The sequence below is a fragment of the Acomys russatus genome, chromosome 25 (assembly GCF_903995435.1).
Source record: "Acomys russatus chromosome 25, mAcoRus1.1, whole genome shotgun sequence".
Taxonomy (NCBI): domain Eukaryota; kingdom Metazoa; phylum Chordata; class Mammalia; order Rodentia; family Muridae; genus Acomys; species Acomys russatus.
The window spans coordinates 50,452,507-50,558,944 of NC_067161.1; the positions used below are offsets into that span (position 1 = coordinate 50,452,507).

At 52.4% G+C, this 106,438-nt stretch overlaps 9 protein-coding genes across 16 annotated transcripts; 7 read left to right on the forward strand and 2 right to left on the reverse strand.

The window, feature by feature from the left end:
* Window positions 1-221: 221 nt before the first annotated feature.
* On the forward strand, window positions 222-2,053 carry Cldn7 (claudin 7). The gene is made up of 4 exons (XM_051168034.1): window positions 222-588; window positions 1,362-1,526; window positions 1,632-1,716; window positions 1,814-2,053. Exons 1-4 carry the CDS (start codon window positions 366-368, stop codon window positions 1,974-1,976), a joined length of 636 nt encoding a protein of 211 aa, XP_051023991.1. The 5' UTR covers window positions 222-365; the 3' UTR covers window positions 1,977-2,053.
* Window positions 2,054-3,374: 1,321 nt separating this feature from the next.
* On the reverse strand, window positions 3,375-15,085 carry Elp5 (elongator acetyltransferase complex subunit 5). The gene is made up of 8 exons (XM_051167868.1): window positions 14,953-15,085; window positions 14,751-14,811; window positions 14,581-14,661; window positions 10,091-10,311; window positions 6,150-6,331; window positions 4,377-4,472; window positions 4,080-4,180; window positions 3,375-3,534 (listed from the first exon to the last, which is right to left on the reverse strand). Exons 1-8 carry the CDS (start codon window positions 14,996-14,998, stop codon window positions 3,420-3,422), a joined length of 903 nt encoding a protein of 300 aa, XP_051023825.1. The 5' UTR covers window positions 14,999-15,085; the 3' UTR covers window positions 3,375-3,419.
* A 776-nt stretch (window positions 15,086-15,861) lies between these two features.
* On the forward strand, window positions 15,862-23,147 carry Ctdnep1 (CTD nuclear envelope phosphatase 1). Of its 2 annotated transcripts, none has more exons than XM_051168014.1 (8): window positions 15,862-16,310; window positions 18,843-18,909; window positions 19,003-19,121; window positions 19,322-19,393; window positions 21,188-21,304; window positions 21,373-21,484; window positions 22,004-22,088; window positions 22,413-23,143. In XM_051168014.1, the coding sequence occupies exons 1-8, from the start codon at window positions 16,209-16,211 to the stop codon at window positions 22,471-22,473; spliced, it is 735 nt and encodes a 244-aa protein (XP_051023971.1). In that variant the 5' UTR covers window positions 15,862-16,208; the 3' UTR covers window positions 22,474-23,143. The 2 variants fall into 2 exon arrangements, with proteins under 2 accessions (XP_051023971.1, XP_051023970.1); XM_051168013.1 differs by lacking the exon at window positions 15,862-16,310 and adding an exon at window positions 18,034-18,348 and having other exon boundaries at window positions 22,413-23,147.
* Window positions 23,148-23,978: 831 nt separating this feature from the next.
* Window positions 23,979-26,241, forward strand: Gabarap (GABA type A receptor-associated protein). Its single transcript, XM_051168015.1, has 4 exons — window positions 23,979-24,202; window positions 24,726-24,804; window positions 24,943-25,061; window positions 26,223-26,241. The coding sequence occupies exons 1-4, from the start codon at window positions 24,113-24,115 to the stop codon at window positions 26,223-26,225; spliced, it is 291 nt and encodes a 96-aa protein (XP_051023972.1). The 5' UTR covers window positions 23,979-24,112; the 3' UTR covers window positions 26,226-26,241.
* A 1,331-nt stretch (window positions 26,242-27,572) lies between these two features.
* On the forward strand, window positions 27,573-31,392 carry Phf23 (PHD finger protein 23). Of its 2 annotated transcripts, none has more exons than XM_051168011.1 (5): window positions 27,573-27,791; window positions 29,335-29,366; window positions 29,487-29,579; window positions 29,948-30,785; window positions 30,891-31,392. In XM_051168011.1, the coding sequence occupies exons 1-5, from the start codon at window positions 27,758-27,760 to the stop codon at window positions 31,103-31,105; spliced, it is 1,212 nt and encodes a 403-aa protein (XP_051023968.1). In that variant the 5' UTR covers window positions 27,573-27,757; the 3' UTR covers window positions 31,106-31,392. The 2 variants fall into 2 exon arrangements, with proteins under 2 accessions (XP_051023968.1, XP_051023969.1); XM_051168012.1 differs by having other exon boundaries at window positions 30,149-30,785.
* A 1,000-nt stretch (window positions 31,393-32,392) lies between these two features.
* Dvl2 (dishevelled segment polarity protein 2) lies at window positions 32,393-42,214 on the forward strand. 2 transcript variants are annotated; one of them, XM_051168010.1, is made up of 15 exons: window positions 32,393-32,650; window positions 36,744-36,813; window positions 37,067-37,212; window positions 37,321-37,418; window positions 37,546-37,681; window positions 37,849-37,939; window positions 38,043-38,112; window positions 38,200-38,339; window positions 38,466-38,542; window positions 39,338-39,405; window positions 39,774-39,902; window positions 39,976-40,107; window positions 40,229-40,408; window positions 40,833-41,051; window positions 41,362-42,214. In XM_051168010.1, exons 1-15 carry the CDS (start codon window positions 32,457-32,459, stop codon window positions 41,808-41,810), a joined length of 2,199 nt encoding a protein of 732 aa, XP_051023967.1. In that variant the 5' UTR covers window positions 32,393-32,456; the 3' UTR covers window positions 41,811-42,214. The 2 variants fall into 2 exon arrangements, with proteins under 2 accessions (XP_051023967.1, XP_051023966.1); XM_051168009.1 differs by having other exon boundaries at window positions 32,395-32,650; window positions 37,321-37,430.
* A 232-nt stretch (window positions 42,215-42,446) lies between these two features.
* On the reverse strand, window positions 42,447-47,523 carry Acadvl (acyl-CoA dehydrogenase very long chain). The gene is given in 21 exon segments (XM_051168016.1): window positions 42,447-42,735; window positions 42,811-42,886; window positions 42,978-43,050; window positions 43,167-43,239; window positions 43,318-43,390; window positions 43,468-43,565; window positions 43,642-43,743; window positions 43,828-43,890; window positions 43,976-44,062; window positions 44,486-44,590; window positions 44,715-44,913; window positions 45,163-45,288; window positions 45,384-45,513; window positions 45,645-45,789; window positions 46,379-46,513; window positions 46,608-46,672; window positions 46,755-46,827; window positions 46,914-46,958; window positions 46,960-46,980; window positions 47,225-47,300; window positions 47,368-47,523. Coding segments are annotated over 21 exon segments (1,968 nt in total). The 5' UTR covers window positions 47,430-47,523; the 3' UTR covers window positions 42,447-42,594.
* Window positions 47,524-50,326: 2,803 nt separating this feature from the next.
* Window positions 50,327-77,966, forward strand: Dlg4 (discs large MAGUK scaffold protein 4). Of its 5 annotated transcripts, none has more exons than XM_051168004.1 (20): window positions 50,327-50,769; window positions 59,403-59,567; window positions 62,645-62,698; window positions 62,832-62,882; window positions 63,089-63,213; window positions 63,476-63,645; window positions 63,755-63,891; window positions 63,995-64,139; window positions 71,605-71,900; window positions 72,082-72,184; window positions 72,339-72,453; window positions 73,890-74,066; window positions 74,371-74,407; window positions 74,505-74,532; window positions 74,675-74,722; window positions 74,799-74,900; window positions 75,241-75,413; window positions 76,313-76,422; window positions 76,906-76,997; window positions 77,181-77,966. In XM_051168004.1, exons 1-20 carry the CDS (start codon window positions 50,740-50,742, stop codon window positions 77,285-77,287), a joined length of 2,265 nt encoding a protein of 754 aa, XP_051023961.1. In that variant the 5' UTR covers window positions 50,327-50,739; the 3' UTR covers window positions 77,288-77,966. The 5 variants fall into 5 exon arrangements, with proteins under 5 accessions (XP_051023961.1, XP_051023964.1, XP_051023965.1 ...); XM_051168007.1 differs by having other exon boundaries at window positions 50,328-50,769; window positions 59,403-59,468; XM_051168003.1 differs by lacking the exon at window positions 50,327-50,769 and adding an exon at window positions 56,112-56,168.
* Window positions 77,967-90,751: 12,785 nt separating this feature from the next.
* On the forward strand, window positions 90,752-94,120 carry LOC127208515 (asialoglycoprotein receptor 1-like). Its single transcript, XM_051168001.1, has 9 exons — window positions 90,752-90,877; window positions 91,330-91,418; window positions 92,268-92,384; window positions 92,709-92,804; window positions 92,889-92,960; window positions 93,163-93,249; window positions 93,338-93,489; window positions 93,566-93,672; window positions 93,833-94,120. The coding sequence occupies exons 2-9, from the start codon at window positions 91,349-91,351 to the stop codon at window positions 93,987-93,989; spliced, it is 858 nt and encodes a 285-aa protein (XP_051023958.1). The 5' UTR covers window positions 90,752-90,877; window positions 91,330-91,348; the 3' UTR covers window positions 93,990-94,120.
* The last annotated feature ends 12,318 nt before the right edge of the window (window positions 94,121-106,438 follow it).

Genomic DNA, 106,438 nt, shown 5'->3' on the forward strand with positions numbered 1-106,438 from the left:
CCTAACGGCCCCTCCACTTCTTTGGGTAGTCTCTGAGCACGCCGGAGGGAACCGCCTGACCTTCGGGGACCGCTTTTGTCTGGAACCAGTCCTTCGGGCGAAGCCGGTTCCCTCTGCTGTGAGAGTGTCGCTTCACTACCGGAGGGGACGATTTGTGTTTACCTGAGTTAACAGGATTTGCAGCTACCCGGCCAAAACCCTTTTCTCTTTTTCTTTCTTTCTTTCTTTTTCTTTTCTTTTTTTGGTCTTTGGTCTCCGGGTGACTTAAATCTCCATCCAAATTTTCTTGTGTTGCTCCCCAGATTTTGTTCTACTGTAGGGTCGCCCTCCCGGGAGGCGCGTCCCAACTTTTCTGAAACAAGGAAATGGCCAACTCGGGCCTGCAACTGCTGGGCTTTTCGATGGCTATGCTTGGCTGGGTGGGCCTGATAGCTAGCACCGCCATCCCGCAGTGGCAGATGAGCTCCTATGCGGGCGACAACATCATCACATCCCAGGCCATGTACAAGGGGCTCTGGATGGACTGCGTCACGCAGAGCACCGGTATGATGAGCTGCAAAATGTACGACTCGGTGCTCGCCCTGCCAGGTAAGCCCGTGGGACCGACGGGGCGGACGGGCCCGGGGTCAAGGTGGCGGGGTTGCTCGTGGGACAGGGCCGAGGCCGCACGGCCTGGCGCCCGGGGTTGCCAGGGAGGAGGAAGTGGACGCCTTGAACGCAGTCAGTGGGACCGAGAGGGAGCGGGCCTGGGATCTGGCTGTCGCACGTGGGCCCACGCCCCTCTGTCCGGCTTAAAGGGGGGAATCCCGGGCAGAAGGCCTCCCGGAGCCGGTGGACTCTCGTCTCCTCCTGTTTCTTTCTCTGGACAAAGGGGAAGAGCGGCAGAGGTGCCTCGGGCCCCAGAGTCGTGCCCTCGTTAGGCGTGGGACCGCACTTGTGACCTCTAATCTTATCGGCCGATTAGCTGAAGCCACAAACCCGGTGGCCTCGATAGCGGGGCCGGAGCTGGGGCTCGCGCCGGCTGGTGTGGCCCACGCGAGGGCCCTAGCCGCCACCTGCACTTCTCTTTCGCCCCCTGCCTCCCTTCCCCCTACCTGGAGCGGTTTCATCGAAACCTCGGCGCCCCGGGCGGGTTCTGGAGCGCAGGGCGGGGCAGGGAGCTGGAGGGCCTCAGTGACGGGATGGGGCGGGAACCGTCTGCCCAAGGCTTGCCTTGGACTAGGGGGCCCCAGGCTGGCGGCGGCGGCGAACCCAACTGGCCGAGGGGTTAGTGGGCGCGGTCTGCCGTGCTTAGGCTGGCGCCATCCTAAGGCTACCTGCCATTTCCAGCAATGACCGCCTCCTTCCTTCCTCCTCTGCAGCGGCCTTGCAGGCCACTCGAGCCCTAATGGTGGTGTCCCTGGTATTGGGCTTCCTGGCCATGTTTGTCGCTACGATGGGCATGAAGTGCACGCGCTGTGGGGGAGATGACAAAGTGAAGAAGGCTCGGATAGCCATGACTGGAGGCATTATTTTCATTGTGGCAGGTGAGCCACAGGTGGGACCAAGGGCTCACTGTTCCACCCAGAAGAGCAAGGCTAAAGTCTTGGTTTGGACACCCGGTACCAGAACCTTTTTTCCCCTCTTTCTAGGCCTTGCTGCGTTGGTAGCATGCTCCTGGATTGGTCATCAGATTGTCACCGACTTTTATAACCCCTTGACGCCCATGAATGTTAAGTAAGTCTCCCGCTTGAGGAGACAGATCTGTGGACTTGGGACAGGGAGGAGGTCATCAGGCCCACGTTTTGACTCCAATTCTTTCTCTTCTCCACAGGTACGAGTTTGGTCCAGCCATCTTTATTGGCTGGGCGGGGTCTGCTCTGGCCCTCCTGGGAGGTGCCCTGCTCTCTTGCTCCTGTCCGGGCAGTGAAAGCAAAGCTGTGTACCGTGCACCCCGCTCCTACCCTAAGTCGAATTCTGCCAAGGAGTATGTGTGAGCTGGGGTGCTCAGCCTGTGGGAGAAAGACTGCCTGGTCACTTCATCCCTGAACACCATGTACAGTTCCCTGGGGGGTGGGGGTGGGGCAGGAAGTGGGGGTGGGGACTGGGAGAGGAAGACAAAACATGGGGTGTGCTTTTTGTACAGTAATAAAGTGTTTTGGAAATTAGCTGTCTTTCAGACCTCCTTTGTCCACACTTGCACAGGAGCTGGAACCACCACATACCTAGGGCAGCAGGACAATCAAGTGCTGTGGTGTGTGTCCCCAGGCCTTTAGTCCCTATTTTGTCACTAGAACCTGACTAAAATGTAGTCTTAGGTTCTCCCCTTTTCTCTCCCAAATTTTCCTAATTATCCTGTTTTTTTTTTTTTTTTTTTTTAATTTCGTGAACATTGGTGTGAGGGTGTCAAGTCCCTTGGAACTTGAATTACAGACAGTTGTGAGCTGTCATGTGGGTGCTGGGAATTGAACCCAGGTCCTTTGGAAGAACAGACAGTGCTCTTAACCACTGAGCCATCGCTCCAGCCCCTATCCTGTTGCTTTTTAAACTTAAACTTACTTTATGCATATGAATGCTTACTCTATCTGCATGTACGACAGAAGAGGGCGTCAGATCCCAGTACAGATGGTTGTGAGCCATCATGTGGTTGCTAGGAACTGAACTCAGGACCTCTCGAAGAGAAACCAGTGCTCTTAAGTGCTCAGCTACATCCCCAGGCCTACCCAGTATCCTAAGTTGTATGGGTTTGTGTACATAAGAGGACAGCTCTGTGGAGTGGGGTCCCAGGGATTGAATTTAGGTTGCCAGGCTTGTGACAAGCACCTTCACTGCTAACAGCTCACCAGCCCCCTTCCCTTTGTCTTTTGTTTCGAGATAGGGTTTCTCTGTGTAACCTTGGCTGTCCTGGACTCACTTTGTAGACCAGGCTGGACTCAAACTCTCACAGTGATCCACCTGCTTCTGCCTCTCGAGTGCTGGGATTAAAGACGTGCACCACCATGCCTGGCTTCTCACCAGCCCCTTGCTCAACCACATCTACCTTGTTCAATCAGTTACCAAGGAGTTTTTTCAATTAACACACATGTGTTTTATTACAAACAGGCAGGGGAAGAAGGGCTTTTTGAGACAGGGAGTTTCTCTGTGTAGCCCTCGCTGTCCTGGACTCACTTTGTAGACCAGGCTGGACTCAAACTTGAGAGATCTGCCTGCCTCTGCCTTCTGAGTGCTGGGATTAGAGGTGTGCACCACCACTGCCCGGACTGGGAAGGAGAGACTTTGCTATTTTCTTGCTATACACTACGCCCGCTCCATACTTTTGTCCCAACTATATGTGGCTCTTTGGCTCATATGGCAGGGTCTCCATAGACTGAAGCAACAAGGCAGGGCAGGGACAAGGAGAGTGCAAACAGGAGGATGGCTGAGCCTCTCCTGCTTGTCTATCAGATGTCTAGGTCGTCATCTGGGTCTTCTGGGTCCACGTCGTCAAAAGCATCTGGCTCGTAGAAGATACGGCCAGTTTTCTGGCCCAGGACAGGGTGCAGCAGAGCTTGCTGTCTGGGAAGGAAGCAGTCATGACGGTGAGGATGGGTTCTGAGTCAGGTCTGTGTGCTTCCTTCTACATGACAGCGATATTCGCTCAGATAACCCATCCCAGGTCTTTGTTCCTTTCTCTGAAGTTCCAAGAGGGATCTGAGTGCCACTAGGCCCTGTCTTGTACGGATCCAACAAAGCCCAAGTCCTTAGCAGCCAGAAGGCAAAGATGCTTCAGGCTTGCTCCACATCCACCCACACACTGGGCACAGAGCAAGAGCCATCTCTCAAAGCCCTGTGAACAAGCCTTTGACACACCCATGTTGAGGCCTGGTCACTGCCGCCGCCTCCCCATCTGGTCTGGCTCAGCCAGGGTCCATGGCGCTCCTGGAGAAATAAAGGAAGCGCCTCCACCATTGTGGAGTTCTGTCCAGCCGGGTGGGGAGCCACTCCCTGGACTGGTCTCCGGAGGTGGACTTCAGTCCCTATAAAATCTTGAGGTTAATCAATAATCTGTCATCACCCCACCTTTTTGTGACCCAGATGCTGAGATCCAAGCCCAACCTTACTTTTCAGAGCTGAACTGGAAAGGCAGAGTGAGGCTGTCTCTGGCTTCTCTTTCTTTCTTTGATAAGTGAAGGTTAAAGGTCAAATGAGTCGTGGGATCCACCTGTGGGTAAAGGGGCTGCTGTGCTCAGTTCTGCTTTTCAGATCCCGACCCCAGTAGCTCTAGTTTTCTTTTCAAGACACAGTTTCCCTCTCTGTGCAGCCCTGGCTGTCCTGGACTCACTCTGCAGACCAGGCTGGCCTCAGACTCAAAAGATCCACTCGCCCCTGTCTGCCGAGTGCCCTGCACTTTTAGATACCTGGGTTGTGTGAGGACCTGGGCGTAGCTCAGAAGGGAGGGGAAGCTGCTCATGTAGATCCAGGCTGAAGTCAGGAAGAACGGAGAACCACCAAGTCTAGGGAAGAAGAAAAAAATCCCCTCCATTTATTTGCTGTAAGACAGTATTTGTTTCTTTCAAGACAAGGGTTTCTCTGTGTAGCCTTGGCTGTCCTGGACTTGCTGTGTAGACCACGCTGGCCTCGAACTCAGAGATCCACCTGCCTCTGTCTTCCAAACGCTGGGATTAAAGGCGTGTGCCAGTGCGTCCAGCAAGACGGTATTCTTAATTGGTTAAACTAATAGTTTTTGGTTTTTTCTTTTTGAGACAGGGTATCTATGCAGCCCTGGCTGTCCTGGAGACTCATTATGTAGACCAGGTGAGCCTTGAACTCAAGAGATTTGCTGCCTCTCAGGGGCTGGAACCAAAGATGTGCACTGCCATGTCTGGTTGGGTTATGAGCCCTGGAGTTGAGCAGCTGAGTTTGAAGCCTGGGCACTTTACTTGGTGCTTATGTTTTTTTTTTTGTTGTTGTTGTTTTTCTGAGACAGGGTTTCTCTGTGTAGCCTTGGCCATCCTGGACTCACTCTGTAGACCAGGCTGGCCTCGAACTCACAGCGATCCGCCTGCTTCTGCCTCCCGAGTACTGGGATTAAAGGCGTGCGCCACCACGCCCGGCCTGGTGCTTATGTTTTATTACTTAGGTAAATGACTTAAATTTTAACATGCCCGGATCTGTTCCCAGTCTGAAAAACTAGAATAAAGCAATTACTTACAGGGTAGTGCTGAAGATTGATGAGGTAAATGACAGGAAACAGGGAAGGGGCTGGAGGCGGAGCTCAAGGGCAGGATGTGTGCGGAGCATGTTTAAGGACCTGGGTGTGAGTCTCCAGCACCACAAAGTAAAACACAGGAAGCATGGTAGCACACTCCTTTAAGCACAGCACTTGGGAGGCAGAGGTAGACAGAGCTCTGTGGGTTCGAAGCTAGCCCTGTCTAATTAGGCCAACTTTCCATTTTGTTTCTTTTCGGAGCCAGGACCTCATGTACCTCATTGTCACACAGCCCAGGCTGTCCTCGAGCCTTTCTGGAGCTCTAACTCCCGATCTCCTGCCTCCCTCTCCCAAGACAGCACCATGCTGCCCGCCCCGGTCCGTTTGATGTTATTTTGACACAAGCTAGAGTCATCTCAAAGGGGGGAACCTCAACTGAGAAAAATCCCCTTATAAGACCCAGCTGTATTTTTTTTTTTTTTTTAAATTTATTCTGCCCGAATGTATGCCTGAACACCAGAAGAGGGCAGGCACCAGATCTCATTGTAGATGGTTGTGAGGCACCATGTGGTTGCTGGGAATTGAACTCAGGACCTTTGGAAGAACAGCCAGTACTCTCGACCTCTGAGCATCTCTCTAGCTCCAGCTGTATTTTCTTAATTAGTGACTGACTGGTGGGGGTGGGGAAGGTGTAGGGGCAGGGGCCATGCGCTGGTGGTCCTGGGTTCTATAAGCAGGCTCAGGAAGCCAGTAAGCAGCTCTCCCACGGGCTCTGCACCAGCCCCAGCCTCCAGGTCCTTTGCCCTGTCTGCGATCCTGTCCTGGCTTCCTGCAGTGATGGACTACAGAGTGGAAGTGTAGCCACATAAACCCTTCCTCCCTAACTTGCTTTTGGTCATGGAATGTTGCAGCAGCAGGCATGGAAACCTGAGACCCTGGCCCTGCTCTGCTCCTAGTCTCGGTCTTCTCTGCCGGCTCTGACCTGCTGAGCTGCGCGCTGTTGGGGCCTTCGATAGAGGATGGAGGCTGAAGTCCGGCCCGTTTTGCCACTCAGGGTCACCTCGGTGTGAGCAAGGGTACTCAATGCTCCCATGGGGCCAGGACCAAGCAGCTCTTCATGTAGGAGGCCCAGGACACACACCTTCTCTACTGGGGAGTTGTCACCTGGATAGGGACAAGAAGTGCAGAACACGAAAGACAGGTGAAGGCCTCGGAGCAAACAGCGAGGGAGAGAAAGCAGAGGCCCACGTTCTGCCACAGCCAGACTCGCACCGGCCACTCGCACCATCTCGCCTCACCATGCTTCTGCTAGTCCACACCTTAATGATCCCGGATGACACTGTCAGGGACAAGTGACTTCAGTCTTTTAGCATCTGTCAGTCAGCAAGCTGCTCCAGTGCTGGTGACGTCAGGCAGCCTCCCCCCCCTCTGCAGGAGCATTAACCGTGATACACCACACTGCACTGACCACTTCGGCACACTTGCCTTTTGTTTATATTATGCGTATTTATGTGAACACGTGTATGTCCCATGGCCTGCCTGCGCCATGGCATGCGTGTGGAGATCAGAGGCTGACTTGTGGAAACTGTTTCTTCTACCACATGGGATCCAGGTGTTGAATAAAGTCTTCAGACTTGGTGGCACCTTTGTCCAATGAGCTGCCTTGCTGGGTGGCCGAATTGGGCACATTTTAATTCTTTTTTGTTTTGTTTTTTCAATGTAAAGAATGTATTTGAGACAAGGTCTCCCTAGATAGCCTTGGCTGGCCTGGATCTCGAAATATAGATCAGGCTGGTCTTGAACTCATAAAGAGTTCAACCTGCCTCTGCTAGGATTAAATGTATGTGCCACCATGCCTGGCTGATGGCCTATTTGTATTAATGTGTGTTGGTGTCCAGAGTCCAGAGGGGGGTGTAGGTGTTGGTGTAGGTGAACAGCAGCACTATTAACCACCGAGCCACGCCTCTGCCCAACATTTGAGTTCTTGTATAGTCGTCATTTTAGATCAAACTACACAATTTCAACAGGCTTGTCCTAAGGCTATCACATTCGCCTACTTTTTGTTTCTTTGTGAGAAAGGATCTTATATTGTCCAGGCTGGTCTCGAACTCACAGCTAAAAAGTGACCCTTCTACAGGTGTCACAGCCACACCTGCCTTTTCTGTCTTTCTGAAGTAAGATTTCCTATATCCACAGAGCCCTTCCAGCCAGACACAAAGCTCCTATCTGGGCCACGTTTTGTCTGCCTGAACCCTGCTCTTTAAGATACCCCTCCCCCACCCCACCCCGTCACTTTCTCTTTCTCTTCTTTTTTCAAGACAGAGTTTCTTTGTGTAACAGACCTGGATGTTCCAGACTCACTTTGTAGACCAGGCTGCCCTTGAACTCAAGAGATCCACCTGCCTCTCCCTCCAAAGTGCTGGGATTATAGGCCTGCGCCACTGCACCCAGCTTCTTCTTCTTTTAGTATAGTTAATTTAATTTTGTGTGTATTGGTGTGAGAGTGTCAGGTTCCCTGGAATTAGAGCTAGAGACAGTCGTAAGCTGCCACGTGGGTGCTAGGAATTGAACTGGGGTCCTCTGGGAGAGCTGCCAGTGCTCTTAATTGCTAAGCCATCTCTAGTCCCAAAAAATTCCTTTCTTAAAAGGTACCAGTGCATGGATCAAAATAATCCCTCTATCTCACATCCCTTGTCAGACTGTCTTATAACTATTACCTGTGTTTATTTTTACAGGTAGCTCAGGCTAGCCTTGAATTGTTATTTAGCTGAGGATGTGCAGTACAGGCTAGCCTTGAATTGTTATTTAGCTGAGGATGTGCAGTACAGGCTAGCCCTGAATTGTTATTTAGCTGAGGATGTGCAGTACAGGCTAGCCCTGAACTGTTATTTAGCTGAGGATGTGCAGTACAGGCTAGCCCTGAACTGTTATTTAGCTGAGGATGTGCAGTACAGGCTAGCCCTGAACTGTTATTTAGCTGAGGATGTGCAGTACAGGCTAGCCCTGAACTGTTATTTAGCTGAGGATGTGCAGTACAGGCTAGCCCTGAACTGTTATTTAGCTGAGGATGTGCAGTACAGGCCCTGAACTTATTTTGCCTCAGGAGGCAAAGGCAGGGACTAGAAGCTCAAGGTTGATCCAACCTCTCTGCCCATCCGTCACCATGATCTAGCTGGACTGAGACCAAAATGCAGAGAGCAAAATGACTGTGGTGCCAGCCCCATCCCCACCAACATGCCCAGCCCCTGCCCCATCCACAGCACCCAAGGTTCAGGGGTCACCTGGGAAGAGGGGTGGGAAGACTGTGAGAGCCAGAGGAAAAGGAAGTTCATGCTCAGATTTTTTTTTCCTGTTTGTCTGTTTTGAGACAGGGTTTCTCTGTGTAGCCTTGGCTGTCCTGGACTCGCTTTGTAGACCAGGCTGGTCTCGAACGCACAGCGATCTACCTGCCTTTGCCTCCCCAGTCCTGGGATTACAGGCATGGGCCACCATGCCTGGCCCATTCTCAGATTTTTATCTCCTAGAGAAGTCAGAGAAGCTACACCCAGTAAATCTCACCAACACGGCTTCCTAAATAAGACCAGAACAAGAAAGACACCAATAGACATGCCAGCACGGAGGGGAAAATTCCTACAGGGCCTCAACCCTGACAAAGAACTAAAAGCAACTAAGGAGGCTGAGAGTAGGAGAAATAATCTTCCCAAGGGAAAATGCCCCCCATTTGTTACATAATACCAAAGGATCAGCCTTGAAATCATACACATATAAGTCACATTATACAAACTAAGTGGGACATATTCACATACTGAGGGATATCTGCATATGTAGCAGTGACTACAGACAAAGAGACCGTGAACTTGAGGAGGTGGGCAGATATGGAGGGCTGCTGTGAGAGAAGGAAAGGGGAAAATGAGGTTTATGTTTTAGCTTTAAAAATTATTAAAATAAGCATCGTGGCATACCCCTGGGATCCCAGTACTCTGGGATGCAGAAACTGGCAGCTCTCTGTGAGTTCAAGACTAGCTTGGTCTATAAAGTGAGCCCAGGACAGCTAAGGCTACACAGAGAAACCCCGTCTCAGGGGAAAAAAATTATTAAAACAAAAATAAACCTGTCTAAATATACTGGGGACTTAATGGGGCACACAACGTATAAAGATGTAACTTGTGACAACATAAAGTTTTCACGAAGAAAAAAAAGTTGTGTGAGGCCATCCTCGGCTATATATACCCACTGAAGCCAGCTTTGACTTCAAGTTATAAGGGATATATGAGACTTTATATTTAAAAAAGTAGAGAATTAAAGGCAAAACAATCCACAGAACAACTGATACCTAAAGAGAAGTTAACAAAACAAAGCAAACAACAACTACAGGGCCTGGAGAGTGGGCGCAGCAGGTAGGAGCACCAGGGCCCCGCTCCACGGGCAGCACCACACAGTGCCTCACAACCAACCACGTGTAACTACAGGCTCACGGATCCAATGCCCTTTTTTTGGCCTCTGTGGCACCAGTCATGCATACGGCATACATACGTGTAGGCAAATTCACGTTAAAAAATAGTTTTTACTTTTTGTTTTTGTTTTGTTTTTCGAGGCAGGGTTTCTCTGTGTAGCCTTGGCTGTTCTGGACTCACTTTGTAGACCAGGCTGGCCTTGAACTCAGAGATTGTCTGCCTCTGCCTGCTGGGTATTAGGATAAAAGGTGTGCCTGACCATGGCCAGCTAGACAGACAGACACGCACACACACACGTCTTAAAAAAACAACAAATTCTCAACAACCAACACTCTACCCCCCAATTCTCCCAAAAGGAGATGGCAGAATACTGGACTGGAGACCTGGACGCCTCTGGATGGAGCGGGAAGGGCGGGGCGACTCTCTGGCAGGGGCTACACAGGAGCACAGAGCAAGAGTGGAAGCTCACCTGGGTGGACACTTTGCTGGCTCAGGGCATGAAGGGCTTGACAGAGGGTAACGCAGGGGATGTGAAACAGCAGCCAGCTCAGAGAGTCAAGAGCCACGGTGGCTGGGCTGGGACCCGTCTTTCTGCACATGGCTCTCAAGGCCCCTAGAGGTCCTCCAGGGACAGCCGTACCAGGTTCTGACCAGCTGAGAGGGTCTCTGAAGAGGTCATGGTAAAGCAGGCTACAAAGGGAAAACAGAAGACTTGTTACAACCTTGAACTTCTTCCTGATTTTCGGAATATTTTTTTCTCAACCTTCACCAGTACCTCAAATATTAATGAAAACTAATTTTTTTTTTTTGTTTTTTTCGAGACAGGTTTCTCTGTGTAGCCTTGGCCATCCTGGACTCACTTTGTAGACCAGGCTGGCTTCGAACTCATAGCAATCCGCCTGCCTCTGCCTCCCGAGTGCTGGGATTAAAGGCGTGCGCCACCACGCCCGGCCATAATGAAAGCTAATTACTGAAAGGATTTAGTAGTCCACAGCACAGGCTTTGGTGTGTCATAACCTAAGTTCCAAGCTTGGCTTTGGACCTTGTTCTGGGTCAAATAACTGAGGATTCTACCCTTTAAAGTCCTTCTGACATGCCAGGTGGTGGCGGCACACACCTTTAATCCCAGCACTCAGGAGGCAGAGGCAGGTGGATCGCTGTGAGTTCGAGGCCAGCCTGGTCTACAAAGTGAGGCCAGGACAGCCAAGGCTACACAGAGAAACCCCGTCTGGAGGGAAAAAGAAAAAAAAAAAAAGTCCTCTGACACCTGCTCTAAACTCCCCTCCTTGATGTTAAAGTGCGCACTGCTCTTGGGGCGGCTGGAGTTCCAAGCCGGCCCATTATTTCCAATTACCCCACTTTTAGGAAAGCTGATGTCTTTTTTTCACCTATGCTCCTGTGCATGTATCCATACACATAATTAAAAAACAAATCTTGCTGGGCCACGGTGTCCCACACCTTTAATCCTAGCATTTGGGAGGCAGAGGAAGGTGGATTTCTGAGTTCAAAGCCAGCCTGGACCATAGGGTGAGCTCCACCCTGGGCTACACAGAGAACTCCTGTCTTGAGAAAAAGAAAATCTTTCCACACCAGGCATGATGGTAAAAGCCTGTAATCCCAGCACTCAGGAGGCAGAGACAGGCATATCTCTGTTAGCCCAAGATCTGCCTGGTATATATACCAAGTACCATACCCAGGGATACATATTGGAACCCTGTCTCAAAACCAAAACCCAAAATAGAGCAACAAAAACCCTCCCCTGTAGAGATTCTGGTGTACCCAAGACCTCCTCACTTCACCCCACTGTTTTCCAAGGTTCGCCAGGGCAGGAAAGAAGTCCTCCTCAGCCCTGTTCTAGGTCCAGTGTCTGATGCTCAGCAAAGCCTGGGCACTGCAGTGACCTCCCTAGCCAGTCTCCACACCCAGGCTGCCTTGCTCTGCTCCACTCTCTCCATGGTAACTGATGGACTAGTGTCTCCCTATGTTATTTTGTGGCTCCCTTTGCCTTTAGGACCAGTCCATCAGCATCCTGCGGTTAGTGCAGATGCGAGCCTGGGCTAAGACTAAAGCAAGTCACCATTCAGAGAACTCAAAGGGCAGCTTCTGTCTACTCTACCGTGAGGAGGACAGCAGACCGGCTGCCTGCCTTCTTATCTGGATCACCTCCAGCGTCTGTTCTCTGTTGCCCAGGCTGTCACTGCTCCTCATTTCCATCAACTCACAGCGCCCTGTGGCCCCAGCTTCAGGCAGTCTCATGTCCAAAGATCTACCTGGTCCTTCAATTACTGTTATTATTAGTTTTGGGGGACATGGTCAAAATTGCTCTGCAGTCAAGAATGACCCTGCATTTCTGACCTGCCTGTCTAAACTTCTCAAGTGCTGGGGTCACAGATGTTTGTGTGACAGCACACAGGTTGATGCAGTGCTGGGGACCAAACCTAGGGCTTTGAACATGCGAAGGAAGCACTCCTGCAGGGCACCCACGCCTGCAATCCCAGCACTCGGGGAGGCAGAGGCAGGCAGATCTCTGTGATCCAAGGCTGGCCTGGTCTACCAAGTGGGTCCAGGACAGCCTACCCAGAGAAACCCTGAATCAAAAAAACAAAAACTAAACAAACAACAAAAAAGAGGAAGCACTCTTATACCAACTGAGCCATGTCTCTAGTCCGTAAAATAAATTTGATTTTTAGCCCCCCGCCCCCTCACCAAACAGGTTTTTTCTAGGTAGCCTTGGCTATCCTGGAACGCACTCTGTAGACCACACTGGCCTCAAACTCACAGAGATCCACCTGTCTCTGCCTCCACGAATGCTGGGATTATAAGCACATGCCACCATGCCCGGGTAATTTATGATTTTGTTTGCTTGTTTGAGACAGAATTTCTCTGTGTAGCTTTGGCTGTCCTGGACTCGCTTTGTAGACCAGGGTGGCCTCGAACTCACAGTGATCCACCTGCCTCTGCCTCTTGAATGATGGGATTAAAGGCCTGTGCCACCATACCCAGCCTCTAATTTATGACTTTTAAAAAGGACTAAAAAGGGAGGCAGGCAGGCGGATCTCTGTGAGTTCGAGTCCAGCCTTGGTCTACAAAAACCAGTTCCAAGACAGCAAGGACTACATATAGAAACATGTCTCAAAAAACCAAAACTATGAGCCTTTAATCCCAGCAAGGAGCAGGTGGGAGGGGTAGAAGTGGCGGCAGAGGCAGGTGGATTGATGTGAGTTCTAGGCCAGCCTGGTCTACAAAGTCCAGGACAGCCAAGGCTACACAGAGAAACCCTGTCTTGAAAAAACAAAAACCCAACGCCCCAACATAAAATAATAATAGAAAAACCTTTAAAGTAATTTTGTCTTCTTAGCATGTAATTATGACAACAGCTCAAGGATACAATCATTTAGATAACTAGTTATTTGTGCCTTTAAAAAAATAAGATTTTGGGTTGGAGACATGGCTCAGAGGTTAAGGGAACTGATTGCACTACCAGAGGTCCTTAGTTCAATTCCCAGCAACTACACAGCAGCTCACAACCATCTATAATAAGATCTGGTGCCCTCTTCTGGCCTGCAGGTGTTCATGCAGGCAGAGCACTGTATCCATAATAAACATTAAAAATGTTTTTAGTTTGTTTTACACTTGTCATTTATTTAGAAACAGTCTCAATATGTAGCCCTGACTGGCCTGGAACTATGTAGACTGGACTTGCTTCAAACACACAGAGCTCTGCCTGTATCTGCCTTGAGTGGAGGTATTCCAAGTGCACACCACCACAGTGGCCTTATGCCATTTTTTGGTTTTGTTTTTCTGTGTAGCTTTGGCTATGAGAGCCACCAGCCTCTGCCTCTTGAGTGTTAAGGATTACAGGAGTGCGCCACCATTCCTGGCTGCCATTTCTAGATTGAAGAAACTTTATAACTGGATGTGGTAGCTTGTAACATAATCACAGCACTCAGATGAGGCAGGATGGCTGAGAGTTAAGAGATCACCGTGGGCTACATAGTGAGTTACAAGGCAGCCTAGGCCACACAATGACATCATTTTTCGTTTGTTTCCTTTCTTTTCTGAGACAGAGTTTCTCTGTGTTATCTTGGCTGTCTTGGACTCTCTTTGTAGACTGCGTTGGCCTTGAACTTACAGTGATCCACCTGCCTCTGCTTCCTGAGTGCTGGGTTTAAAGGCGTGCACCACCATGCCTAGCCCACTTTTTGTTTTTTAAAAAAACCAAATGTCCTTTTCTGAGGCAGAAAAAAAGAAAAAAAGTTTTGTCCAAAGGTTAACTTATCCATTACCCTTTGGAATTAGTATGTTCTTAGTTTATCCTGCCCTGTGCTTTTATTTCAATTCTATTGTCTGTAGTCCTGAGCCTTGTAATCAGGCTCCAACTCCAGGGACATTTACGATAGAGATATGAAGTTAAGAAACACAAGGAAAGATTTGAAACTATAGGAGAAACTCGACAGTTTCTTGGTTGACTACTTATTAACCCACCGACATTAAAGCCAAAATGCTGGGGCTGGAGAGATGGCTCAGTGGTTAAGAGCACCGCCTGCTCTTCCAAAGGTCCTGAGTTCAATTCCCAGCACCCACATGGTGGCTCACAACCATCTGTAATGTAACCTGGTGCCTACAAGCAGACAGTACTGTATACTTAATAGATAAATCTTTAAAACAATAACAACAAGAAGCCAAAATGCTACGTGCATACAGGGAAATATCTTCCTATTCCACCCCAGCGCAACAGCCTCGTGGCCTCGCCATCACTGCTGTAACCCTTCATCCCCAGGTAAGTCCGCCAGCTGGGGCAAAAGTCTCTGAAAGACACCTTGCTAGTCTTGTAATTTCTACTGTACCAAGCCAAACACGATCCCCATTTCTCCACAATACGAGTTTCTGTGCTTTCTGTTGAAGGGACTCCCCTCAGCAACTGTAGCACCAAGAAAACCCATTCTGATGTACACTTACCGGCTGTTGGCATCAGCGCCCAAACCTTCGCGAAACTCTTCTTCGCTCACTTCACAGCCCAGAACGTGGACTTGCTCCCCGCTAGGGTAGAGATAAAGGGAATGTGCCGAAGAGTTGGGGCACCGGCTCCCTTCCCGGGAAGGACCAGGAGAAGCTGCGGGGTAACTCACCGAAGTGCGGCTTTCTTGACAAGAGCCTTCAGGAGACTACGCCCCTCCCACTCCACCGAGTCTGTGGAAAGCCGAGCAGGGGTAAGCCCCACAGAGCCCTTAGGGTTCCACCCCTAGCCAGGCACCCCCGGCGGGGCTCCCAGACTCCCGTCCCTTCGGCCAAGCCCCAGGCTCCCCGCCGCCGCGTGCCTTTATCCCTCACCTCTTAGAAGCACCAAGCCACCCACGGCCAGCAGCGAGTCCAGCATCTCGGGCGCCTTCTGATGTCGTCACGACCGAGGAGGCGGGGCGCTTACGATGGCGTCCAAGTTTAAAGGCCCGCAGAGCCCGGGACGAGGGGGCCTGCCTTTTTACGTTCAGTATTCTCAGTTGGCGGGCTTACGCGGAGGGGCCGCTCCAGGGCCTCCTCCGTGCACAGCCGTAGACGTGACATCCTCAGTCGGCTCTAGCACCATGACAGGGGCGAGAAGGGCCGTTGCAGCAGTTACCCGGTGGGACGGGGGAGAAGGGGCGCGCGAGGCCCACTCCCCAGGGCGGTCGGAGCCCGGGCGCTGACGTCACCGGCCCCGCCCACGGCAGCCGGGGCCGTGAGCTCGCGCGCGTGCGTAAGGCTGCACACCCTCCCGCCCCCCGAGCGCGCTCTCTGCTTGCCTCGACTCGACCCTCCTTCATTAGAACCAGCCGAGGAAACATCGATCCCGGGGAAGTGAATACACGTCACTACCGGAAGTAATGTCAGAGGGGAAGAGGAGGAGGGAAGAGAGGAGGGAGCCCTTTGGGCGGTAAAATGGCGCCTGTCAGAGTGGGAAGCCCAGCTGCAGAGGGTGCAGCCCCGCTCCTCAGCGGCTAAGAGACCCCGGCCTCGGGGAGGGGGAGGCCACTTGGGCCCAGCGCTCTGCACGCCTTCCGGCTCCCCCTCCCCCCTCCTCCCCGGCTCCTGCGCTCGGCGTCCCCCCCCCAGGAGTCGCCGCGGCCCGTCGCGCGCCGCTGCCCCCGCTCGCCCGCCCCCTTCCCGGGGCAGACCCCTAGCGCGCCTGCGCAGAGGGCCACCCTTCGCTTTCCCCCCCTTCCCCCTCCCATCTCCCTCCCTCCCTTCTCCCTAGCCCCCTCCCCCATCACCCCCTCCCCCAATTCTCCATCCCCTTCCCTCCTGGTCCCGGAGGACCCCGTCCTAGCCCGACCTGTTTGGGCCTGCTGCCCACGCGAAGCCGTCGGGGCCACTTCCCGCTCATGTGGGCCCCCGAGGGCTGCCCACGCCAGTCCCCCAGCTCCCGGTTCCGCTGGGCTTTCCTTTCGCTGGGGGTGGCTTTCTGAGCCACCCACTCCGTGCCGGTCTCTGCTGCCTCTCCTGCCGCTCGGGGCCCCCGTTCCCCCTCCCGGCGGCGGGGGGCTGCCCCCGGGGGGCTGGCGGAGCTGGGCCGCGGGGGCCCCGGGGCCGGCGGTGCCGGGGTCATCGGGATGATGCGGACACAGTGTCTGCTGGGGCTGCGCACGTTCGTGGCCTTCGCCGCCAAGCTCTGGAGCTTCTTTATTTACCTTTTGCGGAGGCAGATCCGCACGGTGAGTTTGGGTGCAGGCAGTGGTGGGGACCTCTGTCCGCGGTGCTCACGGAATCTTGGAATAGTGTTGGGCCTCTGTTTTGGGCCTAGGAAGGGAGTCTTTGCCAGAACTTTACCGGCTGGAGAAGTAGGACACCTTTAGGCAGGGTTTAGACCTTAGTAAAAGAACCACGATGTTTGGTGGTTTTGGTTTCTTTTTAAATCTGCTTAGGTGGGATAGGCTTTGGCAGCTCTTGGGGGCTGTAATGGTGCTCTCCTTAAGAAAGCCAGAGTTGTTGCTAAAGGAAGCAAGAGGCGGGAAACACCTGTTTGCTGGTGGCTGGACTGTTGGTGTGGACTCTGGAAAGACCCTCCTGTTGGAAGAGTCAGGTTCCTTTGTCGGTGTGGGTGGGTAGCAGCGCATACGTAGCAGGGATAGAGACTTGAAGAAAAGCTTACACCTCCAAAAAGATTCTGGAAACATACAGCCTCTGTATCTGTGTTGGGGGCCTGGGCCTGAAAAAGATGCTTTTATGATGGGCACCTTTAGTTGTGAGATGCAGCACATTAAAGTTAGGTGTCTCGTCGGAAGACCTGGCTGTTGTTGGCAGTAGAGCTTGCGTCCAGGAGACTGTAGCCATTGTGAAGGGATACCTGACGTGTAGAGACTTTGGATGGACCCAAGCATCTCCGGGTTCTCTCCCTCAAGCTTGTATCCAAGGTAAAACTTACTTCAGCTAACATCACTTAATGAGTGTGCCCCTGTGTTTTTCATTGCCCCTGGGGCAGGTCTCCTGAACTGAGACTCTGGGGGAAATGAGCGAGCTGGTGTAATCTTTGTCAGCCGAAGTCAAGAGAGGTCCCAGGCAGACTTTGGTGTATGGTAGAGACTTGATTGAGCGGCTTGCACTTGACTCATTCTCTGGCAGCTGCTTCTGTGTCTTCCACTTCCTGCTTTAGGGTGAGGATTAGTCTGGGGGTTGGTTATATGCACACCTAGTCTCCTGAGACAGACAGGATAGGATCCATGAAAAAGCCTGGGTGTACCATGCTGACACAGTGTGGGCCTACATTTTGTGATTTTCTTTATGTGTTGACTTCTCATCCTTTCTTTCTCACCGTGTCCTGAGAATCTTCCCTCTTCTAAAAGCTCCTTTTTTCTTTTTTTGAGTGTAGGGCATAGTGCTCTAGCCTCACTATTGGAAGATTAGTTACTTCCTAAACTGCTCTCCTGTACACCACTGACCCCACAGCCTTTGTCCTCTTCCCTTCCAGGCTGGCTTCTTCCCCACGCCCTTTGGCAGATGCCTGGAGCATTCTCTGCATGCCCAGCATGTGCAACCCGAGATAGCAGGGCAGGACATCCGAGCTGTTTCTAGCCCTCAGCACAGGCTCAGGGAGAAAAGAAGGGCAGATGCCGTGGGGTTAAGGAAGAGAGCCCCTTTTGGTTTTCAAGTAGGGAATGTGTGGCTTAAGGTCTCGGGTTGGGCTGGGAAACATTTGTATGTTAGAAGGAAAGATAGGAGGGAGTTGCCAGGCTTTGCCTAGCCGCTGCGGGGATTAGGAAATAGCTCGTGGGGAAGCAGAACTGCTGAGCTTGAGGTGATGCTGGGCTTTCCCTCAACCTTTCTGCACAGTCCTTACTTGATCCTGGTCTTCTCTATATATTGTCAGATTGGCAAGTAGGACAGGACTTCTCTGTGTACCTTGGCTGTCCTGGCCTCAAACTCACAGCGATCCACCTGCCTCTGCCTCCAGGAGTGCTGGCATTACAGGCGTGCGCCACCATGCCTGGCTGCAAGTAGGACTTTTTAATGTTCTCTACATCGCCCTGGGTAAAGAAGCTCTTCAGAGAGTCACTACATCTTGTGACTTGGCTAGTAGAAACAGAAGTGGACAGGTGGCTGGTTAAAATAGTCCTGGTGGCCCCTAGCCAGAGGAACTTAGCTGACCTGACAACCCCTGGATCCCCTCATCTGCTGCTCCACCCAGTGAGCCAAGGCTTTCCTTTCCTGACTCCGATTCTCCGCCCACTGAGAGTCTGCGGTTCTTGGCTCCCAGTGAGAGATGACAGAGTGACCATGAGGGCCCTTGAGGTGAAGGTGGGGGGACGCATGTGTTTCTTTGTTCAGTGTAGCAGGATGATGTGTTAAGAGACATTCTGCTCTTAAGTCATTATCCTCGCTACATTGAGGCACTGGGAAAATAGGTGTGACTGAGAGGAAATTAATGTTCTTATGGAGGTTTCATTTTAACTAAGGAGGTAAGGCTGGCTGTGCAGTCCCTAGGCATGAGCTGTTCGGTCTTTGTTGCCTCTTTTCCATCCTTTAAAGAAGCATAGCAACAGTATTTCTAGGGTTTTGTTTGTTTTCACAGTGCTGAGCACTGGCCGTAGAGTCTTGTGCTCCACCATCGATCACTGTCTCCTCTGTCCCGATTAGGGCTATGTACGAGGGCCTGAACCATAGCCACAGCGGCTGACAGGTGGCAAGTGTTGATGGTCTGCTGTGCTTTGACTGTGAGGCTCTAATTCTCCTCCTCTTGCCGTTCCTAGGTGATTCAGTATCAAACTGTTCGATATGATATTCTTCCCCTGTCGCCTTTGTCCCGCAACCGCCTAGGTGAGTATGTGGGTGGGAGGGCGGCAGGGAGGGAAGGCGGTGCCCGCTTCGCATGGCGGTCAGCTGGCGTCATCCTCTGCCATTGCGGTTCAGCCCAGGTGAAGAAGAAGATCCTGGTGTTGGATCTGGACGAGACACTTATTCACTCTCACCATGACGGGGTCCTGAGGCCTACAGTGAGGCCTGGAACACCTCCTGACTTCATCCTCAAGGTGTGTGTGTGGAGCCTGGGAAATGCTTCTATCTCTTACTGTGTCCAGAAGCAAACTCTCTTTCCTAGTCTGAAGGGCTAGGGTTTGGCAGTATCTGGCACCAGGGTCAGCCAGAAGGAGACGAGCAGGTGGTAGGCTTGGGGGCAAGGCCAGCGTGGTACTGCTTAGGAGTTCCCTCACCTCTTCCCTGTTCTCTGCAGGTGGTAATAGACAAACATCCTGTCCGTTTTTTTGTACATAAGAGACCCCATGTGGATTTCTTCTTAGAAGTGGTGAGTGTGCTAATGGGAGCTCCCTGATGGAAGAATGGTTGTGGCTTAGGGATTCGGGGGATTCAGGGTAAGGAATTGTTGTAGTAGTCAGGGTTCTCCAGAGGAAGAGAATGTATACATATACATATGCCTACATACATACATATGTGTTGACATTAAAATCATAACAAGTTAGCCTGGTGTAGTGGCACACACCTTTAGTGCCAGCACTTGGGAGTCAGAGGCAGGTGAATCTCTTGAGTTCGAGGCCAGCCTGGTCGACAAAGCGAGTCCAGGGCAGCTGGGGCTGTTATACAGAGAGACCCTGTTCCGAAAAACAAAATACAAACAAACAAAAAATCCCCAAAACGTAACAAGATATCTCATACCTGAGAAGCTGAGAAACCTGTTAGATGCTCAGTCCTTGAGGCTGGGCAGCTCAGAAGTCGGAGCCGACTCACGGTGTGGGTCTCACTCTGGAGAGTTGATAGTTTGGTAGTTGCTCAGTCCATGAAGCTGGTATCTCAGAACTTGCAGGCTGGTGCTGCAAGCCTGGAAGGCTCCTGAAGAGCTGCTGGTTGTGCTGCTCGTGAAGGAAGCAGCTACTGCAGCAGGGCAAATGGCCATACTGGCAAGAGGGAGGTCAGATGAGTAAGAGGCCATCTTGTATCCCGCCTGATTACCTGGGCTGCTATCAGAAGGATCTACCAGCATTCATGGCGGGTCTTCCCACCTCAGTCAGGACAGTTCTTCAGATGAGCTTCCTATTTGGTGGTTCTAACCTTTGGCAAATTGACATTAAAACTACACATCACAATTCATCCTTTGTCACTCGACAAATTAACATGTCACTATAATCCTGGACGGGAGTGATGGCTCAATGGTGGACAGTACTTTTGCTCTTTTAGATGGCCTGACGGAAACTGCCTGAAGCTTCAGCTGCAGATGCTGTGGTGCCTATACTTGCACTCACATGTACATACCCATGTTCATATAAACAAAACTGTTAAAAAAGCAAAGGTCCAGAACAGCAGATTAAGCAAGCAGCAGCCAGTGGGTCCTCCAGCTCCACAGGGAGCGGCCAGCTCTGTCCCGGCAAGCTCCCATTCCCTGTTGCTGGCTGTAGTGGGGTTCTCTGGAGGAGGAGGAGTGACAGGATGAACATATATTCAAAGAACAGGAGTGAGTTGTCATACCGCTGAGAGGCTGAGGACCTAGTAGATGCTGTGTCCTTGTGGCTGGAGAGGTGGGCAACTTGGTAGTTGCCCAGTCCCCTGAGGGCAGTGCTATCCCTGGGCAGGTTGTCCTGGCTTGTGTAAGGAAGCAATAGAAAGCAAGCAGCATTCCTCTGTGATCTCTACTAGTTCCTGCCCCTAAGGTCCCTGCCTTGAGTTCCTGCTCTGACTTCCCTCAGTAATGGAGTGAGACCTGGGAGTTGCAAGATAAAATAAAAGCCTTTCCTCCGCAGGTTGGCTTTGGTTAGTGTTTAATTATAACAGAGAAGCAAACTAGGACAGCGAGTAAGGGCAGTTTTGTAAAGGAGAGGCTTTAGGAGGCCAGGCCAGGGAGTGGCTTTTAGTAGCTGGAGTCACAGTGATAACAGTTCTGTTTCTTCCAGGGATCCTGCACTTTTGCGTTTGTGTCTCTGAATCTTAAGGGTCTTGGTTGCTTCAGACACTGAGGCTGGAGTTGGATGGGGAGTTCAGATAGTTTGTATTTTCACAGACATTTAATGTTATTTGGAGACTGAAAAGAGAACCTTTTGTCTAAATGTTGATTACTCTGTATGACACTGTTACCTCCGATCTGCTTCAGGTAAGCCAGTGGTATGAGCTGGTGGTGTTCACAGCGAGCATGGAAATCTACGGCTCTGCGGTGGCAGACAAGCTGGACAATAGCAGAAGCATCCTCAAGAGGAGATACTACAGACAGGTAGGGAGTGGGGCGGCCCGGGAGGCGGGCTGGGTGGGGTGTGTGTTACATGGCCCTCTGCTTTTCAGCACTGCACTTTGGAGTTGGGCAGCTACATCAAAGACCTCTCTGTGGTCCACAGTGACCTTTCCAGCATTGTGATCCTGGATAATTCCCCTGGGGCTTACAGGAGCCACCCAGGTACGGGAGAAGGTGGTGAGTGTGGCCGGACCAGAACATGGTTCTGAGGACGTCACAGTTTTATTTCTTAGACAGGGTCTCCTCATATATCACAGGCTGGCCTGACCTGATGCTACTTTAGAGGCTCTTGGGGTGGCACCCAGGGCCTCAACACTCAGTCCTAGGCGAGCAGTGTACTGCTGACGAAGCCCAACACCTAACTCCTTGAGGTGTTGCATGCACAGAGCTTAGCAGGCAAAAGATTCCGGGGCTTCTAGTCCCACAGTTTGGATTCCCTACTGTCCTACGGACCTGAAGATGCTGTTTCTCTGTTTCACATGCGGTACCTACTCTCTTGTGTCCATTTTATAAATGGACTTCCCCAGCACATTGACTGCAAGTGAGGCACAGCGGCAGTTTGATCTGCACTGTTGTGAAATCTCTTAGATGGGTAGACATTAGAGGAGATATAAGGGTTTTATTTAGGTAGTTGATGGTTAAATCTTTGCCTCTTCTCAACTGTAACTCCACCCGCTCTAGACAATGCCATCCCCATCAAGTCCTGGTTCAGTGACCCCAGTGACACGGCCCTTCTCAACCTTCTCCCAATGCTGGACGCCCTCAGGTAAGGGAAGTGACTTGTAGCTCCTTTTTGGCCCCCCCCCCCCCCCCCCCGGAGATGGTCTCTCTGTGTAGCCTTGGCTGCCCTGGACTTGCTTTGTAGACCAGGCTGGCCTCAAACTCACAGAGATCTACCTGCCTCTGCCTCCCAAGTGCTGGGATTAAAGGTGTGCGCCACCATGCCCAGCCTGGGCCAAGTCTTGTTACTGCAGAGTGCATTGTTTTTAGCCTGTCTGAAGGTGTGAGGGTGGTATTGAGTTCTGACCTCACTGCCTAGTGAGACTGTCAACTGTAAGGTGTCCGCTGATCAGAGTCACTGTCATTACAGGTTCACTGCTGATGTCCGGTCCGTGCTGAGCCGAAACCTTCACCAACATAGGCTCTGGTGACAGCTGCTCCCCCTCCACCTGAGTTAGGGTGGGGGGGAAGGGAGGGAGAACTCTCGGGGTGCCGTCTGTTGCCCTGCCATCGTGAGGACTGTCTGGGCAGAGTCTGCTCCTCCCATCCTCTCCGCCCTGGGGCCCTGCGCTCCATGGAGTATGGATGGACACTCGGGCCAGACTGTGAAGCAGCCTCTCTCTTCCTGGTCACACTCCATGGAAATGCCAGACTGTGACAGGCAAAGGCCTTGGAGAGGCAGGACTGGCCAGAGTGACAGACATATCCCAGAGGCTCAAAAGAAGCCACGTCAACTTTGTTGTGATTTGATTTTTTAAAAACTCTTGTACAAAACTGATCTAATTCTTCACTCCTGCTCAAGGGCTGGGCTGTGGGTGGGAGACTGGGATTTCGGGCCACTGGATAGGATCGGCCTCAAACTTGTCCTTCCCTGACTTTTCCTCATTTTTTCTTTTCCCAATCCCCTGATACCTGTAACCAAGTCCTCTCTTCTTTTAAACCATGCATTATAACTTTGAACCACAGCTGCCCGAGGTCCTTCTCTGATGTTTTTGGAAGTGGAGGGAACTTTGTTGACGTCTGCCCTGCCCGTGAAGAGGGGCAAATGCTGTTTGGAGTTGGGGGGAAGTGGGATTCAGTACAGGGGTAAAGTAGTTTACATCAACGTGGTTTTGCAGGAAAGGTCCCAGTGATAGGACGGGGGCCCCTGACAAACCCTGGAAGAGCAACTTCAGAGTAGAAGGAGAAGGCTGAAGTAGAGGAATCTGGGTCCCTCACAGGGCAGACTGCTGGAGAAAGGCTGGGCTTGGCTTGGGAGGGTGACGTGGACAGCGCTGCCTATGGGCCATTGGCACTCCAGCGCTAAAGTCGGGGCGGAACCCTCCTTTCTGGCACCTCCTCTCCAGAGCCGGGCCTACTTTCTGACACCCGCCACGTGATGCTCCGCCCTTTTCTCAAGTCACATGATGTTAGCTACACTTGAAAATTTTGTTCCTCCGCCCTGCCATAGTCCCTGATTTTTGGACTTTTACAATTCCTATTGGTCTACACAACCACGAACCCTGATCGTCCTGTGCGTGTCTGTAAACTTTACTTCCTGTCTTGTGGTGTCGGTGTTCACATCTTGGGTACTACTTTGTTTTGGTGTCAACGGCCGCCTTCACCGTAGCAGCACGTTTCGTGAATACATGCTTTCCCCAACGTAATTTCCGAAAATAATTGGAGAATCTTATCTCATGATTGTCTCTTTTTGCCCCGTTCCGTCCTCAGCTTCGTACAGTGGGGCTACTAGGGAAAGGGTTTTCTGTAGAGTTAGAACGACAGCAATCTCTGCGCTGTCATCTGCGTAACCCGCAAACTGAGTCCAAAGCGGTTACGCGGAGGGCGTAAGAGGGCCGGGCTGCAGGTGGCACTACGCCAGCAGCGTTAGCAAGTTGAGGTTGTGGCGTAGGTAGCGGGCGGGGCCCCTCCGGGAGATCGGGGGCGGGGTTGGTGAATAGGGAAGTGGCGCAAGTTCGTAGATCGCTCCGCAGAGTCTGTTCGTCGAGGCCGCCTCCGCCGCCGCCCCCTGTCCCGGCCCCCCCCCTGGGTTCCCTCAGCCCAGCTCGGTCCAGCCCGGTTCTCGGGAGAATGAAGTTCGTGTACAAAGAGGAGCATCCGTTCGAGAAGCGCCGCTCTGAGGGCGAGAAAATCCGAAAGAAATATCCAGACCGGGTCCCGGTAAGGCTGGTGCCAGCGCAGAGGCTAGGGACGCTGACGCTGTCGCCACAAGCTAGGCTTGAGTCTGGGAAAGCTGAGGTCAGGCTCCAGTCCGTCGTGGGGTTAAAGTCTGAAACTGTTGTCTCTGGTACCAGGGGCGAGAGGCCTGTAGAAGTAGAGCTGGGACCGAGATGTGGACAGGAGAGAGGCCTTGGCATTTGTCAGAATGGAGGCCTTTAGTGAGCTTGACAACCAGGGTTTCCATGGCCATCCTCCCAGCTAGCTAGATTAAAGTAGATTTTGACCCAAACAAGTTATCCTGTTTCTTTGATAAAAATAGTTATTGTGATGCGCCGTTCTGGGATCAATTCTCAATATTTAGGTGAGCCAGTGAGGCCAGGATCTCTGGACTCAATGCTGTGTACACCATGTCTGTGAGGATAAAGAGAAATTAGATTGCAGGTTTCAGTGCAGGGAATAGTGTACCTTGAGTTTTTCATCGATGTACTGCACTGTCTTCTCATTTTTATCTTCCTTTCATCAGGTGATTGTGGAAAAAGCCCCCAAAGCTCGGATAGGAGATCTGGACAAAAAGAAATACCTGGTGCCTTCTGATCTTACAGGTGGGAGCGCGATCCAGTGTGCATGTCTCCCTCTGCGGGTGGGCACGGCGTCTCTGTGGGAGGAGGATTCGCCTGGCAGCTGTTTTCTGTAGGCACCAGTGACCTCCGTGACTTTCTTACATCTCGTGTTTTTGGCAGTTGGTCAGTTCTACTTCCTGATCCGGAAGCGAATTCATCTCCGTGCTGAGGACGCCTTGTTCTTCTTTGTCAACAATGTCATTCCGCCCACCAGCGCCACGATGGGCCAGCTATACCAGGTAAAGGATCCCGGAAGTGGTGGGGATGTTCGGAGAGGAGTCCCGGACAGGTAGAGTACAGGACAGAAAAGGTCAGCAGGTCCTGAACCAGCTGTGAAATGCCAATATGCCGCTGGCTTGGAATGCGTGGGCTAGAGGGGTTGATTTGACTGGAACTGTTACTACCCAGATCTCTTTCCCTCATCCAAGAGGTCAGAAAACAGTTTGAGTTTTTTTGTTTTTTTTTTTCCGAGACAGGATTTTTCTGTGTAGCCCTGTCTGTCTCATTATGCAGACTAGGCTGATCTCACACTCAGAGATCTTCCTGCTTCTGCCTCCTGAGGGCTAGGACACCTGTTGGAAGTCCCTGTCTTGAATAACAGCTGCCCGGGGGTGCGTGCAGCTCCTCAAGAGGCAAGAAGTGTGTCTCATGAGATACAAGCATAGATGCTTCTGCACACAACTTTATTAATCCTACCAATCAGGAGTCAGAGGCTGATAGGTGGAGTTTGAGGCTCTTCTGGTGAGTCAGAAATACATAGTGAGACCCTGTTTCAAAAACAAAAACTTTAAGGAACCAAAACAAACAAAACACACACACACATATAAAACAAGCAAATAAACACTTGAGAGGCTGAGGCAGTAGTGTCTTGAGTTGGAAACCACTGGCTACCTAGTTTGAGGTCAGCCTTTTCTTTTCTTCCTTTTTTTTTTTTTTTTTTTTTTTTTAAGTTTTTGAGACAGGGTTTCTCTGTATCACCCTGGCTGTCCTGGATTCCCTTTGTAGACCAGCAGGCTGGCCTTGAACTCACAGAGACCTTCCCACTTCTGCCTCCCAGTGACAGAATTAAAGGCGGGAACCAGCACCACCCAGCTGAATGGCTTTTCTTTTATTCCTTTTATACTAGGGACTATATTTAGTGCCTAAAATTGCCAGGTAGTTACCTTCCGGATGATCTATACCTTCAAGTCTATTTTGAGTCAGGTCCTTGAGTTGCCTTGGTGGCCGCCTTGAAGTGTCAGTCCTTTCCAGTAGCTGGAATTACCAGGCCACGCTCAAGAGAATGGATGTCTTGGTGGTACATAGTCAGTGTCACTAAATATGAGTTGCCTGAACACCCTTTGTTGCTTTTACCTCAGGAAACACCATGAAGAAGACTTCTTTCTGTACATTGCCTACAGTGATGAGAGCGTCTACGGTCTGTGAGGCTGCTGCACCCGAGGAGGGGGCTCCATTCTGCAAGGAGGTGGCACTCCTTCCTTGACATGCACTTCCTCCTTCAGGCGAGAACACCATCTCCTTTCTTCAGGACCTGCACTTAATGTTTGAGGCTGCCTCTCCAGTCCTCTCAGCAAGAGGGGTAATGGTAGATGCAGCCTCTGTACATCTCTCTTTCCCCTTGTTCACCCTCCGCCCCCACTCTGCTTTAGACTTCCTGACTGTCAATCTCTGTCACATCTGATTGTTTTGGTTTCTGTTCCCTTTCTAACTGCCCATTGGGCTTAGAACCCCAACCATCCCTTCCTTTCACTACCTTTTTCTGGGGTAGATGGAAGGGACTGGAACAGGGAGCGGGAGGGAGGAGGCACATCAATAAAGAGAAAACCACCGAGCTGAATTGAAGTTTGCCGTTTGTCATTCCACCACCGGGCTGGTTTGCTTTGGTTTGTTTGGTGGGAAGGGTGAAGAGATGAGGTGTGGATGGAGAGATGGATACACTTTGTTGATGTGGTATTTCCCTGTTCGGGAAAGGGCGGGTTTTGTTTGTTGTCTTTGCTTTTTGATGAGTGAATAATGTGAGCGTTATCTCATGACACTTTCACTTTATGTATGTGTGTATTGGGTCGTGGTGCATACAGAGGGGTGGCGGTTTTTACAGTGGTCTTGTGGAGAAAGTTAGAAAGTGCCATGTTTTGGTGAGCATATTCAATTTTGTTACTTTGTTTTAAAGAAGAGATGCTTATGTTTGGGATGTGGTAAAAGAACTGTCTTTAACTGGCTGTCACTTGCAGAGTTTGTGCCAGTGTTTGGGATCCTGTGAAGTGGAATTTGAGAGAAGGCAAATACTGGCAGTAGGGTGCCATTATCCCTAGGAGAACTCCATCTCCCAGCATACATTTCTTCTCGGCCGGAAGTGGGGCGGCACCCTGAGGGGGGAGGGGTAAAAGGGTACAAAATGAGACAGTATGGTGGCCGAGAGTTCTAATCCCTTCTTCGTCTACTTTCTTGGTCCCTCCCAGCCTACACTTCCCGGGAGTCAGTGCGCACTCTTCCGTTCTAGGCCTCGAGCTCAGGATCTCCCCGCCACTCCCCTAGTGGGGCGGGGGGAAGTTGCGTGTTGCGCTTGCGCTAGTCCGTGGCTTCATGGGAACTGAAGTTCCGGAGGATCTTGCAGTCCCCTTTCCGCTGCCTCTGCACAGACTACAAATCCCTTGGTGCACTGCGCGACGGAGCCGGCGGGGAGGGGGAGAAGGGAGGGAGGGAGAGAGGAGGAGGAGGAGGGAGCAGGCGGCCGGCGGTGCGGGGGGAGGGGGCCCGGTCCGGGAGTGCGGGAGGCAGTGATAGAGGGAGGTGGCGGTAGCGGACTGGAGTCTCAACCGCGCCAAGGCGGACACTTCGGTGGATCGAGGCCGTAGAAACACGGAGCACCCAAGGCAGCACCGGGAATCCCGGCTTAGAGGAAAGGGTCGCCGGACCGGGTGGAGGGGAGGGGGCGATGCTGGAAGCCATGGCGGAGCCCAGTCCCGAAGGTAAGCGCTCCTTAGGCACAGAGGGCAGGGAGCGGGTGAGGATTCAATTGGCAAAGTTGGAGGTTGAGCCCCGGCACCCAGCGGGGGAGTGCGGGAAGAGGGGCCGGGGGCTCTTGAGGTTGGGGAGCGCGATGAGTTGCGATACCTTGGAGAAAGAGGAGTGGGAGACTGGGTCGGGAGAGTTAAGACACCAGGCGCCGTGTGGATGGCGGCGGAGTGTCCGGGGAGAGGCGCTGGAAGCCTAGCTTCGGGGGCGAGGGGCTGAAAAGGCCTCGGACTGGTTGGCGCTCCGAAGCCGAGCGGCTGAGGGAATATGCCGGAGAGGAATGGAGCGAGCACGGAGAGGATTGAGTGAGGGGCCCGGTAGTTGGCCGAGGTGGGGGAGTTTGTGACGGCGGCGCTGGAGCGCCTGGTAGTTGCCGCCGGAGATAGCTTGTGATTGTTCGAGGGGTGGGCAGGTAGTTGTGGGGAGAAGAGAGGGTCTGGGTATTGTCTCCGGTACAGAGCCCGATACTGAGGGGTAGTTGTGGGGCCGGATAACTGGGAAGCGAGGCCAGCCCGGTACTTGTAGGGGGCGGCGGGGCGAGGGTGGGGGTTAGGACCGGCAACTTGCGGGGGGGGGGGAGGCTGGTCGGCTAGGGTAAGAGCTTGCGAGTTGTGGAGCGTATTGGGGGGGCAGCGTGGTCGTCAGGGGCCCTTCTGTGGAGTGGCTGGATGGGGACGGGAGGCTAGAGTTTAGGGGCCCGTAGCCTAAAGGACGCGCTGAGTACGGGGGCCGGGAGGGAGGCGGCCGGAGAAGCTCGGAACTGGGCCCGGGGGCCCGGCGGGGAGCCCGAAGAGCTCGAGACGGGGAGGGGCCAAAGCCCCGGATGGGGGCGGAGGGACAGCGAAATTGTGGGGAGCGCGGCAGCGGGGTGTTGGGGGCAGGGGGGGCAGGTGGGGCCGTGTCCGGGCTGCAGCTCTCCGGCTGTCCCGGGCGCGAAGTAGCGCAGAGTGTGTGCCTGTGTGTTTTGGGGGGGGGTGAGGGGCGCGCCCGGCCTCGTGTTCGAGCAGAAGGGGCCGGAGGGCGGGGAGCAGTTCGGCGTGGTCATCCTGGACCCTGAGGGCCGGCCGGCGGGCGGGCGGCGTGCGCTTTCTTGGAGGGCCCAGGGCAGCGGAGCGCGGCCGGGCAGGAACTCCGGGCTCCGGGCGCGTGTGAAGGACGGGGGCGGGCGGTGGCCTGGTCTCGCCCCGGGAGCGGTATGGCGGGGTGGGGCGCCAAGAGAGCCGAGTTGACTGGAGAGGCTGGGAGGGGGCGGGGCTCCGGGCCTCGGGGTGGGGGAAGGGGAGCGCTATAGCGAGGCCGGTGAGGGCGCCGCGCCCAGGCTCCGCCCCTTGGGGCGGAAGGGGGAGCTGGGGCGGGTCCGGCACAGCTGGGGGCTGGCTGGCTTGGCCTGGCGACCTAACAGTGGCTAGGATTAGGTTGGGACCTCCGGAGGTTTAAGAGGTAGGATTTTACACAGACTTTCCTAGTGCCTTGACTCAGCTTTTATTGATTTCACAGATCCACCTCCGACTCTTAAGCCAGAGACTCAGGTGAGCTGTCCCATCCCTTCGGCTAGCACTTGCCTGGCAGTTAAGGGGCTGTGGTGTTGGGAATGGCCCTTTAGCATTCGTGCCTGGCCTCCAGGTGATCATGTTTCTTTTTCCTTTTAGCCCCCGGAGAAGCGGCGCAGAACAATTGAGGATTTCAACAAATTCTGCAGTTTCGTCTTGGCCTACGCTGGCTACATCCCTCCTAGCAAAGAGGTAGGAGCAGAAAAAAGTAGCTGACTTGAGTTAGAGTGAGTTACTTTGTAGCAAGATCCTACTATAGTCATAGGTAAGACTAAGAAAATTGGAGGCTCTTAGGGTTGTGGTGGGGAGCTGGTGTGGAGGGTTAATACTAGCAAATGAGCTACAGAAACACAGTCTGGCCCTGGCTGGCCGCGGCGATAAAGGCTGGAGGCAGGAGCACTGGTGAGTGCGGATGAGGATTGGGGTGAAGGTAGGCTTAGTGTATGTGTCCTTTTTGGGGTACAGAGATGCCTAGTTCCTGGTTTTTATGCCGCACATGTGGCTGGCAGGGCCGAGCTGTCACTAGACTCCTGCTGACCCTAGTTTCTTCCCCTTTTAAGGAAAGTGATTGGCCCGCTTCTGGCTCTAGCTCTCCATTGCGAGGTGAGAGTGCAGCCGACAGCGATGGCTGGGACTCAGCCCCTTCGGACCTTCGAACTATCCAGACTTTTGTTAAGAAAGCGAAGTCATCAAAGAGAAGGGCCGCGCAGGCAGCTCCCACCCAGCCAGGGCCCCCGCGGCCCACTTTCCCTCGCCTGCAGGCCCCGGACAGTGCCGCTCTGCTTGAGAAGATGAAGCTCAGGGACTCTCTGTTCGAGCTGGATGGGCCCAAAGTGGCGTCTCCACTCTCCCCCCCAGCCCTGACGCACGCCTCCCGGCCCCCTGCTGCGCTCACCCCAGTGCCACTGTCCCAGGGCGACCTCTCCCAGCCTCGGAAGAAGGACAGAAAGAACAGAAAGTTGGGACCAGGAGGTGGGGCTGGCTTTGGGGTGCTGCGGAGACCTCGACCGGCTCCTGGGGATGGGGAAAAACGGTCTCGAATCAAGAAGAGCAAGAAGCGGAAGTTAAAAAAGGCAGATCGAGGGGACAGACTCCCGCCTCCTGGCCCTCCTAGGGCTCCTCCCAGCGATACAGACTCTGAAGAGGAGGAGGAAGAGGAGGAGGAGGAGGAGGATGATGAAGAGATGACAGCAGTGGTGGGGGGTGGAGTCCCAGCCCCTGTGCTTCCAGCACCCCCTGAGGCCCCCAGGCCCCCCATTTCAGTGCACCCCGAAGGTGTTCCCCCTACTGACAGTGAAGGAAAAGATGTGGGCAGCACAGAGACAAGTCAAGATGGAGATGCCAGCTCCAGTGAAGGCGAGATGCGGGTCATGGATGAAGACATCATGGTAGAATCAGGTGAGACCCGGGGCTGCCCAGGTAGGATCAGCTGGGACGATGGGTTTCTCGCTCTTAGGAGCCAAGCGTTGAAGCAGAACACTAAACAGACTTCCTCTTTTCCAGGCGATGACTCCTGGGATCTGATCACGTGTTACTGCAGGAAGCCCTTTGCTGGGCGGCCCATGATCGAGTGCAGCCTGTGCGGGACATGGATCCACCTCTCCTGTGCTAAGATTAAGAAGACCAATGTTCCTGACTTCTTTTATTGCCAGAAATGCAAGGAGCTTCGGCCAGAGGCCCGGCGGTTAGGGAGTCTTCCCAAATCCGGAGAGCCCTGATGTCACTGTCGAGGCTGGAACTCCTGGCGTTACGTGGGGGCCTGAGCCTCCGTGGCTGGAGAGAGCCTTTCCTTGGACTAGGAAGGCTGTCCCCACCTGAGGGCTGCAATTCCCAAGGGAGACACATGTGTCCTTCCTGCTCCGTGGACTTGAAGTTGACCCATTCCAGTTGGGTCAGGGGAGGCTGCATCTGTCCGTGAACCTGCCTCCCTTTTCACTTTCAGGGCCAGGGCTCAAACTGGGGTGTAACGGGATAGTTGTCTATAAAGGTGTAGTGTGAATACAGCACTCCCTCATTTCTTCTCTTTCACTCCCATTTACCTGCACACGAGTTGTATTTTTAATTTGGGGCTTCCCCTCCCTCCCCGTGAGCACCAGAGCCTGGTGGGGTGAGGAGAGAAAGCAGAAAGGTGTCAATTATCTCTCGCCTTGTTTTTAATAATATTGGCTGGCTGCTTGTACAGCCAGCCTCCCTCCGTGTTGTAAATAAAGCCTGGTGGGCTCTTGTGTTTTACAGCCCTCATTGTCCTATTTGGGGAGGGGATCCGAATTGGGGAAACCTGGCAGGAGTCTTGCTGGAGGTGCAGGGCTGTAATCCCACAACTTGGGAGGTGGAGAGGGAAGAATTTAGGAGCTAAGGCGGCCTTGGATTACAAGAGCGCCTGTTGGAAGCTCTTAGTTACCCATCCCCAGCTGAAGTCAAGGACCAGCTCCCAGCTTTCTCATCCCACGTAAAATCGAGGATCCTTCCTAAGGGCCCAAATTGGTTTGCAATTCTCACTTTTAACAGCAAATCGGTGCCGGGCCCCCTTCCCAAAGTTGCTTTGAGCTGGCCAGAGATGCATAAAGCCAAGTGGGAGCCAGTTGTGAGCATTTTGAGAGCCGCAGCCTGGTTGGCCGAGGTTCTTTGGGTGGGTGGGGGTGGTACACACTTGGGGGCGGAGTCGTTTAGGGCCGAAGACCGTTGCTCAAGGCAGCGGTCACGTGGGCGCCTAGGTGGAGCTTGCGGTAACGTGACATAAGGGAGTCACGTGAGTGGCGCTCTGCAGCTCAAAGTGGGCGAGCTTGGGTCACGTGGCATGGGGAGAGGTGGGCGGGGACCTCGGCAGTGTTCCCGACGTCCGTGGCGGCGGCGGCCCTCGGCCGTGGGGTCCCGGGTTTGGGGTTTCGCTCCACGACTCGTCGTTATCACCTCGCCGCTCCACGCCACCCTCCCCGGGCGCGTGTCCCGCGCGGGCCCTGCCCTGCCCCGCCGGCGCCAGCGCGTCAGTTCGCGGGTGTGCGCAGGCGCGGCGGGGGCGCTCGGTCCCGTTGGGTGGGCGGCTGAGCCCGGGAGCGCGCGAGCGAGACCATGGCGGGCAGCGGCGCGGGGGGCGGCGGTGTAGGCGAGACGAAGGTGATCTACCATCTGGATGAGGAAGAGACTCCCTACCTGGTGAAAATCCCTGTCCCCGCGGAGCGCATCACGCTCGGCGATTTCAAGAGCGTTTTGCAGCGGCCCGCGGGCGCTAAGTACTTTTTCAAGTCTATGGATCAGGATTTTGGGTAAGCGCGAGGCCTAGACTGGGAAGGATGGTGGGTGCGCGAGAGTGGATTGGGCGATGCCGAGGGGCACCGAGCCACCATGGAATGCTTCTGGCCTGTAGTGGAGCGTAACATACTGTCCTGTGCCAGGGTAGAAGGGTAGATCGCCCATCCCAAGGCGGACAAGGTTATAGTTGGACACATGGAGTTGAGATGACCGGGCTGGACGTTAGCAAACCAGAGGCGAGAAAATTGGGTTGTTATAGCGGGGAATGCGGGTTGGTTTGGCTGTTCTCTCCCTTTGATTTTAGCCAGAAGGATATTCTAGGCTGTGCTGCGACTAGATTCATCTACCTTTTGGCAGTCCGGTGCGCTCCCAGACATCTGCACACTTAGTTGTATAGGGATATTTTATATATATATATATATACATATATGTGTGTGTATATATATATATATATATATATATATATATATATATATATATATATATATATATATATATATATATTTTGTAGTGGTTGTTTGCTTGTTTCGATTTGTTCTTTAGTTTTGGGCCAGGGTTTTATTCTTTGTATCCTAGTCTGGCTTCGAACTCATGTCTTCCTGCCTCAGTCTCCAGAACTGAATTAACAGGTGTGTGCCTATATGTTGGGCGTGCAGTGTCTTTATGGAGATTGGGCATAAGACAATCTAGGCTGTTCTGGCTTATTAATTAGGTTCCATAGTATTATCTTGGAACGATGCAATCTGTATAATGTAGAGAGGGCTCTAGTGGGATATTTTAGCCAGGTTTTTTTGTTTGTTTGTTTATTTTTGCTTTTGGTTTTTCGAGACAGGCTTTCTCTGTGTAGCTTTGACTCTCCTGGAACTCGCTCTATAGACCAGGCTGGCCTCTGTCTCCCAAGTGCCATCACCTGGCCCTATTTTAGGCAGTTTTGAAATAGATTTTTTTTTTTTTTCTGACAAAACTTGGACCCTTCTGGACTTTACTAGGTTCTTATTTTCTCTCAGGCCCTTTGGCAGAGGGAGGGGGGAGTTGGAGGGTCTTTGTTTTGTTTTTAAGATATTTTATTTGGCCACTGGCAGTGGTGGCGCACACCTTGAATCCTAGCACTTGGGAGGCAGAGGCAGGTGGGTTGTTGTGAGTTCGAGGCCAGCCTGGTCTACAGAGCGATTCCAGGACAATTAAAGCTACACAGAGAAACCCTGTCTCGAAAAACAAAAACAAACAAACAAAAGATACTTTCTGTATTTGGGTGTTGTGCATGAAATGCACACTTGGGCTCCAGAAGCATGCAGTGCCCATGGAAACCAGAAGGTGGCAGGGGTGCCCTGGAGCTGGGGTTATAACTGTGAGCCACCATGTGGGTGCTGGGAATTGAACTCTAGTCCTCTGGAAGAGCAGCAGTGCTCTTAACTGCCTAGCCAGGGTTTTATTCTGTAGCTGAAGCTGTCTAGAACTCAAAAGGTAGAACAGGCTTGCCTTGAACTCGCAGTAGTCCTGCCTCTCCAGTCTGCAACCTGAATGCAAGGGCTAGATACGTGTGACAGTACACTTGGGCCAGACCTGGGTTTGTCATTACAAGACAGGCACAAATAGGAACAAATAGGCTAGTGGTGCCAGCACGTGTGGCTGTATGGGGCGCTGCAGTCATTGGTGCGGACAGCGCTTGATTGGAGAGACTGGGGCAATGCTAGAACAGAATAGCTTGTTCTGGGTGATCCTAGGCTGGGCTGGGACAGTGAGTATGGCAGAGTGAGGCGCCCTTTTGTTTTTGTAGCTGTTGGCACTCAGCCTTCTGCGTGCCCAGGCTCAGGATGCTTTAGGTTCTGAGGTCCTGAGTTGGCATAAGCAGGCAGAGCAGGGGAGAAAAAGGGCCGTCTCCCACCTGGTGGGTGAGACATCTTTCCTGTGAAACTCCCTGTGCTTGGAGCACACCCCGTCAGGTCAGCTGGGACTGAACGGACTGGACTCTTGTTAGAGACTGCTTGACGTGCAGAGAGTGATGCTGTCGAGGGGCTTATCTCGGCTTTAAGTCAAGGCTGTTCTTTTTGCATTATAATTTTGGGCAATTTATTTAGTTTTTGTGCTTTTGATTTTGTCTGTGGCACGGTGATAATCACAGTGCAAAATGCATAATTTAGGTGCACAGCACATGGTAAGTTCTTGACGACTGGTAATTTTCATTTAGTGTCGAGGCTAACTGGTTCAAAGACTAGATTATAGTGATGTGAGGTTGCTTGCTTTGGAGAAGACTGAGCCGTGCTGAGCCAGGTAATGTTGGGAAGAGTCCGTTATTCTGAGCAGCTCAGTGGTGGCTGCCTGTGTCGTCTTGGCAGCAGATGTATCCACGAGGCGCATACCCAACGCCCCCAGAGTATATTAGGCTAGAGTTAATCAGACAGGAAGGCTTTATTACTTTTATTTTTTAGACGCTTTAATTTTGATGTATATGAGTGTTTTGCCTGCATGCACATGTGTGTGTGTGTATTATGCATGCCTGGTGCCTGGAGACAGGCAGATCCCTTGGAATTGGAGTTACGGAAGGTTGTGAGCCACTAGGTGGGTGCTGGGAATTAAACCTGGGTCTTCTGCAAGAACAATACATGCTTTTAACCACTGAGCCAACTCTCCAGCCCCCGGACAAGACGTTCTAATTTGGGGGTGAAGGATGGCTCATGGCTCCTATTCCATCAGCGTGTATTTGCTAATGCTTACTAAGTGTCAGGGCCAAGGCTGCACATCCAGGACACGTGCCCAACAGAATAGGTGCCAGCATTTCTGTGGGTATCAAGAAGGAACCTGTGGGAGGCTGGCCACCGAGGCTGGCTGTGGGAGTTTTTCAGGCTGAGCGGATTGCTTAGTGAGGTGAGGCAGCCGGAAATGGGCAGCCCAGCTTCCTCTCTCTGTGGGAGCGCTCCTCCTCGGGAGTGTTAGTGTTGCACTTAAGGGTGTTCTTGCCCAGCAAGGCCACACACTTGGGTGTGAATGAGCAAAAACCAAAAAGTAGTGCCACTGCAGATGACACGCCCGAGCCTTGTGCAGGGCAGAGATGAAGGTAGGCTGCCCACAAGGTGCCTAAGTTAGGTCTTTGGAGCAGGTGGGGAACTGTCCCGGAGGGCCGAGGGCGGGGCACTTTGAGGTTTGGATCAGATGGGAAGAAGCCTCTGGAGCAGTACTGTGCCTCTAAGGATGAGCTCGGGCGGCTGGGGGCTGGGGTGGGGGTGATAAGGAGAGAGTTTGGAGGCCGTGTGTGTGTGTGTGTGTGTGTGTGTGTGTGTGTGTGTGTGTGTGTGTGTTTTCTTGTTTGTTTGTACTTTTTTTTTTTAAAAAATGTGAAAGCAAATGGTTTCATTGTAAAACCAGAGGAACCAGGCATGGCGATGTGTGCTCAGGCGTTGTGGCGTGGCCAGCAGCTTTGGTGACATACACCTTTAATCTCAAGAGGCAGAGGCAGGCAAATCTCTGACTTTGAGGGCAACCTGGTCAACATAATGAATTCCATGGATACAAAACGAGGACACCCCCCCCCCCAAAAAGGCAGAGGACTGGGTGTGGAGAGTTGGTGTAGAGGGTAAGGGTGCTTGACGCTCTTCAGAGGACCTGAGTTCAGTCCCCAGCACCCACGTGGTGGCTCACACTCCCTGTAACTCCAGCCAGGCGATCTAGCACCTTCTTCTACCCTCTGCAAGCACCGTCATGTGACAGTCAAGCACGCAGACACGTACATACATACATATAAAAAACGAACACTAGTCAGGGTGGCCAGAGAGCCCACATGCTTGAGCTGCATGGAGAATGAGAGTTGGGGTGGGGTTGACTAGTTTAGCCCCCTCTCTGTGTAGCCCTGGCTGTCCTGGTACTCTCTCTGTAGGCCAGGCTGGCCTCGAACTGAGAGATCCACCTGTCTCTGCCTCCAGAGTGCTGAGAATAAAGGCGTGTACCACCGTGTGTGTGTGTGTGTGTGTGTGAGTGTGTGTGTGTGTGTAACCCTGGCTGGTTTTGAGCTCGCTGAGCTCCTCCCGCCTCTGCCTCCCAAGTGTTAGAATTATGCACCGTCACACCTGCCAGGCACCTTACTGACTAAGGGCTCTGCTGGCTGCTCTACAGGGTGGTGAAGGAAGAGATCTCCGATGACAGCGCCCGCCTGCCTTGCTTCAACGGAAGGGTTGTGTCTTGGGTGAGGAGACTCAGCATCCTTGCTTCGACCCCAGGCTGTTTGAGCGGCCTCCCCCTGCCCAGCCACTGCCAGGCCTGGCTTCCCATTTCTCTGCTTGTGGAAACAGCGAGCACTCCTCAGCCCTCTCTTCTGTGGCCTCCCACACCGGCTGCTTTTCTGGATTCTCCCCAGGACCCTGTCCCCTCTCTGGTCCTTTCCCTTAGTCTTTTCTCTTAAACCACTGGAGCCATGTTTTCTGCTTGTACTCCTCTAGCTGGTGTCATCGGATAACCCCCAGCCTGAGGCAGCCCCCCCAGCCCACGAGCCCCGGGCAGAACTGGTTCCTCCGCCTCCACCATTACCCCCTTTGCCACCAGAAAGGACCAGTGGCATTGGGGACTCAAGGCCTCCGTCTTTCCAGTGAGTCCGGGGAATGGAGTGGGTCTTCAGTCCAAGTCCCTGAGAAGGGAGACCGAAGACTTGGTGTTCTGTCCTGACGTTGGTTGGAAACTGTCTCTACCTGTGTAGCCCTAACGTATCCAGTAGCCACGAAAATCTAGAGCCTGACACAGAGACCGAGTCTGTGGTGTCGCTGAGACGAGACCGACCTCGAAGGAGGGACAGCAGTGAGCATGGCGGTGAGGGGACAGGCCCTGGAGGCGGGGTAGCCTGGGAGCTGGGTAAGGAGGCTAGCCTCTGCATGATGGGCGTGAAGAAGGAGGCCTGGGCCCTGAGGGTCTTGTGTATGTGCAGCTGGTGGCCACAGGCCTGGCGGCCCCTCGAGGCTGGAGCGCCACCTGGCTGGGTACGAGAGCTCCTCTACGCTCATGACCAGTGAGCTGGAGAGCACCAGCCTAGGCGACTCAGATGAGGAGGACAGCATGAGCCGGTAGGGATGGCTTCAACACTTCTGTCCTCAAGGCTTCCTCTGTCTCCCTACACCCACCTCCCTCCCTCCCTCCCTCCCTCCCTCCTAGCCAGTCTTCTCGTTTCGTAGTTTCCTTTGGCTCCTTGACCACTTCCACCCCCAAATGTGCTGCTCCTCGATCGTCCCAGGTTCAGCAGTTCCACCGAGCAGAGCAGTGCCTCCCGCCTCCTCAAGCGCCACCGCAGGCGAAGGAAGCAGCGGCCGCCTCGCATGGAGAGGGTGAGGGTCCTTTGGGGAGCAGTGGACCTTGTCAGGTGGTCCTGTGAGGCAAGGCTGGGGCGTCTCTCGGTGCCATTCACCTCGGTCCTGTCTTCTGCCGCAGACCTCATCCTTTAGCAGTGTCACCGATTCCACGATGTCCCTCAACATCATCACAGTCACGCTCAACATGGGTATGGAGGGTCCTGCCTGGGAGGAGGGACGCAGAGGGTCTCTGGGGTCTGTGGGGCTTAGTCCTCCCATGTGGCCTCTCTCCACAGAGAAGTACAACTTCCTGGGCATCTCCATCGTGGGCCAAAGCAACGAGCGGGGTGACGGAGGCATCTACATCGGCTCCATTATGAAGGGAGGGGCTGTGGCTGCAGATGGCCGGATCGAGCCTGGGGACATGCTTTTACAGGTGAGCTGGCTGCTCGGGACACGCTTTCATAGGTGAACTGGCAAGCTGGGGACACGCTTTTACAGGTGAGCTGGCTGCTGACCTGGGCAGAGGCTCTGCCCCTCCCCCACCTGCTCCTTCTTCCAGGTGAATGACATGAACTTTGAGAACATGAGCAACGATGATGCTGTGCGCGTGCTCAGGGACATCGTGCACAAGCCAGGGTGAGTCAGTCGCGTGTGCTTAGGGACACTGTACACAAACCAGGGTGAGTCGCAGGTGCTCAGGGACACCACGCACAAACCAGGATGAGTCTCAGGTGCTCAGGGACACTGCACACAGACCAGGGTGAGTCTCTGCTGGCCTCCGGTCCTAAGCCTCTCGTTCTCACGTCCTTTTACCTGTGTTTTACAATTTTAACAAGACATGAGGCACAGCACGGTGGTGCACGCCTTTAGTCATGATACTCCCGGCAGTCAGGTGCTTCGAGCATGAAGCAGCCAGGTCTGCATAGTGAGTGCCAGACCAGCCAGGTCTGCATAGTGAGACTCTGTCTCAAAAACAAAACAAAATTACAAATCTCTGTGGCTATGCATGTCATTCCAGCTTAAATCATGAAACAGATGTGGGTGAATACCTCAGAAAAGCCCACCCACTGTGCTCCTTCCTTCCCACCCCCACTCTCCTCACTGACGGTAATTACCCTTTGGGATTCTTTGGCCAAGAAAACCTTTAGTGGTTTTTTCCGCCCATGCCTGAATCCTGGAACAAGGTGGTTCAGTGTTACCTGTTTCCTGCTTCCTGTGAGTGGCTTGTACAGCGTGTACTCCCTTGTTTCCCTCAGCAGTATGTCTTTAACTTAGCCCTGCTGCTGAGTCATCCCCACTGTGGAGCTCACTTTCTGTAGCCCCGCTGTGTGTATGCGAGCCTTCTTCTCTGTCTTACATCCTTGCATCAGGCCTTGGTCATCCTGAGGCCTCTTCCCTCTCCTCGCTTGACTGGTCTTCTCTGCCCCACAGCCCCATCGTGCTGACCGTGGCCAAGTGTTGGGACCCCTCTCCCCAGGCCTACTTCACCCTCCCCAGAAGTGAGTGATGCTCAGGCAGGGGTCTGAAGTTAAGAGATCTGGGAAGCTTGGGCATGGTGGCTCAAGCTTGTAATCCTGGCACTCGGGAGGCTAAGACAGGAGGATCTCCAGAAGTTTGAGGCCAGCCTGGACTATATAGTGAGTTCCAGGCCAGCCTGGGCTACAGAGTAAAACCCTGCCTCAGACAAGCAAGCACAGAAAGAGATGAGGGAGCCAGAAGATGAGGGAGTGGGGGGAGGAGGGCCGTGGGGTGGGTGAGGAGGGCTGTGGGGTGGGGGCAGGAGTCTCAGTTCTGGAGCAACAGGGCTTGTTTTCTAGGATTGAGTAGAGGTCATCTTGGTCATTGTTTCCTTTTGTTTTTGTGCCAGACGAGCCTATCCAGCCGATTGACCCCGCTGCCTGGGTGACGCACTCTGCTGCGCTGACGGGCACCTTCCCTGCTTACCCAGGCTCTTCCTCCATGAGCACTATCACGTCTGGCTCCTCCCTGCCTGACGGTAAGTCTCTCGCCCCCTCCCCACCTCCCTGTGCAAGTGGGCCGCTCTTCAGTTCTCTGTCGTCTCCTGTCAGGCTGTGAAGGCCGGGGTCTCTCCATCCACATGGACATGGCCTCTGTCACCAAGGCCATGGCAGCTCCAGAGTCTGGACTAGAAGTCCGGGACCGCATGTGGCTCAAGATCACTATCCCAAATGCCTTTCTAGGTACTTCCAGGCCTTGAGTGGGGTGTCGTGGGTAGGGGAGGAGGAAGCCGAAGCTGGGACAGCACAAGGGTTTGGGGAGTGGGAGGGAAATATGACCTCTTTCCACTGTGGTCCATCTCAGGCTCAGATGTGGTAGATTGGCTTTACCATCACGTGGAAGGGTTTCCTGAGCGCCGGGAGGCCCGCAAGTATGCCAGCGGGCTGTTGAAGGCAGGACTCATTCGACACACCGTCAACAAGATTACTTTTTCTGAGCAGTGCTATTATGTCTTTGGAGACCTGAGTGGTGGCTGTGAGAGTTGTAAGTCACCGGCCCTGGCTGTGGGATAGCAGGTTGTCTGGCCTTGCTCTGCTCTCCAGGGCCATTACGGATAGTCAGGCCCTATATGTCCCACACTTGGCCACCACCGATAGTCAGGCCCTGTGCGTCCCACACTTGGCCTTGTCGTGTCCACCAGTGGGTGCCAATGCATGCCAGTGTAGTGCTGAATAAGCGAGGTACAGAGCTGTATCCCCACGGGAAGGGGTGCCTCATGAGTCTCCCCAAAGCATTCCTGGGTTAGTGGTAACGGCCCTGGTGTGCCTACGTGAGCAGCAGTTTCCTGTACCCAGCCTTCAGTCTCTCCGGCTTTCCTGTGGTGGGTGGCTCTGGGAAAATGGTTCTTGCTTCTCTCTGTCCTCAGGAGTCCCCTTAAACCAGCGATCACTCTTCCCTTGTGTTCCAGACCTAGTTAACCTGTCTCTGAATGACAACGACGGCTCCAGCGGGGCTTCAGACCAGGATACCCTGGCTCCTCTTCCCGGAGCAACGCCCTGGCCCCTGCTGCCTACCTTCTCCTACCAGTACCCAGCCCCGCACCCCTACAGCCCTCAGCCTCCACCCTACCATGAGCTTTCGTCTTACACCTATGGTGGGGGCAGTGCCAGCAGCCAGCACAGTGAGGGTCAGTCACCCTACACACTAGTCCAGCAAGAGAATGGGGCACCATAGAGGGGAGGGGAGGGGAGGAGAGGCAGGAGCAGGGCCACCATAGAGAGGAGGGGAGGAGAGGCAGGAGCAGGGGCACCATAGAGGAGAGGAGAGGGGAGGAGAGGCAGGAACAGGGGCACCATAGAGGAGAGGAGAGGGGAGGAGAGGCAGGAACAGGGGCACCATAGAGGAGAGGGGAGGGGAGGAGAGGCAGGAGCAGGGACTGGGGATCCAGAGGGCTCTGGGCAGAGCGTTACTTATCCCATTTCCTCCTTCCCCAACAGGGAGCCGGAGCAGTGGGTCAACAAGAAGTGATGGGGGTGCCGGGCGCACTGGGAGGCCTGAGGACCGGGCCCCTGAGTCAAAGTCTGGCAGTGGCAGTGAGTCGGAGCTCTCCAGCCGGGGAGGCAGCCTTCGGCGGGGTGGGGAACCTGGTGGGACTGGCGATGGGGGCCCTCCTCCATCCAGGGGCTCGACAGGCGGTGCTCCTAATCTCCGAGCCCTCCCAGGGCTCCACCCCTATGGGCCTCCCCCTGGCATGGCTCTGCCCTATAACCCCATGATGGTGGTCATGATGCCCCCGCCCCCTCCCCCTGTCTCTACTGCAGTACAGCCCCCTGGGGCCCCTCCAGTCAGGGACCTGGCCTCTGTGCCCCCAGAGCTGACAGCTAGCCGTCAGAGCTTCCACATGGCCATGGGCAACCCCAGTGAGTTTTTTGTGGATGTGATGTAGGGCCCACCTTGAGGCCACCTTGGGTCTGTACCCTTGGCCTGTCGAGTTTCAGCTCGGTGCTCCTCATAGTGCCTGGGCTCAGCCTGGTGGCTGGTGCCCACCATAAGGTTTTTGCCACTGTGACTCTCACCAACAGTGCCTGGTCCTTCCCCTTCCTCAGGGGTAGATGGGGACCTTTGGTTATTTTTAGCTTTATTTTTTTATAAGCCTTCTTGGGGGTTAAAATAGACTTTCTTATATTTGGGGGAGTATTTTTTAATAGACATTTCCTCTTTTATATGAAAAAAATCCCTTCATTTAAAATTTCATGGGTCCCTTCTAACCCCAGAATATGACCACCACCTCCAGTTGCCTAGTTGGGGTGGGTGGTGGTTAGTGGTACCCTGGGAAGAGGAAGGGGTGGGCTGGGTATCCTAGACAGCAGTCCAAGGAAGTTGGTGGTGTACTTGGGGACTGTGTAGCTGCCTTTGTTATTCTATTTATTTTAGTCACTTGTATAAAACACCAAATAAAGCAATAGAGGCCAACTCCCCAAGCCTCTGGCTCCTTTCTTCGGGAGGCAGGTGGTGGAGAGGAGGGGCTGAGGGGGCAGAGGGGCCTGTGAGGTACAGAGGTGGAGAGGAGAGACCAGTAAGGTACAGTAGCAAAGAGTGACTTAGTAGAAAATTTACTGTTCTTAAGGCAGTAAATACTCCAGAGAACAAACAGGGGAGCCAGGGCCCCCATAAAGGGGACCTGTGTTTTGGCGTAAGGCACATAACCATGCTAGGCCTGATTGGGAGTATCAGACTCTAAGGGGGTTGCTGGTGACAACGCCACCACTCTCCACCATGGCCTTGGAGATGCCTTTGAAGTTACGGAAGAGCTCCTGCTGCTGAGGGTTGGACTGCAGGCTAGCCATGTTTTCTCTGACCCGTGTTGCAGCCTGGGGAGGGAAGGAGAGGGTCAGTCTGGCCTGTGTCTGGAATGCCCACCTGCTCTGTGTAGCCCCAAGGCTCACCTCAATACACCAGCTGTCACAGAGCATTTTCTCATGCTGTGCTGTGGGGTGGCCCTCACTCAGGGACCTTGAGGCTCTGTAAGGAGACAGGAGGTTGACAGTCCTGAGCTGTGGTGCTGGCCAAGCCACTGTGGCTCAAGCCTCCCAAGCTTAACACTCTGTCTTACCTGGAGAGAACCACCACCATGGCATAGAGGTCAATGGCTCCATCTGCCAGGCGCTGCAGCAGGAACTGCTCATCTGTCAGGTAGATGAGGGTGGGGCTATCAGTGTGAGGGAGGGGCTGCGGCAGGAGGGAGGGGCTACAGTGTGAGGGCGGGGCTGCGGCAGGAGGGTGGGGCCTGCAGCTCACTCACTGATGATCCCTTTTTTGTGCTTCATCAGCTTGGACTCCACTACAGTGGCAAACTGCTCCAGAGCCTGCACTGCCTGAAGAGACAAGGGAGTCTCAGAGCTCGGAAGCAGCAGGCAGCCCACTGCCGCAGGCGCCGCTCCAAGACCACTCACCAGTTCACCGCTGCGACTTAACTCTGGGTGGACAACTCCCGAGAGACTCAAACCGCTGCCCATCCCTGTACGCCTGGGAGGAAGCAGAAGACGGGCTGGTCAGTTGCTTGGCGCCGTCCTGCCTTCCCCTGGCCCTGGCCCTGTGCTTACCGCCTCAGCTGTTTGCCCGCTTCTCCTATCAGGAGGCCCACGTTTCCCAGGGGGTTCTTCAGGGCGTTGCCAAGCCCAGTCAGTTCCTTCCCTTTGTCCTGTGGAGGGGGAGGGCCCACCAGTGGGTGCTCAGCGCCCTTCACAGTTCCTCTCCCTGCTTACCCCTCCTCTCACCATGCAGCCCTGCAGAGCCACAAACAGTCGCAGAATGTCATTCGTCCCTTCAAAGATCCGGAAGATACGAATATCTCGGAGCACGCGCTCCACGCCGGGTTCCTAGCATAGGGAAGACGCATACACCTCTGCTGAGCTGTGGCTGCCCGCCCTTGCGGCTGCCCCAGGCTGAGGACTGCTCGGTACCTTCATGAAGCCCATGCCCCCCATTATTTGGATGCACTCGTCTGTCACTTTCCAGGCCGCCTCCTGAGGACAGAGAACCAGATGAGTTAGGTTTTGGGGCTGAGGTCCTAAAGTGGACTCGGCCCTTCCACCATGCCCGGGTCCTCACCGAACCAAAGATTTTGCTGATGGCCGCTTCTATCTGGAAGTCTTTGAATCCCTGGTCCATGTTGGCACTCAGCATGTACGCCATGGACTGAGTGAGGGTGGTTAGGACATGGGAAAGAAAACAGGAAAGGGCTGCATCAGACAGGACGGTTCCTACTCAAACCAGCAGGACCAGTTCTGACGTCCCCCCACAGCCTGTATTCACTCTAACTCCCTGGTCGGGTCAAAGACACCCGCTATCTGGCCCTCTGATTTGGCAAGTTAGGGGCCTCAAGGCTTCATACTTGTTAAAGGGCTGGGTAAAATTAGTGTTTGGCACATCTAGGGGAGCACTTAGCACAGCAGCAGCACTCTCCTTCAGAAGCGGACCTGACTATGCCTCCTCGCATCCCCTAGGGCATTGGTGTAAAGCTGGAGACCCACTGCCCCAGGTGCTGCTGGGGGTTGTAGTCTGACCCAACTGTGAAGAAAGCCATAGGGCTCCAGGGAGAGGGGGACAGGAGGCCCTTACCTCAGTCACATACTGCAGAATGGCCATCCGAGCCAGCTTTTCCTGGATCAGCCCAAAATTGTGAATTTTGTCCCCAAACTGGGTGCGATTAGTGGCATGCTCCACCTGAAAGAAGGCACATGTGTCCCGCCTGTGGTGCTGGATGGGTTGGAGACCTATGTGAGCGGGCGGGCGGGCACAGACATGTGTAGAAGGAGATTCGAGCTACTAGGACTGAGACAGGACGCACCGCCTTGGCGATGATGGCTTTCATGGTGCCTGCTAGGGTCGCAGCCATCCCAAATCTCCCGTTGTTGAGGATGTTGACAGCAACCTTGAAGCCGTCCCCCACCTCCCCCAGCACGTTCTCTGACGGGACCTTCACTCCATCGAAGAAGACAGACGTCGTGTTGGATGCTTTGATGCCCATCTTCTTCTCCGGGGGTCCTCTGAAAAGGCAGGCGGGAAAGTTGAGGTAGAGATAGGTTGCTGTCTGGGAAGTGGCCTGTACAGTCCTTAGGAGCGGTGAGGAACGCTCCAGCCAGTGAAGAGGTGGGCAGTTTGTTTCCTTGGGGGAACACAGGGTAGCACCTCCTGTGGCTCTGGTACATAAACAGCCCCAGTTACACCATTTACTTTTAAGAGCCCAGCGCTCTGCCCTTGCTTGGTTCTTCTGTATTTTCCCCAGACTCACTCACTGGGTAACCCCTCCAAAGCTTTTTTCCACTACAAAAGCTGTGATCTTCTCTTTCACAGTCCCCGTGGCTGCATCTTTAATTGGCGTCTTGGCGAAGACCGTGAAAATGTCTGCCAGGCCCCCATTACTGTGGAAAAATGAGATGTTTAGTGTGGTGGGGGGTTCAGTGCAGTGAAGTCGGAGAGTTGGGCTGAAGGGAAGAAGAGAAGAATGGAAGATTGCCTGATCCAAATCTTGCTTCCATTGAGAGTATAATACTTTCCACAAGGGCTGGGTACGGCTGAGCTACGGATGGAGGCTGCATCGGACCCGCTTGAGGGCTCCGTGAGGCAGAAAGCCGCCAAAGCCTGCCCTGGTGAAGGAGAAAGCAGGTTTACCTGGAATGCAGACCACCAAAGCTGTGCCCTTCTCACACTGCCCCCGGCAGTAACACCACGAGCAGCGTCACATCCCTTACCCCCAGGTCTCTTAAGGTGGCCTTACCAGATGCCACTCTGGGGAGGTATTTCTCTTTCTGGGCCTTTGTGCCATAGAGCAGGATGCCTTTGAAACCGATGCTCTGGTGAGCTCCCAGGGTCACGCTGACGCCAAGGTCGTGCATGCCTACAATCTCCGCCAAGCGAGCATACTGCAGGGGAAGGCGGTATCGCACTTGCCCTCAACAGCAGTGTATGGGCAACAGGACAGAGCCTGACCTGGGCCATCACTGCGTGGCATGTAGTAGTAAGTTGGGGTCAGAGTAGAAAGGGCACAGGTGCAATGGTGGTGTGGCTGAATGGTAGGGCGCTTGCCTAATGTGCATGGGCCCTGGAATCCTTTGCAGGGAAACAGGAGCTGGGGTGAAAAAGGTCCTAGATCTTTAGGAGTTTTGTTTTGTTTTGTTTTGTTTTTTGACATAGGGTCCCACTATGTAGCTCCAATTAGCCTGAAACATGCTCTGTAGACCAGGCTGGCCTCAGACTCAGAGATCTACCTGCCTCTACCTCCACTGCGCTGGCATTAAAGGTGTTCGCTACTATGCCCACCTGCCCTTAGTCCTGATGGGAAGACTGCCCACTACCCTAAAGATGTGGGAACCAGGGTTAGGTCCATGGTCCTGGAGGGCTGCACATAGATGATGTCTTCAGAGGAAGATGTCTACAGTGGAGCAATAGAGCAGGCAGACAGTAGGCCCTAGCTACTCACTTGGGGTCTTAGTTAACAGGGAGACCTCTCACCTGGGTATTGCAGAGGCCCAGGCCGCCCAGCTCACTGGGTACTTGCAGACCAAACGCCCCCAGTTCCTTGAGGCCCTGCAGCGTGGTCTCCTCTACCTGCTCCAAGGAGTCATTCTTTTCGGGGTTGTTCACTTCCTGGGCAAGGAATAGGATCCCATATTCAGAGGCTCCCTGGAGCTCCTTAACACTTGCCTATCCCAAGAGGGACTGTGCCCCAGTCATCCCTTACCTCAAAGAACCGGGCCACCGGCCCGACCAGCTCTTTGAGGAATTGTGTCTGTTCTCTATCAAGCACTGCCGGATGGGGAAGGAGAACAGGCTAGTTAGGAAGGGAGGCTGCCCTGCCCACGTTGCCTCTGACTAGCCCTCCGCTCACCAGATGGGTACGGGAACACCTGATCAGTGGTAAGCTGGCCTTTGAACATCCCCACGGCGAAGGACTTAGATTCCTGGGCGAGGAAGGAAAGAGTTTAAGAAGGCTGATAGGGCTGAACTTACTCCTGGCTTACGTCAATGCAGTTTCTGGGCCACTTACCGTCTTGGCTGGTTTTTCTCTGGTGGACGCATCAGAGGCGAGGGATATCTGGCTTGTCCAGAACCGTCTGGGGAAGGGAGCGTAGCAGTTAAGACTGGGTAGAGGTGGGTGTTGGGGAGAACACTGCCTAGGAAGTGTGCCTTTTCCCCTACTTTCCCACTAGGGCACCCTGGCATGCCCTTTCCCCTACTTTCGGCGCCAGAACTGTCACCAGGTGGCTGGGACCAAGAGAGAGACCCCTGTCGGTCGCAGGCTCGTGGGAGCTGGCGACTCCCGTTTCTCTGCTCTTCTCTCTCATCGTTATCACTTACCTGAGTGGCTTCGCTGGCATAAAGTCGCTGGGCAGAGGCAGGCCAGGGCTGTCCCAGAAGCACAGTAGACCGCGAGCTGTAAGGAGTCGGGGTTGAATCCTGCCCCTGTGACCAGACCCACTGTCCCCCTGGCACATACGGACCTTCGGGCCCCCAGCCGCAGCAGCTGTCGCCCCATACTCGGGGTCATCCGAGCTGACTGCATGTCCAATCCGCCGCTGAAAACTTGACCGCTGACCTCTCCCTGCGTCTCTGTCCGAAGGTTGTGTGTCTGGGCCCTGACTCATGCTCCACAGTGCAATGCGGCGTGGTGGGGGCGTGGTCTTTAGGGCCCCAATGCATGGTGGGAACTGAAGTTCCTCGTGCACTCGGTCCCTGTAGTCTGATTGACCTAGAGTGATCGATCTTCCATCTATCTGGGTTTTTTGGTTTTTTTTTTTTTTTTTCTTACCCAAACTCTTTAGAGCCGCTGGTCTGAACTAAAGTCTCACCCGCTTAGGAAAAAAAGAAAGAAAGATAAGATGAGCGAAAGAGGGAGGAGTTTAAGTGACTAAGGCAGAGGGATGGAAGTAGACTGCAGGGAAGGGAGGATTTCCTACCTCAAGTCAGAAGGGAGAGGTAAGGTAAATGTCAGATGCAGAGGCCTGGCTTATTCGGAAAATGTCTCCACCAAATAAAGAGGGGAATGGTGTGGCAGACTCAAGCTGGAGTGTGCGCTAAGCAAATTCTGAGATCTAGGAGGTCTCACCAACTCAAAACACTTCTAAAAGCACGCAGTAGGAGCCTCTGGTCTCTTTCATGGACTCTGGTGGAGACTGAGTCAGGATCGTCTTGAATTCGAGGCCACATAGACCCTGTTAAAGTAAAAACTCTAAATACGCAAAACCCAAGTAATTTATACTCCTTTTAAAAAGTATTTTATTCTAATTATGTGTGTATTTGTATGTGGGAACTTGCACATGGATGTAGTGCCTATAGAAGCCAGTGGCAATGGTCCCTCCTGGAGCTGGAGTCACAGGCAGTTGTGAGTCTCCTGACGTGGGCGTCTATAGAAGCCAGTGGCAGTGGTCCCTCCTGGAGCTGGAGTCACAGGCAGTTGTGAGTCTCCTGACGTGGGTGCTGAGAGCAGAGCTCAGGTCTTCTGGAACAGCAATATGTATTTCTTTAATTTTTAGAGGTTTATTATATTATTTTTAATTTTTATGTGCAAGAGTGATACAAACACACACACACACACACACACACACACACACACGGCATGCCTGCCTGGTACCTGCTGAGGTCAGAAGAGGGCATCTCATCCCCTGGAACTGAGTTATAGATAGTTGTGCACGACCATGTGTGTGGGCGCTGGAAACTGAACACAGGTCCTCTGCGAGAGTAGCAAATGCTCTTAATTGCTGAACCATCTTTCCAGCCTCATCAAAGTTTGTGTGTGAGTGCCCTCACACAAGCCCTCACCAAAGGGCAGCTTTCAACAGTCGGTTCTGTCTTTCCACTTTCATGTGGGTCCTTGATGGCAGGCTTGGCAGCAAAGCCCCTTAGTCAGTGAGCCGTGCCACTGCCCACCGCCTCCCTATACTCACTGTGGTCAGCCCCGGCTCAGCTTAAACATTCTTCTGGCTTGCTGGGACTACCTTAAAGAAAACCCTTTTTCCCATTCTCAGGGAAGTAGTAAAATTATGCCTGGCCTTTGGGGAAGGACACTGTGTGGGGCAAGGTCGCTCCTGGGGGACTCGCGGAAGAATGGCCGCGGGGTCTGCCCACTTTACTAGCTATGAGTGCAGCTGCGCAGGGAGAAGGCAGCTCACTTCAATCTTGGCGGATTAGGGAGATTAAAGTGAGAGAAGAGAGATGTCCCAGAGAACAAGAGGTGAAAAAAAAGATGGGTCTTTGGAGGGGAGATCTGGATCTATGATGGGGTCCGGGAGCACTTTCTCTTCCTGAGTCTCTCCATGAGGTCCAGGGTGAAAGGACACAGGCTGGGGAACCTTAGATGGTTACGTGTGGAAGTGGCTTGGTCTTCACCCTTTGTGACTTGCTTCTCTCCAGCTCCCAGGTCAGCCCTCTGGCTCCTGGCGCCCCCACTATTACGGTGGGCACCTCCCCTCCTCACGGTGCTGCACAGTGACCTCTTCCAGGCCTTGCTGGGTGAGTAATGGCAGGGCTCTGAGGGACCACAGTGGAAAGGACTGGCCTGGGCTTTGAGGTCAAGTGTTACCAGTTCTGGCCTGGTTGGAAGCCTGCGAAGTGTATGGTCCAGGCTGTAGCTGGTGTAGAGTTCTCCCCCTGTGCCCTCCCAGGAAGAGCAACCATCCTAGCTAAGGCAGGGGTAGCAGGGGTGACCAGAGGAGCCCAGGGTGTGGGAGGGTGACTTAGTTCTGTTCCTGTGACAGACATCCTGGACTATTACGAGGCTTCCATCTCAGAGAGTCAGGTAAGGGGATGAAGGAGAGTGCATGGCTCCCTGACTGCTGGAGCTGGCAGGGCTGGAGGGTGCACACATTCTTGCTAATTTTAAACTCAGACTTAGGGGCCTTGGCAGCACACGCCTGAGTGCTGACTGAGCTGTGGGACACGGAGAGTGCTGTTTCTGTGGTCAGCCAGTCGTGTACCCCTTTCTCCTTTCTTCACTCCTTTCTTAGATTGCCCCAATTTCAGCACCAGAGCCCAGGCCACAACTAATTACTTTTCAGGCTTCTTCCTGTGAATCCTAGGGAAGAACTAGGCCTTCGGGGATTCTCTGCTGCCAGCCCCTCCTTCAGACCCTACCCCACGCTGCGCCCAAACAACCAGGATGCTCCCTTCCCCGCAGTAGTGGGCCCTTTCCCTCTCAGGAATGAAATCCATCCTCCGTGTCTTCGCCGTCATCACCGAGGCTAGCCAGGTCTCCATGTTTGCCACAGGGCCTCTCTTCTTGGGATTCTATCTCCTTTCCCATTATCCGGGTTCCTGCCGGCAGTGAAGGAGTTAACACTGCCAAGGCACCCCCCCATTCTGGCTCCTAGCTCCCTCCCTCCCTCCCCTGCTTCCTCTCTCCTCCTCTCTCCCCTTCCCTCCTCGGCTCCGCGGCTTCATCGGCCGCTGCCATCTCCAACCCCCCCCACCCCACTCCCCCGCCACGGCCCCTAGCCCCTGGCCGTTTGGCAAGACCCCCGCATACCCCGGGGCTTCCCGAAATCCAGCTCCCCTCCCCCACCCCAGCTCATGCCCCAGCCCCAGAACTCCGGGGCTGCCAGCCCCCGGTGCCCCTGCCCCTCCTGAGAATCGAGGTGTGCTCCTCCAGCCCTCTCCCCTCCACTGGGGAGCCCTTTTTAGGGTCCCCCCTCCCTTCCACGTTCCCCTTCCCTCCTCTTCTCCAACCTTCTCCTTCCCCTCTCACCCCTCCCCCCATCCTGGCCCCCCCTGCAAAAGTGGGGTGCGGAGGGGGGAGGGGTGAGAACCCACCGAGGGGAGGAACAAAACTCCAATGAAGTCAGAGCCCCCTACTCGCCGCCGCGGCCAGGCCCCCCAACATGGACTGTCTCTGTATAGTGACAACCAAGGTAAGCACGATTGGGGGGTGCAGTGGGGAGGGGGAGCAGGTGATGGGTCTGTGGAGTGGGGTTGTTAGGCCTTATCTAGGGCTGCAGACACTGGCGTGAGAACGTCTTAAGTAAGATATATTAGAGGGGGTCACAATTTAGTTTTGGGGTTCACATCTGAGAAAAAGGATAGATTTGGCCACAGGTGCCTCCTGGAGTGATCATTTTGTACCTATAGAGACAAGGAGAATTTGGTTTTGGGGGTGACATGGTAGCTTTGGTGTTCACCAGCACTGTTTTGAGGGCAATGTATTTAAGGAGAAGCCTGCCTGGATCACATGGGAGTTCTGCTCGTATATGTGGGAAGGTGGGCTATGTGTGTGTGTCGGGGGTGCGGGGTGTCTTCTTTCCTGGGCAAAAAACGCTGGTTTCTGGAGATAGACCAATTTTGGGGCTCTCTTGGCATGAGGCTAAAGGTTACCAGTTGTGAGTGACTGCCTTATGTGGGGGTGTCAGTTGGCAGGTAAGGGTGGGCCTTCAGGAAATAGACCATCTTGGGGCAGATATGTTTGGGATACTCCTGACTTAAAGGATTCGTTAATTTAGAGTTTAATTATGTGGAATAGACTGACCTGGGAGTTGTCGGAGGGATGGGCCTGCTACAGATCTCCCTGGGAGAACGGGCCAGGTGGGACTCGGATTTGGGTGACTCCCATAGGTGCTAGAAGGCTGGGAAAGCTGAGATGTTTGTGGTGAGGGTAGGGAGAAGGCAGACGAGGAGGGGGACCATGTGGGTAGCACAAAATCTGGGGGTAGCCAAGGCAGGTGCCCAGTAGTCCCATCTCCCAAATTTCATCCAGCCCTGGTCAAGGAACCAGAAGAGCAGATGTGGGGAGATTGTTACCCCGACTCTTGGGGGGACACCTGGACCTAAGAGTCTCTGAAGACTTATGGGGTACAGAGGCCACTGGGATAAAAAAGGTGTAGGAGGAGGGCAGGGCTAGCAGAGCCGCGATCCACGCGGGGGTACACGGTGTCCCTATGGTTAGAGCCTGGAATCAATGGGAGATCTGGGACCCAGAACCCAAGCAGCCTTAGGTCGTTTGCTCCCAGACTCTGGGACTGGCAAGCTGAAAGCCTGGTGTGTGGTGGGAGCTTGGGTGGCAGGCAGCTGGGGGTTGGGGGGGTGGGACAGGAAGTGGGGGCCGGGGGAGGCGGGGTCCGGGTGAGTCACAGGCTGGGGAGGGGGTTATATTTAGTGGGAACTGCAGCTTCTTATGGGAGGAAGCTGAGGACACACATGTTCCCTGCCACAAACTCACACATGTGTATACACATGCATTGTGCACGTGTGACCATGATTAGAGATTGGGGGCTAAAGGCTTTAGCTCCATATCGCTCAACTCATCTACAGGGCTGCTTGGTTTTCTCATGTTCTGTGGGTTTTGGGCTTTCTTCTAGGTTGCTTCCTGTAGTTTTCAGTGGATTTTTGTGCCTCAGTTTTTCTGGCCCTCCTTCAGTCAGTGTCTGCCTATGCTCTTGTTATCCTCTGCCCTTAGGCCTGATCTTTGGCCTTGTCTCCCTAGCTGTTGTCACCTGTGTACAGATGTATATAGAAAGCCCATTGAAATGTGTGGGTTCTGCTTCTAACATGTGAACACACGGACGCCAGTAAGGGCGAGGGGCTTGCCTGCACTGGTAACTATTCTGGTTGGATGTATTTATTCATTTCTCTGCTCCACACTCATGTGTGTTCGATGGAGCACATGATTGAGCATCCCTGGAGGCAGGGGGTTTGCAGAGAGGATCATGCATTCGGGCCTTACTGAGGTTTGGAGACCCAGGTTAGCCACATTCATTGGCCAGAAAACTTGTCAGCCTCAGGATGGAGGGACTCCAACTCCCATAAGGCCTTGAGGTACAAGATCTCTCAGTGGTAGAGTGTGGTTGTCCTAAGGACTGTTGGGAGTTGTGGTTCCACTCAATCCAGGCCAGTCGCCGAAGGCTCAGGAAGAACCAGCAGGGGGCACATGGCTTTTGCCCTACGAAAATGCTGGGGATGTGGGATTGGGAGTGCTCAGCCTTTGTAGTCACTGAGCTATCCTAGTCTGTTTGATAGCCCTCCCATCTTTCGCTGCCTATATTTATAAACTGCTGCGGTAATTTAAGGAACATTTATTGAATATTTAATTCGTGCTCAGCCCTGTGCTCTGTGAAAACTGCTTTACAGCTATCACTGAGTCTTATTCGGTACCCAGATCTCTGCCAGTATCTCTATCTCTGAGCAGCTTTCTCCCACTCCGCCCCCGTCCCTCCCCCTTCTCCCCGTGCTGCTGCCGCAGTTGCCATGGTAACCCGCGACGACTGAAGTTGCGTAGCGGACTAGAGGGCCGGGCGAGGGTGGAGGAGGGCGGAGCAGAACAAATGGGGGCTGGGGGAAAAGTAGGGAAAAGATAGGGGTTATTTGGCCAGGGGCCCCGGAGGCGAAGGTGTTAAGCCCTCTAGGTGGTCTTTATTGGGCAAAACTAAGACGCTGGGGGCGGGGCAATGTGGCCAATAGCTTCATTCATTGGTCGGCAGGGGCGTGGCAGAAGGAGAGTGTGGGCGAGGCCGGGGGAGCGAACGGGCGGGAAGCGGAGAGGGCGTGGTTTCACAGAGCAGGTGGGCGGGGTCGGCTTACTCTATCGGAGGAGGCGGGCGACAACCCTCAGAAAGGGGAGGGACTAGGTTGCCGGACCAAAATGAGGGCGGGACTTGACCCGGTAGGGGCGGGGTGTGGTTCCTGTACGGAAAGGAGACTGGGTTCGTGTGGCCGCAGTCCAAGTAACTGCGGGATGCGGAGGGTCTTAGGAAAGGAGAATCCGTGGGTTGAAGATATGACGTCTCGATTTTCCTAAGATGGAGGCCTGTTCAGATTTCATCAGAGTACCCCTCCTACCTCAGTTCTATGTTCCAGGGAGACAGTTGCTAGGCGACGGAAAAGTCCTTGGTTGCTGCGTTGCCGGGCAACGGGGAAACGGAAAATGGAGGGAAAAAGGAAATGGGGGATGGGAGAGGGTCTTAATAGTACATAGCGCCTACTGGTGGAGTAGCAAAGCCTATGTGTTTTCTACGCTAAAAAAGAATTTTGAGTCCAAGCCCGTTTGGCATTGGTTCTTTCTGAGGATCCATGCATTTATTTAGATATGAAACTAGGACACTGATGTAGGGATTCATCTTGGGGTCTTACCTAACAGATTCTCTAGAGCCCCTTAATGCCTTTTGCCTTAGGTGGGAATTTTATACACTGTAGGCAGCTGATTTGGGGAGAACCCTTACAGAGAGGTGGACGGTCACTGGATGTCTGGGAGAGATAACTGGCAAGTTCAGGAGTTTGGGAAAGGATGGAAGACTGAAACAACAGACGGTTTAGGGCATTGTGAAAGATTTGTGGGCCACTGTAAATTGCAGTCCAGGTCATTGATAAAATTATTATATTGAAACAGGGTCTCACTATGTGGGCCAGGTTTTCCTGGGCCTCACAGAGGCTGGCCTGCCTATCTCCTGCGTGCTGAGGCTAAAGACCTGCACCACCATGTTTAGCCTGGTATTTTATTTTCCTTCCCCTTTTGAGTGTTTAAAAAAAAAAAAAAAAAAAAAAAAAAAATATATATATATATATATATATATATATATATATATATATATATATTTGGGAGCAAATCTTCCAACAAAAATGTAGCTCAGAATCACAGAGAAGATGTTGAAATGGGGCAGGGGGCGGGGCGGGGGAGCCACCAGAAAAGAAGTAGTTTACTAATATGAAGGGCAAAGAATAGTTAGATATGGTGGTTTATGCCTGTAATCCCAGATTGTGGGGAGTGGAGGCAGGAGGGTCAGGAGTTCAAGGTCACCCTCAACCACATAACGATGTGGGCAAAGGCACTTGCTGTCAAAGCCTGATGACCAGAGTTGAATCCTTGTAACTCACATAGTGGAAGGAGAGAACCAACTCCCCCTAAAATTGTCCTGACGTCCCCACACATGCTGTGGCACACACACAAATAAATGTAATACAAATTTAAGTAAAAGATAAAATATTTGTTAACATAAGGCAAGAGTTTGGGAATAATTTGAGAAGACTGCAATTGGATTTAGAAGATTTGCTTTAAGGCAGATTAAATAATACTCAAAATTGGGTCCTGGTGAGATTTGGAGGTTGGTGACTTAGGAATATATATCATTCAGTTTAGTAATTTGGAGAAGGAAACTCCAAACAAAATTTGAAGAGACCTTATTTGGATGTTTGTTAGCCAAAGGCAATATATTAATGTTAGGGTCATTAGTGGTGGCCACACTAGTGGTGGCCTGGGGGACAGATTGGACTTCTTTTTTTTTTTGGTTTTTTTCGAGACAGGGTTTCTCTGTGTACCCTTGACTATCCTGGACTCACTTTGTAGACCAGGCTGGCCTCGAACTCACAGCGATCCACCTGCCTCTGCCTTCCAAGTGCTGGGATTAAAGGTGTGCACCACTACGCCCAGCTCAGATTGGATTTCTGAAGGAATGATTTAAAGGGCATATCAGTTTCAGGGCACATTGAAGATCTGTGGTTCTTTAAACTCTTGAAGAGCCACTGTCTAGCTGTGGGGTGGATGGTCTGCAGGCACTCTGTCAGATGCTTTGGAATCTTACTGGATGTTTACAGCAAGAGGCTTAGAGTGGGGCCTTGTGAGATTCCCAATAGTTCTCAGAAGTGGTAGGGAGAAATGCTGCTGCCTCCCCTGTGGCCTAAGAGTATATAATACTGATGAGAGCCACAGTGCGTTTTTGGGGTTTTTTTGTTTGTTTGTTTGGTTGGGTTTTTTTGTTTTTTAAGACAGGGTTTCTCTGTGTAGCCTTGGCTGTCCTGGACTCACTTTGTAGACCAGGCTGGCTTCGAACTCACAGCGATCCGCCTGCCTCTGCCTCCCAAGTGCTGGGATTAAAGGCGTGCGCCACCATGCCTGGCTCACAGTGGGGTTTTGTAATACTTAGAAGTCCAGTGTTTTGGGGGTGGTGGAGAGTTAGATGGAATTAGGGGGTCCCTGAGAACCAGAAAGATAAATTGCTAAATTTTTTACAAGCGCCAGCATTTGTAGAGGCGTTGAAATAAGAGTAGACCGTGGGGAGTTGAAGACAGCGGGGAAGAAGTTGGTAGCCAAGAGGGTCTCCCTCACCCTCTGTCCCATCATGACGCTCTCCCGTACTGCGCAGGCGCCGCCCCCCCCTTCCCTGGCCGCAGCCTCCTGTCGCCGCGGCCGCCGCAGCCCCCGCCCCCTCTACCCCTCCCCCTCCCCCAACCCAGCACCCTTGCTATCCCATCCATACCCTCCCCTTAGCCCCCCTCCCCTTTCTCCATGTCGGCTCGGAACAGATTCGCCTCCATGTGTCTCTGCGTGGTACGTGCCGCGGTACGGGATCCGGCCCGCTTCCCTCTTCCCAGTCACCCCCCCCCCCCAATCTCAGGATGCGAGCTTCAAATGCTGTTGCTCTTCCCTCTGCTTGGCGTGGGGTCTCTCTGGGTTGCAACTTCTTGAAAGCGGGCGCAGTGGGTTCTACCTCTTGTCATTCACTTTAACCCACACTCCTCTAAATTTGGGGTGCAACACCCGGCCCCGGGTCATTCTGTGCAGCTGGGGCTTTGAAGGTAGGGGGAGTAAACACCAGGGACATCATTCGAGCCCTACTCTCGGGTCCCATCCTTGTTTCAAGCCCTAATATATTGGGGGTACAGACTTGCCCCAATAGCATGGAGTGCCAGTCAGGGCCCTGCGTCTCGGTGGCTTATAGCAGATGTGGCCTCCCTCCTGTTTGGCTTCAGCTAGGCTGTAACCCAGGACCGAGAGGGGTCTGCCTCCCCACCCCACCCCCATGTTTGCAATGTCAGACTTGTCCTACCATGCCTATCCCTTTAGAGCCCTTTCTCAGTGTAAAATTCCCAGGACTGAGCAGAGGCCCTAACTCGACCAGCTACATTTTGAGAACTTAGGCTCCCCATTCTCCCTCACATTGTCTCTCAGTCTCCAGAGCCCTTTCTTTAGTGCCAGGCACGTGTCCCTCCCTCCCCACCATAGGGGTGGAACAGGGAGACTCGCTATGATGAAGGATCATCATTCTCCCCCATCTAGAATAAATGATGCTCGTCTCCCCTCCTGCCTCCATTTTCTTTGGTGCACCTGGCAGTCCCTGAGATGTCGAAATTTCCTGTTAAGTGTGGGTGACTGTGAAGACATTGGGTTCAAGTTCTCCCCAGTCTCCAAAACTTGGGAGGTGCAAGTTTTGGTCCTGCTTAATCTATTTTGCAGGGAATTTGGGGCAACTCCTGCTGGCATTTACGGCTCTGGGGCGTTATCCCTGCAGCGGTCAGGCTGCTGACCCAGGGCAGCTCAGCCTTCAGGGAGGGCGGCTGCTGACCCGCTGCCTTCGGGGAGGGCCGTGTTGCCTGTGCTCTCCCTACTTTCCTTTTCTCTTGCTTTTTTCGGGAGGAGGGTTAAGATAGGGTTTTGGTTGGATCTGAACTCACTAAGTAGCCACGGGGGGCCTTGAAATTCTAACCCTTCTGCCTCTACTTCCAGAGAGCAGAGATTTAAATGTATTCTACCATGCCAGACTTTCCCCCACTATATTTTTGTCTGCCCACGGCATCGACACCTAGGGTTTAGCATTCTCTAAGTCTGTGACCCGTACTTGGTGAGCCACATTTTCCTTCCTTAACACTTCAAACATGTAGAGTGTTTTTGTTTGTTTACTGTATTTATTTATTAAGACAGGGTCTCGCTATGTAATCCGGCCGTCCTGGAACTTTCTATACAGACCTGGCTGGCCTCAAATTGTCAGAGCTCTGCTTGCCTCTGCCTCCCAAGCCCTGGGATTAAAGGCCTCTGCCTCCCAAGCCCTGGGATTAAAGGCCTCTGCTTCCCAAGCCCTGGGATTAAAGGCCTCTGCCTCCCAAGCACTGGGATTAAAGGCCTCTGCCTCCCAAGCCCTGGGACTAAAGGCCTCTGCCTCCCAAGCACTGGGATTAAAGGCCTCTGCCTCCCAAGCCCTGGGATTAAAGGCCTCTGCCTCCCAAGCCCTGGGACTAAAGGTGTGCGTGCGCCATCATGCTCAGAGGGCTGCTTTAACACTAGCCTGCTGGGTCCTGGTATGAGAGTCTTTTGCTGACAGGACCATTTGCCTCCCCTGATCTCTTACTATGTCCTTAATCTACAGTCAGCTTGACCCATCATTGTCTCTAGCATCAGGCAGTAACTGTCCTTGATGGACCTTCCTTCCTTCCACTTGATCCTGCCACTGTTGCCCTCCAAATGTTGATACCCCCAGTTTCCCAGAGACCTTGGGAAGAAAGTCTGCTCAGGTGGAGTAGCCCCCACCTATTTTGCCCCTCCCCTTTGGTTTTTCGAGACAGAGTTTCTCTGTGTAGCCTTAGCTGTCCTGGACTTGCTTTGTAGACCAGGCTGGCCTCGAACTCACAGCGATCCGCCTGCCTCTGCCTCCCGAGTGCTGGCCCTTCTGTTCTCTTCAGTCCCTGAGAGAGACCTGCTCCTTCCTTCTTCTCTGGGTCTGGAGTTTTGACAGGTCAGCTGCTGTGGGCGTCAACTCTGGAGCCCAGGGGCCTAGAATGGCATAGTAGGGGCAGGTGCGGAAGGAGCCAGGCTGACTTACTGCCCTTCACTGCTGCCCCCCCCCCCTGACTCCCCGCTAATCTCGTTTACTGTTGTTGCTGGTGTAGGAGGGATCTTGTCCTAGCCGCTGGTTGATTGGGCAGGGCGAGACACGTTGGGTCTTTTACCTCCAAAACTCAGAGGGAGAACAGTCATTCAGTCTCAGCAGTGCATCCTCTTCCTCAGCGGGGTGGGGGCTGACGCCATCTGCGACCCCTCCCCCGCCGTCCTCCCTCTGCTCCCACCCTCCCCCCGTCCCATCCCTGCCTAGTATATCCGGATTAACTGGCTAGCTTCTGGGGCCCCTTTGCTGAGTACACGGGGACGAGGGAGACCAGTGAAGGAAGGGGTGGGCCAGGCTCAGCTTTGTCCTGCCCAGGGGCCGCTAAAGGCAAGTCCCTTCTAGCTGAAGTCCCTGACTTTGGTGCCTGTTTCAGGCATGCAAGGTGCTGGAGAGCCAGTTACTTGTGGGGGGAAATGGGGGTGATAAGATAAGGGGAAAGTGCAGAGCAGGGGCCACTAAGTAAGAGTGTGGGAGTGGGAAATGGTGACGCACACAAAGAGCCTGGGGATAAGTGAGGGTGCAAGCTTCGGCTGCTAGAACTTTTAAGAGGATGGAGTGGAAGATGAAAGCTTGCTTGGGAATGGTGTGAAGACGACGGTGGTGGGGATGCGAGGTAAAGGGCCAGTGCCCTAGGGTGTGAGAAGTAGGAAGTTGGAGGACAGAGCCTGGACTTGGGTAGAGATGAGAGGTGTGCTGAGGCCTTGGCTGGAGAGGGGACTGTTGGGAGGGTGGAGAGAGGGGAGCCAATGGGCTGGAGGAGAGGGAAGGGGGGAGGGGGAGGAGCTGGTCAGGCCCCAGGGCCTTCCGCACTGCACTGCTAAGGGAAAAGGAGGCGGTCGGGGCGGGCGCCTGGAGCCCAAGGCGCTGGGCTAGCCCAATGACGCTGCCTGGGTCCCCATCCCCAGAAATACCGCTACCAAGATGAAGACACGCCCCCTCTGGAGCACAGCCCGGCCCACCTCCCCAACCAGGTAAACGCCCCCGAGCTGGTGCACGTGGCGGAGAGGAACTTGTCCCACCTCGAGGCCGTCCACGGGGTCGTGGGCCACGCCCACCTCTCCCCCCTCAAGGTAGGAGACCCTGGCGGCCCCCTCCCCAGTGCGGCCCTCGGAAGCCTCGGAGCTGCAGCAAATCCCCAAGGGCCGGTAGGGCAAGAGCTATGGGGGAAAAGATTGAGGGTGGCCTGGCATCTGGATTTTGGGCTCCTGTGGCTGGGGTGGGGGTGTGTGTGCTTCTGGATTCCTGGGATGGATGCTGGGAACACTTGGGTCTCACAGAAGAGAAATAGGCCAGGCTAGTGGGAGTGGGCTCGGAGCCTAAGGCCAGAATGCATGTGCCCTTGCGTGTGTTTGGTATGTTGAGAGGGTAGATGGATCCCCCAAAAAGTGCCCCCAAGGCCAGGCCGCGCTTTATTCCTTCACACCCCCAACCCCCACTTCAGTTTTCTGTGTCCAGAGCTCTGTTCCAAGCGCCTGGTGCCCTCATTTGCTCCCATTCCCCACCTCCTCCCCCAACCTCCGCCTCTGGGCCTGGCTCTGCCTGTTCCTGTGTCTCCAGCTCTTTCCATCTGGCTGGACTGAGACTTCGAGTCTTGGTCCTTTCTGCCTCTTCCTGTGCCACAGCCTTTGCTCCTCTCCTGTGCCCCCCTTCTCCCTCCCTGCTGGCTGGCTGGCTGGTTCTTGATGCTGTCTCTCTCTCCCTCCCACGCATGCATCTCCTTCCCCCTCTCCGATCCTCAGCCCAGGCCTCTGTGGCCCGATCAATCCTCTCCTGCTTGGAGCAGCCGGTCCTATGTCTGTTACAGTTCCCGCATCTCTTTCCCAGTTTCCCTCTTCCCTGATGGTCTGTCTTTTTCCTTCTTCTTGGTCTCACCTCCACCCATACCTCCTTCTGAAGTCACCTCCTGTCCCCAATATTATATATGGCCACCTGTTCCCCGCCCCCTCCCCCTTTGTGCTCACAGTATGCTTTTTTCCCCCTCCAGCCCTGAGAGGCCTCTTATTTTCCAGCCCACTTTCTCTCAGTCTCCTCTTCTAGGGACACAAGCTGTGAGATTGAGGAGAATACTGAGGGGCCAGGAGTGTAGGATGCTCTAGGAAGGGGGACCCCAGTGGCTGACATTTCACTGAGAAGGTGGGGGGAAGTGTGTGAGCCAAGGGATGAGGCAGGGAAGTGGCAGAGGGAGGGGAAGGCATGAGGGCAAGAATGGAATTGGGTTGCTCATGAAGCAGCTTGGGAGGCTTTTGTGTGTGTGTGTGTAACTCTGTGGCTTCAAGAAGTTAAGGAAGTTTCCAGATGCCTTTCGGAAAAACGAGGCCATTATGTCTTGGCTGGGGAGGAAAGCGAGGTGCTGTCATGCCACAGTGTGAGGGGATGGTGGTACCAGAGCTCAGGGAGTGGCTGCGAAGGTGGTAGCAGAAACCGCCAGTCAGGTCTCGGGACAGGGCTTTGGCCGGGGGCTGGGAGAGGAATGGGGCTGAGCAGGAGAATAACGAAGTCCTCTCTTTAGAGAGGTGGCAGGTGAGGACAGGAGACTGTTAAAGGGTAGAGCCGAAAGCTGGTGTGGGGACACGGAAGTGGGTGGAGAATGGCGACTGCGGTTGGGAGATTTTGGAAAACTGAAGGCTAGGCACAAGGATCTAGGAGAGGGTGTGGGATGAGAGAAGAGACAAAGAATAGTCAGGGAGAGTGGATTGGGTGTGGGCAGACGCTGTAGTACAAGGGTGATGGGTCTGAGGATGTGTGCCACGGAGGGCGAGACTGTGGATGACTTCGCAGCCAGTGACTATTGGCTAGACAGCAGCGTTTGCCTGGAGGGGGAGATGACAGTCGGTTATGGGGCCTGAAATGCCTGGGAATTTCTGGGCTTTGAGGAAGAGCAGTAAGAGAGAAGAGAGGCCTTTATAGGAGAGGGAGAACTTAGGAAGGGGACTAGGAACCCTTGTGCTTGATCTGTTTCAAATATTTGTCTAAGGAGGAAATAGATTGGGGACCCCCGGAAGGAGTCTCTTGGCAGCCTCACCTCATTGCCATAGAGACGTGGCTTCGGTTGCCTTGGCAATTGGGAAGCCCCTAGGACAATTCTAAGGCTGGCCCCGCCCTGCACTTTAGCTAGAGACCTGGCTGCGTTGAGGACACTGACGTCAGGGACCAGGGCACGCCTCATTTTAACCCTTTTCTTAATGGGGTGGGGGCTGGGAAGAGGAAGGCAGTAGAAGAAGAGGCTAGGCTTTGGATGCCGTTTTACCGTTGCGGCTTCCTGATATTCTTTGCACGGCTTAGGTCGTGTGGGGCTCAAAGGAGAGAGAAAGGCAGGTTATTCAGGATGCACTGCGCCCACGCCCACCAGTAGACTCCTCCAGGCCTCTTGGCCCGGCTAGCGGTAGGCGGGTCCAAAGCCTGAGAGACTGGAATCACTAAGTCTGTCCTACCATAGGCCACTCCCCCACCCGTTGTCCTGACTACCGGGCCTCCTGGAGGTGGGTCTCCCCAGGTCTTGGCTGGTCTTAGATACTGTTGCTAGGCAACCTGGTCCCTGGAGGAAGGGGTGGATTGGATGGCGGGTGGGTGAGAGAGAGGGAGGGACCAGAAGCTGGGGAAACCCCGGATTCTCATGGCGCAAGATTTAGAGCAAATGAGTGCCAAGGTGAGGGTGAGGGATACATTTGGGGGAGGATTATCAAGGTATCTGGATGATTGTGAAGGTACAAAGACAGGAAAGGGGCCGCAAATGGGAGAGCAGGGCCTAGTGGACCTGAACCTGGGGTGTAATACGTAGCACGGAATGCATGTAACACCCTGTAGTGTTACATCCGGTGAGAAGCATCCCCCCCAGCATGCTCCCCGTTTCCCCACTCTTTACCATCTGCTGTTCCCCACTCCGTCTGGCTGTCTCTCTCTTTTCTCTCTTCTCATACACCTCCTTAAATATACAGGGGCCTGGGGTGGGCAGAGGGGTGTGTGTGTGTGTGTGTGTGTGTGTGTGTGTGCGCGTGCGTGTACATGTGTGTGTAATGTAGACTGAGGCTGGGTCCTTGGGCTGACTACATAGCTAAAAAGGGGATCCAGATTGGTAGGGCACAGGAGTTATGCACTCCCTCTGGAGTCAAGGCTAAGGTGGCTTTTTGTCTTCTGTGTCCTCTTACAGGCCAACTCTCCCCCTGTGATTGTCAACACGGACACCCTAGAAGCCCCGGGATATGTGAGTTGTTTAGATTTTGGGACTGGGGTCCTAGCAGAAGGGCAGAAGTGAGCCCTGTGTGGGGAGGAACACGTCCTCTGGCCTGAATGTCTGTCTCACTGTGTTTGTGTTTCTGCCCGTGCTGGAGTTGCAGGTGAACGGGACAGAGGGGGAGATGGAATACGAGGAGATCACATTGGAAAGGGTGAGAACCAGCCCCTCCGCTCAAGGTCCCTGGCCTCTGGGCCATTGTTTCTGGTTTTTTTTTTGTGCCTGTGTGTTTTAGGCGTCCAGGCACCCAACTCGGTCCCTGTGTGTTCTAGCCGTCCCGTTCCAATCCCGTTCTCTCCCTGCTCCCCTGACGGAGTCAAGCAGTCAGGGGAGCTGACCTTCTTCTCCTCTTTTTCCCAGGGTAACTCAGGTCTGGGCTTCAGCATCGCAGGTGGCACCGACAACCCGCACATCGGTGACGACCCATCCATTTTTATCACCAAGATCATTCCTGGTGGGGCTGCGGCTCAAGATGGCCGCCTCAGGTGGGGAGAGAAGACAGGGTTTAGAAAGGTAGTAGTGGGCGGTGGTGGCCCACGCCTTTAATCCCAGCACTCGGGAGGCAGAGGCTGACGGATCGCTGTGAGTTCGAGGTCAGCCTGGTCTACAGAGTGAGTCCAGGACAGCCAAGGCCACACAGAGGAAACCGTGTCTCGAAAAACCAAAAAAGAGAGAAAGCTAGTGGCCTGGAAAGGGGTGGCCAGGCAGTAGGAAGCTCCTAGCTCAGGATCACGTTGCTGTTCCCAGGGTTAACGACAGCATCCTGTTTGTAAATGAAGTGGATGTTCGGGAGGTGACCCACTCAGCTGCGGTGGAGGCTCTCAAGGAGGCAGGTTCCATCGTGCGCCTCTACGTCATGCGCCGGAAACCCCCAGCTGAAAAGCTCATGGAGATCAAGCTCATCAAAGGGCCTAAAGGTAGTGGAAACCCCTCAGCCCCGCCCTGTCCCGACCGCCCTGCTTTTTCCTGCCTCCAAACCTTGCTCCCCAGGCCCAGAGGCAGCCACTTCTCCCTCCTATCACCCAGGACTTGGCTTCAGCATTGCGGGGGGCGTTGGGAACCAGCACATCCCAGGAGATAACAGCATCTACGTAACGAAAATCATCGAAGGAGGTGCTGCCCACAAGGATGGCAGGTTGCAGATCGGAGACAAGATCCTGGCGGTGAGGGCCTGAATCCTGGGGTTTCGGGGTCCTCACTGCCTGACCCTAGCCGCTGTGGTTCATTTCTGGCACTGTCTGAGCGTTGCTTCCGTTGACTCTCCAGGTCAACAGTGTGGGGCTCGAAGACGTCATGCATGAGGATGCCGTGGCAGCCCTGAAGAACACATATGACGTTGTCTACCTAAAGGTGGCCAAGCCCAGCAATGCCTACCTGAGTGACAGCTATGCTCCCCCAGACATCACAACCTGTGAGAGCCCTCCAAACCTCGAAGCTCCCCAAGACCCATCCTAGTGATTCCTAAGATAGGCAGACCCGTGACAGCTCCTGTGGCACCCGTGACAGCTCCTGTGGCACCCGTGACAGTCCCTGTGGTATCCATGACAACCCCTATGGTATCCATGACAACCCTATGGTATCCATGACAGCCCCTGTGGTACCTATGACAGCCCCTGTGGCACCCGTGACAGCCCCTGTGGTATCCATGACAGTCCCTGTGGCAGCCATGATAGCCCCTGTGGTACCCATGACAGCCCCTGTGGCACCTGTGACAGCCCCTGTGGCACCCGTGACAGCCCCTGTGGCACCCGTGACAGCCCCTGTGGCACCCATGACAGCCCCTGTGGCACTCGTGACAGCCCCTGTGGCCTATTTCCATGAGGTGACCACAACCTTTGGTCATTGTGGTGGCTGGAGAAGAGATGGAAAACCAGTTGCGGAGAAGCACTGACACCCGTCATGGGTGTCCTCTTGTCCAGGAGACACAAAGCCCACTTGGTCTCATGGTTCTGATCAAGTCCTCAAGTAACCGATAATTTTTACATTCTTTAAAAATGTAGGGAAAGAGCTGGGCACAGTGGTACATGCCTTTAATTCCAGCACTACTGAGGCAGAGGCAGATCTCTTGAGTTTGAGGCTAGTCTGCTTCTGCAGAACTGGTTCTAGCATAGCCAGGACTACACGGAGAAACCTTGTCTCTACCCTCTCATCCCCCATGCACAAAATGTAGGACAAGAGCCTGCCGTGATGGGACATACTGACTTTTCCAGCACTTGGAAGGTAGAGGCAGGAAGGTCAGGAGTTCAAGGCTATCCTGGGCTACATAGCAAGTTTGAGGCCAGCCCGGGCTACTTGAGACTGTGAGAAAAAGGGGCGGGGGGAGAGAAAAGGACAAAGGCTTCACATTTCTTTAGTAACAATAGTTCACAAGGCCACAGAGACATCGTGGAAGGGGGCCGTAGAGGCCAGCTGTACTCCTGAATGGAGGTGTAAGTTCAGAACACCCTGGTAGGGACCCATGCACAGCAGCCATTAAGAGGATAACACTGCCACAGAGTGATGTTTGTTTGAGAAAACCAAAGGTGGCTTAATAATTGAAAACCTCTTAAAAACGATTCAATGTATTAAAACACTGAGAAGGACGGGTGTGGTGGACCACATCTGTAATTCCAGCACTCTGGAGCCAGAGGCTGGAGGACTGCAAGTTCCAGGCCAGCCTGGGCTACACAGTGAGATGAGACCCTTTAAAAAAAATTTTTTTTTTAAAAAAGAAAAAAAAGAAAGAGAGAAGTTCAAGTACAGATGTGAAAGTCAACTGACGAGACACTCAACATCTATTTTCAAATGCAAACCTTCAGTGAGCCCAGGAGTAGAGGTGCTGTGACACAGTGAGTACCAGGGGCCACAGGAGACTCGATATTAGTAAGCGCAGCCGTGTGGCCAGTCCTCCAGCAGTTAGGCCAACGCGTCACTTACTGCTGTGAGTCGTCACTGCCTTCCAGCAGTTTCTCCATGGTGGTGCTGCTATTTCTTACTAACCAAAAACTTGCAATAACTAAGAAATAAATTACCAGCCAGACTCAGTGGCACATGCCTGTAATCCCAGCAGTCCCAGCAAGCACTCAGAGAGGCGGAGGCAGGAGGATCTCTGTGAGTTCGAGGCCAGGCTGGTCTACAAAGTGAGTCCAGGACAGCCAAGACTACCCAGAGAAACCCTGTCTTGAAAAAGACAAAAACAAAAACAAATTATTTATTTGTTCTTTTTTTTTCTTACAAAAGTGGTGGGGACGGAACCCAGGGCCATGTGTGCTGGTGCTGAGCGAATGTGCGCCCCTGAATTACACCCTGGGTCTTACAGCCCAGTAGTTTGTTCCCCCACCCTTCCTCTTCTGAGTAGACTCAACATATGTTTATTAAGGAACGAACCCAGAGGGCTCCAATTCCTTCCTTGCTTTCTTTTTTTGTTAGGGTCACTCTATGTAGCTCTAGCTAGTCCCTATGTAGGCCAGGTTGGCTTTGAACTTGTGCCAATTCATTTGTCTCAGCCTCCTGAATGCTAGGATTACACGTGTGTCACCATGCTTGTTTTTTTTTTTTTTTTTTTTTTTTTTTTAAATAAAGAGGGTCTCTCTGTGTAGCCCTGGCTGTCCTGGACTTACTATGGAAACCTGCTAGCCTCGAACCCAGCTTCCCAAGTGCTGGGACTAAAGATGTGTAACATCATGCGTGGCCTTGTTACACCAATTCTTTTTTTTAAATTAGAGAAAACATTGGCTTATTTCTCTGTGTATATTTGTGTGGGTATGGACATGCCATGGTGTGTGTGTGTGTGTGTGTGTGTGTGTGTGTGCACGCGTGCGCGCGCACGCAGGTCAAAGGACAACTTGTGAAAATCTGTTCTCTCCTTCTCCCATGTCGGCTCTGGGGTTCAAACTGAGGCCATCCAACTTGGTAGCGAGCACCTTTACCTGTCCAGCTATTTCACCCATCCCATGACCTGTTTGTTTTAGTTTTAGTTTTAGTTTTTGTTTTTCAAGGCAGGGTCTCACTATGTAGCTCTGGGCTGTCCTGGAATTATGTAGACTTGGCTGGGACTCTAACTCAGAGATCCACCTGCCTGGGCTCTCACCCCATCCCAATGCTGGGATTAAAGCTATGCACTGCCATACCAACTATGATCTGGGTTGTGCTGGGATTTCGGGCTTGTGCTGCCATGCCCGGCCAGACTTCTTCCCTCCTTCCTTTCTCTCTTTTGTAAGATTTTTGTTTGTTTATTTTTGTTTTTCGAGGCAGGGGTTCTCTGTCTAACAGAGCCCTGCTTGTCCTGGACTTGCTTTGTAGCCAGCCTGGCCTTGAACTCCCAGAGATCTGCCTGCCACCATGGCCAGCTTGTAAGACTTTGTTTTTAAGACACCTTTATTTTGTTTTAAATGTGTGTAATTGTTTTGCTTGCATGTGTATCTGTGTGCCACTTGTGTGGCAGCCTGTGCCCAAGCAAGTTAGACGTGTGTTACAGGGGCTGGATTGCCTGGACTGGAGTCTTAGGTGGTTGTGACCCACCATGTGGGTGCTGGGAACTGAACCAGGGTCTTCTGAAAGAGCAGCCAGTGCTGAGCCATCTCCATCCTCAGTTTCTCTGTTTTCAAACGTTGTTTTATTTTACTTTAAAGCAGTGTAATTCTCAACCAGGATAATTTTGTTAGACTAAATTTGTCGTAACATTTTGATTGTTATAGTTAGAGTGGGGAACACAGAAAAGGAATATTTTTGCCATTTGACCAGAAATATAATAAATTAGTGGGACGTGATGGCACCCAGCACTCGGGAGGCAGAGGCAGGTGGATCTCTGTGAGTTCGAGGCCAGCCTAGTCTACAAAATGAGTCTAGGACAGCCAGGCCTACACAGAGAAACCATGTCTCGGAATTTTTTTTTTTTTTTTTCTTCTTTTTAGATAGAGTCTCATTATATAGCTCTGGCTGGCCTGGAACTTGTTATGTAGACTAGGCTGACTTGGGACTCACAGAGATCCACAGATCCACCTGCCTCTGCCTCCTTAGTCCTGGGTCTACAGCTGGGTGCCACCATGCCCATTAAAAATGATGACACCCCACCCCCAGTTAGGGTTTCTCTGTGTAGCCTTGGCTGTCCTGGCACTCACTTTGTAGACCAGGCTGGCCTCTAGAACTCACAGAGATCCGCCTGCCTCTGCCTCCTTAGTGCTGGGATAACAGGTGTGCGCCATCACCTGGCAAAAATGATGAAATTTTACTGAAGGGTATAAAATAATATTTCTGGATGGAAAACATTTTAAAGCTATTTTTACATTAATTTGTGCGTGTGTGTGCGCGCGCGTGTGCGTGCATGCGTGTGTGTGTGTGTGTGTGTGTGTGTGTGTTTGTGCATGCACACATGCACACTCCCAGGCTCACACATAGTGAGTGTGGAGAGGTCAGAGGACCATTGCTAGGAGTCAGCTCTCTTCTTCCTCCATGGGGTACTGGGTATCAAACTCAGGCTGTCGGGCTTGGTTGGGAGGAATCTTTATCCACTGAGCCTGTATGGAAAAATCTTACTGTGTGAAAGATCTCAACCCTCCTCAAATTATACATTTCATGGAATCCTAATCAGAATTTCAGTATTATCTCTGGAATTTATGCTGCATCTTAAAGTTCAATTGGAAAAACGTGTGGGAGAGTAGCTATTTTTTTTTTTTTTTTTTTTGGAGAGAATGAGATATTTCCTTCATCAAATGTGAAACACGCTTAGGCCATATTCACATTTAATGATACTATTTGTTTTGACATTTTCTCTAGAGACAAAGTCTCACTTTGTAGCCAAGGTTGCCCTTGAACCAACAAGTCCCCTGCCTCAGCCTCCTAGGGCTGGGATTGCAGGTGTGTGATCCTGTCCAGCTTTCTGGGACTTTTTAAAATTTTTTTTATTTTTTGATGTTTTGTGATTTTTCAAGACAGGGTTTCTCTGTGTAGCCTTGGTTGTCCAGGGACTTGCTCTGTAGACCAGGCTGGCCTTGAACTCAGAGAGCTTGCCTGTGCCTCCAGAGTGCTGGGATTAAAGGTATGTGCCACTACTGCCCGGCCTCTGGTCCTACTTCTAAATTTACCAAAATTAACTTGGGCTCATTAGGGAAAGAATGATTTTCAGTCTTGGGCAAGAAGCGTAAGACCAGAGACAGGAGGGGATAGTATAGACTTGTGGTCCTGGGGCTTGGGAGGCTGACGTAGGGGGACTGAGCATAAGAAGGAAGTCTGAACTATGTAGAACCTGTCCCAAAAAATGGCTGGGAGGGCAGAGTGCTCTCACAGTGTTCATGAAGCCCTTGGGGTTTATCCCCAGTGCTGGCTTGAACTGGGTGTTACAGCACATGCTGGTTGTGGCCAGGAGGTGGAGGCAAGGGGTTGCTACATGAGACCCTGAACTGAAAAGTAACTTAAAACAGTTCTGGGGAGATGGCTCACTCAGTAAAGTGTTTTCCCTCACAAGCATGAGCGATAGAGCTTGGCCTTTAACACCCACCTAAAAAGCTGGGTGCTGTGGTGCACGCCCGCCATCCTGAGGAGTGGTGCAGAGACAGGTGGCGTCCTGGAGCTCAATGGTCAGTTAGCCTGGCTGAACCTGTGAGCTCTAAGTTCAGCTAGAGACCCTGCCTCCAAAAGTGAGGTGGAGCTAGGCGAGGTAACACACACATTTAATGCCAGCACTCAGGAGGCAGATGGCAGTGGGGTGAGTTCAAGGGTAGCCTAGTGACTTCTAGGACAACCAGAGCTACATAGTGAAATCCTGTATTGAAATAAGTAATGAATAAACAAGTGAATAATAACAAAATAAAGAATGATTTTGGGGAAGACACTTTAAGTCTGCCTTAGCCTCCATCCTTGTGCATGCTCAGTAATGTACATGCAGACACACACACACACACCACACACACACACCACCAGCACCACCACAACAGCCAACCAACCAAGCCAGAGAAAGAAAAATATAAATGTGTAAGATGAGCTTTAATATTGTCACACTAGAGGGCTCTAAGGAAGGGACCCAAGAGTATTAGAGTCACAGCAGACACAGGAGCCATTGTTGAAGAGGATTTTCCTGGCTTTTTAGAATTTCGTATGCAAAACACATGAGGTCATAATAACACCTAAGGAAAAGTTGGGAATCAGACCTGGTGGTGGGTGTTTGTAGACTCAGCTACTCAGGACACTGAAGTAGGAGGGTCACCTGAGCTCAGCCAGGCAGAAGCAATGGAGTGAGATTCTGACTTGAAAGTAAAACTCAAATGGAACTGTGGTCAGCTGGGCTGGGCTGGGCTGGGGAGCTGTCAGGCAGTGATTGTGTCTGGATGAGCAAGGCCTGGGGTCCCATCTTCACTACAAAAAAGTTTCCCCTTGTTACCTTTGGAGGATGCTGGGTTGCCTAGAGGCATACCTTTCTTCCTGAAAGTGCAAGTAGTGGAGAGATAAATTATCCGCCTCTCCTTCGTATGTAAACCGTATCACAGACTAACCATAAGATTGCAGTACAGCAGTTCTTGTGTGTGTGTGTGTGCGCGCACACACACACATTTTCTTATTGTTACTATTTTTTTTTTTAAAAAGATTTGTTTATTTAATGTACATGAATGCTTTATTTGTATGTACACCTGCAGGCCAGAAGAGGGCGTCAGATCACAATATGGATTATGGATGGTTGTGAGCCACCATGTGGTTGCTGGGAATTGAACTCAGAATCTCTGAAAGAGCAGGTGGTACTCAGGACCCCTGGGCAATTTCTCCAGCTCTCTACTATTTGTGTTTTGAGATAGGGTCTCATATAGCCCAGGCTGCCTTCAAAGTCACCATGTAGCCCACACCAGCCTCAGTGTGCAGCACCCTCTTGAGTGAGATAGTGGGGTGGGACACAGTGCTCAACAGGTAGGACAGTCCTTTATAAAAATCTCACTAATGATTGTAGAACATTAACATTGTGCAGTCCCTGTGAATATCAGAATTAGACATGGCTGCAAGGACTTAGGTTAAAGCAGAGCACACTGTAATGGGCAGACCAGACTGATGACACCAGAACTTGCCAATTATGGAAAGACAGGCAGCTAGCTCCCCAACCCCGCCCCCCCTTTTTTTTTGAGACAGGGTCTTACTGTGTAGCTGGGCGTCTCCAGTGACTCTAGAGTGTCTGGTACCACACCCAGGTGATGCAGTGGGAAGTACAGGGCACCATCCTGGGAGAATATTTTCACACTGAATTCCTGTCTGCTCAAGACTCTAGGACCAGGCTAGGAAAATGAGGAAGGAGTTGAGACAGGGGGCACGTGTTAAGCAAGACCACGGGATACAAGCAGGATGATCCCTCATAGATATGGGGGGAAACTGTAGATAAATGACCCAATTTCAAAACAAAACAAGCCCGGCACCATACACATGCCCGTAATTTCAGCACTTGGGAGGCAGAGGCAGGCGGATCTCTGTGAGTTCGAGGCCAGCTTGGTCTACAAAGCGAGTCCAGGACAGCCAGGGCTACACAGAGAAACCCTGTCTTGGAAAAACAAGGCAAACAAACAAAAGATACCAAATGAATGAGCATGAGGGAGAGGAATTTAATGGACTGAGAGACACTTTAACCGAAAGGCCGTCTGAAAAGCATAATACTAGTATTTACTGTTGGCATTGTTGTCATCACCGTTCCTGGCATACTAAAGACGGATGACCTTATGACATATGACCCTTACCCTGTGATGTCATCTGTAAATCTCTGACCTCTGCTGCTGCTGCTGATCATCAACATAACTTTTTGGCAGGACAACTCCTTTGGCTAATCCTGGCTCTGGTCTCCTGCTGGGGAGGGTGGTGGAGAGGATGGGCGGGCAGGTGGGTACCACTGCCCTTGCATTTTCACCTCATCCTTTTCTATCTTCCGTCAGCGTATTCTCAGCACCTGGACAATGAGATCAGTCATAGCAGCTACTTGGGCACTGACTACCCCACAGCCATGACCCCCACCTCCCCTCGGCGCTACTCCCCTGTGGCCAAGGACCTTCTGGGGGAGGAAGACATCCCCCGGGAACCAAGGCGGATTGTGATCCATCGGGGCTCCACAGGCCTGGGCTTCAACATCGTTGGTGGCGAGGACGGCGAAGGCATCTTCATCTCTTTTATCCTTGCTGGTGGTCCAGCTGACCTTAGTGGGGAGCTTCGGAAAGGGGACCAGATCCTGTCGGTAAGAGAGGCCTGTGCAAGGGTCTACACTGCCCTCCTGCACCCCCCAAGAGTACTATGCCTTTGGGGAGGGGCTCGAAGGGCTCGAGCCTGGTCCTACTGGACCACTCCCTGACCTACTCGGACCCAAGGGCTATTTGTTGTCTTTCCGTCCCAGGTGACAGCCTCTTCTCCCTTTCCAGGTCAATGGCGTTGACCTCCGTAATGCCAGCCATGAGCAGGCTGCTATTGCTCTGAAGAACGCGGGTCAGACGGTCACGATCATCGCTCAGTACAAACCAGAAGGTACCATGCCTAAGCTTGCGTGTCTTGCTGGCTGAGACGGTCCTCAGCACTGACTTTTTAGCTCATGGATGACCTCGGCAGGGGCAGGGTGAGGGTGGAAGGGTGTGCCATTAGGATGGGAAGAGAGTTGCAGAACATTCCTGTTCTTCCTCAGAGTATAGCCGATTCGAGGCCAAGATCCATGATCTTCGAGAGCAGCTTATGAATAGTAGCCTGGGCTCGGGGACTGCGTCCCTGCGGAGCAACCCCAAGAGAGGGTTCTATATCAGGTGAGAAGCTTCGTGGGTCTGACTCTTGAGGCCTCCCCCTGAGCTTGTGTTCATCGCTAACACAGCCCTTTCCCTAACTCCAGCTTGCCTTCCATTTTCCCATCCAGACGTGATGCTTGGCCAGGGGTCCGTGGGCTTTGGCTGCATAGATTTTCTAGAATATATCATCTGGTTGAAAAAATAGCCCCAAGTGTCTTAATTGTCTTCTAGCCCCTGATCACCCAAGTACTTTCCCAGTGGCTCTCAAGGCCAGTGCCTGACACAGCAGGCCTCCGTGGCTCCCTCCCTCTATCCTGCCTTCCCTCTCTCCCTCTTTTTCCCTCGTTGCCTAGGCTGAGTCCCCTGTGCCTCAATAATCTTCCAGCCTTAGACTATAGGCATTTGTCACCATGCCCAGCTTTGGGATATTTTGGGTCTTCCAGCTTGGCACCCTTGTGGGATGCTTCAGTGGGAAGGGCTGCAGCTCTTTTGTGCCTGCCTCCTGTCTTTCTTAATTCTTTCCCTTCCTTTCATCAATCCCTGCCCTACCCGCCTCACCCCCCCCCCCCCCCCATGCTAGAACTTGACTCCTGGCTTCATGCATGTTATGTAGGCACTGAAAATCCCCTTCAGCTCACCTCCTGTCTGCTTAGTAGCATTTACTCTCAGGAGCATTTACTCTCAGGAGCATATACTCTCAGGAACATTTACTCTCAGGAGCATATACTCTCAGGAACATTTACTCTCAGGAGCATTTACTCTCAGGAACATTTACTCTCAGGAGCATTTACTCTCAGGAGCATTTACTTTCAGGAGCATTTACTCTCAGGAGCATTTACCCTCAAGAGTATTTACTCTCAGGAGCATTTACTCTCAGGGCTCCTTTTCTCATGATTCCTCTTCTTGTTTCCTCCCAAGGTATTGAGGTCTCTTCCCTCTTCTTGCCTCTCTCTTTCTCTGTCCCTCTCCTTCAGCCTTGCTTCTTTGTCCAGTTGGCTGGCCCTATCCGACCTCTGCTGTACAGCTCTTAGAGCTGTCTGGCCTGGCTTGATACCTTCTTGGAGGTTCAGACCAATTCTGGCTGTTGTTCTTGGGCCCTCTCCATTGGGTTGACCATGGCCATGTCACATTCACCATGTCCTACACTGAGCTTGCTGTGGTCCTTCTTGGAGGTCTACGCCTAAGATCTCCCTTACTCTTAGAAATTAGTGGACCCCTGGGGTCATTCACTTCTCACTGCCACACAATGGTACCCGGTCTTGGGGGATTTTCTCTATACACTGCTGTTCTTTCAGAAACTTCACAGAACTTTTTGTCCTTAGACAGTTTTTGGGATTCCTTTGTGCCATCAGCTTTGTTGCAGATCCTTTGCCCTGGGTCGGGGTTCTCTGGGGGAGCTGGTGCACCCTTCCTGGAGTCCTCAGCTAGGCCCTGACCAATGGTCACTTGTGCTGCAGGGCCCTGTTTGATTACGACAAGACCAAGGACTGCGGCTTCTTGAGCCAGGCCCTGAGCTTCCGCTTTGGGGATGTGCTTCATGTAATTGACGCTAGTGATGAAGAGTGGTGGCAAGCGCGGCGGGTCCACTCTGACAGTGAGGCTGATGACATTGGCTTCATTCCCAGCAAGCGGCGGTGAGGCTCCTGGGCCTGCAGCCTTCCGGGGGAGAGGCTCCTGGGGCCCTGCAGCCTTCTGGAGGCGAGGCATTTGAAGTTCACAAGGTCCCCACCAGGGTGGCCATTCAATAGGGGACTCTTGGGAGTGTGCTAGGCCCTGCTGGGGACCATGGCTCCCATTGACCCCTGAGAGAGAACTTCCCCCTGAGGGATGTAGGGCCCAGGTGTTCCTGGAAGATGGGGCTGTCACCTGGTCCAGAGGGTGGGGACCTCACTGAGCATTTTCCTACTATTTCCTGCTCTCCCTCTATGTGTCCCACAGGGTTGAGCGACGAGAGTGGTCAAGGTTAAAGGCCAAGGTAGGTGGAAGGTAGCTGATGGGCCTGGTGGGGAAGTGGTAGGGCTGGTCTCTGAACTAAATCCTGAACCTACCATAAGGCTTGCTTTTTTTTCTAGGACTGGGGCTCCAGCTCTGGATCACAGGGTAGGTGGGGTTAACTGGAAAGCTGTGGGGTGAGCAGAACATGAAGTGAGCTCCCTTCGACACTCCCGGGACAGCAGGCGAGGTGGCTTCCAGGTGCCCCGTCTTGGGAGCCCTGTCTTGCAGATGCCCTGTCTTTTGCCAGGTCGAGAAGACTCGGTTCTGAGCTATGAGACAGTGACGCAGATGGAAGGTGAGCCTCGGCCCCAGCCTCACTTCTCCTGTCCACCCGCTCTGCTTGCTGCCTAAGCCAAGCTCTTTCTCCTCAGTGCACTACGCTCGTCCCATCATTATCCTTGGGCCCACCAAAGACCGTGCCAATGATGATCTTCTCTCTGAGTTCCCCGACAAGTTTGGATCCTGTGTCCCTCGTGAGTACGGCGGGGCGAGGCGGGGGCTTGGATCTTTATGGAGTTGGAATTGGTGGGGGGACCCAAGGAGTCTCACTTTGTCTGGGCCATACCACCGGAAGTCCAACACAGATCGCTTTAGAGAAGAGAAAGCTACCTGCCCACTTCTATGTGTGCAGCTGGCAAGGTTGGGCCAGAGCCTGGGAGGGCCCTGGGTGGCAGTTCTGCCCCACCTTAGTCTCTGTCTCCCTGGGTGGTCTGGGGGTAGGGCTGAGGGTGGGGGTGGGGGTGTCTGGTTGATGTAGGCTGGTATTACGGGGTGGTGGTTAGATCTTTGTGGGGTGCGATGACTTCTTGGCAGATACGACACGTCCTAAGCGGGAATATGAGGTAGATGGCCGGGACTACCACTTCGTCTCCTCCCGGGAGAAAATGGAGAAGGACATTCAGGCGCACAAGTTCATCGAGGCTGGCCAGTACAACAGCCACCTCTATGGGACCAGTGTCCAGTCTGTGCGAGAAGTAGCAGAGCAGGTAAGAGCTGGCGGGCACTGTGCCCTCTTCCTCCTCCCCTCTGCCCACCGCATTGCCCCCTCCAGCTCTCTCTAACTCTCTTTCTCTCTGTCTCTTTCCCTGCTGGGTCTGCACTCCGCTCCTCCACCTCCTTCTCCTCTTGGGCAACTCTGACCGCCTGCGTCCATTGCTTCCTGACCCCGCGCGCCGCACTGCCATCTGTCCCCGTCTGTCCTCGTCTCTCCTCTGCTGCTCCCTTTCCTTCCCCGTTTCTTCCCTCTCCCTGGGGCTTTGCCTTTGGTGGCGTTGCCTTCCCCAATTTGTTCCCTTCTTTCTCCCTGACTCCCCTCTGCTCCTCTTCTTTTTTAATGTGGGGTCCCCACTCCCCTCTCTCCCACTCCCTAATCTCCTTTTCCCTACTGCTCCCCACACTACCTGTCCTCCCTCCGTGGCTCTTTTCTCCATCTGCCTCCCCTCCCTCCCATCTGTCTCTCCCATTCCTTCCATCTGTCTGTCCTCTGTCCGTCCTCCCCTCCCTCCTCCCTCCTCCCTCTATCCTAATTTCTTTATCCTTTTCCTTTACTGTCTTTCCCTGTCTGCCCTGGTTGCCTTCTGCATCTCACCTTTTGCCGTTGCCCTATTGTCGCCTCTTGGGTCCCCTCTTGGCCTGTCTCCTGTTCTGCCCCTTCCTTGCCCTCTTGTGCCTGGATTTCCATCTTCCTTTTTCCTTTCTTCTCTGATGGTCACTCTGTCCATACCTCTTTCTGGTCTCTTGCCTACATGTCCTTTGGCATCTGTCCCTTCCCCTTTGGCCAACCTCCTGCCCCCACCTTTCTATATTCTGTGTCTCTTCCTGGCACCTCTGTCTGTCCTTTCCTGCTACCTGCTGGTCCCCCTCCACCTACCCCGCCGGCCCCCAGGGGAAGCACTGCATCCTGGATGTCTCGGCCAATGCCGTGCGGCGGCTGCAGGCGGCCCACCTGCACCCTATCGCCATCTTCATCCGTCCCCGCTCCCTGGAGAATGTGCTGTGAGTATGGTTCTGGGGGCTCCCCCTATGCTCCCTACACTTGTGATCCTGGGCTCTCAAGGCCTCCCCGACTTTGATCTGTCCTCTTAGAACCTTGGACAGCAACTCCCACAATGCTCAAAGAGCCAGCTTGAGAGTTGAGAGGAGTTAGGGCTTGAAGCAATGGCAGGCCTTTCCTCCTTTCTTGTGCCTTGGGCTACGCAGGACTACAGTTCTCAGTAGCCTCCTGGGACATACACAGGCTGGGGCACATCAGAACCTCAGACGCAGATGAGAGTTAGAGTCTGGATCCCTTCTGTGGGGCTAACAGACAGAAGGGTGAATTCCAGAGAGGTCCTGGATGGGGTGGGCGGCCGTGAGCTCATCTATAGCCCCAGAGGGTTTGCTGTGTGCTCCAGCTGCGGCTTAGCACGCCGGGATGGAGGAGGTAAAAATGCAGAGAGGGTCCAGCCCTCATGTCTGCGTCTCTCTCCCCCTTGGCAGAGAGATCAATAAGCGGGCCACAGAGGAGCAAGCCCGGAAAGCCTTCGACAGAGCCACGAAACTGGAGCAGGAGTTCACAGAGTGTTTCTCAGGTGAGAGGCCAGCCAGCTCTGGGAGCCGTGAGTACGGGGTCTGTGCCAGGACTGGGTGGGGCGGCCTTACTGGGCCGTTGTGGGAGGAGGTGCCCATCAGTGGGCTCTTCCTGAAGGAGGAGGAGGCACTGCTTGCTCTGCGCTCCTTGGCCTCACGCCCTGCTCCGCCCCACTCACTCACAGCCATCGTAGAGGGTGACAGCTTTGAAGAGATCTACCACAAAGTGAAGCGCGTCATTGAGGACCTCTCAGGCCCCTACATCTGGGTCCCAGCCCGAGAGAGGCTCTGACTCCTGCCCTGCCTCGGCCTGGACTCACCCTGCCTCCATCACTGGGCCCTTGGTCTGGACTGAATAGCCCGAGCCCTTCGCACCCCGGCCTCCCTTCCTAACCCTTCTTATTTATTTCCTTTCTAACTGGATCTAGCCCATTGGAGGGGGGACACTCCTCTGCATGTATCCCTGTACCCCAGATCAGGGCTCCTGGACTCCAGGAACCTGGGGTCTGGGGCGTGGGAGCTGGGTTCCTGGTTCCGAGCCCTTGCTCCTTAGAACCCCTACCCCTGCCCGCCCCCATGCACACACAGACCCACTGGGGGCCTCCGCCCTCCCCATCTTCTCCCACACACATTCCAAAAGTCAGGGCCCCTCTCAAGTACCCGCTGTAGGGATGCAGGGCCACAGGCTGCCGCGCTCTCCTGAGGCAGGGGCTGGGGTCACCCCTGCCCCATCATAACTCCCCATGCCATTTGATTTCTCATTTATTTTCTCCATTTTTTTCTTCTCAAAGGTGGTTTTTTGGGGGGAGAAGCAGGGGGACTCTACTGTGCGTACCCTGTCTTTCATACACCTCCCACCTTTTTTTTTTTTCTTTGCCGGTTTGCATGAGTGGAAGGTCTAACTGTGGCTTTTTACTTTTTTTTTCCTGGGATTTTATTTTACTTTATTTTATTTTGGGGAAAAGGGGAGGGATGGGTCTAGGGAAGGGGAATATGGGAGGGGGGTGGGGGGCAAGGGGTCAGGGGTCGGGTGTCTGGGAGCCAGGGGAAGACAGGAAGTGCTGCCGCCTTCTGCAATTTATTTATTTATATTTTCTTTTGAGAGAGTGAAAGGAAGAGACAGATACTTGAAACCCAGTGTGTGGCCTGGTTCTTTGGGGTGAGGGAGGGAAGTGGAGAGACACAGGTGGGGCCCTGGGACGGGTGGGTCTGAGAACTTCAGGCCTTTCCTTACCTCACAGAGAACAGAATACCTAAAGGGGTCCTGGGAAGGAGTTATCAAAGCGAGGCAGCGGAGAGCTAGAGCCGTGCTAGTCCCTGGCCACCTTGCCATTAACTCCTGTGAGCTTGGTCTAGCCCTGACTGCTCCTAGCTGTTGGCAGCGCATTTGCTCCTAAGGGAAGATACAGAAATCCTCGACTTACAGTGGGTTGAAATGACCTATGTACAAAACTGCACAGAATGTACAAATTCAATATACTAAACTTGTTGACCATTAGGACTCGGTTTCCTCCGTCTTAACGGGCTCAGAGCATTGGTCCGTGGTTGGGCAAAGCCTGTTGTGTTACAAGGGACTGAATGGCTCATGAGGACAGCCTGGAAGCCGAAGTGCCCTACTGCCTCCCAGCATCGAGAGTCACCCAGTTCATTACTAGCCCATAAAAAGATTAAAAAACTCAATTATGGAGGCTTACGCTGTAATCCCATTACTTGGGAAGCCCAAGCAAGAGAAGTGGGAATTGAGGGTTAACCCAGGCTATGAGGGTTAACCCAGGCTATGAGGGTTCAGGATGAAGCTACCATGAAAGACAAACAGAGTGCAACAAAAACAACAAAGGTAGCTTCTACCAAATGTATATTTCTTGCATTGTTTTAGAGTTGATAAAGCTCCAGGCTAACCTGTTAAATATAGGGCTGGGTAGGGGAAACATTCTTAAACTCATGGGGTTGTAGACAGAATTTTATTTTATTTTATTTTTTTTTTTGAGACAGTTTGTCCATGTAACTCTGGCTGTCCTGGAACTCACTCTGTAGACCAGGCTGGCCTTGCACTCAGAAATCTGCCTGCCTCTGCTTCTCCGGTGCTGGGATGAAAGGCATGAGCCGCCTCTGCTCACTGTGGACAGAGTCTTTACCGGAGTTTGCTGTATGGATAGTTATTGTTGGATATATTTGTGCCCCATCTTGCAGGAAAAGATTTGAGGAGCCTTGGCAAATACTGTGGGTCAGAAAGCAGAAATGTGACCCCAGATATAAAAGTTGGGGATACGAAGGTGAGCCGTGGTCATCCCTCACCAGGACAGACCAGCCATTTGCTGGCACCAGCTGCGATACCATCCCCATGTCTGTCTGATTGTCGGGAGAAGGCTGAGGTGGGGGGCCCTGCGAGTTGCTAAATCCTCAACAGCTGCAAAAGGGCAGTTTCTGTAGCCACCCCCTGAGCAAAGATGAGAGCTGGATGCAGAAAGTCCAACGTAGAAATGATTCAGGGGAAGGCATCTGGCATCGAGGCAGAGGTCACAGGAGCACAGTTCCATGAGTCTGTGACCCTGGGTTGCCCAGTGGAATTACCCACGCAGCATCCTGATCCACAAGACTCAGGTTTCCAAGTCTCAGAGTGTAGGACCCAGGGTCTGCATGGCAGGGGAGCTCCAGTGGTCCTGGCATTGTGGTGGGTGGACAGAGGGCGCCTCTCAGGTCATTTTCACAGCCTGGTGAGGCTACCCTGATATTCCCTGTCACTCGCCCACAGGAGGATTCTGGAGCTGGGGAAGGTGTGCTAAAGCAATGGTTTTAGGGCCAAGGAATTAAGGAGAGTTTTTACCTAGATTTCCCAGTTTTTTTGTTTTTGTAGTTGTTGTTTTGTATGTTTGTTCTGTTTCATTTTGTTAGGAAGTTTCCCAGGCTGCCGAGGGCTGGGATTACAAACATGCACCACCACACCAGGCTCAGTTTTTGCATTATTATTACCGCTTTTAATTAAAAAAAAAAAAAAAAAGTTAAATCCATCCGTGTGTGTGTCTATGGGAGTGGATGTCACATGCCTGTGGATGACCCAGGACACCAGAAGAGAATGTTGGGTGCCCTGGATCTAGAGTTGTGGGTGCTTGGGAGCTGTGGGTGGTGGGAACCAAACCTGGGTTCTTGGAAGAGCAGTAAGTGCTGTCAACCAACCAGCCACCCCCTCAGCTCCTAGTGGGTTTCTTTTTTCTTTTCCAATTGATTTTGAGAGATAGATAGATAGATAGATAGATAGATAGATAGATAGATAGATGAGAGAGAGAGGAGAGACAAGTGTGTGGTGCATGTGTGGGGTTCAGAGGCCAACCTGGAGGGAGTAAGTGTTTTCCTTCCATTGTGTGCGTTTCCAAGGATCAAACTCAGGTTTTCAGCCTTGGGCAAGCATCTGTACTTGCTGAGCTGTCTCACTGGCTACTGTTTTGCTTTATAATTTTGAGGGAAAAGGTCTCGGGGGTTCCCAGCCTGGCCTCAAATTTGAGGCACAGGCACGGATGACCCTGACCTCTTGATCCTTCTGCCTCCACCTCCCAAGTGTTGGGGTTACAAGCATCCACCGTCATTTTTGTCTTCTGTTATTTTTAAGTGATGTGAGCAATCTGTGTCCCTGACAAATTTGCACGTCTAGAAATTCACAGGATTAAAAAAGTTCCCCCATTCTACACATCTGGGAAGGCACGGTTAGCAGTGTGAAGGCGTGGTTAGCGGTGTGAAGGCGTGGTTAGCGCTGTGAAGGCGTGGTTAGCGCTGTGAAGGCGTGGTTAGCAGTGTGAGGTGTGGTTAGCAGTGTGAGGTGTGGTTAGCAGTGTGAGGCGTGGTTAGCAGTGTGAAGGCGTGGTTAGCGGTGTGAGGCGTGGTTAGCAGTGCGAAGTCCACAGAGAACAAGTTTTTGGCGCCCTTGCCACCTTGCATTGTGGTTCAAACTGAGGGCCACAGGCCGGGCAAACACTGTTTTATTGAACTATGTCCTCAGCTCCTCTGGTCCCCTGAGGCAAATTGAAAAAGGAATTTTAATGTTTTAATTTATTTTTATTTCATGCGCATTGGTGTTTTTTGCCTGCATGTATGTGTGTGTGAGGGTGTTGGATCCTCTGGAACTGGATATAGACAGTTGTGTGTTGTAGAAAGACAAATTATTCTTTCTATATTAAACAATGCAGTAAATTATTATGGCAACACTTTTCTCTTTTTTTTTCTTTCTCCCCCTGCCTCCCCCCGCCCCCGAAAAAAAAAAAAAAGGGTTTCTCTTGTAGTTCTGGCTGTCTTGGACTTGCTTTGTAAACCAGGCTGGCCTCAAACTCACAGCGATCTACCTGCCTCTGCCTCCTGAGTGCTGTGCCACCAGGCCCGGCACAGCAACAGTTTTGTTTAACCAGTTAGTTCACCAATGACTGACAGAGAGACTGTTATTTATTTATTTATTTATTTTTGGTTTTTTGAGACAGGCTTTCTCTGTGTAGCCTTGGCTGTCCTGGACTTGCTTTGTAGACCAGGCTGGCATCGAACTCACAGAGATCTACCTGCCTCTCTCCTGAGTGCAGGGATTAAAGGCATGTGCCACCACTGCCTGGCTCGAGACTGTGATTTATTATTAAGTTGTAAGCACCACTTTGGGCAGATTCTGAGCTACTTTAATGCTAGTACCTTTAACCGCCCCCCTATGAAAACCTATCACTTTCCAATCTGATGACTCCAGGGGTAGCCATCAGTCTGTCCTTAAGCCATGTGCTCAACGCCAACTTGCCTTAAGGCAACTCCTCTCTCTCTCTCTCCCTCCCCTCCCCCCTCTCCTTCTTTCCCCTCCTGTTGCTCTGCTGCTTTCTCTCTCTCTCCTCTCACCTCTCGAACCCAAGCCTGGGGAATCTAGAACTCCGCCTTTCTCTCTTCTACCCAGTCATAGGCTTTAGCATCTTAATTTAGGCAATCGGGTGTAGGCTCATTTTTTCTTAACCAATAATAATTTTATTACAACTTATTAACCGAGCATACGTCACTTATAACCCGACTAACCAAAACAATAGGAAAAGAGGATTAAAGAATACAAGAACAAAACCGTAATGATATCAGCTCTGAGGAGCGATTCTCCTGGCATAATCAGCAGGATTTCTTCTGCTGGAACCTGGAGTAACCAGAACCCGGAACCTCAGCAGGAGCCCAGAGCCCCGAAGCCGTCCCTCGAGTGGTTCTCTCTAGGAGCATCTGAAGTGCAGCGGTGAACAGCCAAAACTATCTGAAGTCTCCCAAGAGCCCTGCCTCTAGTTCTGGACTCATTTCTATATCTCCTTCCAGCGTCTGTTCATGGGTTTTCTTCAGCTGGCAACAATCAAGTTCCCACACGAGGTGGTCGGTCTTCTAGTAGATTAACCTCACCTGTTCTCTCACAAGACTGTTCCAATCCCGCACTTGGGATCATAAAAAACAGGTTTATCTCTCCTTCAACCAGGGATAACTGGGGAACATTTCTTATCATCACATGGTTACAGGAGATAGTTCAGCATTCATAACAATGCTATGGCAGGGCAGTGACCACATGTTAAGGCACTGAAGTCAGCACTTGAAAACACAGTTGGACCTTCTTCCAACAGTTGTGAGCTGCCATGTGGGTGCTGGGAATTGAACCCAAGTTCTAGAAGAGCAGTCAGTGCTCTTAACCACAGAGCTATCTCTCCAGCCTCTCCAGCCTGGGCATTTTTTTTTTTATTTTGAGCCAGGGTTTTTATGTAGCTCTCTGGCTGTCCCTGATACCCATTATGTAGACCAGGCTGGCCTCGAACTCAGATCCACCTGCCCCTGTCTCCCAAGTGCAGGATTAAAGGCGTGCACCACCATTCTTGGCATCAGATTGGAAATGTCTTAATTTAAAATTTTTATGTGTGGGGTTGGAGAGATGGCTCAGAGGTTTAGAGCATTTGTTGCTCTTGCAGAGGGCCCAGGTTCAATTCCCAGCATCCATAGGGCAGCTCACAACCATCTGCAATCATAGATCCGGGAGATCCAGCAGACACACACACGGTACACATGCATTCATGCAGGCAAACAAATTCATACACACAGTAAAATAAAAATTTTTAAAAAGCTATGTGTATGGGTGCTTTCCCTGCATTTGTGTCTGTGTACCATGTGTGTGCCAGGTGTCCTCAGAGGCCAGAAGAGGGTGTCGGGTCCCTGGGACTGGAGTTATGGATGGTTGTGAGCCACCATATGGGTCCTGTGAGTCAAACCCAGGTCCTCTGTAAGAGCAGCCAGTGTTATTAACCATTGAGGCATCTCCCAGCCCCAGAAGGCAGAGAAGAGCCTGGTCTTCCAAAGTCACTTGGATTCAAATCCTGGCTTCTCTTTCCTTACCCTCTTTATGTCTTTCATCAAATCCTCATGAATGTGATTAAGCAAATAAAGTGCCTGCTGGACACCTGTCTAGGGCTAGTTTATGCGTGTGGGCTCCCTTGGAGCAATCCTGTGCTGAGGCACAAATGGCTACAGAGACAGGTGGAGGAGTGTGCCAAGAAGAGCAGAGTGGAAGGTGGAGGGGGCCCCCGGGGTATAGCAGTGGGGAGAGAAGTAAGCAGGATCCAGCTCCTAGGATTTTACATGGCTTCCAGCCCCATGGCGTTCTAGTGCTGTGGAAAGCTGTTAAAGGGACTGGAGATAGGGTTCAGAGGGAAAAGGTGCTTGCCGCCAAGCCTGATGACATGAGTTCAGTTCCTCATAGGGGACCCTTATGGCGAAAGGAAAGAAGTTGTCTTCTGACCTCTGCATGCTCACATCCACACAATAACTAAAGACATGTTAAGAAAACAAAAATGGCCGGGCGTGGTGGCGCACGCCTTTAATCCCAGCACTCAGGAGGCAGAGGCAGGTGAGTTCGAGGCCAGCTTGGTCTACAAAGTGAGTCCAGAACAGCCAAGGCTACACAGAGAAACTCTGTCTCGAAGAAAAACAAAACAAAACAAAACAAAACCGACCAACCAAACAAAAAACCCAACAACAAAAACCCCAAAACAAACCAAAACCAACAATAAACAAAAAGAAGCTTTGAGGGTGGCAGGATTCTATTTTGGTACCAGTAGGGAACAGACAGTAGGGGGCGCTAGAGAGCTTAGAGGCAGTTGCCCACATTGACATGAGAGGATACTGTGGTGTCATTGACACTTTGGCCAAGAAGCTTAACCCCTCGGGCTGTTTCCCTCCTGTAACATGGCTGCAGTAACTGCCTACCTTGCTGGGTTCATAGAGTAATAAATGGGACAAAAAGTCTTTAGCCTTGGATGTGGTGCACAGTAGGAAGTGGTCACAAGGACTGTGCTTGCTCTGGGTCTCTTCACTGAGTGCATAAAACTGAAAATTACATAAGCTCCGTAGCATTCAGTATTTCAAAATGTGGTTTTTAATCGTCGCCCTCTGAAAGGAAAGAGACAGGAAGACTTGGGCCACAGAACCCCAATTGCTCTAAGGCTGCAAACTTGGGGTGTGTGTGGGTTGGAAAGAGTAAAATTGGGGAGGTGTTGGGGGATGGTTTGATGTATTTTGATGCTAATTACTCCTGGCTGTTTGTGTGACCCAACCTTTTGCTTAATAAAAAGCCGTCCCACCTGGGCAGGGCAAAGGAGATAGGTGGGGCTTAGAGAGAGAGGAATTCTGGGAAGAAGAGAGACAGCCAGAAGGAGAAAGGAGAGAGACCTGAGGCGAAGAGAGGAGAGGAAGGCCGCCATAGGTTAGATGGAAAAAAACCACATGGCTGACATAGATAAAAAATCCAGCCCAGATAAAAAGCATTGACAAGTATTTGAGATTATGGATGGAAAGTAACTTGATAGAAGTTATTTAAAACAGATGCCATGGGATTGAGACAGGGATTCCCATGCCTGCCCTATTATGGGAGGTAGTTTAGGGGATTGATATCTGCCCTGCCCCAGGTTAACTAAGGTTATTTTAAAACATAACAAGTGTCTGTGTTTTAATTGATTGCTAGCCAGGCCTACTGATGATACTGATAATACAGATAATTTTAAAAACAATAGGGAGGTGCTAAACAGGAGGGAGAGGGGCCCTGCTGGACTCCATAGCTTATGCGTCCTAACCATGACTTAGTAGCCCGTCACCTATGGCATTGGGACGCCGAAGGCCCGAGGACCCTTGGTGTAGTAGGCCCGTCTCCTTGCCCTGGCTGTCCCTGTCTTCCCAGCTTCATGCCATCATTGTTTGGATAATCTCTCTGGCTTCAGCTCAGCACTTCCTAGCTATGGGGTTCACAGGAATTCAGTGCTGGGTCCCCTCATCCTGAGATCTTCTGGGGCCAGATGCTGGAGGTCAAGGGTGCCGAGTGGCTTGGCATGCAGTTTCCATCCTCTAAGTCTGGGGCAAGGCCAAGGTCATACATGAGTTTGGGAAGCAGCTCAGGACTCAGGTATCTTCAGGACCCCAACTTTGCACTCTGTAGTGAGCAGAGCCTTGCTCTTTGCTACCTGGATCCTAACTCCCTCTTTCCTTGGCATTGAGAGTTCCTCCTCCTCCTCCTCCTCTTCTTCTGTTTTTGGTTCTTTCTTTTTAAAAAATTTTTTCATTATGTATACAGTTTTCTGCCTGCATGTACACTTGCAGGCCAGAAGAGGGCATCAGATCTCATTACAGATGGTTGTGAGCCACCATGTGGTTGCTGGGGATTGAACTCAGGAATTCTGGAAGAGCAGGCGGTGCTCTTATAACTCTGAGCCATCTCTCCAGCTCTAGCTTTTGTTTGTTTGTTTGTTTGTTTGTTTGTTTGTTTCAGAACAGGACTTCTCTGTGTAGCCCCGGCTGTCATGGACTTGTTTTGTAGACCAGGCTGGCCTCGAACTCACAGAAATCCACCTACCTCTGCCCCGCGAGTGCTGGGATTATAGGACTACGCCACCACGCCCAGTTTTGACATAAGAGTCCTAACCTGTGGTGGTTTGAATAAGAATAGCCCCCATGGGCTGGAGAGATGGCTCAGCGGTTAAGAGCACTGTCTGCTCTTACAGAGGTCCTCAGTTCAATTCCCAGCAACCACATGGTGGCTCACAACCATCTACAATGAGATCTGGTGCCCTCTTCTGGTGTGCAGGTGTACATGCAAGCAGAACACTGTATATGTAATAAATAAATCTTAAAAAAAAAAAAAAAGAATAGCCCCCATAGGCTCATATATTTGAACACTTCATCTTTAGTTTGTGGAAGAGTTAAGAGGTGTAATCTTGTTAGGGGAGGTGTGCCACCAGGGATAGCTTTGAAGACTAAAATGCCCACCCAGTCTTGCGCTCTCTGTCCCCTGCTTGTGGGTCAGATGTGAGCTCCCAGCTGCTGCTCAAGCACCATGTCTGTCTGCCTGCTGCCATATTCCCAGCCATGTTGGTCATGGACTCATTCTCAGAAACTATAAGCAAGTCCCTAATTAAATGCTTCATTTTATTTATTTATTTTTTTAAAATAAGTTGCCTGGGGCCTGGAGAGATGGCTCAGAGGTTAAGAGCACTGGCTGCTCTTCAGAGGTCCTGGGTTCAATTCCCAGCAACCACATGGTAGCTCACAACCATCTATAATGAGATCTGGTGCCCTCTTCTGGCATGCAGGTGTACATGCAGGCAGAACATTGTATTTACAATAAATAAATAAATCTTTAAAAAAAAAGTTGCCTTGGTGATGTCGCTTCACTGCAAGAGAAAAGTAACCAAGACACAATCCAAGTCTTGCTGGGCTGCTGGTGGGAATATAGGAGGCAGCAGGCACACAGCACTCGGTATGGGCCTGCCCAGAACAAAGTACAGCTGACTCAAATCCTTGAGATGAGCATTACTCCAACTTTTCAGAGGAGCCCAGAATTGTCAGAGAACAGGCTTCTCCCACATCCTCTCTGGGGCCCTCCAATCCTTTGTACCCCTTGCTCATCCTTAGCGCCCCCACACTCATCATGGCCAGCCCCTTCTCAGCCTTGTAGCTGTCCAGGCCTCTCGCAGCCTGGTTTCCCCCAAAGGAGACTCATTTCTCTCTTTCTGCTTGGTCACTTTCAGCTCTGAGCTGGCAGCCCCATTCTTTGCTTTCCCCTGGTAAGGGATGTCATCTATGTTGCTGCTGAAAAAAAAAAAAAATTCCTGAGAAAACAACTTAAAGGAGGAAATATTTCTTTGGCTTAGACTGTGGTTGGCTGGCTCCGTTACTCTGGGCCTGTGGCGAGGCTGAACATCATGGCCGGGTAGAGGGTGTGGCAGAGAAGGCTGCTTACCACTGTATAGCAGCCTTGGGGGGCAGAGGTGGAGACAGACTCCCACGATAAGATATACCTCTTCAAGGCACACTCCTTACCGATCTCACTGCCTCTGGGCCACTTAGCCCCTCTGACCCTGTGTCCACATGGAGGCCAGGCCGCTGCACGCCCTAGGTATGTGTGGCCTTACCACAATCTTGCCTGCACTCCTTCCCTTTCCTTTCATGCAGTCCTGAGGCTTGGACCCAAGGTTTTGGGCATGTTAAGGAAACTCTCTACCACCAAGAGACATTTCCAGGCCAACTTGCAACTCTTCATGCCCCATGGTATAGCCACTCAGCCCTTAAATGCATTTGTCACGCAGTGCTACCGGTAAGACATCTTTGAGTGCGTGTTTTCCTGGGATGTGTTCCTTGTCTTTCAATGGTTCCAGGGATTCTGGCCTCCTGGGACTTGTGTGTAGTTTTTGTATGTAGTTCTGTTCCACAGTGAGGAGGGTTGCCCTGGGAAACCAGAGGACAGTGTAGAGATGATGGAATGGTTGCCCTGGGAGACCACAGGACAGGGCAGAGAAGATGGGATGGCTGCCCCGGGAGACCACAGGACAGTGCAGAGATGATGGGATGGCTGCCCTGGGAGACCACAGGACAGTGCAGAGATGATGGGATGGCTGCCCTGGGAGACCAGAGGACAGTGCAGAGATGATGGGATGGCTGCCCCGGGAGACCACAGGACAGTGCAGAGATGATGGGATGGCTGCCCCGGGAGACCACAGGACAGTGCAGAGATGATGGGATGGCTGCCCCGGGGGACCAGAGGACAGTGCAGAGATGATGGGATGGCTGCCCCGGAGACCAGAGGACAGTGCAGAGATGATGGGATGGCTGCCCCGGGAGACCACAGGACAGTGCAGAGATGATGGATGGCTGCCCCGGGAGACCACAGGACAGTGCAGAGATGATGGGATGGCTGCCCCGGGAGACCACAGGATAGTGCAGAGATGATGGGATGGCTGCCCCGGGAGACCACAGGACAGTGCAGAGATGATGGGATGGCTGCCCTGGGGGACCAGAGGACAGTGCAGAGATGATGGGATGGCTGCCCCGGGAGACCACAGGACAGTGCAGAGATGATGGGATGGCTGCCCTGGGGGACCAGAGGACAGTGCAGAGATGATGGGATGGCTGCCCTGGGGGACCAGAGGACAGTGCAGAGATGATGGGATGGCTGCCCTGGGAGACCAGAGGACAGGGCAGAGATGATGGGATGGCTGCCCTGGGGGACCAGAGGACAGTGCAGAGATGATGGGATGGCTGCCCTGGGGGACCAGAGGACAGTGCAGAGATGATGGGATGGCTGCCCTGGGAGACCAGAGGACAGGGCAGAGATGATGGGATGGCTGCCCTGGGAGACCAGAGGACAGTGCAGAGATGATGGGATGGCTGCCCTGGGGGACCACAGGACAGTGCAGAGATGATGGGATGGCTGCCCTGGGGGACCAGAGGACAGTGCAGAGATGCTATTCTGAGGCTAGGCCAGCAGTCATGTCATGAGGACACCCTCATGGAGGAGCCTGTGTGTTGAGGGACAGAGAACTTCAAGCAGCAACCAGCAGTAGTTTGCCTGTCGTGTGGCGAGTCACGTTGGCAGTTGGTTTCCCAGCCTTAGCTTTGTCTTCACAAACGCAGCGCTGACTGAGAGATTCTGAGTCAGCCGCACGGTGGGATGATCTGTGTTCATTGCTTAAGTTGCTAAGTTTTGGAGTAATTATTCTGTATATGTGACTAATATAGATGTCCAGTGGGATGGGCCTGTTGTACACACAGGATAAAACGTATCCCCCTAGGTAGAAGTCTATTGACAAGGGATGAAAAGCCACCCACACACCCACAATCCACACTTACACTTATTTAAATGTGTGCATGCACACACATGCATGCACACTCACCACTAGTCCAATGCACTCTTATCCATGAGCTTAGGCAATGGCTCTAGGGTACAAATCAGTTTTCAAGATGCTTTCTTCCAGAACAATGTACAAGTGGAAAGATGGAAAACTCCTGAGTTTATGGCGTTTTGCAGTTTTGCAAGCTAATGCCAAGGCATCGCTGGCATTCAGAGACCTAGAGACTAGGTGCTCCCTCGCCCCTACCTCCACCTTGCTCCTTGCCAGCTGCTACCTCCAGGAGTGTAACTGCCATTCACAATGGATCTGCGTCTGTTTTGTTTGCCAGAATAAACTAAGTGGCAAAAAAAAAAAAAAAAAAAAAAAAAAAAAATCAGAGAGTGTTAAATTAATGGCCCAATTTTCACCAAAATCGCTGGCAGCAAGCCCAGTCCATGTAAAAACATGAGGATTTTTAGGACACAGACAAACAAGGACACACAGAGCGCTGCCTTTATGTAAGTGATGCCTTCCTGAACAGCGCATAGGCTTTGGACAGCCACAGCCGGGGTCTGGTTTTCACTTTGCAGCCTAACAAGAGGTCTGTATTTAATACTGCTCGCTTTCCAAGCTGGAAGCTGAATTCTGACAGTCCTCTCTGAAGCCCTCAGGACTACAGGGGCCATGTTTAAGCATCTCTGGGGACTTGAGGACCTGGTGTTGGGACCAGCTAAGGACCCTGTTCTGGGTGAGGCACTGAAGGCAGCATACAGGGCTTTCCTGTTTGCAGAACGGGCTGTTCGCTGGGGTGAGGATGAGAAGGGTTTGAAGGCCCAGGGCTCAAATTCCGTGGGAGAAAAGTTCCTTATGCTGCCTCCTTGTGCTTGGAGGTGTGCAGGGCAGTGAGCGGGTCAGGCTGGGGCTGAGGAGCCTTGAGCTGAGCCCCCAGGAATCCACAGCTTTGCAGCTATAATGCCAAGGTCAGAGGTCAGGATTGGGCAAGAGCAGGGAAACAGCTGGTGCCTCTGATCCTCGTCAGGGATATTTGGCGATATGGACAATTCTGGGAAATTCAGAACGGAAAGGGGGAGGGGCTCTGAGGGGAAACAGCAAACTGCACCCTAGCCTTTTAGGCCTGTCTTCCTCACGAACAGGTAAAGATTATTGAAGTGTCGGCATACATGGGTGTGTGCGCGCGCGTGTGTGTGTGTGTGTGTGTGTGTGTGCGTGCATGCACACGCATGCATATGTGTGTGTGTATGCCTGTGCGTGCGTGTATGCGTGTGTGTGTATGCACGTGCATGCATGTGTGTGTGCATGCCTGTGTGTGTGTATGCATGTGTGTGCGCACGCACGCGTGTGTGTAGACCCCTCTTTTCTGAGACATAGAATAGAACCCATCCATGCTTTCTTTCCACATCAAGTGCCACCACCCCCCCAACCCCCCCCCCCCCACCCCCCCAAACCCCCCCCACCCCCCCCCCCCAAAACCCCCCCCCCCCCCCCCCCAAAACCCCCCACCCCCCCACCCCCACCCCCCCACCCCCACCCCCCCACCCTGCCCTAGTTCCAAATCTATTTCCACCTCTGTTTACCGTCCAAAGTCCTGGCATTGATGATGCCAGGTTCAGCAAGCTCAGATACACAGGGCCCCTGGGTGGACCCTGTCCTCTCCCCTCACATGCTCAGGAATCCACCTGATTCTTTAGACTTCAGCCCCCTCCTTAGCCTGGGCTCTGTGTGGTGCTGAGGGACTTTCAGTAAGTAAACTGAGGCGGGGGGGTGGCGGTGGGAGTGGGGGTGGGAGAATGGATGGGTGGCAGCCAGGAAAGAGTGGGTGGAGGGGTCCTGCACATGCGATACAGACACACACAAACACACACACACACACACACACACACACACACACTGTGTAAATGGGAGAGAATAGATTTTTCTTAGACAGGATGTAGCCTTGGCTGGCCTGAAACTCACTATGTAGATCAGGCTGGTCTTGAACCCACAGAGATCCACCTGCCCCTGCTTCCTGAGTGCTGGGATTAAAAGCATGCACCACCGTGCCCGGCTAGAGGATAGATTTTGGATGTTGGGCTTGGGAGCAGATTGGGGAAGAAGGAAGCGTGTTCACCCTGTCGGATGTAAGCGGGCATTGGACTTCTCCCAGCTCTGGGTCCGTTAGCCCTGGCTTCGGCTCTAAGCTTGGCTGTCCTAGGCCCAACCGCGGCGCTATTATGACAAAGGATTATCAAGATTTCCAGCACCTGGACAATGACGAGAGCGACCATCACCAACTGCGGAGAGGTGAGGGTGCTCCCGCACAGAGGCTCTGTCCCTCTGACTCAGCCCCTGGCTCCCTGGCTCCCCGCTGGCTGGTGGGTGGATCCAAGGTGTGGCGCCTACTGAAGGCTTGGAGATGAGTTTACTTCCAGTCCCTTCTGAAGTTAGGTCCCTTTCCCCCCTCAGTTTTGATGGTTTGTAGGTGGTGGTGGTGGCGGTGGTGGCGGTGGTGGCGGTGGTGGCGGTGGTGGCGGCGGCGGTGGGGATCAGCTTGGCCCAAGGTTGAGGACCTTGGAGAGTTCTCCTTTCTGATGGAAGATGAAGCACCCTGTATCTAAGGCAAACCCCTCCCCGGCCACTTCTTTGTCCTCTGAGGAGGGATTGTTGTGTGAGCAGAAACAATACAGGCCTCTTGAGGTAGCCTAGGTGGGCAGTGTACTTGGAAGGAGCACAGGGGAGGAAAAGCGGAGGAGAAGGCCCACATTCCGATTGACGGGACTCGCCTTTTCTCCCTGTGTGCAACCAAAGATGTACAGGATTCACGGAGAAAGGAAGAAATGCGCCTTTCCCACGCTTTGGTGACTTCCTAGGCGCAGTTCATCGTCTGTAACGACACCACCGTGCCACCAGGTGGCAGCAGAGGTTCAGGGCCTCTGCTGTGCTGGACAGGTCAAAACGTCGCACTCCTGATAACCTTTTTCTTCACCATCTTAGGATGCGTGCGACCCTACAGGGTTGTCCACTGCCCACATTTCTTCATCTATATGGTTCTTCTTAGTGTATGGGAGAGCTTAGTTTGCGCTCTTCCTAGGACCCCGGCGTCTACACCAGGTTGTCTTGGCCGGTGAACTCTTGAAACCCTCTCTCTTGCAGGTCGGCCTCCCACTCCGTCGCTCCTGCAGCGCCTCTGCTCTGGACCCAGCCTCCTCCTGCTCTCCTTGGCCATCGGCCTCCTGTTGCTGGTGGTTGTTTGTGTGATCTCATCCCAAAGTGGGTGGCCAGGCTCTGTGTGTGTGTGTGTGTGTGTGTGTGTGTGTGCGCGCGCGCAGCGGTGGGTGGGTTCAGACAAGTTGTTTTTTCTTTTCTTTTCTTTTTTTAAATATTTATTTATTTATTATGTATACAGTGCTCTCCCTGCATGTACACCTGCAGGCCAGAAGAGGGCATCAGATTACATTATAGATGGTTGTGAGCCACCATGTGTTTGCTGGGACTTGAACTCAGGACCTCCAGAATACCAGCCAGCACACTTAACCTCTGAGCCATGTCTCCAGCCCAACTTGTTTTTTCATATCCGCATCACCTCTTGCCTAGACTCCCACCTCCGGGGCGACCTGCTGGCTCTAAAGCAGAATTTCAGCAACTTCACCGTGAGCACTGAGGACCAGGTCAAGGCCCTGAGCTCACAGGGTGAGGAGGCACCTGGTCTGGGGCCCGGGGGCGGGGCTGAGGGGTGCGGGGGTTGTCAGGACACTGAGCAAGTTTCTCCTCTAGGGAGCAATGTGGGAAGAAAGATGAAGCTACTGGAGTCGCAGCTGGAGAAACAGCAGCAGGATCTGACTGAAGGTGAGGGTGAGGGCTGGGGCGAGGTGAAGGGTGAGAGAGGGAGGGGAGAGGTCAGGGATGGGCATGGGGGAGGGGCCAAATCTCAGCCCAGATCGGAGTTGGGGGCGTGGGGTGGAAAGGCTGTGATGACTGGTTAACACTTGCCTAATTCCTTTGCTTCCCGCCTTGTCTCTTCTCCCCTCCTGTCCCTCTGCCGCCCCAGATCACTCGAGCTTGCTGCTGCACGTGAAGCAGTTAGTGTCTGACCTGCGAAGCCTAAGCTGTCAGATGGCTGTACTTCGGGGCAATGGTGAGGGGCGGGGTTACCAGCCCCGCTTTCTTGAGCACCCCCCACAGTCGGTAGCACCTCAGCCCTTCACCTCCACACCCCACCTCAGGCTCTGAAAGGACCTGCTGCCCCGTCAACTGGATAGAGTACGAAGGCAGCTGCTACTGGTTCTCCAGCGCGGGGAAGCCCTGGGCGGAGGCTGATAAGTACTGCCGGCTGGAGAACGCGCACCTGGTAGTGGTGACCTCCTGGGAGGAGCAGGTGAGGCTGCCAGTGGGTTCTTCCGGGACACCGGATGGTGAAAAGGAGAGGTTACCGGCTCTGCTTCTTCCCTCAGAAATTTGTCCAGCGCCACATGGGCCCTACAAACACTTGGATTGGCCTCACTGACCAGGACGGGCACTGGAAATGGGTGGATGGGACTGACTACGAGTCAAGCTTCAAGTGAGTATACGCCTGCGGCGGTTTGCGCCATCCTGGGCGGGGGGCTGGGGGGGGCGCCCTGCTTTCCCGCCTGCGTCCCCAGCCTGCCTTCCTGCCTGCGTTCCCAAGGCTGGAGATCCTCGGGGAGGAGCACTGCTCACAGCAAGTCTTTCGTCTGCAGGAATTGGAGACCTGGGCAGCCCGATGACTGGTACGGCCATGGCCTCGGAGGGGGCGAGGACTGTGCCCACCTCACCAACGACGGCAGCTGGAACGATGACGTCTGCAGGAGGCCCTACCGCTGGGTCTGTGAGACAGACCTGGGCAAGACCAGTTAGGAGCCTCTCTCCCCCTAATTTATTTCTTTAATGCCTTGAGCTGCTGAGGTTTAGCATTGGGAGGCCCTACCTTGGGGTCTCCACATCTCGGGTTTTAAGGGGAGGGTAAAGACTGGTGTTTGAGGACTGCGGCATGACGCCTGCTACGGTGGAACTGTTGAAACCTACGAAGCTTTGTGCAGTGTGCAGCTTGCTGTGCTCGACCCTCCCCCCTTTTTTTAGAGTGAAAAAAAAAAAAAAAAAGAGGTATACTGAAACATTCATGGGCTGTCTGGTCATTGGCGATTAGGAAGCAGGCGTGCGGTGGCCGGGCTTGGGAAGGCCTCAGGCCGGCCACAGTGGCCTGAGAACAGGCTGGACTTTGGGCAGCACAGCCTGGCTTTGCTTTGTACAGGTATGCCGGCTTGAGGAAGCAGGCTTGATTTTGACCTCTGTCTGGGCGTGTGGCAGGGCCTCAAGAGGACTGCAGCCCCCTGTGTTGAGTGCACCAGAGACCTGGAATGAGACACACAGAAACGGCTCTGGAGACTGAATAAGTGTGGTGAGCCCTCAACTCAGGGCCACAAACACAAGAGGCCAAAACATTAATATTTAGTATAACAGCAGGCAAGGATAGGAGTGGTGGTAAGTCAGTTACAGACACCTTGTAGACATGGAATTATTAACAAAGCTGGGCAAAATGTTTGCCCATAAACAACTCCAAAGTATCAGAAATTGTGCATACACACATGTGTCTATATATGTATATACACACATGCATGTACACCTATACATCAGTGTATATATGTATGTAAACGACACAGCATGTATATATTCGTTTTACAAAATGAAATGCCTCTACTGAAAAGACTGCTAAATCTGACAACTAAAATTAGAAATGAGCAACACACTTGGAGGAACCACTTGCAACGTTTATAATGAGTAATTAATATCCAGGCTTATAAAGGACTACAAAGTCACCAGAGAAAAGCTCAGCAGAGAAATGTGCAAAGATAATGTAGTAAACACATGTCACTTCTGGTTGAGGCGTTTCTCTGCCTTGTGCGCGAGCAGCCAGCAGCTGTCGCCTTCCCGCTGCAGCTGCACATGCACCTGTGCTAGGCCGTCGTTGTCACTCAGGCCCCTCAACAAGGACACTGTCTTGAGTATATGATGCAAATGACACACTTTGGAGAAATAACTGCTGGGTGCGGATCGTGTTTAAGATGTTGGCTAGTCAGTTAAGAACCTGGATTGCTCTCCCAGAGGTCTCAGGCTGGATTCCTGACACCCACAACAGGCAGCCCCTGCTAGCTTGTAGCTCCAGCTCCAGGGCATCTGACAAGCAACCCCCCACACGTGACATACAGCCACCCAGACAGGCATGCGTTCACACGATTAAAAGTAAGATAAATCTTTAAAGAAATGATTTTTTTTTTTTTTTTTTTTTTTTGGTTTTTCGAGACAGGGTTTCTCTGTGTAGCCTTGGCCATCCTGGACTCACTTAGAAATGGTTTTTTTTCAAGACAGGGTTTCTCAGTGTAGCCTTGGCTGTCCTGGACTCACTTTGTAGACCAGGCTGGCCTCAAACTTATAGCGATCCGATTGCCTCTGCCTCCTGAGTGTTGGGATTAAAGGCGTGCGCCACCACACCTGGCAAGAAATGACTTTTAAAGAACTTACATGAGCCGGGCATGGTGGCGCACGCCTTTAATCCCAGCACTCGGGAGGCAGAGGCAGGTGGATCGCTATGAGTTTGAAGCCAGCCTGGTCTACAAAGTGAGTCCAGGATGGCCAAGGCTACACAGAGAAACCCTGTCTCGAAAAACCAAAAAAAAAAAAAAAAAAAAAAAAAAGGAACTTACATGAAAGATGCAAACTGGGAGGTAATCATGTCATATAAGTCTATCTATACATAACCATTATATATATATATATATATGAAAACCCCTAGACAGCATCTAATAGAAAGTTCCACAGGGACAGCATGCAGGTGCTTCATGATTTATCACGGATAATCTCATGTGATGAACTCATCGCAAGCTGAAGCTGTACATGCCTTCTGTGTGTGTGCACGTATGCCACTATACGTGGGGCCATAGGTTGATGGTGGTGAGTGTCTTTCAATTACTGTCTCCTCAGCGAGGTAGGGTCCCCCAGTAAACCTGGAGCTTGAAGATCTGGCTCTGCTCGCTGACCAGTAAGCCCGAGGGGCCTTCAACCTCTGCCTCCCCATTGCTGGGAGTATTGTCAAGTAATGCTGTGCCTGGGTTGTTGTCGTTGTTGTTATTACTATTATTATTATTACTATTATTTTTTTTCCATGGGTGCTAGAGATCAAACTCAGGTTCTAGCTCTTTGGTGGCAAGTACTTTACTGACTCAGCCATCTCCCCAGCTGGCACATGCTGGGGATTATAACACTGACCATTAGAAATTACTATACACAAGCCAGGTAGTGGTGGTGGCACATGCCTTTAGTCCCAGCACTCGGGAGGCAGAGGCAGGCGGATCGCTGTGAGTTCGAAGCCAGCCTGGTCTACAAAGCGAGTCCAGGACAGCCAAGGCTACACAGAGAAACCCTGTCTCAAAAGAAAACAAAACAGAACAAAAGTACGGCACTATATCCAAGTGCTGTATAGAGCGTCGCTGTCTCTCTCTGATACTGTGGCCAGCGAGGTGCCGTGACTCGTCGCTGTCCAGCATTCCAAAAGCAGATTGAAAGCCAAATAAGCCCTTTGTCCCTCAAGTTGCTTTGGCCAATATTCTATCACAGAGATAGAGAAGCAAAGTAGGATGAGGTCATCGGGCATATTGCTTGCCCAGGAGAGGATCTAAATTCAAAATCTAAAGCATGAACTGGCCATAGGCATGCTGTGTTCTCCCCATTGTAAGTGTAAGTCAAACCTTAAGTCAGGTGCATTTCTGTAGCTGATGCTAATGACCTTTGTGCTCACTCTGCCCCACAAAGCATTTCAGGGAACCCTTGCTGAATGCTCTAACACCCCCCCCCCCCCAGTCACTCTCTCAATTCTCCTTACCACCTGGAACCAACTGTGCTTTGGAATGTAAAGTTGACAGGGATGGCAGAGGCAGCGGTTTAGATTTGGGGCGAGGCACCCTGAGGAGGGCCGTAGAGCTGGGGGCCTGTGTGCTGTGAGACTTTTGGCAGTGTTTAAAAGAGAATGCTAAGACACCAGAGGATGGAGTGTGCAGGGATAGCTGGATTATATAACTGGAGACATGTATGTGTGTACATGTTGCCAGTGTGTAAGGCAGGAGAGTCAAGGAGAGAAAGTCCTATTTATCTGGGCTCTGATTCCCCACCTCTGGTCTTCTGTGTCAGGTGTGTGTGTGTGTGTGTGTGTGTGTGTGTGTGTGTGTGTGTGTCACAGCCATTTTTTTTGGAAACAGATTTTCTGTGTTTTTTTGTTTTTTGTTTTTTTTTTTCCGAGACAGGGTTTCTCTGTGTAGCCTTTGCTGTCCTGGACTCGCTTTGTAGACCAGGCTGACCTCAAACTCACATCGATCTGCCTGCCTCTGCCTCTGCCTCCCAGGCGCTGGGATTAAAGGCGTGCGCCACCATGTCCAGCCAGAATTTCTTTTTTCACAGCCCTGGCTGTCCTGGCATTTGCTCTGTAGACCAGGCTGGCCTCAAACTCAGACATCATCCATGTGCGCTGCCTCCTGAGTGCTGGGATTGAAGGCTTGTGACAAGGCTGGAAAGATGGCTCAGAGGTTAAGAGCACTGGCTGCTCCTCCAGAGGTCCTGAGTTCAAGTCCCAGAAACCACATGATGACTCACAACCATCTATAATGAGATCTGCGTATATGCAGATAGAGCATTCATACATAAAACAAATAATAAAATCTTAAAAAAAAAAAAAAGGCCAGCTCCACCACTGCCCAGCAACATACAGCCATTTCTCTCTGGCCTCTCTGTGGTCCTTTTGTCTGGGACTTTCTCCCTGAAGCATCATAGAGCTCCCGGCTTCTTGGCAAGAGGGAAACAGACTGTTGCCTCATTAAGAGTCAGAACTCACAGAGGTCTGTCCCAGCTTGAGTGTCTCCCAAGAGCCGAGCTTGAGAGGAGCTGAGGGAGGTGGTTTCTTGCTTTTTCTTAGTTTCTTTTCTTTTTTTCTTCCTTCCTTCCTTCCTTCTTTCACTCATTCATTTACTTGGTTTGTCGAGACAGGGTTTCCTCCGCGTGCAGCTGGCTGTTCCGGGACTCACTCTGAAGACCAGGCTGGCCTCAAAATCACAGTGATCTGCCTGCCTCTGCCTCCCATGCTCCACCCCGCCCAGCTGGGAGGTGGTTTCTTAGGAGCCGAGAAAAGGAAAGCCTGTGGAGTGGGAAGGAGGAAAAGAGAGAGGAGGGCATTACAAAATTGCTGCCTGTGTTGGCCAACCGAGGCAATCAATCCGTGAGCATCTTCTGAGTACACAGAACGGCTGATCTAAGGATTTACCCAGCAGTCTCTGCTCCCCACAGCTGTTAACTCCAGGTAGCACCGCACTCGTGCTGTTGATCCAAATAGCCCTAGAGAACACGTAACTCAAGCTTGCAGGAGCCGCCGTCAGCACCCGCTGCTTAACTGAAGCGAACTGTCCGCCCCTGGTTATGGCAGAAACCAGCGGATCAAGAGGCCGTGAAGTGGAGGAGGGGGGAGGGGGCAGGTGGGGGATGGGGTGTGAGGAGTGTCTTCTGCATACTCAAACTCTGCTAAGGACGACTGAGACGCCCAACAGCAACTCAACATAAAACACACAAGAGTGACCTTGGGAAATGTGCAAAACATCCAAAAATCTGCCGGAACCTCACAGAGATCACGGATTTCAGCTGCTATAGCGCTGAGGTCACTCCCTCTTCCCTGCTCAATCGATGCAGTTGAAACTCTTCAAAGCAAAGTTCATGAGCAGTGGCCGGGTGTGGAGGTGCACCCCTTTAATGCCAGCACTCAGGAGGCAGAGGCAGGTGGATCTTTGTGAGTTCAAGGCCAGCCTGGTCTACCTACAGAGTTCCAGGACAGACAAGGCTACTACATCGAGAAACTCTGTCTCAAGCCGCCCCCCCCAAACAAACAAACACCCATAAGTAATGTTTTTTGTCTTTGAAAAAAATTCGACAAAAGGAATCTAAATTTATCTGGAAAAATGGACATGTGAGACTTCCAGAACTTCCCAGAACCTAAACTCTGTTATCAAGCAGTATAATTAAAATTTACTTGGCAGGTCTGGAGAGATGGCTTAGCGCTTAAGAGCTATTTTTCCAGGGGACCCGAGTTCAAGTCCCAGCACCCACATGACAGCCCACAACCGGCTGTAACTCCAGTATCAAGTGATCTGACCCCCTCACAAAGACACGCATGCAGGCAAGACACCAATGCACATAACATTTTAAAAAGTCATTTTTAAAAATGCACTTGGCGTTGGTATAGGAATGGCAGATGAGCTAAGGATGCAGAAGGGCTTCAGAGCTGGAGCCAGGGAGCGCGGTGTGGGTGGGTGTGGGTGGGAGTGGGGGATGGGAGTGGGGTGGGGGTGGGGGTGAGAGTAGGGTGAGGGTGGGGGTGAGTGAGGTGGGGGTAGGTGTGGGGTGGGGGTGAGTGGGGTGGGTGGGGGTTGGGGGTAGGGGTATGGGTGGGTGTGGGGGTGGGATGGGGGTATGGTGGGTGTGGTAGGGGGGTGAGAGGTTGGAGGTGGGGTGCTGGTGGTGAAAAGAATTCAGTGGTAACCAGCTTGTACAAAGAAGAGTGGCTGCCGGTCATCATGGGACCTCCAGGCAGGGCTGCAGGCGGGCCTGGTGCTCTGCTGCTTACCTAGGGGTTTCCTGTGCATGCCACGCAGGGCATCTGCCTCTTGTCTACACATCTTACTGTGGCTTGACTTCTCTCCCTCTCCTGTGACAGCCTTGCCCCACTCCCAAGCTTAGCTACCATCCCCCTCCCCTCGCTCACTCGCTCGCTCACTCCTTCCTCACACAAGGCTAAGAAGAGGTTATTTGGGTCACCTGAGAAGTGGGGCTAATTAACCAGAGCCAAGGGTCATGTCATGGTTGCCACGGTGACGGTGGGAAGAAGGGCGTGAAGTGTGTAGGTACCTTCTACACACTCATGCCGTGAGCACACTTCATTCTATAGTCAGACATTTCAATTACAGAGCTTATGCTGCCATTTTGATAGGAACACAATAACAGGTATAAATAGCTCTCTTTCTGTAATATAGCACCAACTGAAAAGAAAGCCGACTCCAAGATGCCAAATATTCCATACCTGGAGGGTAAGTGCACTTTGTCTTTTCCTTACAGCACAGAGTAACAAGGTGTTTGTGCCTTTGCAATTTCTTTTCCAAATCGGTGGTTTGGGACAAACGTTGAGGGTTCTCTCATCTTCCATAATGAATCATCGGCTATCTTCTCAGGAGTGTCTGCTGAAATAGGAATGTCTTGGCAATTTCTGGATTAGTCAAGTGAGGGTCCCAGGGAGGCAGGTCTCCTGGCACAAGGGCCTTGCTAGTGAACTTGCACCCACAGATGCCCTCACATTCGTTGCTGCCTGGAGGAAGGCTGAGGAGAGGAGAGTCCTGGGATTGAGGATTCATGTGCTGTTTGGGGAAAACCCAACTGGACCCCAACTCCATCAAGGCCCAGCCCAACCCCAGGGCTGAGGAAAGATGGAGAAAAAGGAAAAGCAAACACACACAAAAGGCACATGGCAAAGAAGCCATCTCCTCCTCAGGATACTGTTCCAAGCCGAGCTCCTAAAAATAAATAAATAAATTAAATAAAATAATAAAATAAAAGAAATCACCAGCAATGCCCATGGTTTGCCTTTGACCTCAGAGGTAACGGTTCCTTTGAGTGCGTGACAGCTTTTCCCATACCCTTTTTTTTTTTTTAACCCACTATTAATCAGCTTTGTTGTGGTCTGTGTGCTTTCTCAACAGAAGAAGGAAAGGCTAAAACCAACCAACCAAATAACCAATATAAACAACCACCCAGCACCCACCATGCACCACCTAGCACCCAGCACCCACCACCCGCCACCCATCACCACCCACCACCCCACCACCCACCACCCACCACCTCACCACCCACCATTCACCCACCGCCACCCACCTGCCACTCACCACCCACCACCACCACCACCGACCACCACCCACCCAGCACCCACCATTCACCCAGCACCCACCATCCACCCAGCACCCACCATCCACCCAGTACCCACCATCCACCCAGCACCCACCACCCACCACCTATCACCTGCCACCCGCCACCCACCATGAGAGTCCAAAGGAACAGCTAACTTTCTCACTCTTGAAATACAAAGCAGTCACCTTCTGGGGACACATGCAGTCACCAGTGGCTGGCCGTGCTAGACATTTTGGCAGTAGGCCCGGATCCCCGTCTGAACATGCCTTTTGTTCAGATCTGCAAGGTCCAGGAATCAAAACTCCCCTTGAGGTTTCTTTGGCTGGACACAGCTGTTTTAGTGAGCTTGCCTCTGGGTTGGACCAGTTAGGTTTCCTGGGATAAGCAATTCAACCGCTGGCTGCATGGCTTCTAAAGTTGCTAGAATGGAGGCCAGACATGGGTGAGTTTATCAAATTTAATAGGGGGGAGATCCTTAGATTTCCAGGCCTGTAAACTCTGGCTCTGCAGGGCAACAGCATGTGTAGAGCGTCCACATGCTAGCAGCAGCATCTCGCGGGTACGGCCTTCCAGCAGGCAGTTATGGAGTTGACTGGATGTCCCAGTTTGAGTCTGCCAAGCGCCTTCCAGGCGAAAGGCTCCATGAGACCAGTGAGTGCCGTGGGCTTGAGCCAAAAGGCTGGCCTTGTTTTGCTGTGAAATCAGTTGCCTGCTGGGAGCGTGTTAGATAAACTATGACATTCGTGCTGGAGAGATGGCTTGTGGATATGGCAAACCCAGGGCAGAGAGACAAAATAGGAGCCAAGGGCTGGGACACAGGGGTGTGGTACACTGCTTGACTGGAGTTCAACTTCCAGCAGCCGTGCCAAGTGGCTCACAACTGCCTGTAACACACACACGCACACACACACACATACACACACAATATACACACATACACATATATACACACACACACACACACATACACACATACACATCTACACACATACACACATATACATGCACAGATACACGCATACGCTTGCACGCGCGCGTACACACACACATGCACTCACTGACAGTAAACAGGACTTCTGGAAGTTCTCTAGGGTGCAGCTGACAAAACAGGACAGGCAAGTGACAGTGCTGATGACTAAGAATGAACTTGGATGTTGCTGCACCCTCCAGGAAAGTGAGTGTCGCCCACCTGCTGCCAGACAGGTGACTGGCTACTCTTCCTCATCTGTCTTATCGAATGACTCAAGATGGGCATTGGTCAAGGGGCCAGAAGTGTTGTCAAGGGCAGCCCACGGGGGATGTGAACACAGACACTTGGCTTTGCTCAGACTACGGGAAGTGTCACAGTCAGAGACCCTTTCGCTGCGGCTTATGCCAGAGTGTCCGAAGGTGGCCCAGGGAGGACCGAAGACCTAGATTCAGCTCCACAATGGGAGGACTGAAGAGAGATGTTGAGAGGCTCAGTCAGATGCGTGCCTGCGCATGCGTGTGTGTGCAATGCCAGGCCTGTCACTCTCAGCAGGAGGAGAAAGGCACTGTGGGATACACGGCACTTCCTGTCCACTCTGAGTGCTTGTGACTTGGAGATGTTAGGAGTGGCCTTCCTGAGATGCTACCTTATTCAGAGGCTCAAGAGGACAAATGTCAGTGTTTAAGAATCAGTGAGAGGAGCCGGGCGTGGTGGCACACGCCTTTAATCCCAGCACTCGGGAGGCAGAAGCAGGCGGATCGCTGTGAGTTTGAGGCCAGCCTGGTCTACAAAGTGAGTCCAGGATGGCCAAGGCTACACAGAGAAACCCTGTCTCGAAAAACAAACAAACAAACATACAAACAAACAAACAAACAAAAGAATCAGTGAGAGGGGCTGGAGAGATGGTTCAGCGCTTAAGAGCACTGTCTGCTCTTCCAAAGGACCTGGGTTTAATTCCCAACACCCACGTGGTAGCTCACAACTGTCTGTAACTCCAAGATCTGACACCCTAATACAGACATACATGCAGGCATAAAACCAATGCACATAAAAGTAAATAAATTTTAAGAAACTTAAGAAAAAAAAAAAAAAGAATCAGTGAGAAAGGCCATGCATGGTGGTGCACGCCTTTAATCCCAGCACTCAGGAAACAGAGGCAGGTGGATTGCTGTGAGTTTGAGGCCAGCCTGGTCTACAAAGCGAGTCCAGGACAGCCAAGGCTACACAGAGAAATCCTGTCTTGAAAACAAAAACAAAAACAAAAACAAAACAACAAAATAAAACAAGAATCAGTGAGAGAATAGCCACCTGAATTTTTGGTTTTTTCAAGACAGGGTTTCTCTGTGTAGCCCTGGCTGTCCTGGACTCACTTTGTAGACCAGGGTGGCCTCAAACTTGCAGAGATCTGCCTGGCGTGCCACCATGCCCTCCTGAGGATTGGCTTTTGAATGTGGAAATCACAACAGGTCTGTGTGCACGTGCAGGGGTCGGGTGGGGGTGTCTCTGTGACCTCCACAGCCTGCAGAGTGAGAAGCCACGGGAACTAAGGAGACAGTTCGGTTCAGTGCAACCCAGGAGCTGGACTCTGAGGGGTTTGTTTTAGGTATATTAAGTACAGCACCATTTGGCGAAAATGATTTTGGTGATGTTTAACCCCACACGATCTCCTCGAGGAACACAACAACAACAAAAGCCAAATAAAGATCAGACGCGATTACAACAGGACACTTGGTAAAGTCCGTGAAGATCGGCTCTGTAGACCGGCTGGGAAAAACAAACTTAAATGCGGTCTGGTGCTGGAAAAGTCTGTGGCCACACAGAGAGAGCACAGGCCTCCCACTGGTGAGCACATCCTTTCCTGCCTTCTGGGTGGGAAACAGGTTTGGCATTCCTTCTCTTGAGGGAACAACCCTGTGTGCGGAACAATCCAGGGGCCCCTAATGCAGTAGTTCTCCACCTGTGGGCCGTGACCCCCTGTGGTCTGCATATCATCAGATATTTACATTATGATTTATAACAGTAAGAAAAATTACAGTTATGAGGTAGCAATGAAATGATTTTATTGTTGGGGGTCACTCCAGCCTGAGGAACTGTGTTAAAGGGCTGCGGCCTTAGGAAGGCTGAGAACCACTGTTCTAATGCTTATCTGTGAGCTCAAAGACACCAGTGGCTTCCACAAATATGAAACAATAGGTTCATAGAGGCTGGCCAGTGTGCTGTGCATAGTCCAGAAGGCAGGCTTTGTCTGTCCAAGAACCAGGTTTTTATGTTGGCTATCAGAATCTATAGTAGGAAAATTGGCATCCTTTTCAAGATAGGTACACAGAAAACACATGGGCATCTTTAAAAAAAAAAAAAAATACCTGAACTGTTGCAGAATAATCAAATCCACCAATCAAAATTTCTCTTCATATAAATTAGGATAATGATGTAATAAAATCCCCCAAGGGAGGGATGCGTTCAGCAGGCCATGTGCTGGCGACACCTGCTGGACGGGGGAGAAGTGTGGCACATCGCCTGCGAAAGGAGCTGACGGAGAGCAACGACCTTTCAAGGATGAGGTTCATTAGGAGAAGGGGTCTCAGCTGGGCCTACTGCTGCACCCCTGTACTCCCAGCACTCGGGAGGCCGAGGCAGGTGGATCTCAGTGAGTTCAAGGCCAGCCTGGTCTACAAAGGGAGTCCAGGACAACCAAGGCTACACAGAGAAATCCAGTATTGGAAAGCAACAACAACAACAAAGTACACACACACACACACACACACACACACACACACACACACACACACGTCCTGAAAGGAGTTTCACTAGAACCAACAGCTTGAGGTAAGGGAGGAAACCATCAGGACAAGATGGCATGAAACTTCTCCCAAGGGAAGGGGGTCTCTGGCTTTATAGTTTTTAAGGTGCTGGTGAGAAGTTTTATACCACAAGATTTGTCAAGGCTAGCCCACACCCCAAAGAGCCTGGAGGATCCAGGTTCTGCTTAGGGCTATAATTTAAGCTGCAGGGAGGTGTGGTTTGATTCAGGTTGTGGCATCTGGAAGGGACAGAACTATAATCTAAGCAATGCTGTAGAATTAGCTATTAGTTTTTGTTACTAATAAATATAACTAATATAGTGGTTATTATTTAACCTGTTGTCATATCAATAAAAGACACAGACACTTGTTAGATTTTTTTAATATGCCTAAACATCAGAACTGGGCAGAAATAAATCCCCTAAGCTACCTTAAAAAAAAAAAAAAAAAAAAAGACTTTTTATTATGTATACAGCGTTCTGCCTGCATGCGCACCTGCAGGCCAGAAGAGGGCACCAGATCTCATTATAGATGGTTGTGAGCCACCATGTGGTTGCTGGGAATTGAACTCAGGCCAGTGCTCTTAACCTCTGAGCCATCTCTCCAGCTGCCTAAGCCCCCTTGTTATCTCCCAGCACCACACTCCACGCTGCTTGCTTTAACTATTCCTAACTGGGCTATTTCCCATCCAAAATCCCATAAATACTTGCACATGTTTCCACCTGGGCTGCTTCTCTCCAGCTCCCGTCTCAGGGCAGGCCCCTCCTGGCCCTGTGCCTCAGGGCCTCTATACACTAACCCACAGCTTCGCTCTTTCTTCTTCCACATCTCCTGTGTCTCTCCTCCTGCCTCTTCCCCTCCTGCCATCCTTCCGTCCTCCTAGCCCGAGAACCTCGGGTCTGACAACCTCACTTCTGCCCTGCCCAGGTATGCAGGCAACTTTATTTAGCCAATCAGGGATAATGTGGGAGGCAAAGAGGGTGGGGGTGGGGTGGGGGAGGTGGGGGGAGGAGGTGGGGGGGGGAGAAGTGGGGGAAGGTGGCACAAGCAAATAACATCTGAATACATGGTGGCTCCAGATCAAACCAGGACAGGTCCACCACGAAGCAATTCCTAGTTCAGAACTCCCACTCGGTTAGTTAATTTTCTCCTTTTGCAGGATTGTAGGGTTGGCCAAGAGGGCCAGCACAACCAGGATGCTCTTCCTCTCCATACCAGCGCCCATGTGGGGGGAGGGCTGGCAATGAGTCCATCGCCTGACTACTTTGAAGTAACTTTTAAAAAGTTGTTTAAAAAGTGCCTTATTTAGCCGGGCGTGGTGGCGCACGCCTTTAATCCCAGCACTCGGGAGGCAGAGGCAGGCGGATCGCTGTGAGTTCGAGGCCAGCCTGGTCTACAAAGCGAGTCCAGGACAGCCAAGACTACACAGAGAAACCCTGTCTCAAAAAACAAAAAAAAAAAAAAAAAAAAAAAAAAAGTGCCTTATTTTAAGCCAGTTGTGGTGACACAGCCCTTGAAGTCCAGCATTCAGGAGGCTGAGGTAGAAGGAG

Bases quoted from the DNA above. Each gene is read 5' to 3' on its own strand.
- Phf23 (XM_051168011.1), top strand. From the start codon at position 27,758: ATGCTGGAAGCCATGGCGGAGCCCAGTCCCGAAG. The intron at 29,580-29,947 runs GTAGGAGCAGAA...TCCCCTTTTAAG, and splicing joins ACATCCCTCCTAGCAAAGAG to GAAAGTGATTGGCCCGCTTC. The intron at 30,786-30,890 runs GTGAGACCCGGG...CCTCTTTTCCAG, and splicing joins AGACATCATGGTAGAATCAG to GCGATGACTCCTGGGATCTG.
- Dlg4 (XM_051168003.1), top strand. From the start codon at position 56,127: ATGTCGGCTCGGAACAGATTCGCCTCCATGTGTCTCTGCGTG. The intron at 64,140-71,604 runs GTGAGAGCCCTC...ATCTTCCGTCAG, and splicing joins TCCCCCAGACATCACAACCT to CGTATTCTCAGCACCTGGAC. The intron at 74,067-74,370 runs GTGAGGCTCCTG...TGTGTCCCACAG, and splicing joins TTCATTCCCAGCAAGCGGCG to GGTTGAGCGACGAGAGTGGT.
- Ctdnep1 (XM_051168013.1), top strand. From the start codon at position 18,103: ATGTTCTCTACATCGCCCTGGGTAAAGAAGCTCTTCAGAGAGTCACTA. The intron at 18,349-18,842 runs GTGAGAGATGAC...TGCCGTTCCTAG, and splicing joins TCTGCGGTTCTTGGCTCCCA to GTGATTCAGTATCAAACTGT. The intron at 18,910-19,002 runs GTGAGTATGTGG...ATTGCGGTTCAG, and splicing joins TTTGTCCCGCAACCGCCTAG to CCCAGGTGAAGAAGAAGATC.
- Elp5 (XM_051167868.1), bottom strand. From the start codon at position 14,998: ATGCTGGACTCGCTGCTGGCCGTGGGTGGCTTGGTGCTTCTAAGAG. The intron at 4,181-4,376 runs GTATCTAAAAGT...CTTTACCCACAG, and splicing joins CAGGTCCTCACACAACCCAG to GTGGATCCCACGACTCATTT. The intron at 3,535-4,079 runs GTAAGGTTGGGC...CTTCCTTCCCAG, and splicing joins TTCCAGTTCAGCTCTGAAAA to ACAGCAAGCTCTGCTGCACC.
- Dvl2 (XM_051168009.1), top strand. From the start codon at position 32,457: ATGGCGGGCAGCGGCGCGGGGGGCGGCGGTGTAGGCGAGACGAAGGTG. The intron at 37,213-37,320 runs GTGAGTCCGGGG...CTACCTGTGTAG, and splicing joins TCAAGGCCTCCGTCTTTCCA to CCCTAACGTATCCAGTAGCC. The intron at 38,113-38,199 runs GTATGGAGGGTC...CTCTCTCCACAG, and splicing joins CACAGTCACGCTCAACATGG to AGAAGTACAACTTCCTGGGC.
- Cldn7 (XM_051168034.1), top strand. From the start codon at position 366: ATGGCCAACTCGGGCCTGCAACTGCTGGGCTTTTCGATGGCTATGCTT. The intron at 1,527-1,631 runs GTGAGCCACAGG...CCCTCTTTCTAG, and splicing joins CATTATTTTCATTGTGGCAG to GCCTTGCTGCGTTGGTAGCA. The intron at 1,717-1,813 runs GTAAGTCTCCCG...TCTTCTCCACAG, and splicing joins TTGACGCCCATGAATGTTAA to GTACGAGTTTGGTCCAGCCA.
- Gabarap (XM_051168015.1), top strand. From the start codon at position 24,113: ATGAAGTTCGTGTACAAAGAGGAGCATCCGTTCGAGAAGCGCCGCTCT. The intron at 24,203-24,725 runs GTAAGGCTGGTG...TCCTTTCATCAG, and splicing joins AATATCCAGACCGGGTCCCG to GTGATTGTGGAAAAAGCCCC. The intron at 24,805-24,942 runs GTGGGAGCGCGA...TGTTTTTGGCAG, and splicing joins GGTGCCTTCTGATCTTACAG to TTGGTCAGTTCTACTTCCTG.
- LOC127208515 (XM_051168001.1), top strand. From the start codon at position 91,349: ATGACAAAGGATTATCAAGATTTCCAGCACCTGGACAATGACGAGAGC. The intron at 92,805-92,888 runs GTGAGGAGGCAC...TTTCTCCTCTAG, and splicing joins CAAGGCCCTGAGCTCACAGG to GGAGCAATGTGGGAAGAAAG. The intron at 93,490-93,565 runs GTGAGGCTGCCA...TTCTTCCCTCAG, and splicing joins TGACCTCCTGGGAGGAGCAG to AAATTTGTCCAGCGCCACAT.